The sequence below is a fragment of the Talpa europaea genome, assembly GCF_964194135.1.
Source record: "Talpa europaea genome assembly, chromosome: X".
Classification (NCBI taxonomy): domain Eukaryota; kingdom Metazoa; phylum Chordata; class Mammalia; order Eulipotyphla; family Talpidae; genus Talpa; species Talpa europaea.
Window position 1 is genome coordinate 26,072,311 of NC_140081.1, and position 144,179 is coordinate 26,216,489.

General features: G+C 38.1%; 1 protein-coding gene across 4 annotated transcripts; it reads left to right on the forward strand.

Annotated features, from left to right (window-relative positions):
- Positions 1–26,810: 26,810 nt before the first annotated feature.
- On the forward strand, positions 26,811–116,436 carry USP9X (ubiquitin specific peptidase 9 X-linked; the record flags this gene model as incomplete). 4 transcript variants are annotated; one of them, XM_084258625.1, is made up of 44 exons in its annotated part: positions 26,811–26,906; positions 31,704–31,849; positions 34,846–34,925; positions 38,055–38,167; positions 39,491–39,709; positions 43,105–43,220; positions 43,415–43,666; positions 43,743–43,881; positions 44,341–44,493; positions 46,444–46,548; positions 50,376–50,582; positions 52,352–52,488; positions 54,525–54,673; positions 62,535–62,622; positions 65,452–65,794; positions 67,511–67,606; positions 68,101–68,312; positions 69,132–69,372; positions 69,997–70,146; positions 70,976–71,096; positions 77,634–77,764; positions 77,955–78,233; positions 78,966–79,091; positions 79,959–80,084; positions 81,256–81,422; positions 87,313–87,421; positions 87,665–87,811; positions 88,327–88,473; positions 89,528–89,750; positions 91,966–92,186; positions 93,690–93,880; positions 97,481–97,654; positions 99,966–100,107; positions 101,021–101,774; positions 102,174–102,297; positions 103,002–103,227; positions 104,077–104,206; positions 107,650–107,835; positions 108,251–108,471; positions 108,558–108,646; positions 113,738–113,894; positions 114,060–114,296; positions 114,652–114,747; positions 116,299–116,436. In XM_084258625.1, the coding sequence occupies 44 exons, from the start codon at positions 26,811–26,813 to the stop codon at positions 116,434–116,436; spliced, it is 7,704 nt and encodes a 2,567-aa protein (XP_084114751.1). The 4 variants fall into 4 exon arrangements, with proteins under 4 accessions (XP_084114751.1, XP_084114753.1, XP_084114752.1 ...); XM_084258627.1 differs by having other exon boundaries at positions 114,060–114,272; XM_084258626.1 differs by having other exon boundaries at positions 54,540–54,673.
- Between the last annotated feature and the right edge of the window lie 27,743 nt (positions 116,437–144,179).

The window sequence follows — 144,179 nt, forward strand, 5'->3', positions numbered from 1 at the left end:
AAGCTAATTTTTAATATTAATTTTTGTGTTAATTTTTGAGGCCCTAAAATTTGTTTTCAGATAATGTTCATATTTTAAGTGAAGATGGTATAAATCAGTGAATAGGTACTGTACTCACAGTCAAAAGCAATGTGTTTAATTCCAGTTGTCTTGCTTTTTGTGTTAAGTCATCAAACTAACCTCTTGTTAAGTCACCTGACTACTGAGTTAACTCACTATTATCTGTAAAACCAAGATGTTGCACAAAAGATTTTACTTAAGCTACTTTTTTTGTGTGAATACATGTTAAGAAATGTTGTATTTATCTCTAGAGATGTGAAAAAACAAGTCTAGAGAAAAGAAATTTTCAAGCAAGGGAAAGTAGAAAAGGTAAAAAAAGAAAAGGTTAATATGTTTAGGAGTTGTTGGATTGACAGGTACAGGAGGGATAATATAATACTTTGAGTGTTTCCTCTCGTTTCTCCTTTGTGTGTGTGTCTGTCTGGAGAACTTTATTTTATTTAGAATCATGTGGGTTAATTGTGCTTGGCTAACAACTTGAATTTAGGAACCACAGACTTGGTAGCCATGGGTATAATTTCTTTGCTGGCAAAGCAGCTTAAAGTTGGGTTAAATTTTCATCTGAAGTTTAGCTTAAGCTTTATAAACATTACTGCTGTTAAAAAATAGTGTTGCCCGCTATGGGAGATAATAGGGAAATTTTTTTTTTCTGAATTGAGGATGAAAGTATTCAGATAAATATAGTAGCAGTGATTTTTGTCTGGCACAGATGGTTTCAAAGAAAATGTTGATATCTCATTTTCATCACTGTAAGAGAAGTTGCAAAAAAAAAAAGCTTATTTTCCTTATATATCAGTAGGCCTGTCATTCTCAAATTTATTAGTCTTAGGACTCCAAAGAGCTTTTGTTAATATGGGGTTATATCCATTGGCATTTAGTATAAAAGAAAATTTAAAAGAGCAATTTTTGCATTTTAAAAATAATGATACTGCACATTAATGTAATATTTTTATGAAAAGTAGCTTTCCAAAACACAAAAATTAGTAAGAAGAGTGGCCTTGTTCTGTGTTTTTTCAGTTATGTCTGGCTTACTAGGAAAAAGGTGGATTCTGTGTCAGCTTCTACTGTCAGTGTGTTATATATATATATCGGTAGATATCTCTATAGCTCATCCATCCTCTGGAAGAACTTTTTCTGTATATCTGAGAGGGTGACAATGAAAATGGCAAATGACATCTTCTGGAACACCTGACAGGGTCTCAGTGGACCATACTTTTGAGAATCAGTGCCTTAGATTACCAAGGGAAGTTGGCATATCTTTGGGGTGGCTTACCACCTATAAGCTTTTTAATTGAGGTATAACTTACATAGTCAAGTGCAGCTTTATAACGGTTTATGAATCTATATGTCTGTATGACTCCCATTCAGATCAGAATATGGAATATTTCCAATATTCCAGATGGCTCCCTCCTATCTACTACCACCTCCTCCCCCTATTAAAACCCAATATTCTGACCACTGTTTTTTTTTTTTTAAAGATTTATTTTTATTTATTTTATTTTATTTATTTATGCAAGCACTGGATACCGTCAGAAGCGTGGGAGAGGAGTAGTGGACGGCAGGAGAGGTCTGCGCGCCATGTGGGACCCTCCTCCGGTGGCTGGGGAGCAGCCGGGGATCGAACCGGTGCTGCAGAGGCTGCGGGCAGCTTCGCAACCCAGCGCTCAACCGCTGCTCCACCAGGGAGGCCCCTGACCACTGTCTTTCAATGAATTAGTTATGCCATTTTTAAACTTAAAATATATAAGCGTAATACAGCATGCACTCTTCTGTCTGGCTTCTCCTGTTCAACATATGATTGAATAATTTCTTTTTCGTCATTGTGTAGTATTCCATTATATGAACTATACCATAGTTTATTTTTTTTTATTTCTACAACTGGTGGATATTTGGATTGTTTACAGCATTTTTACTAATTATAAATAGTATTGCCATGAGCATTTTAGTATATGCCTTTTGGTACGTACCCAGAGAGTGGGATTACTGGATCATAAGGGTATTCGTGTGTTTAGCTTTTGTAGGTAAAGCCAAGCAGATTTCCAAAGTACAGTCTTGGTCCCTTAGTTATGGGGATATGTTCTGAAAAATGCTTCATTAGGTAATTTTGTGGTTGTGCGAATGTCATAGAGTGCTATTACACAAACTTAGATGGTAGAGCTTAGTGTACAACTAGGCTTTATGATGCAGCCTATAGGGACATAAACTATCATATACGTGGTCCTTTAATCAATAAAACTAAGCAACATGTTTCTAGTTGGTTGTTCCAGCTTAGAATCTCACAAGCAAAGTGTGTAATTCATGTTCTCCTTAACGACACTTGGTATTGTCAGTCCTTTTAATTTTAGCCATTTTGGTGATAGAAATATCAAATTGTGGCTTAATTATTCCTTTACCTGTGTCTAATGATGTTTGGAATCCTTTTTGTACTTACTGGTCTTTCTGCTGTTTAACTCTCACTTACCTATAAAGTCTGAAACTTGCCACTCGGCAGCTTGAAGTCCCTTGTAGCTCATAATCACTGAGTGAATTCCCTGAAATAGATATTTTTTAAATGAACTTAATCTATTAGTGACAAGGGAGTTACACATTCCTGATAATTAAACTCTTACTCATATTTGGCTTTAGAATATGTTTGGAAAGATCTTTGCTCTTGATTGCTTAAACACTTAAGATAGGGCCTCCCTGGTGGCACAAGGGGTTAAGTCTCAGTACAATGAAGCTGTGGGCAGCCACTGCAGCAGGAATTTGATTCCTGGCCAAGGAGCTAACCCACATGGCACAGCAGACCCTCTTGTCTCGCCCCCCCCCCCCTCCCCTCAGCAGTGTATTTCAGTGGATCTGCCTGTTCTGTTCCCCACTCTGTCTCTGGTGAATCCTCTCACCACCCACACCTCTGGCCTACACCCCAGTTCTTGGATGCATAAATAAAATAAATCTTTAAAGAAAAAAAATAATTAAGATAAAACTTTGGCCTTTAGAAACTTAACTCATTTGGTCTTTGTTCCAGGACTTTTTTATGTGTCCTTATGGCTGCTTAGCTGTTACTCTTTTTTTTTTTTTTTTTTTTTTTGTGAAATTCACACCTGTGAAATGCATTTTAAAGAACTTACTTGCTATCCTGCTGCTGGGGTGAGGCTTGATTGGTAAATTCCTTAATGTAGAAACTGAGTCTTGTTTATTATTCAGGGTCTGGTAGGTATTCAAAATGTCACCAAGTCAGCAAGTTGCCTTTTACCCCCTCTCCTACTACCCCCCCCCCCAAAATTCTTTCACCAGATTCCACCTGTAGAAATGTATTTTAAGGAATAGACAAAGATACCTCTGAATATTTCTTTTAATACAATTGCACGTTTTCATCTCCTGTGAACTTTATGTATATGCAATTTTCTTAAACTTTAATATCCAATGCTAGAGATAATGAAAAACCAAGGTTATACATGCATGTCCCTCAGTGGTACTTGCATTGATTGGTGCTGGTGTTCTAATATAGCTGTTTTGAATTATTGTTACATTGACTGCATTAGGCTATTCCATGCTGTTTCTCATGCCTTTTCCATTCCCACACACATTTACTTGGCATCTTTTAAAATGAAGCATTTTGTTCTTCTGAGGAACTCCTATAGGTGTTTTCCACCTTAACAGATGTTTAATAATGTCTGTTAAACTCCCATCAACTAATTTCAACTCATGGCTATTCTTTTATGTACCCCCCTCCATTCAGAGGCAAATTCCAGACATCATAAATTTCATCATAAATGTTTCAGTATATCCCAGTCTAATGTAGATGTTTTCTGTGGTGCTCATATTGCCATTCTCTGTTGTAAGTTTTATGTTTTTGATTTAGTTCTTAAGACGGGGCCTTCTTGGTGGCCTAGGGCTCAAGTCTCAGCGCTATCACTACTGCAGCTTTAGTTCGATCCCCAGCCAGGAAGCTAACCCACATAGGGTGCAGCAGATCTCTTCTGTCTTCCCCACTACTCCCCTCATACACTGCTGAGGGGAGCAGTGGGCAAGACAGGAGAGGTCTGCTGTGCCATGTGGGTTAGCTCCTTGGCCAGGGAGCTCAGTGGCTGACTATAGCTTGATAGGGTTCTGAGACTTTAACCCCTGCACCGCCAGGGAGGGATCGCTTAGTAGAATATTCAGAAACAAAGCAAATGTCCATCATCAAATGAACATATAAATAAAGTACTATCATACAATGGACTGTTTTTTGACAATAAGAAAGGAAATAGCGGCGCCGGTTCAATCCCCGGCTGCTCCCCGGCCACCGGAGGAGGGTCCCACATGGCGCGCAGACCTCTCCTGCCGCCCACTGCTCCCCTCAGCAGTGTACTTCAGTCCTTCTGCCTGTTCTGCTCCCTGCTCTGGCTCTGGTGAATTCTCTCACCCTCCTGCGCTTCTGACTGTACCCAGTGCATGTATAAACAAAACAAACAAACAAACAAACAAATAAAAACATGCCTCTATTAAAAAAAAAATCTTTAAAAAAAAAAAAGAAAGGAAATACTGATAATAAGCTATGGCTTAGATAAACATTGAAAACAGTTATGCTAAGTGAAAGAAGCCAGTCACAAGATTCCATATGGTAATGATGCCATGAATGTGAATTGTCCAGATAGGCAAAACTATAAAGACAAAAGTAGATTCACTTGGGGCTGGGGGGTGGGAGGGTTGGAGGAGGGAATAATGGGGAATGACTACAAGCAGGAATGGGGTTTATTTCTGGGGTGACAAATGCTCTAAAATTGATTTTGGTTTTGTACAACTCTGAGTAAACTAAAAACCATTGAGTTGTACACTGAATGAGTCACTTCGTATGGTATGGGATTACATCAAGACTGTTAAATGTTCACTTAAAATATAGTGAGGATAATTCACCAATTTAAAGGAATTTCAAATTCTTTGATCTCTTTTTCAAATTCTTTTATGATTTAAATCTAGTTGAAGATTCAGGCTGAAAATACCCACTGGGTGCACAATGAAAAATTGCCTTGCTTTATTACAACATTGACTAAATGAAATGAGTGTTGGATCAGCATTTCATGATTATCTTCACAAAGTGTAAAATAGGGGCCTCCCTGGTGGCGCAGCAGACTTCTCCTGGCTCACCTGCTCCTCCCCTCAACAGTGTATTTCAGTCATTCCACCTGTTCTGCTCTCCACTCTGTCTCTGATGAATCCTCTCACCCCTCCATACCTCTGTCCTGTACCCCAGTTCTTGTATGCATAAATTAAAAAAACTTTTATAATAAATATAAAATAATTTTGATAGATTGGTTAAAAAAAGCTATTAATAGTTATTTTAACCTGTTATTAAAGCAAATATACTGTTAAATTGGCATTCTATCTGTGATACTTGGCATGTGACTGTGTCTAACGTATAAAGTCAAGCTCACTTGCTCTTTGTTTAATAGGTTGGTTTAGGTCCTGGAATATATTGGAAACTCATACCATTTGTAAGGAATTAGTACATAAAGGAATATTTAAATTACATCTTTCTTTTGAAAAGCAGTCTAGGAGTATATCACTATGAATCTCAGTATTTTCAAGGCTTATAATGTGGAAAATGGTATTAACCTTTTGTTTTAGTGAGCAGAACTATAACCAATAGGTACCAGTGACAAGGAAATAGACTTGACTTAACAGAAAATGACCTTCCTTACTGACAGCAATGGACTTTCCAGTGTTGTAACAAAATCTTCAGAGAGAGAGAGATTAGATGTAGGATTTCCTGCATTGGGAGCAGTTATTTTAAAAATCTTAATAGTCTTTGACCACCTCTTAGCCATTTCCTGCAGGTTCTAACCTTTCAAGTTATCTCTTTGGTGCCCTTTTTTTGCTCTAGTTAAAATAAGTGATGTAGTAATTGAAGTAGGAGTGCTGAGTACCACATGGCATATGATGGTGGTAGTATAGCCACACAAAACTCATGCCTTAGCAGTCAGTAATGGGCTACCATCTGTCATACTATATTAATATTCATAGTTTTGCATTTAGTTTGTAAATTTGTTTTTATAAGATCTTTAATCGTAATTGTAATTTCATTTTTGCGTATATTTAGCAGCATTAAAATAGAAAGTAATATAAATTCGTTTTTTTTAAATTCTGAAAGGTAGAACCAGAATCAACAAACTTGAGCCAGCTTTTAGTATTGTTGCTAGAAACCTGGTGTTTAGAGTCAGATGACTTCAAGTCCCTTCTTACTAGGTTATTTCCCTGTTATATGAAAATAAAGTTAGATTTCTAAAAAGGGTGGTTCATTCTTTTAACATCCCCCCCCTCCCCCCAGATTAGTAAATTATGTAGCACTGCATACTTTTGATGTGTTATTACTGGTTTCTATAGTCTCCTATTTTTCACATTTTCTTTAGTGCCAGCACAAATTCTGATAGAAATACTGTGCTATGAATTGTCGCACAGATGGTGAGATGTCTTGGATTTGAAACTTACCTTTTAAAAAGTAGGACAAAGTTTTGAAATACGGTAGGATTCTGTGTTTATGCAGTTGAACAGTAGGCTGTTCACTTACAAGGTTAAACGAGCAGTAGTGCTAATGTATATCAGGAGCAAGACAATCCAGGTAATTTATAGTTGGATGGATATTTTCCCCTGGCCTGATCTAGAAATTATATTCTTAGGGAGCTTGGGAAGGTTAAAAAGGAGGCTTGTCAGGAGTAGATAATGTCAATAACATTTCACGGGAGAAATAACCAACATTTGTTAAAATATGTATCATTTATTGAACCCCTGTATTAGTCCATTAAAGCCTTCCAACTATCAGGCCTCCCCGGTGGCCCAGCGGTTGAGCGCTGGGTTGTGAAGCTGCCTGCGGCCTCTGAGGCGCCGGTTCGATCCCCTGCTGCTCCCCAGCCACCGGAGGAGGGTCCCACATGGCGCGCAGACCTCTCCTGCCGCCCGCTGCTCCCCTCAGCCTTGTACTTCGGTCCTTCTGCCTGCTCTGCTCCCCGCTCTGGCTCTGGTGAATTCTCTCACCCTCCCACGCTTCTGACTGTACCCAGTGCATGTATAAACAAACAAACAAACAAACAAATTAATAAAATGCCTCTATTAAAAAAAAAGCCTTCCAACTATCAGCCATCTCAACACCTTGAGACAGGCAAAAAATAACACATGGTGATTAAGCATTATCTTTATAGGCATATCTGTTATATTGTAGTTGCTGCAAAATCATACACCAAAATGTAATGGGATTTATGGGGAAAAACAGTAATTAATAGCAAACTGATCACACAGAAATGGTGTAACTTTGTAATTGGAGTACTAACAGAAATAGTAAACATTCTAATAAAATGAACAGACCAGCTTGAAAGATTATATATTCCTGACAAACTATGTAAATATAGGACTTTAAGGGGGGGGGGAACAGATGAGAGGGGGCCAGGGTTGTATAGGGAAGGGATGAGGTTACTGAGTTAGGGACACAAGTCTTGAATAAAAAGCACAAAGATCAGGGAGAACTGCATTAAGTACTTACAAGTATGTGGCCAGACTGAGCTAAGAAGAATGCGGGGTGATGGCCATCTGGTCCAGACTGTGTCTTCCCCCATCCCCATGATCTGCTATTACTTGGTGCAAAGCAGTGTGTTGATGGTGGGGGGGGGGGGAGTTGCTTATGAATTAATGTGACTTGCAGGTGTGTTTACTGGCATTTGCCAGTGAGTCAAATTCCATTACAAAACTACATTGTTGTAGCAGAATAGACTTCAAATTGACTGAGTCTTTTTTTCACTCTAAAAACCTGCACTGGTGTTCCATCCTCAGTTGTAAATTACAACTAGTTGTCTTTCATTTCCCCTCCATTGGAATGTTATTTAAGAAGAAAGGGACTGATATTTAACTGGATACCATCTGACATTTAAAGATAATCATCACAATCCATAACCTTGTTATTCTCAAGAGAGGAAATGGAATCCTAAAGAGGTTTGGGGGCTTTGCCTGAAATGACACAATAAGTGCCAGAGTAGAAATTTAAATTTGTACATATCTGATTTCAAAGCTTTTGTATACCACATTGCTCCTGGCAAATCATTTTATGAGGCCTTTAACAAGAGTGGTTGATTAATGCCCACTAGGATTGGTGAGGACCTTGTATTTCTCACCTCTGTAATTTCTCCTATAACACTGATACAGATAAAAATAGTGCTGTAGCATAGAAAATGATGAACAGAACTGTTGATACCATTGTGTCTAGATTTGAAATCTAGATTTGCTAGTTTTGTCCTTATTATTATGTCCTAGTCAGTTACTTCTGTGTACCTCAGTTTTTTCCTGTCTGTTAAATGGTACTAATGAGTACTTATCTCTTAAGGTTATTGTATTTTAATAAAGCATTTAAAATGCTTTAATTGATACATGGCACATGGTAAGTACTTGGTAAATGTTTACTGTTATTTGTCACTCCTACCCTATTGCTTCTCTCACTTCCCTTTTGATTGCTTATTTTTTACAGTTCTAATTTCTTCCCTGCCTTCTTCTCCATCTCTTCATATCATTGATTTGAAATTAAATGTGGATAATACTTACTGAATATTGATTTTTTTAACATTTCATTGATGTATATATATGTTTGGATGCCTGTTTGCAGGGCTGAACAATTTTAAAATAGTGGTTTAGAGTACTTGTAATGTTTTCTGTCTTAAGGTAAGTGCTGTGGAGCTGAGTACATAAGTATAACCATTTTAGTTTCATCTTTCCGTGTGCCTAAATTTCTTGTACTTTATATACACATTTTAAAAAAATAGTATATATCAGAGACAAGGTCTATTTTTAATTTTATATTTGGAAGAGAATTCAGCATTTTTATTATTTGTAGACAGCAGGATTTTATATCATGAAAATCAACTGAGGAAGCAGTAAGTGGTTTGGATATAATTACTACCAAAATAAATTCTGATTTTCACATATTTGTGAATTTCCCAAATTTCCTTCCATTGAATTTTAATTTTATTCCACTGTTCAGAGAACATCCTTAACTTTCTGTTCTTTAAATCTGTTGAGACTTGATATATAGCCTAGCATAGGTATGTCCTAGAGAATGTTCATGTGTACCCAAGAATGTATATTCTGTTGTTGGGTATTCTATAGGCTTTATATGAGCTATTTGACTTATAGTGTTATTAGCTTTCTCTTTTGCTTAGTTCTAGCCATTAGTGAGTGAGTATTATTATTGAATTGCGTATTTTCTTTTCCATTTTTATCTTTTTTTAAACTTTATATATCTTGAAGCTCTATTAGGAAGCACATACATTTATTATAATTGTTATATCGTCATGATAAATGGACCCTTTATTAAAAAATGTTCCCTTCCCCCCATTTCTTAGCAGCATTATTTATAAGAACCAAGTCATGGAAACAGTCTAAGTATCTGGTGATGGATGAATGGATAAAGAAAATTAAGCATATCTATACACACAAAATGGAATATTATTCAGCCATGAAAAGGGAAATAACATTTGTGACAACAGTGGATGGACCTTGAAGGCATTATGTTATGTGAAAAATGTCAGAGAAAGGACATACTCCATCTCACTTACATGGGGAGCCTAAAATGAAAAGATCCGAAACTCAGGAAAGGAGATCTGATTTGTGCCCAGAGACAGGTGTTGGTAGGAGGGGGAATTAAAGGAAGGCAGTCAGAAGATACAAAACAAGGCATATTTAGTGTATTCACATGACTGTCATTTAACATTGCTGTGTGATGTATTGCTAGGTTAAGAGTAAATCCTGAGTTCTCATCGTAAGGAAGTTTTTCTTTATGTCTTTTTATTATATGCAGACGAGAAGATGGACCGTTAGTTGAACCTATTGTGATAATCAAGTCACAATACAACCATGGGTGGTTTAACCTTTTAGTCAGTGGCAGACCACATACATGATAGTGATTTCAGTCGTTTGTACCACATGCCCTAGTTGTGTGGTAGACTGTACTCTAGGTTTGTGTAATTACACTCTGTGGCCGTCACACAATGTCACATCACCTAATCATTGCCCATGGGTTGTCTTTTTATTGAGTTGTATGAATTCTTGTTTATTCTGGATTTAGGGCATCTTATTAATGATATGTAAAGTCTCACCCCCTCCAATTCTGTAGGTTCTCTTTTCACTATTGATAGTGTTCTTTGAAGCACAAAGGACTTTTCATTGGTTTTGAGTTAGTTATTGGAAAGTATATTTCTATATATAATAGACCCAATTATGCATTGCATTGTTTCATACAATGCATTTTATTTTATTTTTTTATTTTTATTTTTTTAATAGAGGCATGTTTTCTTTCTTTCTTTATTTGTTTGTTTGTTTGTTTATACATGCACTGGGTACAGCCAGAAGCGCGGGAGGGTGAGAGAATTCACCAGAGCCAGAGCGGGGAGCAGAGCAGGCAGCAGAGCAGGCAGAAGGACCGAAGTACACTGCTGAGGGGAGCAGCGGGCGGCAGGAGAGGTCTGCGCGCCATGCGGGACCCTCCTCCAGTGGCCGGGGAGCAGCCGGGGATCGAACCGGCGCCGCAGAGGCCGCGGGCAGCTTCACAACCCAGCGCTCAACCGCTGTGCCACCGGGGAGGCCCCATACAATGCATTTTAAATCAGAAGAAATGAATTAATACCTACTTTCAAAAAAAAGATTTATTTATTTATTTATACAAGCACTGGGTACAGTCAGAAGCGCGGGAGGGTGAGAGAATTCACCAGAGCCAGAGCAGGGAGCAGAGCAGGCAGAAGGACTGAAGTACACTGCTGAGGGGAGCAGCGGGCGGCAGGAGAGGTCTGCGCGCCATGCGGGACCCTCCTCCGGTGGCCAGGGAGCAGCCGGGGATCGAACCAGCGCTGCAGAGGCTGCGGGCAGCTTCGCAACCCAGCGCTCAACCGCTGCACCACTGGGGAGGCCCAGAATTAATACCTATTTTTAAGTAACATGTTGACTGAAATAATCACTGTGAATTCAGAGTTTAGTAAGAGAGAAGTTGATTAAGAAAGTTAATCAGAGCCAAACTGAGGACGTAAGCCTGAGAGACCACCTTTGTATTTCTGAGTGACTGGTGCCTGTCTTTTGGGCTCAGTTTATAGAGGTAAGTTGTATGCACGGAAAGAATACATAATTGTTCTTTAAGAAGACATGTAGCTAAATATCTAACTTTGATTTAACCAAAAGAGGTTGATTTAACATTCTTCATTAATAATAAAGGAGAAACACTCCTAATTACTTCATAGTGATACCTTTTTCTTATAAAGTCAACTCAATCAGTGTATATGGGTCGAGGTAAGGACCAAAGAATATCTTATCCCACAGAATACCTGTGTAGGGTTAAAGTAAGGCCATTACTTTGTGCTCTTCCAGCAACAGCTAAACACAATAGTAGAGGACTTGGTATATGGACTTTCCAGACATCACATCACCACAGGCCTTCTTTACACCAAATAGAGATTGTTTTGCTGACTGCAGCCTCTGAGGTGACCCTGACATGCAGTCAGGGTGGAGGATATATTTCCAGTAGAATGTAAAATCCACAAATACACAAAATGTTTTGTGATTATATTTACCAGTTAGTACTCTTTACTGGGGATTGGCCTCCCAAGTGCCTTAGGCTATTATGTTGGAAGCCAGTCTCTGGTTTCAGTTGACAGGTGTTTTTTCCTTGTGGTACTTTTGGGTATGTCATCCCAGTGCCTTCTGGCCCCCACGTTTTTCTGATGAGAAATCACCTGATCGTCTCAATGAGTATCCTTTTGTGTGATGGTTTGATTCTTGTAGCTTTTAAGATTCTCTGTAGTGGCTTCCCCCCTCCCCCTTGACTTTTGACATTTTGAGTATGAAATTTCCCATTCTGATCTCCTTGCTGCATTTGTCCTACTTGGAGTTGTTGATTTTCTTGGATGTGTAGCTGTCGTTGAATTTGAGGGGAATTTTGACCATAATTTTTTCAAATATCCTTTCTGCTTTTCTCTGAGACTTCATTATACATGTGTTGATATGCTTAATTGTGTCCTACATTTCTCTGAAACTTCCCTCTGTTCTTCAGATTGTTTAATCTAATGATCTGCTTTTCTTTGTTCTACAGCTCATATCTTTTGTTGAACTACTTCACTGAATTTTTCATTTCAGTTATTGTATTTTTTTCCTCCAGAATTTTCATTTTCATTTTTTTAAACTCATTTCTTTGATGGTCTCTTTTTTAAACATTGTCAACCTGTTTTCCCTTGCTACTTTTTAAACATCTTTTCCTTTAGTTCTTTGAAACTCGTGTTTTTGCAGTCTTTGCTAAGTGCGACTGGTGGGCCTTCTCGAAGCCAGTTTCTTTTAACCTGCTCTCCCCTCCCTCCCCCAAGTTGGTCACACTTCTCCTGTTTCTTTGCATGTTTTGGGGTTTATTTTTTCTTTTTTAGAGGATAATGGGAACTGTTATACTAGCAGCTAGAATACAGATTCCCTACTACTCCCAGCCTCAGGGGCTGTTTGCTTGCTTATTTGTCTGTTGACTACCGGGCATTTTATGAAGTCAGTTTTCCTCATAACGTGCAGCCTGTGATTTTGCTCTTCAGAGGGCGCACATGTCCTAGACATACACACAGTCTCCCTGGTATGACTGAATTTTAGCAAGGCATTCATTGACTGTGTGATCTCTCTGTTAACTGTCTCCCTCTGTTGGTAACATATGCGAATGTTAGTTTCCAGTAACTGTAGTTTCCAGTAACTGTTGGATGATGGCTCTGTTGTTTTAGGTGATATCCTGGGATTTAATTGCCTCATAGTCCCATTCAGTTCTCTCTTCCAGGCAGAAGTCTTTGAGGTTTGTTCTCACCCCATGGAGCCTCTTAGCTGCCTGCCTCTTTGTTTCTTTCTAGTCAACTACTAGCTGGTTTAAAATTTAGCTTCTTGTTCTCATGGAACAGTCAGCCTCTAAATTGCTTATTGCCTGTTTCCATTTGTTTTTTTGTGTACACTCAGGTGAACTTCAGTGTTCCCTTATTGCCTGCCTCTCCCCTGGGCAAAACCTTTATACCATTGCTTTAGAAATGTGGTGGAATGGTGACCCATTTCTGTGAGTGATACCTCTGCTTCATGAGCAGGGTGCTGGGAGCAGCAGCCTATGGTTTTTGTTTCACCTTTCCTGTCCTGGTATGGAACTTTGGTCTTACAAATGAGATGAAGTGAGGGCTATTTGCCCACGTTGTCTTTGGGCTACTGAACCTGGGGTTGAGCTTTTGCCTTACAAGTGAGTCCTGGGTAGAAGATAATATCTCCATACCTCTTGGCTGCTCTTGCCTACAATAGAGGAAGTGTGGCTGTGCAGGCTCAAAATGCCATGGACTGTTCTTTCTGAGATGTAGTACATTTTCTTGAATAAATGTTTCTTCATTTGCTATATACCCTTAGGACAATTTAATATTTAATTTTTTATTTATTTATTTATTTTTTTTACATTCTCACCAGTTATTGTAGCTTCTTCACTGGATAGTCCTCACATAGCTTCTGATGCCACCATTCCAGAAGTGATTTTTAATTTAAAATTACTCATTGCCTACAGCCACTTAAAAAATTAATGTTTGAGGGCCTCCCTGGTGGCACAAGGGGTTAACATGCAACCTATGAAGCTATCCCACAGCCTCTGCAGCACAAGTTTGATCTCTGGCCAGGGACCTACCCACATGGCGCAGCAGACCTCTCCTGACTTGCCCGCTGCTCCCCTCAGCAGTGTATTTCAGTCAGCCTGCCTGTTCTGTTCCCCACTCTGTCTTCTGGTGAATCCTCTCACTCCCCACACCTCTGGCCTGTACCCCAGCTCTTGTATGCATAAATGAATAAATCTTTAAAAAAAATTAATGTTTGAAAATGCCTTGTAAAAAATGCTGGAGTTTGTTGAAGTTTTTATATACACAAAAGCTTCCAGTACCCTAATTATGTACATACAACTTTACAGATGCTTTGCATGAAGACAATGTCTGTTTTCCACCTGTTCTTAGCAGTTTTTCAAATTTGTGTGTCTTATTGGTAGTGGACCCCATGAACTCACCACACTTCTGTGACTTGTAACTGTAAATTTGTACCTCTTGAGCCTCCTTCCCCCACTTTCCCTACCACTCAATACCTTTTATTCTGGCAACCCCCAATCTGTATCTGTTAGTTTTATTTCATGTCTTAGAGTCCTCATGTAAGTGAAGTCTTTGTCTTTCCCTGTCTTAGCATAATGCCCTTCCATCTTGCAAATGGCAAGCTTTATTAATTAATTTTTGTACAGTTGTGCAGTTGTAATCATGCATGTCTTAGAGATGGGAATTTATTCTGAGAGATGTATTCTTAGGTGATTTTGTTCTTGTACAAATATCAGAGTGTAATAAACAAACCTAGATGGTATAGACTACTATACCCTATGGCACATGGTTTAGCTTACTAAAACCACTGTTGTATACACAGTTCCTCATTGACTGAAGTGTAGGAAATTCAATGACTGTGTACCACATTTTCATCCACTTAGCAGTTGGCACTTAGGTTGTTTCCATATCTTTTATTTGAATTGATGTTTTCTTTGGAAATACCCAGAAGAAGAATTGCTGGGTCGTATTGTAGTTCTAATGTTTTGGTGAACCTCCATACTGTTTTCCTTAATGGCTCTATTAGTTTACATTCCCACCAGCAGTGCAGAAGGGTTCCCTTTTCTTCATATCCTCACCAACACTTGTGATGTCTTCTTATTTATTTTTTCTGATGGTGATTCTGACAGGTATGAGGCCATACCTCTTTGTGGCTTTGATTTGCATTTCTTAATCTGATGAATAGTGGTGGTAAGCATCTGTTCAGTTACCCTTTGGCCATCTGTATGTCTTTTTGAGGGGAAAAAAAAATCATATTCTTTACCCATTATTTAATCAGGTTGATTTTTCTGTTGTCTGAGTTATAGGCATTTGAAGTTTTGGGTAAGAGTGACCAATTTCTAACTGAGTAAATTTTTTGCTGCCACAAAAAATTTAGAATGTAGAATACAGTTCTGTTGTGATGACTTCCACAAGTTATCTTTAGAAAGTAGCAGTGGATGGACATAATGGTTTAGTGACCAAACATTAGGGGTATGTGTGTTTAATAGTGGTGGTAATAGGATATGGGCATTTAGCTCAGTTGATATGTTTGAATTTAACAAAGATTAATTAGACATTCTTCATTTGCACTAGCCTGAGTTAGTGATTGAATGTGAAGCTGTCTGGAACTAACATTTTTACACTTGCGTGTGTTGGGGGTTGTGGCTTAATATAGCTGTCTTGATTGGTTTTGTGTATAATTTAATGTATGATAAGAAGGTTGAGGCCTATGCTAAAAATACTGGCAATGCTGATGGAGCTAGGAAAAGGAAGGCCTTTATTTACTCTTGAACAAAAGCTACTTCTAAAATTGCTTAGATATTTAGGTTTATAGATGTGGACTGAACTGTTGAAAATAACTTGCTACTTTTCAACTCCTTAACATAAATTCTCATCTCCCCATTAAACAATAGTTTTAATAACATGGTACTTGAGTATACTTACTTCTTAGGAATATAGCTATTGTATTTTAGAAAATTATACAGTGTATAGCCGTTGAGGATGTAGAAGAATACTGAACATGGGAAAATGATAAGTGAAAAATTCAGTTTTATAAAATGAGTTTCTGCATTAAAAGCATTTTGATAATTTACCTTGGAGGTGGTGGGGATGCCATGGGATTAATGATAGTTTTTCCCCTTATTTTCCAGCATTACTAATGTATGGCATGGTAGTTGAAACTGTAGAACCCAGATCTTGTACTGCCTGGGTTAGAATCCTGGCTCTAACACTTTGTATTCACTCTGCCCCAGTTTCTTTACTCCTGAAAGGGGGCTAATTATAGACCTGTTCTGAGGATTAATTTTATAAATACAACTTAGAATAGTGCCTAAAATAAAATTCATACACCTTTTGCACTTATGGAGTTTTCACAATTTGGTAGGGAGTCATCACACAGATGATTTGAAAGAAAAGTGTGTCCAGCTCTGATAGCCTCAGTTAACAGTACTTGATGAAGTGAACCAGTGGAATTGAGAGCTCCTGAATCAGTACGGGCAAAACTAAGACTGCTTGTACAAATAAATGCCCCAGAGGCGGCAGGAAGGAATACATTTTGAGGGAACCAGAAGGCCACTTGAATTATAGTTAGAACAAGTTTCAAGTTGAGGCTGAGTTTGGGCATTTGATGGCCTTGTAGACCACAGTGAGAAATATTTTTGTCCTTATTCTTTGAAGGTTTTGTAACAGAGTCATGGCACGATATGTTTTGTTTTTTAGTTAAGACACAGTTATAATTTCTAATGCCAAAAAGATAAAATATATAATAATTAGGTGGTTACTCTGCTTGTAAGAGAAATACCAGTCCTTTTTCCTTACACACACACACACACACACACATACACACACCACCCCACCCCACCCCACCCCCACCCCCAGTATTTCCCTCTTTCTATCAGAGAACATCAATATCTTGGGAACTCTAGAGAACCTTCATGGTATTATGGAAGAGCCAATGGCTTTGTAGTCTAATGGATGTTTCTGCTACCTTGGACAAGCTTAAGTTACTTAATCTGGATAGCTGTTAAATTGGACCAGTGTCGTTTTGCACAGGTATCCTGATGATAAAATGAGGTTATAAAAATAAAGAACCTTCTCTTTTGCCAGATACATAAGTGCTCATAACTTTTCTGCAGTAATGTACAAGTTAAAATGGAACTGGAAAGAGGCGTGTATGATAGTGTGATTGTAATAAATATTTGGTCTTCATCCCAGTTGCTGGCTGGGCACAGAGCTCCTAAAATCCTCAGAATTTCCTAAGGGTAGAGGTCCTTAAGGTATCTTTTGTTATGTTAAAAGAAGTGAATTTTGGAAGTCCCTCTACATCACCTGAGGAAGGGGATGGTTGCCTTTGGAATTAAGAATGTGATTTGAAGTTTGGAACTTTAAATCTCCCCCATCCCCTTACCCATCCGCCTCCAGAGAAAGAGTGGGGGGCACTAGAGATTGTGCTCAGTCATTAACAGCCAGTGATTCCATCATTTCCATGTAATGAAATCTACATAAAAATCCAAAAGGATGGGATTTGGAGAGCTGGGTTGGTAAAGCACATAGACATTCAGGGAGAATGGTGGGTCTGGAGAGAGCATGGAAGTACCATGTCATTTGCCCACACCTTGCCCTATGCACCTCTTGCATTGGGCTGTTTCTGGGTTATAGCCTTTTTGCAAACTCTTAAGCAAGTAAAATGTTTGGGCAAATGAATGGAACCTCCAAAATATGCCTGTTAAGTAAGATGTATAGGAAACCTGTGTTTTCTATCTGTGTCTGAAGTGTGTGGAGGGGTCACTTTTTTTTAAGATTTATTTTTATTTATGCATACAAGAACCGGGGTGTAGGCCAGAGGTGCAAGGGGTTGTGTGAGGATTCAGCAGAAACAGAGCAGAACAGGCAGAGCTACTGAAATACACTGCTAAAGGGAGCAGTGGGCAAGATAGGAGAGGCCTGCTATGTCATGTGGGTTAGCTCCTTGGCCAGGGATCAAACTCAGGCTGCAGTGGCTGATGATAGCTTCATAGCACCACAAGGGAGACCCCTAGAGGGGTCACTCTTATAAGACTGAGCCCTCAACGTGTGTAATCTGATGCTATGTTCACATGGATGGTATCAGAATTGAGCTGAATTACATGACACCCAGCTGGTATCCAAAAATTACTTGATGTGTTTGTGTGTTGGGGGGAACGACTGGTGGAAGGAAGCCCACACATTGCAGAAGCCTAGAACCACAGAGAAACTTTGAATGGAATGGAACCAGTAAGTCCACAATAGAGAAAATTCCTTGGATGTTTTAATAGAACTATCCATGGATTTTCCATTACCCACTAGAGTGTTATGGATCATAGTGTCTGCCTGTAATTGTAAGGTGCGTCACAAGTATTAAGTAGTTAAATACAATAATGGTGTATGCAAATGAAGTTACCTAAAACTAGAGTCTTATTTTACCTTCCAATAATTAACATTCACTCAACATTTCAGTGTTTTCTTAGGAGAGATGATTGAAAACCTTAGCAGTCTAGCTGTTGTATAGACAATTAACTGTACATAACCATTATTTTTATTTTCTATTCTTCATACACAAAGACAGTTTTGGAGTTTGGCAGTTTTTCTGTTGTGCAAGTGTGTCAAACCTCTCTGTGTCTCATTGCTCATGTTGTGGTAGAAAAACTGCTATGTGGAATAGGATGCTTTTTCTTCCAGACACCAATGTATAAAAAGCTTCTCTTTAAGCATATTGAATCTGTCATAGCAAAAGAATTTCTAGCTTAGGATTGAAAAAAAGTCCATGGAATACTGACTTTTAAAAGTTTTTCAGGGACCTCCCTGGTGATGCAAGGGGCTTAGTGTCAGCACAATGAAGTTATCACCCACTGCAACACTGCAACATAAATTTGATGCCCAGCCAGGGAGGTGTGACCCACATGGTGAAGCAGACCTCTCTTGTCTGGCCCGCTGCTCCCCTCAGCAGTGTATTTCAGTAGATCTGCCTGTTCTGTTCCCCACTCTCTGATGAATCCATTCAGTTCCCCCACACCTCTGGACTGCACTCCAGCTCTTGTATGCATAAATAAATAAATATTTAAAAAAATAAAAGTTTTAAAAGCTCCGTTATTTTGTTCTTTTTTATTTTTTAATTTAAATTTTATTTTTATATTCCCCTTATAATTACAACCGCCTTATTTTGACCCCAAGCCCTCCTTTCCCCGTCCCCCATCCCCCATAGAGTGTCTCTGGTTCATAGTTGTTTGTTGATTTGATATTTTCTTTGTTATAGTTATTTTTCCTGTTCCCTTATTTAAGTTTTCTAGATTCCTGCTATGAGTGAGACCATCCAGTATTTTTCTTTTTCTTTCTGGCTTATTTCGCTGAGCATGATCCCTTCTAGCTCCATCCATGTTGCTGCAAATTACATGTGTATATCTTTTTTGAAGGCTGAGTAATATTCCATGGTGTATATGGACCACATCTTCTTGATCCAGTCATCTATTTTTGGGCATTTGGGTTGTTTCCAAAGCTTAGCTATTGTAAACAGTGCTGCTATAAACATAGGGGTGCAGGTGCTCTTTGGAATTGATGTTTCTGTGTCCTTTGGGTAAATACCTAGGAGTGGAATTGCTGGATCATATGGAAGCTCTATGTTTAGTAGGTCCAGAAATCTCCACACAGCTCTCTATAGTGGTTGGACCAGTTTGCACTCCCACCGGCAGTCCAGGAGAGTTCCTTTTTCTCCACATCCTCGCCAACATTTGTTGTTGCTAGATTGTTTAATATGTGCCATTCTCACTGGTGTAAGATGGTATCTCAATGTAGTTTTGATTTGCATTTCCCTGATTACAAGTGATGTTGAACATTTTTTCATATGCCTGTTGGCCATTTGCATTTCCTTTTCAGAGAAGTTTCTTTTTAGCTCTTCTGCCCATTTTTGACAGGATTATTTTCTTTGTTTTTGTTGAGTCTCATCAGCTCTTTGTAGATTTTTGTGATCAGTCCTTTATCATTAGTGTTGTGTGCAAAAATGTTCTCCCAGTCAGTGGGGTTTCTCTTAGTTTTTGTTATTGTCTCTTTTGCTGTGCAGAAACTCTTTAATTTGATGTAGTCCCAGCTGTTTATCTTTGCCTTCACTATCACTGCTTTGGGTGATGTGTCTGTAAAGATGTCTTTGATGTGAATATCACGTAGTGTTTCGCCTATATTTCCTTCTATGTATTTTATGGTTTCAGGTCTTATGTCTAGTTCTTTAATCCATTTTGAGTTGGTTTTTGTGCATGGTGTTAGGTAATAGTCAAGCTTCATTCTTTTGCATGTAGTGACCCAGTTTTCCCAGCACCATTTATTGAACAAACTTTCTTTGCTCCAATGCATGTTCTTTGCTCCTTTGTCAAAGATTAGTTGACCATAAATCTGTGGGTTTATTTCTGGATTTTCTATTTGATTCCATTGGTCTGTGTGTCTTCTTGTTCCAATACCATGCAGTTTTGATGATTATGGCTTTGTAGTATAGTTTGAAGTCTGGGCGTGTGATGCCTCCATTCCCTTCTTTTTTTTTTTTTTCAGGAGAGCTTTGGCTATTCGGGGTTTTTGGTGATTATAGATGAATTTCATCAATAATTGTTCTATTTCTTTGAAGAATGACATTGAAATTTTTATTGGAATAGCATTGAATCTGTATATTGCTTTTGGTAGGATGGCCATTTTTTTTTTTAAAGTCTTTTTTTTTTTTTTTAATAGAGGCATGTTTTATTTATTTATTTTGTTTGTTTGTTTTTTTTTTTATTCAGGCACTGGGTGTAGTCAGAAGCGCGGGAGGGTGAGAGAATTCACCAGAGCCAGAGCGGGGAGCAGAAGAGGCAGAAGGACCAAGGACACTGCTGAGGGGAGCAGCGGGGGGCAGGAGAGGTCTGGGCGCTATGTGGGACCCTCCTCCGGTGGCCGGGGAGCAGCCGGGGATCGAACCGGCGCCGCAGAGGCCGCAGGCAGCTTCGCAACCCAGCGCTCAACCGCTGCGCCACCGGGGAGGCCCAGGATGGCCATTTTAATAATGTTTATTCTTCCAATCCATGAGCAGGGGATGTCTTTCCATTTCTTTGTGTCTTCTATTTCTTTTAACAGTGAAAAAACTCAGTTATTTTGAAATAAAGCTTAGTACTTAGAAGATGCTTCGATAAAGAGAATAATTTATTTTAAATAAGTTTTAAATCAATATAATTTCTGCGTTTCCTCTGTGCTACTTTGCTAATTGCAAAGTAATTTGTCTATGACAGTTGTAACAAATCAAAGTTTTCATTTTAGTGGTCACAAAAGTAGTGAGGTCTTGTGCCTGGGGAAGGCTGAGTACAGCTTGTGTTTCATAGTGATGTCTTCTGTCTTTGGTTAGTCAAGTATTTTAAGAAAGGAAAAAAGGGCTTTGAATGTCACTTAAACTTGGGAAGAAAAAGGAGTAATTTTTCCCTTTGCTTTTTGGTGCAGAAAACCAGAATAGGTAAAATTCACAAAGTAAGATAATTTTATTTTCTAAGAAACTCAAATCATTTTGATGTTCAGTGAAGAAAATAATTTGTTGGAGTGTTGAGCTTGGCTGCTGCTTGTTTATTCTCTGTATCCTAAGTTAATATTAATTCCACAAGAGCAGAGATTTCCTTGCTGTGCAACCTTTTCTACACTTAGAACAATGTGTGGCCCATTATGGATCTTCAGACATTTCTTGAATGACAAAGCTTTGTATTTTTACTTAAACATCTTTTATTCTTTTCATGAAAAGAGAAGTTAGAAAGTAAAGGGAACTCTTAAATGTGTGTGTGTATATATATATAGAGAGAGAGAGGGGGGGGGGAGAGAGAGAGTGAGTGCGCGAGTTATTCCACAGAGGATTTCAGTGTATTAAGAGGATAGATTCTGGAATAAAAGGATAGTTTAAGTGGAGATGGGCTGATGACTGGGTAGAGAAAGGCCATTCTTTGTACTTTTTCCTGAGGGTTTCTTTGGTATCGAGGCTCTCCCAGTTGAAAGCACTAATTTTATTTCACAAAGTTTAAAATAAATATAAAGGGGTTGAAGCCTATGGACCACTAGGTTATTTAGTAAAGCATACTGTGAACCTTTATCCTAGGTAAAGCTGATGCTTTTTCCCAACTTGTAAGATGTTGAGATGCTGCTTGCATATGGAAAAATGCTGTGTGTTCTACAGGCATTTGAATAATTCCAGTTTGGTTACATTTTTGCATTGTAGAAAATCTAAGATGCATTTTGGTAAAAGCTTGAATGGAGGCAGGAGGGAGAACATAACCCTTTACAGTACATTGTAAGATAAAACTTGAAGCTTTATGTAAAACTTAAACTCTTAATACAGTAAATTTTCATATTGCAATTTGTTGAATTGGACCATTCCTATAGTTAGGATTGCAGTGTGTCAAATTCTAAATGATTTGAATGATTATTGAGTTGCCCAGTTCTATGCAGAATATTGTTGCTTGTACTTCGTTAGAAGGCTTGTTCTAGCCCTGCTGCAGGTATGCCTGAATCTCTATGAGCTGGAAAATAAGCTTGGTCAGAGCCTTGAAATTGCTACTTGAAATTGAGTAAAGCGATTTGATTCCCACCTGTTGAATGGGAATTATTAAGAAAATTGTAGTGCGTCTTTGGTAAGTTTATTTCTTTACTCTAGCCTTTCTAAATTATATTTGAAAATGTTACTTTCAAATTTTTCCTCCAATATTCAAGAATCCTACACAGCACCTTTACACAGTACCTTTTAGATAGGAAGATAAAATGAGAGTTTCAGGGATTATACTGTGTGCTTGATATTTATGAAACACTGTTAATAAAATAATAGGACGTTTTAGTGGGTAGCATTATCTCAGTTTTTAAAGACCTGGAATAATAGAGTGGTTGTTTGTGCCCTTTAAGATAGGCAACTTGTAAGTGGCAGAGATGAGATTTTGAACAAGAGTTATGTTCAAATTCAGAAGTTATTTCTAATTGCTTCATTTGTATTTTTTGCTCTTAATCTCACAAGATAGCATACTGAGGAAAAGGTATTCTGTTTTCAGGTAGTGGTGGAGAGATGACTTAAAAACAGCAGAATAGAGCAGTAGAGACTCCCCAGCAGTATTGGAAATCCTAGGAATGTTGAGAACTTGACAGAAGTAGACAAAGAAACCAAGAGATAGAAAGATGACACTGAAAGATTGGAATGGCAAGCAGCTTGAGTAATTGCTGATGGCATATTATGCAGAAGATGATCTAGTTCTATCATCTGAGAAAAAAAGTATTTTGTTTGGGGTAGAGGTTACATACTGCCGCCTTTTCTACTTACCTTAAACTTTTGTTTAAAGAGGTAGTAGTCCCTTAGCTACAGAATATCTTTGTTTAGGATAATTTATCCCCTGAACTTTGTCAGATACTTCTGATTGTCTCTAGTAGGAGGGTTTTTGGGGTACAAACAGATGGACGAGTGTTGAGTATAAACAAAACACGAATATGTAATTCCAGATATTTTAGCACAAATGATCTCCAAGTGTTTAAGGAGAATTAGTGAGGTGTATAATTTTGTTACGGGAAAACACATATAAAACTTACCAATTTACCATTCACATTGTGTACATTCACATTGTGTAACGACTACTCATCTCTGGAACTTTTTTCATCTTCCCAAATGGAAATTCCATACCCATTAAAAACTAACTGCCCATTACTCCTCCCTACAGCCCCTTAACCACACCATTTTACTGTGTCTCTGGGTGTAGGTGCCTCATTAGATGGAATCAGAATATTTGTCTCTACATGAATGGCTTATTTCACTTAGTGTAGCATATTTCACTCAAGGACACTCTTTTGTAATTTTATCTTCCTTAAGTATATGGTAGTGTAAGTTTCTTGAATCTTGGGGTAAGAAAGTTGAAAATAATGTTTTCTGATTTTATCCATGTTGTAGCATGTGTCAGAATTTCCTTTTTAACACTGATAGACCTTATTTTGTTTATCCATTCGTTCATCCTTGGCTTATTTCCTGGAAATTTTTTTTTTTTTTAATTTTCTAGAGGCATGTCTTATTTATTTATCTATTTGTTTGTTTGTTTGTTTGGTTTATACATGCACTGGGTACAGTCAGAAGCCAGGAGGGTGAGAGAATTCACCAGAGCCAGAGCGGGGAGCAGAGCAGGCAGAAGGACCGAAGTACACTGCTGAGGGGAGCAGCGGGTGGCAGGAGAGGTCTGCTCACCATGTGGGACCCTCCTCCGGTGGCTGGGGAGCAGCCGGGGATCGAACTGGCACCGCAGAGGCCGCGGGCAGCTTTGCAACCCAGCACTCAACCGCTGCGCCACCTGGGAGGCCCTGGAAATTCTTTTTAGATAGTATTGGTTTAGTGAACAAGAATAATAGAATTTTAGACTTGGAAATTTTGTGCCTGTGCTTTGCGGAAGTCATTTAGAGCCTCAGTTTTCTAACTTACAGGAAAATACTCTAAATTTTGTGTAAACTGTAAAAATACCACTTTAATTTTAGTGTGCCTCAGGGTTTGTCCCCTACTTGCCCCATACTTGGGACTATATTATGCTGTTTCTTTCCACACCCCACCCCCCCTCAAGTTTGGGACCTATCAGAAGGATTTGGAAGGTGGTACAGGTTGTGTTTATTTTGCAGTCAAATGCTCTACCACTGAGCTATACCCCCTAGGTTGTGTTTATTTTGGGGATGGAGAGCCCAGGGGATAGTAATAAATCCATCCCCTCCCCCCGTTTTTTGATAATTCCCCCAAGCTTTGCTTCCATTCCAGACTTGTATAGTCAACTATCTAGTGTGTGCTTTCACCTCTTCTGTAAAACTTTGCTCATCACTGACATCATTACTATGTGCTACCTTTCCCCTGCCCTTTGAAAAGAAGTAGAAAGAGAAGGAAATGTGGAGTTCAGGTATAAACCAAAGAAGTTTAGAGGTTCAAGAAGGGAGGGTAGGGTAGTGGCATTCAGTTTTATTTAATGCTGAGAAGAGAGGGCAAACAGGATGAGGAGAAGTGGTCATTTGATTAATCAAATAGTGGTACACTGATGATCGGTAGATCACATCTTCACCCCCTGCCACTTGTTCATACTCACAAAGCTCTGCATGTAATTTGGGGGAGTTAACCTTCAAACCTACTCGTAGACATTGATTAAGACCTGGCTTAAAGCAATTTTGGTAGCTGAGAAATATAGCCAGATGATGAAAAAATGGAAGGGGAAGCAGAGACTTTGTTTTCAAGATTTTTGGAGAAAGGGAAGGGCAGAGATTGGTGACTTTTCAGTAAGGAAGATCTACATATATTTGTAGTCTGAGAAAAAGGCATTGAGGAGTAAAGATTGAGGGGATGATGACTGGAGCAGCACCTTTTGGGGATAATATACAATGGGATCATTAGCCTAGGTTGGGAGACAAAAGAATGAAATTGGAGCCAGTTTGGAGAAGAGTGAATTGTTAAGTTGCTATTTTGAGTGGTAAGAGAAAGAATTATTGAAATAATTTGCCGGAACACCCAAAATGACTAAGGAAAATGATGGGGAAGTTTCTCCAGGTTTTTAAAATTGTCTACTTCACATAAAACTTTTTGTAGTATAGGGTGTATGTAAATGGAAAACAAAAGTAAGAGACTGCTTTAATCATGTTATCTTTTCATTGTTTTTCCACTTTCCATTAAAGATTTTTTTCTGTCTGTTTTTAATCTTCATCGGTGCTATTATTAGTCTTGAACTTTTTTTGGTTACGCTAGTCATATCTGCGTGAAGTGGTTATATTTACATTTGTGGCAAATGTGGACTGTTCTGGACTAAATGGGAAGAAATGATAAGTGTGGTTGGTTCCCTTACTTATGACCAGATACCTGTAGACAGCTAGGGTACTCAATCTGATGGTATTAGAATCCATCACCAGTGGAGATTTTTGAAAAATACTGATGCTTAGGCTTCACTCCCAAATACTGTAAATTATTCAATACAGCAAAGGGATTTGGACTGCAGTGTTTTTAAAAGCACCTAAGATGATTTCACTGTGTAAGGGTGAGGTCCATTGGTCTAATGAATGTAGAATTAACAATTTGTTGGCATTCCTCTTTGCTCCTCAGGTGGCAAAGAATTCCATTGTTAAACATTAGTGGTATGTAGTCCTCTCATGCATGACTCTGGGAGTTTTTGTGGCCAAAACCTTGCCAAAAGTGGAAAGTCACGGTCATCTGACAAATAATGTTATAGTGGGGTGTCAGTATATTGATTGAACCCCCTCTGAAGAAAAATTCCTCCAAAGTTTTGAAGTTTCTATTAAAGCCACTTGTAATGCTGTAGTACCAGTGATAAATGTTAGTTGTACAGTCCTTCCTGAAATGTGTTTAAAAATATTTTATTGACTGATTTGTGTTGAGTATACACATTTTTACAGTGTATTTAAGCTGTTAGTAAATTGAATACAACATTTGCATTCCACAATTTAATAACAAAGATGGCTAAAGGGCCGCCCTGGTGGCACAAGGGGATAAGTCTCAGCACTATGAAGCTGCAGCAGGTGTTCAAACCCCAGCCAGGGAGGTAACCCATATGGTGCAGCAGACCTCTCCTGGCTTACCCGCTGCTCCCCTCAGCAGTGTATATCAGTCATTCCGCCTGTTCTGTGCCCCACTCTGTCTCTGGTGAATCCTTTCCCCGCCCCCCCCCCACCTGAATCCCAGTTCTTGTATGCATAAATGAATAAATAATAATAAAAGACAGCTAGTAAATGCCTTAATCATGTCTTTGGAATCTAAGGACAAAACTGAAACACTAAATAATAAGGCTATCATGATTTTTTTTTTTTTGATGGAATATCTGGTATAGAGTTACAGTTTATTAACTTGAATATTGTGTTAATGACATTTCAGCTTTTCTGTTTGCCCTCTGATTTATATAGCTATGTTGTCCTGATGAGATTCACTGGTAATAATAAATTTGAACAGTCTCTTCAATTCATGTTTTTAATATCTAAAAGAAATGTACTTTTTTTCTTTCAGGTTATGCAATGGTCTCTGCAAGATGGCTTATTCTTGAATTGGAGCTTTTTAAGACTGACAAATGCTGGTACTTCATCTTCTATAAGTGGACTATAATTTCTTTCCTCAAGACAACTACATAAGCAGACAAAATTGCAAAGATTTGCCCTGTGTCGAGTATGACAGCCACGACTCGTGGCTCTCCAGTAGGAGGGAATGACAACCAGGGCCAGGCTCCCGATGGACAGTCTCAGCCCCCCCTCCAACAGAATCAGGTACGACCTTTAATATATTAGTTAAACCACTGCCGCAGGGACTAAATGATGAAGCATGGAGTATGTTGGAATAACCTGTGTGAAGTAGCCATAAGACTGTTACTGTAATTTTTCAGAAAAATAAGCAGGTCTCACAGTAACAAGAAAGCTAAAACATTGTAGATAATGATGCTTGAGTATATAGTCCTGTTTTTTGGTGTCATACTGTCAGTCATAAATATTTTAGCACTTTGTCAATTCGGGAGCAAAGCATTAAATCATTCAGTGGATGGAACATAGACTCAAGTCATATTGCTTGTGTTCAGATTTCAGCTTTGCATCATGCTTGCTTTATAACTGGTAAATTATTTAATCTCTAGGTCTATTTTTCATCTATAAAATAAAGATAATATACGATTGTTAAGAGGATCAAGTGAAGTAATGTTTACGAAGAACTTAAAGTAGATTTTGGTATCAAGATTTGCCAACCTCAAAACTCATATAGTAATTTCCTTTATTCTCTGGATGAATTAGTGTAAGATTTTTGTTATTAATTATTTGGAAGAGTTTACTGGTAAAATTTAGATAGGTGTTTTATTGTGGAAAGGATTTATAGATCCAGCTTTCTTTTAATATGAGAATTTCTTGGTGTCTATGTCTTTGTAAGTTGTGGGTTTTTTTTTTTTTTTTTTTTTTGAGGAATTTGGCCATGTCTACTTTGGTCAGATTTATTTGAGGTAAAGTTGTCTATAGTATCATTTTTAATGTTTTTGGGTTTATGGTAATACCCCTCTTTTATTTTGACACTGCTCATAATGTGTTCTATCTCCTGATCACTCTTTCCTAGGGATTTAACTATTTCATTGAAACTTCCCCCAGATCAACTTCTGGCATTCATTCTTATGCAACCCTCAACTTGTTTGCTGTTATTCATAGTTCTTTGTTCTTTTACTTTGCATTTATTTAACTGTTCTTTTTCTCATTTCTTGAAATAGGAATAGTTGATTTTCAGCCTCCTTTTTATTTTTTTATTCTTTTAAAAAGATTTATTTATGCATACAAGAGCTGGAGTATAGGCCAGAGATGCAGGGGGTGAGAGACTCCACCAGAGACAGTGGGGAACAGAACAGGCAGATTGACTGAAATACACTGCTGAGGGGAGCAGCAGGCGAGACAGGAGAGGTCTGCCTCGCCATATGGGTTTCTCCCTGGCCAGCCAGGGATCGAACTCGTGCTGCAGAGGCTGTGGATTGCTTCGTAGTGCGGTGCTTAATCCCTTGAGCTACCAGGGAGGCCCACAGCCTCCATTTTAAAGCCATACAATTTTATATTGGGAAATAGTATACCAAATAACACACATATTAAAACTTGTGATAAGTTTGTGAAATCGTGCTAAGAGTTGAATTTATGGCTAAGTTACATGCATGTGAATCACAAACATGCAGCTTCATTCAGTAGTATGTTTATCTAGAACTCTGTATGCGTTCGTTTTAGACAAAAATATTATATAGTCATTTGGATTCGTTTTTGTCTAGTTATTATAGAGTAGGTAATCTCTCACAGGTATGATATAGAGAAGAGCTGCTTTCTCCTTCTCCCTCTTTTTTCTCCCCTTCCCCTATCTTTTGCTTCTCTGTAATTTTAGAAAAGTAGGCAAGTTAGGTTTTAAATTTTTCCAAGTAAATGTTTCTATGTCATTCCTTTCCCTGTCTGGTTTCTACCTTTAAGCATGAAATAAACACTTGAAATAAGTTTATCGCCACAGGTCTTGGACAGATTCATTAAGCCTTTCTTGTTTCATAGATTTGTTAGTCAGTATTCAGGTTTCTTTATCCATAGTCAGAGGTTTGTGTTGGATGCCAAAGATTTCTATTTTTAAACTGGGAGCTGGTAGTTTAGAGTTCAGGTATCTTCTCTCTCTTTCCTATTTTATAAATGCATTGTGCTTGAACTCTTAACTTTTGTATTGTTAGCAACTTGCCTGACAATAGGAAAAAATTAAACCTATACTTTAAACGTAGCTGATACAATTCTTAGAGCTCTTGAGTTTGTCATATTCAACATTCTGTTCTTGTCTACATTTTTGAAGATGACAGCAAATTAAAACAACAAAGGAACAAAACACTGTATTCTTAACTATTTGTAGAGTTCCCCACACTTTACTTTTTCTCTACATTTCAATGTTAGGATTTCAGTAATTTCACAAGATTTGACACTATTGGACCAAGAAAAAAACAATCATAACAATCAATGCTCAACTTAAGGTTCATTTTTGGCACATCCTTTTTACATGTTGGCATAAAGGGGATTTCTAAAATCAATCAGATATTTTACATAACATGCTATTTTTAAAAATGTGTTCCTATAGGAGAGAATTGCAGGTACTAGTAAGTAGTAAAACTCATGATAAAAGCGACAGCCTTGGCAAAGGCACTGTGGGAATGAGAACTCTATGTGTTACTGCTGGTAGGTGCAAATACTCTGGAATGGAATTTGGCAATATAGGTGTCAGTAACCTTAAAAGAGATTGTTTATACTGTTATAATAATTATATTTCCAGAATCCATGTGAAACGCAGCACCAAGATCTACATATAGAAAGATTCATTAGCGTTCTGTTTATGTTGGTAATAAAAATTGTAAAATACAAAGTGTCGAGCAGGTCAGTAGTTCTCTAGATTACAGTTTCTTGGCTTACACAGTATTGGGTCTAGCTTACATAATCATTAGAATTGTAGCAACGAAAGAGTCTTAAGATTCTTAAGCAATGAATAGAATTTGAACAGTTGGAGATTTGAGAACAGACTTAAAAATGAGGAAAAGCATATTTTATGTTGATGAAAGTAAAGAGAGAACAGTTCCTTAGTAGAAGGGAGGAAGAAAATAGTGGGAGAAATGGAAAATCTTCAACCAGATTATTTTACAGGGCAAAAGATGCAGACCTAACATTTACATTATAAACAAAAATGTAAGGCAGAGTGAGAACAGGATGTACTGCTTAAGTCAGTTCTAGTTTTCTGATACTTTTAATAAACAATACCTTACCCCCAAAATTGTAAAATAGCAAACTGTCCCTTAATTTTAATTCATTTATTATATGTGGCCAACTTTCACAAAAAGAATCTGAATGATTTAGGAAAAAATATTCAAATGTTGAACCAGAAATGACATAGACTACAGCAGGTATAGTCCTCATCTTACTGAATATCCAGAGACAAAATTTTTTTGGCTCATAGAATAAAGATTGTAAAAAATAACTGAAAATGTAGTTTTTGAAAATTAGCCTTTTTGTTATGTTGGACTTATAGGTTGCCATTATTTTAGTCTTTTATGTTTTATAGGAGCGTGTATATATAATACATATCTACCGGGGAAGGATTTAAAAATATATATATATATATATGTTACAAATTTCAAACACAGAAACTTCTATTGAGCATCTTATACATCTCTGTTATACAATTGTTTAACCGGTGCTAAAAAGATAGGGGCTTCCCCGGTGTCGCAGTGGTTGAGTGCTGGGTTGCGAAGCTGCTTGCAGCCTCTGCAGCGCCAGTTCGATCCCCGGCCGCCGGGCGAGAGTCCCACATGGCACGTAGACCTCTCTTGCCACCCACTACTCCCCTCAGCAGCGTACTTCGTCCCTCTGCCTGCTCTGCTCTCCCCTCTGGCTGTGGTGAATTCTCTCACCCTTCCGCAGTGCTCGTATGTATAAATCAATCAATCAATCAATCAATCTTTAAACAAACAAACAAAAAAATGATAGGGAGAGGGGAGTCTTCTAAAAGGGCCATCAGCCTGCAGTGGGTAGAAAACTTGAATAAAAGCTTAAAATTTAGGGGCTTCCCTGATGGCGCAAGGGGTTAAGACGCAACCTATGAGGCTATCTGCAGCCACTGCAGCATGAGTTCGATCCCCAGCCAGAGAGCTACCCAAATGGTGCAGAAGACCTCTCCTGTCTTCCCGCTGCTCCCCTCAGCAGTGTATTTCAGTAGATCCCCCTGTTCTCTGGTGAATCCTCTTATCCCCCGCACCTCTGGCCTGTGCCCCAGTTTTTGTATACATTAATAAATCTTAAAAAACCTTAAAATTTATAGTTAATTTGGAAAAGAAAATAACTCCAGTTTCTAAATTAAGAACAAGGATCATAAAAATTCCCTCAGTTGTGAAAATATTATGCATAGCTAAAGTGATTGAGAGAAAGGTATGCTAAGTAAAAAAGAATTGTTAGAGGGAAAAAAAGTAGCTTTATTAGTTGACAGGACTTATTTAGAAACCACAATTATGAAATTTTAAATAATTGTTTGGGTAATAGTTTGAGACTAGGGAAATTACAAAAAAATTATATCCTCTTCAAATTAAAAAGTTATATCAGAAATATTAATTTATAAAATGTGCATTTCACATTTGTACAATAATTTCTATCATGCCAGGGCTCATTTTATGGCAAATGTAAGCAGAGAGAGGTTAAGAACACATACTTTAGTATATGTGCTGCCGAAGCGAGCACAAGAACACATACTTTAGAATTAGACCACGATTCAGATCCTGACCACAAAGTTTGAGCTGTTTGACCTTGAGCCAATAACTTTTGTCTTGAGTTTATTTTTTCATCTATTAAATGACAGCAGAATATGTTTTTAGGCTGTAGGAGGAATAAATAAAATTATTTTAAAGTACATTAGCACAGAGACTTCCCAAAACAATGTTCATATCTCTTTTAAAATTTTACATTACTTTCCCCTAATCTGTGTTGGTGTTTGAATGTTTCATATATTTTATAGAAACCTAAATCTAGAATATTTAATTTTTAATTAAGACTTCATCGCCTGATTCTTCCAATGAAAACTCCCCGGCAACTCCCCCTGATGAACAAGGTCAAGGTGATGCTCCACCACAACTTGAAGATGAGGAACCTGCATTTCCACATACTGATCTGGCTAAGTTGGATGACATGATCAATAGGTGAGCTGATTTGTTTTGTATAGTTTTGTTTTTTAGTTTGTGTAATACAGAGAAAAACAAATGAGTTTCTCAGGAATGTGATTCGTAGTGGGTAAGAAAAGAGAAAGCAGAGACAGAAATATCACATGAGCCACATTGCTTCCTTAATAGCCTTAACATCTTATTCATTGCCAAGTACTTTGTAAGCTATCATTCTTAATGGACTTAAAAGATGAAAGTAAAAGTGTCAATTAAGTTCTCAGATTAATAATGATAGCCCTAGCTAATGTGTTTCTGAAGTAGAAATGTATGTTTGATTTCCCTGTTTAGTTTATGAGGATTTTTTTCTTACTGATTTGTTGATTGCTAGGTTGCTGCTGCATGACTTTAAAAATTTTTGGATGGCCCTGAGGGTTTCAGGTCATAAGGAGATTGAGTTCCTCAGAGCCTGCCCCTTGTGAACTGTTGACTAGTCTGAGGTATTTAACAGTCTTAGCTATTTATTTCTCTTGATCTTCATGTTGGCACAGTTCAAAGCATAATTTTTCATACTTCTAGTACAAACATATTCCCCCTTACCACACCACCACCATTAATACACACTGATTACTTGAAGGAAGACACCCAGAGAGTGAAAGTTTAATCTTGTGTGCAGGGAAAAAAGAGGTTTAAGAAGATTTGGGAATAACATTTCAAGGAACCCCACATGACTTTGGTCTTCACCAGGCTGTGGGCTCAAGTGAGGGCTAGGGAAAGGTGAAACATCCCTCTCCACCATCCAAAAATAAAAGGGAAACGTATATTTTTATAGGCACTTGCCTCACTAAGTTTTCTTGTTACATTTCACTTTCTAAAAGTCATTTTGTTGGGGGTCAAGGATGTCCTGAACAGACTACTCAAACAGGTTTTATGGACCCCACCCCTACCCAGACCAAAGAAATCCAAGACACCAAGGATTACAAATCCCATAATGTCATCACCACTGAAAGGAGGAATGCTGGGAACTGAGGGTGGAGTTAAGCAACCAGGCTTGGTATATTAGCAGATGTGTGGGCCTTGGGGGTCCTTGGATTTTTGCTGGCTTTTAGCGTGCTCTTGATGTCCCCACTCAGCAAAAATGGTAGGACACATTCACCAATTTATCTCTTTCTTTCTCCCAAGTTAGTCCTTTCTTCATTTCCCCTTTTTGTAAATAAACCCCTTTTTTTCTTTTTAAAGATTGGTTTAATGCATACAGAACTGGGGTGTAGACCAGGGGCAGGGGTAAGGATTCACCAGAAAGAGAGGGGGGCAGAACAGACAGATCTACTGAAATACTGAAATACACTGCTGAGGGGAGCAGCAGGCGAGACAGGGAAGGTCTGCTGCACCATGTGGGTCAGCTCCCTGGCCAGGGATCGAACTCATACTGCAGTGGCTGATGAAGCTTGATGGTGCTATGTCTTTAACCCATGCTCCACTAGGGAGGCTGTATATAAACCCTGTATTAACCTTTTTGTGTGTGCCTGCAGTTAAGTCTTACTATAAGTCCCTTTTAAGTGCATGGGTGAGGACCCACAGTCAGGCCAATCCATTTCACATTGGGGTTGCCCTGTAACAACACTATCATGTATATAATGGTAAGGGAAATACAAACGGAAATCCTTTGTGTGTGTTTTTTAAATTTTGATTATATAAATATGCATTGTTAAATATGGAACTGAATTATGTCAAATTGAGACTACCAGTGTGGAGTGGAGGGGAAACCAGTGGACTGTGGTAGAGCTAATAGTGGGTGTGGTATGGTGACATAAATCATATACAGTGTTGTAAACCAATGTTCTTGCAATAGGAAACAATACAACTTAGTAAAGAAAAAAGTAAAATAATTTGTCAGTAAAATTTCTCTATAATTTCCGCCTTATGTATGTATATCCCCAACAAAAATTACCATCAAGTGTTGAGAGTACGTAATTCCAGATTATTTTTTGCGTTTGCTATTTTTCCAATACAAGCTCTTATGCATTGTTTGTTAACTTGTTTTTCTTTCTTAATTTATATTGAATATTTTTCCTGTTAATAAATTTATATTTGAGACATTGTTTTTAATGGTATATTTGAAAGAAGAATCAAATGTGATTAACAGTAAACATGTGAATTACAGTCAAACAAAAAGGTTAAGAAGTTGTTTGTAATATCCCTGACCAATCTTTGTAGCAGAGATGTCATAGCAAAAGTTTGTAGTACTGTTGCTTTTTGACTTTTATCTGGTACTTGATGGTTGTTAGTGTCGTATACTTGTGGAGGATGAAGTCACATATTAGCAAATACTGAGGGAAAAAGAAATAGAAATTTTTTATGTAAATCTGATAAAGCTAGTAGATACTTGTTTCTAGTAGATTACCTGGTATTGGAATACTTTTTACTAAAATAGATGTTTTTTGAGCAGTAGATAAGTTGGATGATGGCAAAGAGGGAAGAGCTGGGAAAACATTAGGCTGCCTTAGGGACTAGAGAAAGTACCACCATGGCAGTTTACCCTCTTGTTCCTGTGAAGGCACAGAGATTTGGAGACCAGGGCTTCAGGAAAAGCTGACGAATTGAGGCAGAAACCATTCAGTTGCCACCTAAATTTTTCTTCTTTGTGAAAAAATTGAACACATCTAAGGGGGTCATCATAATGCCTTCTCTAATCTGAATCCTGAAAGAGAGCTTTTCTATGAGCGCTAACATTAAGTATTCTTTTAATTGACACTTGATTACTACAGTTGTTTTATATTATTATTAAGAATAATTTCCCCCTCGTTGCTATATCTTTTTTTTTGTTGTTGCTATATCTTTTAACAGTTTAAAAAGTTCTGTTTGTAGAGACAACAGATGGTGCTTAGTCTCATAAAAGTCTGTCAAATGTGTTTTAATATTTCAATGCTATTTTAATATTTTTATAGTGAGGTAAGTGATTATAATAAGTAACTCACTTAAGTTCCTCTTTTATTGTATAACCAGTAAGCATTTTTTTATTTTATTAAATCTTTTAGGCCTCGATGGGTGGTTCCAGTTTTGCCGAAAGGGGAATTAGAAGTACTTTTAGAAGCTGCTATTGATCTTAGTAAAAAAGGTAAGTATAGACTAAACTGTTGTGCTTTCCATAATCTATGCCAGTACATACATTTTCATTTCATCCCTGAGGACTTTGTTTTTTTACCTGTTATAAACACTATATAATCATGGGATGCAACATTTTACTAAATGTTCTTGCTATGGCTTACAAAATATACCTAGAGTTAAAGGGTTCATGCATATCCTTGGACACATTTCCTTGGATGTTTATGAGCTCTGAATTTACATGTGAAATTTGTGTGTATCCACATTTCAAGTAAACTTATTTAGCTTAGATGTTTGTTATTTTTCAATATACAGAAAAGGGTTGAAATTTTTTTTTTTTTAAGATAAAGACTTGAAAGAGCCTGTGTTTTGTTGTTGTTGTTTTTAACAAATAAGCCAATTAAAAGGAATACGGTGTTTTTTACTCCTTTGTCTAGAAATAAAAGCTTAATGTTGCAATTATTCTCCCTTCCCCGCCAGCAACTTCCATGTATTTGAGGTACAGTTGATTTCTCTTAGCAAAAGACAGCTATTATAATATTCTATATTCATTTTTAAGGCATTGGAGATAAAAATAAATGGTAGTAACAGTTCCATTTTCTTATATTGGGTAACTATGAATAGATCACTATTGAAATTACTATAAAAATTAATATATTTAGTACCTTGCTTAATTCTATCTCACTCCATAGCAGGGGTGAAATAACCTTTGTTAGTAAACTATCCCTATCCCTTCTTTTTTTAAAGAATGTGTGGTTATACCTTGTTAATCTTGTAAAAATCCATCCAATAAACTATGAAATTGCATTATTAGATTTTAATTATTCTAAAAGTTTTTTAGTTCATTTATACATCAATTCAACAAATTATTTTGAGGACTTCTGTGCTAGGCTCATCTGAGGTATTTTGACTATCCAGTGATAGGTAAAACCATCTCTTTTGTAAAATGAAAATCGAATAATTATACAAATTGAATAACTTTCCTTTTTATCAGAATTTAAGAGCTTTATGTTGGGTGCACGTGGTTCTGTTTTCTTCCTAAAATTAGATGAAATTAAGCAAAAATGTAAAAAAACAGATGCTGAGGCAATAAAAGAGACTAATAGGAAGTAAAGGCAACTTATCATACTTGATGAGACACTTAAATTGAATAGTGTATATAAGGGCTTTTTGCCCAATCCCCGCCACTCCAGCTCACCACAGTAGCTCCAAGTTCCAAGCTCGAGGCTTCTGCTTAGTTAGTGCTGCTTCTGCCATGATGATTGTATCGGGACTTTATCACCCATGATGAGATGTTCTCTACCATCTACAAGAGCTGGGAGATCTCCAACAGGAAGTACATCAACGATTGCATGAAAAATCTCCTAAAGGCAAACTCACAGAGAAATCAGAGAGAGTAAAACCTTTTATTGGTGACTGCACCAATAAAAGCACATTGTTGCTAATTTCAAAAACTATAGTTTTTTATTGGTGAAAACATTAATCCAAATGGTATGGTTTCTCTAGCTGGACTACCATGAGGATGATTTGACCCCATGTATATTTTTCTTTAAGGGTGTTTTAGGAGTGGAAAATTGTTACCAAATTTGACAGTTATTTTGTACCTATCACTTGTTATTATCTGCTGGTATTTAACCACAGAACACCAGGAAAGACAAAAGAGGCTGATGTTATCTTGAACTCTTACTTATTTTGACTTTCATTTATTTGGAGTGGAGGCATTGCTTAAAGAAAACATGTCTTGTAGGTTGTCTAAACATGAAGTGCATTCAAACTTAAAAAAAAAGTATAGGGATATTGCTGTGAAATGAGTTATTTGCAACCAAAACTCTAAAACACGATTTTAAGGTTTATTTTCAGAATAAAGTGTGAATTATTTGGATTCCCTATAAACATTTTTTAAGGTACAGTGTCATAACTTGAAATATTTTCTTTTAATTTGATTTTTTAAATAAGATTTTATTTTTGCATTAGAAGAACTGGATTGTAGGCCAGAGGTTGGAGGTAGGGGGTAGAAATGAGAGGAGTCAACCAGACACAGAGTGAGGAGAAAAACAGGCAAATCTACTGAAATGCACTGCTAAGGGGAACAGCAGTAGGCGAAACAGAAGAGGTCTGCTTGGCCATGTGGACTAGCTCCCTGGTTGGGTATTGAACTGTTGAGGTGGGCTGTCACTGTGGTAGCTCTTGAGACTTAACCCCTAGGCCACCAGGGAGGCCCCTGAAATATTTTCAGTTTGTCTTACTATTATTTGACATCAGTGTATTTTTATATAGTTATATATTTTAAAAATATTTTTTTAATATTTATTTATTTATACAAGCACTGGGTACAATCAGAAGCGTGGGAGGGTGAGAGAATTCACCAAAGCATGGAACAGAACAGGCAGACTGATGAAATAACACTGCTGAGGAGAGCAGCGGTTGCGGCAGGAGAGGTCTGCGCGCCATGTGGGACTCTCGCCAGCGGCCAGGGATCGAACCAGTGCTGCAGAGGCTGTGGGCAGCTTCGCAGCCCAGCACTAAACTGCTGTGCCACTAGGGGAGGCCCTATTTTAAAAATTTTTGAAGATTATTTTTGTTTCTGTATCGGTTACCTTTTTTGACACATAAAAACTTCCATAATAACTTGCAGTATTGTTTACCTTTTTTGACCTTTTGTGGTAATACTTTGAATTTTTTTTTCCAAAGGTAGTCTGCATTTGGTTGCAGTCAGCAAATCGTTTACAATTACTTGCTACCTTTTAATCATACAGTTGGACATTGTAAAACAACCAGAGAGGGCCTCCCCGGTGGCGCAGCGGTTGAGCGCTGGGTTGCGAAGCTGCCTGCGGCCTCTGCGGCACCGGTTCAATCCCCGGCTGCTCCCCGGCCACCGGAGGAGGGTCCCACATGGCGCGCAGACCTCTCCTGCCGCCCACTGCTCCCCTCAGCAGTGTACTTCGGTCCTTCTGCCTGCTCTGCTCCCTGCTCTGGCTCTGGTGAATTCTCTCACCCTCCCGTGCTTCTGACTGTACCCAGTGCATGTATAAACAAAAACAAAACAAACCAGCAAACAAATAAATAAAGCATGCCTCTAAAAAAAAAAAAAAACAACCAGAGAAATATTTTGTTTATATTAATTTTTCTCCTCTCTACTTAGGTCTTGACGTTAAAAGTGAAGCATGTCAGCGATTTTTTCGAGATGGGCTAACAATATCATTCACTAAGATACTTACAGATGAAGCAGTGAGTGGCTGGAAGTTTGAAATTCATGTAAGTCTTGCATTTACTTTTAAAACATCAGATTTATATAGTGATGCCTAGGAATGTTTTCATAACTATTTATAAAATGTATATTTGGTAATATTTGATCTATAAAGGGTCTGAAAATGAGAAACCTTAATCTTTATAATGTATAGTTTCTATTGAAAGCAGAACAACCATTTAGAATGAGTATGAAATTTTGAGTTAGAAAATTTTGGTTTAATCTGTTTCCTGGATTCTTTTGACCTTAGACAAGTCTCACCACTTTTTATTGAAAATACAATGCTCTAATTTGTGAAGATCACCACTGTCTTAATTACTGCAAAGAAAAACACCCAGGGTTAATGCAGAGAAATACAGTTTTCACAGAGAGAGACAGCAAAGAAATATGCATGTCTTGGCATCTGATAGAGTGAGAAAGAAAATAAATTTACTGAAAATTTAAATGAAATGCCAGTATTCAGTGTTTTAGTCTGAATTCAAATTATACATGTGATACCCAAAAATCCTCAGATGGAGAAATTAAAGTGGTCTCAGGTTGTTGGTGATCTCAAATGACTGGCAGAAGCAAATAAATCTTCCAAACATTCAGTCTAAGAATATATGTTAGACTTTGATTTTAAGATACAGTCATATTCCAGAGATCTGGAATGTAGAAAATGTACAGACTAGATTGACAAAATTTTATCATTATTTCAAGTCTCAGTTCCTAGTTTATATTATGAAAATGGTCATAGATTGTGAAGTAGATATTTCTGTGTACCATGAGCCATTTTGCAAATGTAATTATAGTATAAAATTCCAACATTGTCTGATTTAGCAAGCAAAACTAAATTTAGAAATGGAAACTTTCAAAAGTTGTGTCAGACTTATGCATTGAGGCTTTGATAACAATTGATAACAATTGATACATTATTCAGATTTTAGAATTGCTGTCTCTAGTGTACATACTCCAAAGAGAAAACAATGATAGTTTTAGTTTGCATCTTGTCTGTGGATATAGAGCAGAACCTGCATTATTTTGTGAACCATTGCAAATGTCTTTTGAAAGTAGGTATTATATAAATAAGTAGAGTAAATGCTGATTTCTCTTTTTTGATGTCAGTACAAATGACTTTTGAAAGTAGGCAATACATAAATAAGTAGAGAAATGCTGATTTGTCTTTTTTGATGTCAGTTTGATCTTAGTTTTAGTGAGATTACACATAATTGAAATGACCAGTATGGTGGAACGGGAAAATTATTACTAATACATAATTAATGGGAAGATATTTCTCTTTGGAGTTGCAATATTTTGATCTTAAAATTCACCTTTCCCCCCTTATATAACAGAGGTGTATTATCAACAATACTCATCGCCTGGTGGAGCTGTGTGTGGCCAAGTTGTCCCAGGACTGGTTTCCACTTCTAGAACTTCTTTCCATGGCCTTAAATCCTCATTGCAAATTCCATATCTACAATGGTACACGTCCATGCGAATCTGTTTCTTCAAGTGTTCAGTTGCCTGAAGATGAACTGTTTGCTCGTTCGCCAGACCCGCGATCACCAAAAGTATGTTGGTTTATTTTCAAAATTAAATATTACAATTGTTTTGCTCTACTGCATGATTTTAGACGATATCCTGTCAACATGGGGAAGAGTAATTTCATTTTTTTTTTTTTAAAGATTTATTTATTTATTTATACAAGCACTGGGTACAGTCAGAAGCACGGGAGGGTGAGAGAATTCACCAGAGCCAGAGCAGGGAGCAGAGCAGGCAGAAGGACTGAAGTACACTGCTGCGGGGAGCAGCGGGCGGCAGGAGAGGTCTGCGCTCCATGTGGGGCCCTCCTCCGGTGGCTGGGGAGCAGCCGGGGATCGAACCTGTGCTGCAGAGGCCGCGGGCAGCCTCGCAATCCAGTGCTCAACCGCTGCGCCACCAAGGAGGCCTCATTTATTTATTAAAGATTTATTTATTCATTTATTTATACAAGCACTAGGTACAGTCAGAAGCGTGAGAGGGTGAGAGAATTCACCAGAGCCAGAGTGGGGAACAGAACAGGCAGACCTGATGAAATACACTGCTGAGGGGAGCAGCGGGCGCGGCAGGAGAGGTCTGTCACGCCATGTGGGACCCTTGCTGGAGGCAGGGATCGAACTGGTGCTGCAGAGGCTGTGCACAGCTTCGCAGCCCAGCGCTCGACCGCTGTGCCACCAGGGGAGGCCCAGCCTCATTTTATTCTTAAGGGGATGCTCCATTATTTTTTGTTGTAGATTTTGTTTAGCTCTGTTGAAGTTTAATTAACAAAAAAATTTTTTTAAAGCTTTCTCCATGTGTAGTTAGTCCTCATTGCCTTTTGAGAAATAGTCATAATTTAGGGCCTCCCCTAGTGGCCTAGCGGTTGAGCGCTGGGCTGGGAAGCTTCCCGCAGCCTCTGCAGCGCCGGTTCGATCCCCGGCCACCAGCGAGGGTCCCACATGGCGCGCAGACCTCTCCTGCTGCCTGCTGTTCCCCCCTCAGCAATATATTTCGTCTGTCTGCCTGTTCTGTTCCCCGCTCTGGCTCTGGTGAATTCTCTCACTCTCCCGCGCTTCTGACTGTACCCAGTGCTTGTATAAATAAATAAATCATCTTTAAAAAAAAAGGAAATAGTCATAATTTAATTTAGTGTGAAACCATTTTTTCCTTTTAAATAAGAGTGGATTAGGAGATTCCTTCTTTGACCAAAGCCATGATAGTTTTAGACATTCTAAGACTTTCACATAAAAATCCAGTATATCCTATAAATAATAAGTCATAAAAGTAAAATTATAAAAATTATAAATGAAAGCAGAATAGTAAATTTAGAAAATTAAGTCTGTATATTTTATATATGTGTAAAAGTTCTCCAGAGTAAATTTCCTAAAACATTGTAAACAGAGTATACACTTTTAAAAATGTATCCCTAAAGTATACTTTTCATAAATAATAATTAACAATACAGGTTTTAAAACTTAGAATTTTGAGAGATCCTTTTAATATTGTAGCCCTTCTAAAAAGATAGGGCCAGCCAGGAAACTTTGAATTTATGCACATAATGAATGCTTGGTTTATTCTGTTAAAAGCTAAAGTTATTAAAATGTGGGCCTCCCTGGTGGCGCAAGGGGTTAAGCACCGCACGGTGAAGCTGTCTGCAGCCTCTGCAGCTCAGTTCGATCCCGCACTGGCCAGGGAACTAACCCACATGGCCCAGCAGACCTCTCCTGTCTCGCCTGCTACTCCCCTCAGCAGTGTATTTCAGTCAGTCTGCCTGTTCTGCTCCCCACTCTGTCTCTGGTGAATCCTCTCAACCCCCACACCTCTGTGCACCCCAGGTCTTGTATGCATAAATAAATCTTAAAAAAAAAATGTGTTGAACTTATATTAAAACTGAGATTTTCTAGGGTTTGTATTGTTGCCACTTAACAGCTTATTTTTGCTTACATAAATCAAATTTATATCTAAATAATGGAAACCTAAGTTTTTTATATATATGTATATTTTATTTATTTTTGCTCTAGAGCTCAATCTGTAAGCGGCTCTGAGGGAACAACTTGATTTAAGATGCCTTCTGTTGAAGACATTTATATATCTTTCTTTGAAGCCTAGTTCTTCTTGAATATTACTAGTTATCGAGTATTCCTGATTGCTTAAATGTATATTGCAACTAAAAACATGGGAGATTAGCTTTAGCCTAATTCTTTACTTTTTGCACATATACAATTTTTCAATATATTGTATATAACTTGAATACACCAGCCTCTAATAGTCTCATTCCAGTTATTGGAAAAATAAAAATATACAATAAGTAAGTACTTTCCTATGGTTACTGGAAAGGCAAAAGGGAGGGACCAGGTGAACAAAGTATTCAGGTTTTTAAATATTTTGAATTTACTTTGTCAGACCAAATAAAAAGGAAGGAAAGTGCTATAATGGACTCATATAATATAGTAGTTGATTTATTTGAATAATTAATTTAGATTCTTATAAAATTATATCACCCTTAGTTAGCATGTTGTCTCTTTAAGGCAGTTACCTTTTATTTAGTATTTTTCCTTTGTCTATGACATGCTTTTTATTTTCAAATAACTGTAGAAGTTATTTTTGCTTAAGGCTTAGAGAAGTCCCTCCCCCACCCCCCCTCATTCTTTTTCTTGATGGCTTCTAAAGTGTAGACTTTTAAAAGGAGGTAAGGTATTAATATTTAAATACATTGTATCCTTACAGCAAATAACTTCAATTTATTTCAAGTTATGGCATATAGGCATGGTTTTAACTACACAAACCATTGCCTGTTCCAACTACACTGTATTTTGAGTTACTGCTATCCTTTGGGGAATAGTTTAAATAATCTCTACTATCGTTATTGAGATACTTTTTGGATCAGAACTGGTTGTATTCATATACCTCTGCAAAAGTATCCACCATAATATTCTAGTTAGGGCATAACAGATATTAATACCTGGAATTAGTTTTTAATTGATAGCTCACTCTCAGGCTTTAAGATTATTGTATTTGTAGAGATTATTTAGTTATTTGCAACTATAGCAAAAGATGAATTCAAAGTGTCTTAGGTTACCAAATGTCTTCAAAAGCATGTCTCCTCTCCCCCCCCCCCCATTTTTTTAAAATGTATTTTAAAATGTATTTTCGATAGCAAGGTATTCTCATGACGGTGGTGATCTTTGAAATAGAAACATGGCTTCTAATTTCTGTTCACCAGCTGTGTTGGAACAAACGGTGATTTGCTAGTGATTTGTACTGCTACTTGAGTCTTTTTTTTATTTCTCCAATGGGATTGCTATGAGGAGTGCAGTAGTTTAAGGTTTTTTAAAAGGTGGTTTGCCATAGTTTTGTTACGTTTCCTATTTAAAATACGTTTGAACGAGAAATGACCTCAGTGTTATTTTTCTCTAGGAAGTTAATTTTTTCATTTACTGTTTTACAGGGATGGCTGGTGGATCTTCTCAACAAATTTGGCGCATTAACTGGGTTCCAGATTTTGCATGATCGTTTTATTAGTGGAACAGCATTAAATGTTCAAATCATTGCAGCCCTTATTAAGTAAGTTATGTTATAAAAAGGATATTAAGTGCACTATTGATTTTGCTGTTTTATTGCTTGATACAAATTGAGGGTTTATTCAGATTGGTTTCCTCTTAAAGTGGTAACCTGAATTTTTTTCTTTAATTACATATTCTGAGTTCAGTTCTAGGTGATAGTAAGAAATTATTACAAGAATTTTTGTTTTATTTCAGACCATTTGGACAGTGCTATGAATTTCTTACTCTCCACACGGTGAAGAAGTACTTTCTTCCAGTGATAGAAATGGTTCCTCAGTTTTTAGAAAATTTAACTGATGAAGAACTGAAAAAAGAAGCAAAGAATGAAGCCAAAAATGATGCCCTTTCGATGATTATTAAGTCTTTGAAGAATTTAGCTTCAAGGGTTCCGGGACAAGAAGAAACTGTAAAAAATTTAGAAATATTTAGGTTAAAAATGATACTTAGGTAAGATATTTACCTCTTTAAGCAAGCATTTCTATGAATGTTTAAAAGCATACTTAATACTGAATTTCTCTTATAGATTATTGCAGATTTCTTCTTTCAATGGAAAGATGAATGCACTGAATGAAGTTAATAAGGTGATATCTAGTGTATCATACTATACCCATCGTCATGGTAACCCTGAGGAGGAAGAGTGGCTCACAGCTGAACGAATGGCAGTAAGTTTGTTGATTATTCAACGAAAAAAAATTCACCGAAAGCGAAAATTAGAATACTGCTATGGATAGTTAGTAATATTGACATTTTAATAAAGATCTTGAAATTGGGAGGTGTTTGGATTGATTCATGACTGGTCATTGTGTGAACTTTTGTAATTACAATTTATTTGGTAGTGAGAAGCCCATCAAAATTGCTATATTAAATACTAATGTTTGAATAAATGCTGGAGTAGAGTCTTATTAATGAATGCATTATTTCTTATTCATGAAAACATTTCTGTATATTCAAAAATTGAGTTCCATCAAATTGTTCTGATTTTTCATAAGAATATATTACATTAGTATTTTACATTTTAACTCCATCAGTACTGTTTAACATTGTGAACAATACTTTATTTTATATATGTATTTTCAAGAACTTCTTTTAATTTCTGCTTTGAAACAAATGTTTGAATTTAGGAATGGATACAGCAAAACAATATTTTATCCATAGTCCTGAGAGATAGCCTTCATCAACCACAGTATGTAGAAAAGCTAGAGAAGATTCTTCGTTTTGTCATCAAAGAAAAGGCTCTGACCTTACAAGATCTTGACAATATCTGGGCAGCACAGGTAAGGAATTTAAGATGTGACTATTCAGTTTTTTAAAAGAAAGATACTAACAAAGAAATAGACTAGTTACCATGAAACCCAGAGCCTAAATTGATTCACACTTAGTATGTTTAAATGCTAGTTATTTACAGAAATCTGTCAGGAATCTTTTCGAAATAGCCAGTAATATTTTTGGAACAATTCTATCATTTGGGGAAGGTGGGCATTTTGTTTGTAATTTTCTTTGATGTTCAACACTGTACTTGATTTAGGGGAGTAGGTTCACATTCAGTGTGAACACCACCCCTACCTTCAGTCACCCATGGGATCCATCTTCCCTTTCTTCCCACTGCTACCCTCCCATTTGAACAGCCTTAATTCTGTAGTCATATTTTGGTTTACTTTTGTTGGTTCCTTTGTTTTTTTTACCCCTTTTCTCTTTAGTCCACAAATAAGTGAATCATCCTGAATTTGTCTTTGTCCTTCTGATTTATTTCATTTAGCACAATCTCTACCAATTCCATCCATGCTATCACAAGTGGCCAGAACTCATCTTTTTTTTTTAATAGCTGGGTGGTATTCCATTGTGTGTATTAACACATCTTAATCCACTGCTCTGTTGATGCGCATTGAGGTTGTTTCCATAACTTGGCTGTTAATAGTGCTGTATCAAACACAAGCTTGCGTATATCCCTTTGAATTAGTGATTTAGTGTTCTTCAGGTAGATAACTAGAAGTGGAGTTGCTGTATTATATAGTAGATCTATTTTTACTGATTTTTGAGAAACCCGCATATAGTTTTCCATAGGGGCTGGTCCAGTCTACTTTCCCACCAGCTGTGTACGTGCGTTGTTTTTCTCCACACCCTCACTAACATTTGTTTCTGGGTTTTTTTTTTTTTGGGCGGATGGGGGTCGTTCAATTTTTCATGTGAGCCATTCTCACTGGAGTGAGAAGGCGATGGTATCTCTTTCTGGTTTTAATTTGCATTTCCCTGAGTTGGTAATTTTAAATAAGAAGTATACTGTAAAGTAATAAGGAATGTCTACTGAAAGAGTTAAATACCTATAATGTTTTCTTTATAAAATTAATAAAGAAATCCCCAGTGTAAGGAGGTTCATGTGATTATAAATAATGAGATTATGTATAAGGGCCTGTAATAATCCAAAGGATTTATAGCTTTTCAGAAGATAAAAGTAAGTTTTTTCATTTCAGAGCTATAACCTATAATGATTCCTTCAATTTATCTTTATGACAAGTTTATACTCATGGATCATATGGAAAGTATTGTTGAATTCTAGAATATGTAGTGCTTTTTTTTGTGTGTGTGTGTCTAAAAACCAAGAATGGGTTCAGTTTTTGCATTTGAGTGCGTACAGTTCTGATTTTTGAAAAACAAATCCATTAGTGCGCCTTAATTTTTCTCCTACTTGCAATGTTAAAATGGGTACGTAAAATTCAAAAAACTGTAATAGTCTTTTTTTTTTTAAGATTTATTTTTATTTATTTATACAAGCACTGGGTATAGTCAGAAGTGCAGGAGGGTGAGAGAATTCACCAGAGCCAGAGCGGGGAGCAGAGCAGGCAGAAGGACGGAAGCACAGTGCTGAGGGGAGCAGCGGGTGGCAGGAGGGGTCTGCGTGCCATGTGGGACCCTCCTCCGGTGGCCGGGGAGCAGCCTCGGATAAAACCGGTGCTGCGGAGGCTGCTGGCAGCTTCGCAACCCAGCTCTCAACTGCTCTGCCACCTGGGAGGCCCAACTGTAATAAAGTGTCTTACATGAATTCCTAAAGTGGTCATTAACCATGTATATCAAGTTTAGTTGTCAACTTTTACGTGATACTTGAAAAGCACTTAAAAGATGGAGAAGAGAATATTTTATTATTGTCATCAGGCAGTATTCAGTAGTTATCTGCTGTTCAAATTTCAGGATGCTATGATGTTCTTTGTTTTTGTTTGGTTTTTCAACAGGCAGGGAAACATGAAGCCATTGTGAAGAATGTACATGACCTACTGGCAAAGTTGGCGTGGGATTTTTCTCCTGAACAACTTGATCATCTTTTTGATTGCTTTAAGGTAATAGATTCCAGTAAAGTATTTCTATTTCATTTTAAATGGCATTAATTCATTACATGTTAGTTCCTCTTAGCCAGTAATACTTAATAGAAATTATTAAACATTGTTTTTGTTTGAAGGAATTTGCCATTGTTTTCTTTTCCAATGAGAACTTGATGTCCATTTTTAGAATAACCCTCATAAAGGGATTTTTCCCCCCCAAAATTCATGTTGTTACTCTTCGAGTTTCTTATACCTAGCTGTTTTATTTTTATTACAGATTCAAGTAAACTGTAGGGACACAGCTAAGATGAGTAAGACTCCAATTAAAACTAAGGGTCCATACATAGCAAGGGAATGCCAATACCTTGGTATCCTGGGGGGTGGTATGCACAGGCAAAATGGAAATATCCATAAGGTAACCCGTGAGCCCCTACAATCATCTGCATAGGTGCCATTATTATTTTTTAGACACAGGGATCTCTCTCCAGTTGCTAGCATCAGGTTTATAAAAGCTAAATAATGGGTAAATTTGTATATAAAGGACATAAAACCATATGGCATTGCTTACAAGTTAGCATTCTGTTAAATGGCATTACATCATGAAGGTAATCTTACTGGAAAAAAAAAAGCAAAACAATGTGCTGCCTAGTAGTGGGAACATAAGTTACTACAACCACTTTGAAAAACAGTTCGGTATTTCTAGAAAATGGTAAGATTCTCATGCCTCATCAGTTTTACTTCTGAATATATTCTGCAAAGAAACTCATGCATGTGTATACCAGGAAACATTTTCAACAGTATTAGCACAATTATTAGTAATAGAAAAAGTGCTATATGGATTGCATTAGTATAATCTTCAGAAATAGGCCCAACTATTTTCTGAAGTGCTGCTCACCATGTGTTATTTTCAACTGAATAGTCCAGACAGGTATTTTCATTATGTACTGTAGTAATGGTATGTATTTGGACCTTTCTTCATGTGTATATCACAACATTCAAAATTTTAAAATACTAATTACTTCTACCCTAAAATTCGTGTGAATTTTGCGCACATTAAAGTTGTATGTACATCACTGCTTTACAGAAAATTTCAATTGAGAGGAACAAAGCTTTGAGTGACTTTTATGTTTTGTTTTTTATTTTATACATAAAAACTTTTTTTTCCATTTGTCTATTGAAGTGCATCAAAAGCAGTTGAGGAAATAATAGTTTGTTATCATGGGGACTCTAAGGTTATTTGCCATTACTTTATAATCTGGAGATGACTTCTTAAATGCTGTTGCGGGACCAATGATGGGAGAAAGCAAGCGAGGCCATTTGTTGTCCTCTTCTAAGGATGGTCAAAATACAATAGTCTATAAAAATCCATTATCTAACCATCCTTTGTTCTCCTTTGTCTTAGTTGATGGGTTTTGAGCACTTGTCACTTGGTTACAAGCACTATATTTGAAAGTGTTGATAAATCTAGCAATTCTTAGGGAATGTATTCTAACTGTCTACCAAAGGTGATTCAGAGGAAACATCAAATCCAGGTCACTTTGGTGTTTTTTTATATAGACTACAATCAAATGATTGCAACTTTATTAAACGTTTTTTAATGTTACTTGCTTCATCTGATTTTAAATGTTTGAGTCTTTATTCTTCAAAGTGGTTATACCAATTTACAGTCCCATCAAGAGTTACACATCCTTGCCATCACTTGCTTTTGTTAGAATTCTGGATTTTTGACAATCTGTGTGTGTAAAATGGGACCCATTGTGGTATTGGTTTTTATTTCTTTTTTTTTTTTTCTTCTTTTCTCTCTCTCTTTTTTTTTTTAAGATTTATTTATTTATTTATACAAGCACTGGGTACAGTCAGAAGCGCGGGAGGGTGAGAGAATTCACCAGAGCCAGAGCGGGGAGCAGAGCAGGCAGAAGGACCAAAGTACACTGCTGAGGGGAGCAGCAGGCGGCAGGAGAGGTCTGGGCGCCATGTGGGACCCTCCTCTGGTGGCCGGGGAGCAGCCGGGGATCGAACTGGAGCTGCAGAGGCCGCGGGCAGCCTCGCAACCCAGCGCTCAACCGCTGGGCCACCGGGGAGGCCCGGTTTTTATTTCTTTGATCACTAATGAGGTTTAATGTCTTTTCATATTAATCAGTTCAAGGGTTGCAGATTCTTGTCGTTTGTGGTTGTCCTTTTACTTTGTGGTGGCTTTGGAAGAACTTTTTTTTTTTTAAAGATTAATACTGTACACGCTGTAAAGAAGTATTTACATGTGCATATAAAGTAAATTTAAAACTATTGTAGAGAGATCAAATACTTAAGTGTTAAAAAAAAAAAAGAACAATAAAAACCTTGCAAGAAAATGTAGGTGATCACTGCATGTGCAGTCTAGGGCAGATACTCTTAGTTGACTTCCCCCTTTCATATGTACAGTTAACCGTTGCACAACATAGGTTTGAACTATGTGAGTGCACTTATGTAGATTTCCACATTCAGGGATTCAGGCAATTTGATATGTATATGGAACTAGAATATGAATTACACTCAGATTTTTGACTATATGGGATCAGTACATCTAACCTCCAAGTTAATCAAGGAAAAACTCTTAATTATTATAGTAAATATCCCTTAAAATATGAATATGAAAAAAAAAATTCACAGCCTCATTATGAGACCTTAGAGTTACAGTTCCTTATTTTCCTTCAAATAGTGTTAAAAATTCCAATTATTTCAGATTATGTTATTTTTGAAGTTTGATGAAATCAGAACCACACTTCACAATTTGTTGCATGTATCTTTTATATCTCATTGAATCTATAATTTTTCCCCTTTTTCTGTCCTTAGAATTTGTTGGAGAAGCTGGATTCATTATTGCTTTGGTATATAGATCAATAGTGTAATTGAGGCTTGGTCTTTCTCCCCCCCCCCCCCCCCCTTCCTTAGAATGCATCATGGGTGCTAATGTATGCCCTTCTCTTGGGAGGCAAATAATGCCTGGTTGTCTCTTACTATGATCTTAGCCAGATGTTTTTAATTACATTATAATCTGCAATATCTTTCCAGTCTTATATCCTTAGCCATTTCCGTATTCCTTTCATAATTTCCAAGGAGGAATTAGAAATACGCACTCCTGTTGTCTTCCAAGACACCCCATGTTCATCACATAATAAATGTTTGTAGATCATCATTCTTTAATCATTCTTACATTGCTTGCTATTAGGTTCATTTTACCATTTCCATTTTAGAGTTTTTAGATGAGTAGTCTGTTTTCTAAATTAAAATAGCATTGTATCATTTCTGTATAAGTTAGAAATTATTCCTAGTTGCTAACAGACTTTGTTACAGTTTTGTTTTCAAATTATATAATACCCAGTGCTCTATAAGTGTGTTTTGTTCTTCATTCTGGAAATCTTTGTTCAGTTGTCCTTCCCATCTTTTAATACAAATTTAAAATTACAAATAGACTAAATCTAAGGTGGTTGTTCTTAGCCACTTGGGGGTTGGGGATTATAGTGCCAATATTTGGAGACATTTTACACTGTCAAAGCAGGGGAGAGGAGTTGCTATTAGCTTCTATTGGGTAAGAGAAGAAATTCAAACGAATTTTCCAGCCCAGAATGTCAGTACTGAGGTTTAAAAATCCTGATCTGTGGTATTAATTGTAAAGAGAGGTGTATGTCTATTTTTTTTTTTTAATTCTGGAGTTTATTTGCTCTATAAATAATGTTTTCTTTCTTGGATATCACTTGAATAATTTTGTGCTATGTTGTTTCTGATGAATGTAGTTAAATTCAATGACAGTTTGAGCAATGACAACTAAATGGATGTTGTTTTCATGCTATTTAAAATGCTTTTTCTAGGCTAGCTGGACAAATGCAAGTAAAAAGCAACGTGAAAAGCTACTTGAGCTGATACGTCGTCTTGCAGAAGATGATAAAGATGGCGTGATGGCACACAAAGTGTTGAACCTCCTGTGGAATCTAGCCCACAGTGATGATGTGCCTGTAGACATCATGGACCTGGCACTCAGTGCCCACATAAAAATACTTGATTATAGTTGCTCCCAGGTAAGGGCTTACTGGTGCTCATGTTTTCTTGACCCTTTGTTTCACTGAAGCTGACTTAATTACAAGGTGGTTTCAGGTTATTCTGACACTTAATTTTTAAGAGATTTTCAAGAATTGACTTTATTAATATGTCTGCTTAGCTCTCTAAGTGAAAGTTTTGTGTATCTGCAAAGCATTTCAGTCTTTATGAAAGACAATATTAAAGAAATAGATTATATACTGGTAAAACTAGCAAATGCATGGCAGTATAAGACCAGTTTCACATACTTCATGAAATAATATAGCCATTAGGGCATTAGAGGTGAGAAATTAGATAGGGTTTTGTTTCCTCATAGAGAAGTTAACAAAAATTAATAGAATTTACTACACAGTAAAACATTGGGTGCCTTCACTATGCCTGAATCACACAACTTCCCTGTATTCTAATTTTTGTAGCATAAGTTTCTTTTAACATATGGGGAAATGAATATCATTATGTAATTGCCTACTAGTTAAAACTATTTCCTACCCATAAACTGAAACTTAGGTAACAACTGAAAAAAAAATAAGATCAAATAGGTTTATCTGATTCAGGTGTTGACTCAGTTTTTGACTATAATTGTGACAGTTCTGTAAATTCATTCACTTTATCAAATAGTTTTAAGAACTTTAAAATTATTCCATTGAAAGGAGACACAGAATCATTTGAATTTAAAAATTCATTAGGTACAAAAACCTGCATTTCTGATTACTATTGATTTTAGGGGAAAGGGGCTTAGTAAAAAATACAGAAGAAAAATACCATATTTGAAATGCTGTTGAGTTTGTAACATTCTTAATTTTTAACTTCTTCTGTCTGTTACTATCCCTTTCTTTGTGTAAGTGTTTCACTTTTTTGACTTTTGGTAGTAATTGTGAAATAAAAACATAAAGCAGAGTTTTTATTTTTTATTTTTTTGCATTTTCTTTTATTTTTAATTTTCTTACATCGTTGTTTATTTTTGTACAGTATTGGATTTCTCCCCAATGTAGTCCCTGTAAATCCCTCACCACCACATCACTTGTGAATGATCACCATGGTCCCTTGCACTCTTTCCACCCCTATTTTGATCCCTTTTCTTCCTCCTCCTCTGTCTTAAGCCTCAGATTTCTAGTTGCCTACAACTTTTGTCTTTTTTAAAAAAAAATCCTTTCTTTGGTTTCCCTATATTCCTTCTATAGGTGATATATCTGATATTTTTCTTTTTCCTTCTTACTTATGTCACTAAGCATAATCCCTTCTAGCTCCATCCATGTTGCTGTGAATGGCATGAGTTCATCTTTTTTAATTGCAGAGTAGTAGTATTCCTTTTTGTATATATACACCACATCTTCTTGATCCACTCATCTGTTTTTGTGCATTTAGATTATTTCCATATCTTACCTATTGTAAATAGTGCTGTAATGAATATATGAGTGCAGGTTTCCTTTTGAATTAATGTTTTTGTGTCCTTTGGGTAGATTCTAGGAGTGGAATTGCTGGGTCATATACGGTAGATCTATTTTTAATAATTTGATGGTCCTCCACACAACTTTCCTTCCATAGTGGTTGGACCAATTTGCATTCCCACCAGCAATGTAAGAGGGTTCTTATCACTTTTTTTTAAAAATTAAACTCTTTACTGCAGTTAAACATAATGTTTGTAATGCTTATCTTACAACAAAAGCTCTATTTTGTAATTTTGAAAACATTTGACGTAGAATTCTCCTGAGTATTGACCTATATAAAACATTGACGTTGTTTGTTTAAGGACCGTGATACACAAAAGATCCAGTGGATAGATCGCTTTATAGAAGAACTTCGCACAAATGACAAATGGGTAATTCCTGCTCTGAAACAAATTAGAGAAATTTGTAGTTTGTTTGGTGAAGCACCTCAAAATTTGAGGTAAGGTTTTTCACAGAAAACTTCAGTATTTATTCATGTATTTTGTTAAAAAGAAATAACATATCAGTTGGTAAAAACAAATTACAAAATAATAATGGAGTGAAAGGATAGTAAGGGTTTAATTTGAAACAAAAGGTTCCTTTGTCATATCCACCTCCTTGATATTATTGATGAGGAAGCAAATCAGAATTAAGAAATAGGTATCACCACCAAGTTGGTAATACTGCCTTTAGATTTCTTGATTTACACTTGTCTATTATTTCCAGTTAATATGCCAGCCAATTTCATGGCATATATTGTATTTATTAATTTTAGGCTTCCTTACATTTTATGTTTCCTAGTTTATTTCCATCTTTGCCCAATATCTACCTTTATCCCTATTATATATTTTTTATAGAACTTACTGTTTCCTTAATTAGTTCGTTTTGAAATAGTTAATGTTTTCCTGCCTTTGAAGTCATACTACATTTTGTTTTCAAAGGAAAATAGGCTTATTGTCTGGTTAATTTTTAAATTTTGTTTTTAAGATTATACTGATAATGTTCAGATGGTAGTAGATGACAAGATACAGTTTTAAAATTTTTTCTGATTTTAGGTAAATAACTATCTTTATATTATCCTACACGCCAGATTCTAGTTACTGGAATAATTTGTCCTTGTGTTTTCTGATTGTAAGAGTTGGAACTGATAATCTATAAAGGAAGAATATTGTGGACAGAATGAGTGCTGACTGTAGTTTAAAGAATAATCACAATGGAATCAGGATTCCTAAATGTGATGAACCTTATTCCTATAGATTCTCTTACTAGAGAAATGTGTGTGTGTGTGTGTGTGTGTGTGTGTGTGTGTGTGTGTTAAATCCAATGATTGCCAAGATTTTTGAAGTTTAAATTATTATGGTTATGGGTAAGACAAAGTAGAAATGGCCTTGTATATTTTCATTATTGACAGACTTTGTCTCTTTCACTTCAAAATCTAGAAAAATAATACGAAATTCAAAAAGCTATAGAAGTTAATGGTGAAGTAAAATACAGCTTGTTAACAGTAAAATTTTTTGAGGGGACATATTAATTGTTTGGCTCACTGTACATTTAATGCCTTTTGGCCTTTCTCAAATGAATTCTGTTGTCTGTTGCAGAAAAACAAAAGTTTACATATTCTCCCAAGTGATAGTGGTTTCATCTCTATTAGAATAGTAATGGCTACTATAGTTTATAGGTTTTAACAAAGGTGACAAAGTAGGTTGAAAAGGAACTGAATTTGTCTTTCTGGTGATACCCATGGGCAAAGTTGGCTACAGACTTAGTGTTCCAGAGTATACCTTGAATGGCTACTAAATATTTTATTTGGTTATTTTTTTTTAAATTATAATTACAGATTAATATGTGGTGCTTATCTTGAAAGGAATGTTTCTTAAAATTCTGGAAATGATCATGTAAACCTTAGTACTTTGGTAGTGCTAAAATATAATAGTAGAAATCGGTCACTTAAGGAGACTCGCATGGTGTGAAATTGTAGAATAGTAGTGCATACGTTTTATGTAAAATACTAAAAATGGAATTCATGTCTTCCATAGTGGTTCTCCCTTTATCTATGGTGGTGGGGTTGGTTATGATCCCCAGTAAATGCCTGAAACTGCTGATAGTACCTGAGGCCTTTATACACTGTTTTTTTTCCTATACATATATTTGATAAAGTTTAATTCATAAATCATGCACAGTAAAAGATTAACAACACCAAATAATAATATAGAACATTTGTAACAATATACTGTAATAAAAATTAATGTGACTTGTCTCTCAAAGTATCTTGTATGTTGATTGTGAAAAGTGAGTGGGGACTACTATTATTTTTTGAGGTATTGATGATTATCTTTGAACTTGCTTGATACTGTCATTAAAGGAAGTAAATATCCAGAAGTTGAATTCTATTAAGAAGAAAACAGTTAAAGATTTTTAAGTTAGTAGCTATGAATTTAGATTGTTATGAACGCTTTTGATTATTGCAGAGTTTAATTTCCTAATTATATTGTTAAGTTCTTCTCGTTTCAGTCAAACTCAGCGAAGTCCCCATGTATTTTACCGCCATGATTTAATCAATCAACTTCAGCACAATCATGCCCTAGTTACTTTGGTAGCAGAAAACCTTGCGACATATATGGAAAGCATGAGACTGTATGCTAGAGGTATGTATCCTAAGCTAGCAGAATTATGAGAAATAAGAGCAACTTTTCTTCCTAGCATTTTTTAAAATTTTATATTAATTTCCTTAGATATAACAGCATTTGTATTTTAAAAGTTGCAAGATAATGGGTTTTGTAAATTGTGTTCCTTTATGGACTTCAGATTTATTCTCAACTCTATTGCACCCAAAACTCCAGGCCAGCATTTCAAGGAAGGCTCTTAGTGCTTGCCTTCCCCACTCTCCTTGTTATATTGATTTCTTTTTCTTTCTGCCTGGGAACTCTGCCTACCTGTTCTACAGTTGATTGTTACTTTTTTGGGTATGTACTTGACTCATTTTCAATCTTTGTTGCCTTGTCACCATCATCTTTATCTTTTCAAGATAATTTTTTTGTCTGTTGATAATGTAGTTATAACAACTACATTCTAGTTTTATAATCTAAGTCCATGTTTCATTAAGTGCTTCAGACTTTATGGAAGTTTCCTGTGGCTTCAACAGCCAGTTTTTAAGTGCCTGTATCTGTGGTGCTCTACTAATGCTCTTTTGACCTCTGACAGTTGTGTCTGAGCATATGTTAAAGTACAGATGGGTTCGTAGTATAAAACTGCTGTCTTTTGCCAAATTCATAATCCCTCCACATCCCAAAAGCCACCTTGTAGGCTCAAGTTTGTTCCTATAGCTACAGACTAAAAATTTTAGACTGTATTACTAAGTGTTAAAGATAGAATTGAACTTAATGGTTTTTGAACATACTCCTCGTTTAGCATGGTAGAGTCCCATAGTATATATTGAAATTGAAGCTATTTCTAATACTCACTAAGATAAGGATTAGACTTTTGGAATTGTTGAATAAAGTTTCATGTTTCTAAAAATCACTAGATTTTTGCTGAACACACTTATAGACATACTTGAACAGTCAAGCAGTTCTTCAGATATCCCTACAGTTTATTGACTTTTAGCTCTTCCACTTACCATACCCTCTGGGCTAGCTTCTCCTACTTAAGCTGTAGATAGTAGAACTAGATAAACACCAGTCAATTAATAGGCACCCAGCATTGATCTTGCATCATTCAGCCCCAAGTTCCTTCTAATAACAGGGTGGGCAAACAGGGCAATATAAGTATGTGGCCATGTCTTTATGTTCTATACCAAATACAACCAAAATCTGAGAGAGACACACTAGAGATTTAGGTTCAGTTTAACATAACTCAGATTCTTTGTTATGAACTCATATTACTATTTCAAAGCCATCACAGATAGCCAGTTCAGGCTTTCCTCCCAAAATGGAGCCCTGTAAATCATATGTGCTTCATTGCCTATGTTTATTTTCTTAACCTGTATTTGGTATTTGATTTATTTCACTGTCATAGGCTAGAACCCTGCTATCTGAGCAGTCAGGAAATTGTGCCTATGTAGCTCCAGTTCCGTAGTGTTTGCTTCTGTTTCATTGTAGTCAAATTCTACATGAGTTACTGCATTATCTCAATTTCATGGTCACAAGAAATATTTTAGCCTTTAATTTCCCCTCACTGCTTTGTATCTCAACAAAGTAAAGGTGTGAATCTGCATAGATTGCCTAGATTCAAACACGTTAGTTATGTGACCTTGGGCAAGTTACTTATGGTAGTATAATGCCCAACACATTGTATGCTTGTGATTATTTATTACTATTGATACGTTCCCTTGCATTCATTGACACTGTACTTTTGGTTCCTCCTAACTTTGATACCTTTTCTTTCTCTATTACAGTTCTTTTCTTATTAATACTCATCAGTCGCAGATAATTAAATATAATGGGAAAGTAATTTTTTAAAGCTAAATTCTATTAGTATAAGTTTTACATAGCATTATCTAACTTCTGGTAATATAAACTACTGATTTTTAAAAATATCCACTTCTGAAATAAATTTTTTTTGCCTATGTGTAATAAGTATTTACATGGAAACCATTAGGTATAAAACATATTCAGCAGGGCCTCCCTTGGTGGCGCAGCGGTTGAGCGCTGGGCTGCGAGGCTGCCCACAGCCTCTGCAGCGCCGGTTCATTCCCCTGGCCGCCGGCGAGGGTCCCACCAAAAAAAAAAAAAAAAAAAAAAAAAAAATCAGAATAATGTCAGGCTTCCACAGCTACTGATGTTCTCGATTTCTGACAAGTATTTAACAAATATTATTTGTCCTGCCCATCATTATATCCACTAGCATCTTCAGCTTTGGGAAAACATTTCCTCAATACTGTGGTAAGGTCATTCCACCTCCTGTGTTAACACTATTTAGATAAAGTCATGAACTTGCTAAAATTTTATCCAGCATTTACTCAGTTGTTCTTAACTAGTAGTGCCTTCAGGCACAGATGCTTACAAAATCATTCATTTTACGTTTTTAAGTATAAACAACAGAGTTTAAGGCTTTCCTGTTTTCATTCAAGTTTTAGCTCATTAGTAGTGAGTATAGTCATTGACTTTGAACACTTAGTGAAAGTTTTGATTACTATTTTCCCTGGTTTCTAGATAAAATTGGATAACCTGTGTTCATTGTAGATCACATTTTTGCATTGTTCTCTAAAGAGTAACATTTCAAATTAGTCTCATGTCCAGAACAAGTAGATGTTAGGAACTTTTTTTTCCCCAAAAAATTTCTTCTGGAGTGTCATTCACCAACAGTGCTCCATTAGGATATCGATCTGGCCTAGACTTCCTCAGTATCTATGGTGTAATGGCTGTTTTCAAACCTGGCACAGGAAAGTGCAAGATGATCCTTGAAGATCTTATTCAAGAAAGTGCTCAAAGAATCACTTTCACATGTCAGAAAGACACAGAAAGTTGTATTTCACTGGCCAAAAGTCAGTCAAAATAAATAATGAAAATAAGCCTATTAAATAAAGTGCAAGCTCTTTAAGTATACACTGAAAGAAAGGAAAATACTAAGTAAAACATGTAGAACTCTCTTTACGCAATAAACAAAGAGATGAAGGTTTTAACTTCTGTGATGATTGGGAATAAGATGTATAGGAGAACTTTTCTGTTACAAAACAATCAACCATTTAAGTGGAGAAAATTACTTAGAAAAATAATCACTTCCAGTGTCTGGGAATTGTCTTAAGGGGTTACCACCAAAGGGAAATATTTATGCAAGGAAATCTATTAAACAGCAAGAGCATATGAGTTGCAACCTGTTCCCTCTCCTCACAGCTTGTGGTATAAGACTATAGTTCCTCCACTCCAGGAGTGATTGGAAATAGACCATTCATGCTACTTACTCCCTGGCTGAATGTGGGACAAAAACTCCTTGAACTGAAGGTAGCCTCCAGGCCATATACACATCCTATGGAACCTACTGGCATATCTTCCCCAATGGCAGAAGCTTTACTGCAGGCATGGCAGACTGAGAATACTGGTTCCCTGATTATCTCCATCCCAGCTTGCTCATAGGGTGAAGTTTATGTTGAGTGGCAATCTGAGAAAATCAAGAATATCACTCTTCACCAGCATCATTTGAGCAAGGGGTATCAGTCTCAAGAAACTCCCTGGTATGCTAATTCTAGTTCCTGAACAGAGAGGCAAGGGAAGAGTCAAACTGATTTTAAAAAAAAGATCGGCAGTTAGGCTTAAAGCAACTGATTTTATTTGGAACTGGAGCGTGCCATTCCTATCTTATCAAAACTGTTGGTTGGCTGTAGCTCCATGTAGTCGTCAACAAGTGAAACAACAGAGCAAACATGTTTAAAATCTAGAAAAGACAAACCCTCCTGGGATGACAACAGTGCATTAGGCTGCACCCATGCAGAAGCACTTAGAGCGAGATGTGCGACAAATTGAAAACATTCCTGGGAATACACTAAAACCCATCAACAAAAGCTAAAAACTTCACTGGCACAGGGCCTGAAAGCCAACTTCTGGTGCAACACGGGATGAACAATAGGCTACTCTGACCCAAGGGCAATTCCAAGGTAGCCAGTCTTAAAAACTGCATGAATATCTGGTAGTCTAGAAGACAGTATGCATGTCCAAGTCTGCGTCCTCTCTGGAGTGATTGGATCTTGAGAGCTTGTTTGGAGGTTCTAGCAGGGGAGCGCAGCTACTCGTATACCCTCGACTGAAGACTGGTCCGTCCCTATTCGGGGAAGGCCGTCCTCTTCGACCGAGCATGCAGCTTCGGGAGGGACGCACATGGAGCGGTGCGGGAGGAAGGGGACACCCGCCTAGCCAGCCAGATCAGCCGAATCAACCCTGGCGATCAATGGGGTGACAGATGTCGCAGCCAGATCGCCCTCATATCCACTCTCTGGAGTGATTGGAAAGAGAAAGGGAAAAATGTAGCCACAGGGCTAAAGCACAAACCTTTGGAACATTGTCCTTGACACAACCCATACGTAGCTATGCTAAAAGATAGAACCAGTGCATTTGACAGTAAATCAATAGAGATTATACATTCTGAAAAAGAATAAAGGATGGAGAAAAATGAGCAAAATCGTAGGCAAATACAGGACCCACAGCTAGTATTTAATGATGAGAGACTTGTTGTTTTCCTGCTAGAATCAGGAATGAGACCTGATAATCACTCATACTTGATATCCTACTGGAAAGTGTATCAAGGGCAACTAAGCAAGAAAAGGAAATAAAAGCCACACAAATCGGCAAAGGAATAAAACTACTCCATCACAGATAATACCATCTCTTATACAGAATGTCATGATGTCTCCAGTAAAATCTTTTAAAACTAAAAGTAACAATGAGTCAAGCTAGATTACAGGAATTTATAGTACAAAAAATAATTTGTATTGCAGATTAGCAGCGAACACATTGGAAATGAAGATTTTTCCATTTACAATAGCATTAAAAAAGATAAAAACACCTCAGAATAACTTTAACAAAAATACAAAGATAATACACTGAAAATTGTTGAAGTTAAGGATTTAAATCAGTGGAAAGAACCCATGTTCTTGGAAGAGAAGACTTAATACTGTTAAGATGGCGTTCGCAAGTTGAACACAGAGTTGCCAGTCTTTTTAAAATTCCTTTTTTTAAAATAGAAATTGACATGGTGATCCTGAAAATCATGGAAAGGCAAGAGACCTTACTAGCCAAAACAATCTTCATTAAAAAACAAGGTTGACTCACTCATAGTTACTGATTTCCAAACATTGTACAAAATAACACTAAATCAGGCAGTGTATAGTACAGACATAAGGATAGATTTATGTATCAGTGCATTATAATTACAGTGCAGAAATAAGCCGCCCTTTATCATTGATTTTTATAAGGGTGCCAAGACTATTGAATGGAGAAGAAATATTCTTTCATAAATATTGCTGGATATCCACATCTAAAAGAATGTACTTAGATCCCCCGCCTCACAACATTCATAAAGATTAAGAATGTACTTTAGATCCCCCGCCTCACAACATTCATAAGGATTAATTTAGAGTGGGGCCTCCCCGGCGGCGCAGTAGTTGAGCACTGGGCTGTGAAACTGCCCGCAACCTCGGCAGCACCGGTTCGATCCCTGGCCACTGGGTGAGGGTCCCACGTGGCGCGCAGACCTCTCCTGCCGTGCCCGCTGCTCCCCTCAGCAGTGTACTTCATCAATCTGCCTGTTCTGATCTCTGCTCTGGCTCTGGTGAATTCTCTCACCCTCCCCCGCTTCTGACTGTACTCAGTGCTTGTATAAATAAATAAATCTTAGAAAAAAGATTAACTTAGAGTGAATCATGAATGTAAAGATATAAGTAACATTCTTAAAAGAAGCATAAATACACGATGCCTTGGGTTAAGCAAAGCACAATTGTCGGGAACAAAAAAAGTTGTATATTATAAGACTAAATCAAAATTAAAAATTGAACTGCTGCAAACGATACCATCAAGAAAGTAAAAGAGCAGCCTTTTATCGGGAGAAAATACCTGCAAGTCATGTATCTGCTAAGGGACCTGTCCCCAAAAAATATAAAGAACTCTTGGAACTCAACAATGTAACAAGCCATTAAGAAATAGAGGATCTGAATAGACATTTTCCCCAAAGATACACACACGCTAATAGGTACATGAAAAGATTATCAATGGCATTGGTGTTACCAGGGAAATGGAAAGCAAGACTACACTGAGATAATACTTCACATTTACTAGGATGACAAAAAAATACTTCACATTTACTAGGATGACATTTACTAGGATGACAGTTCACACAACAGTTATCCAACCCAAAATGTCAATAGTGTGCTATTGAGAAACTTTGAGTTAGATAATTGTATTGTGTTTAATTTTATAACTTTCGTTAATATAAGTGTCCTTGTTATTTGGAAATATTCATTGAAGTATTTAGGGGTAGAGGAACTTGTCTCCAACTATGAAATAGAAAAAACATATGTGTGGCAACTAATGAAGAAAATGGGCTAAAGTGTAAACAACTGGTGAAGATGAGTAAAAGTTATAAAATGATCCATATATTATTTTTGAAGCTTGTCCTAAATTTGAAAAATGTTTAAATTTCCCCTAAGAACCTGTCAAGTAAATAAAGCTGTTCACAAATTCCTTATTAAAAATAGACAGCTGAAGGGCCTCCCCTGGTGGCGCAGCAGTTGAGCGCTGGGTTGTGAGGCTGCGCTCAGCCTCTGCAGTGCCAGTTCGATCCCCAGCCACCGGTGAGGGTCCCACCAATATATATATATATATATATAGACAGCTGAAATCCATTGTTTATTCAGAAAACTTCAAGACTAGTGCTTTGAAAAAGAAAATTACTACATAGAATTAAATATTCTTTCCAGTTTCTTAAGGAAACCTGAGAAGTAATGTTTCAAGTCTTGAGCCCTGGTGAAATTAACTTACATGGAAGTACATAATATATGTTTAGGTCCTTTTTTGTTGACTAAGAAAGAAGTTAGTCATAATATGTACAGGTTTTCCCTTCTTTCCAAAAGCAGAAGGTGCCTATTTGGTAGATTATTTGGGGGTGGGGGGTGGGGGGGGGACTCAGAATGATATTACATAAATTTATCTGGAAAAATATTTTTAAATGGAATTTCAAAGAAACCAACTCCCCCCCACCCCCAAAGGAATCCAACTTAAGCTGGGCCTACCAGAATGACATCTTGTGTTATTCTTAACATCCTAGGTAGAAATTAGTAATACAATTTATTTATTTTTTTTTTATTTTTTTTTTAATAGAGGCATGTTATTTTTATTTATTTGTTTGTTTGTTTGTTTTGTTTATACATGCACTGGGTACAGTCAGAAGCGCGGGAGGGTGAGAGAATTCACCAGAGCCAGAGCAGGGATCAGAGCAGGCAGAAGGACTGAAGCACACTGCTGAGGGGAGCAGCGGGCGGCAGGAGAGGTCTGCGCGCCATGTGGGACCCTCCTCCCGTGGCCGGGGAACAGCCGGGGATCGAACCGGCGCCACTGAGGCCGCGGGCAGCTTTGCAACCCAGCGCTCAACCGCTGCGCCACCGGGGAGGCCCAATACAATTTATTTTTTATAGCAAAGTGTTTTTGTTCTCCATGAAGATAGTTTTTAGTATAACAGCAGAAAGTTGAAAACATTTTGGTGATGTACCTTCACAGACCACTCAGGTTAGTCTTAAGCTGTAGTCACATATTACAACATTGAGTATGAAGACTAGGCAAAGGTGTTGTGATGAAAAGTTACTTTGATACCACATTTAGTGGACCATTTTCTTTTTGTTATATAAAAGAAAAAGTTTATTTTTGTGCAGAAATTAAGTATTGCATAGGCCTAGAAAGCAATAATTAGTAGATGTGGGTTGATTTTCAGTGATAAGGAATTGACTTTTTAATGAATTCCTTTGGCTAAAGTGAACAGTGATATGGGTGTCCATGTGTATAATGCATGATTTTTCTTAATTTGCAGACCATGAAGACTATGACCCGCAAACTGTGAGGCTGGGAAGTAGATACAGTCATGTTCAAGAAGTCCAAGAACGGCTTAACTTCCTTAGGTTTGTTTTTAACAATTAGTGTTGCTCTGTTTCAGACACAGTTAATATGGTGTATAGCTAGGTCATTGTTAGGTGAAATTTTCCCTTTGTCATTTTTTATTTTTCTACATGGAAATCATTAATTGCAAAAGTTACAGGACATTTCCCTATGTGCTCACTATTAAATATTGTTTGACTACTGGCTGAGTTACCATTTTTGTTATTTGAAGAGAACACATTTTTAGCTCTTTATATAGATTTCTGTTCTTTGTATTTGTTTATACTGCAAAGAGGTTTGCTTTTAAAGAACAAATTTTCATGTTTTTGACACAAACAGCTAGAGAACCATGCTGACCCTCATGATACCGTAAACACAAGGAAAATGGGAGCAAAGGGCTGTTGGACCAGGACTTTGAAAGACTGCTTAGAGTCCTCTGGGATGCTGTTTTCTAGCAGTGACTGAGAGGATCATATGAAGTCCTGTGTTAGCAGTCTGATAGGATGATCAGGAAAAGAAGTCTATTCTCTTAAAAGCTAGTAGTAGTCCAAAGCTGATTTTCTCTATGATATTTAGTGTTTAATGATTTTATACACATACAGATTTGAAATTGATGAGTGGTCTCTCGTGAATTTAGAGACCACATCATGTAGCCTCCCTGGTGGCACAAGGGGTTAAGCACCGTATTGTGAGGCAATCCGCAGCCTCTGCAGCACGAATTCTGGACAGGGAGAAACCCATATGGTGAGACAGACCCCTTCTGTCTCACCTGCTGGTCGCCTGTACCCCAGCTCTTGTATGCATAAATAAATTAAAAAAAAAAAACCCACATCATGTAGTGAAAGAGCATGTTGACATCATAAGTGTACTTAGAGAAATAACCAGGTTGTTAGCGCTTAAGAAAATCTGTTGCATTTATTTTTTTTTTAATATAGTGAGGGGGTTTATTTACATGGTTTTGATGTCAGAAGAAACTAGCCATCAGATTTCAAGAAATTTGCCATTTGTTTAAAGTGAACTGTTTTGTGTATGTGTTTTATTTTTCAAACACCTGGATTAAAGGCCTGCTTCCTCAGTGCCAGAGTGAGCAATTGTTATTATGTCTATGCCTTAAATTTCCTAGTACAGAAAAAGTAATTATGAGCATTTTTGCTTTATTAAAGCCTTTTCTAGTCCCTGCTCTTATTAGTATATAGTGACAAACAGCAAATCATTTGAGAAAAGGGAACTTAACTTTATCCAGTGTTTATGTGGCCTGTGTTACGCACTTTAATCCTCAGCAGAGGCAGGTGTTAATCACATTTGATTAAAAAAAATAGTTTTAAGGTAGCTTGTTGAAGTCACACATCCAAGTAAGTAGTAATGTTGCACTACTGTGATGTATCTGACTTAAAAGTCTGTGCTCTTTCTATTAGACCCAAGTGATTTTATTCAAACTTAACCTTGGAGCCTTAGAGCTTTTGAGGTGCTTCCTCCAAGGTTTTTAAAAAAAGTAGAAAGTTTTATCTCTCTCCTTTCTTTCTACCTCCTCCCAACAACTGGAACAACTCTGCTTTTATTTTATACATTGTGCTTCCAACTGGAATTTTTACTAGCATGCTCTCTACTGTTGTCTTTTAAAAAAGAAAAACTTTGAAAACAACTTCTTTTTGTCACGTTGAACCTCAGTTTCATATCTATAAATTAAAGGACAGAGTTAGTTGTAGGACTAGTTGTTAGAGGCCCTTAAGCTCTGCAATCTTATGAAATTATCAAAGACCCTAGAATTAAGATCCCAAGATGTTTTGAAATGTAGAGGGAACCTACCTGACATTAAATACTTGTTCCTTACTCTGTCAACAGGAATGGAACCAACATTTTGCTCACTGAAAATTAGGTGATATAATCAAATGAGGTGTTCTCTTTGTCTACCATTCATAGCTGTGTTAGACAGGAAGATTGAATGAATGCTCAGAGAAATAGAAAGGTAGCTGAAGGAAGAGACTGTAGTTCTAACAGAATTCACCTTTCTTATTTTAATGACCACCCATCACAAAACTAAAACGCCACCAGAGAACATCACTCAATAATTGCAAAGCATCCTGTTTAATGTGAACAGTTACTAATGATATTAGGTCATCAGAAAGTATTAAAAATTTAAGCATTTTTAACTCTTAAAAATGAGTTGGTTATCTGAAAGTCACTTAGTGTAATACCTCATTCTCTAGTGGCATCATATAGACAGAATGCTGAATCTTGTATTCTTTTTTTATAAAAGATTTGTTTATTTATGCATAGAAGAACTGGGGTTTAGGCCAGAGGTGTGAAAGTGAGAGGATTCACCGAGAAACAGTGGGGAGCAGAGCAGGCATATCTACTGAAATATACTGCTGAGGCGAGGAGTGGGCGAGACAGGAGAAGTCTGCTGCAGCTTAGGTATTTTAGCTCCCTGTTGGGGGATTGAACTCGGGTCACAGTGGTGATAGTTTGATAGCACTGACACTTAACCCATACACCACCAAGTAGGCCCAAATCTTTTATGGTAAACTCGACCTATTAAACATACTTTCAGAATGGCCTGTTTAAGTTAGGGAACAAATATTTTTATTCAGTTTGAGTCCAGTCACCTAGCAGATTTTCCAACACTTTGTAAGTTCCTGATAACTGCTTGCTGAATGAGTGAATGAATGAGGAATACCTGTATTTTTTAATACCAGGTGAAAGCTTAAAAGTAATTTCTTTTGAAAGCCTTAACAACTTTTGCCTGTAGTTAAAATATAATTGTCATAAATGGATCATTTAATCATATACTGCTCTATTGCCCTTCAAGATAAAACTTACATCTAATTGCTAATTTTTTATGTTTTCCCAAGATTTTTACTGAAGGATGGTCAACTTTGGCTATGTGCTCCTCAGGCAAAACAAATCTGGAAATGTTTAGCAGAGAATGCAGTTTACCTTTGTGATCGTGAAGCCTGTTTTAAGTGGTATTCCAAATTAATGGGGGATGAACCAGACTTGGATCCTGATATTAATAAGGACTTCTTTGAAAGTAATGTTCTTCAGCTTGATCCTTCCCTATTAACTGAAAATGGAATGAAATGTTTTGAGCGATTCTTCAAAGCTGTGAATTGTCGAGAAGGAAAATTAGTAGCAAAAAGGAGGGCATATATGATGGATGATTTGGAGTTAATAGGATTAGACTACCTTTGGAGGGTAAGTGAAAAGTAGGAATTTTGTAAACATATCCTCTGATATAGTTCTTGAAATAGGTTAAGGAGCTGTAATTTTGCATTTAAATTATATGTAAATTAATTTTGCATTAGCAGCATATGTATGCTGCTCTGATGCTTGTCCCAGGAGGTAATGAGTGATAGTTCATCTTTATCCATTATGTCATTTGTCATTGGGTTTTTTGCATCTCTCCCTTCCCTACTCCTTCTGCCACTAGCATTCCATTGTTCTTTTCTCTTGACTCAGACTCTGTCCCCAAGTATGTTTAGAAGTGCACTAATGATACAGATTTTTTCATGCCCACCCCACCACAATGGAAGAATTGTTCTCCCCTTTTACTGTTCAATGTAGATGCATTTCTTCCCCTTTCAGTGTTAATTTTAGGTTATTATACATTTAATACTAAAATAGACAACAGAAAAGAAGACTATTTTAGAAGGGCTTATAAATGTATACTTTATTGGCACTGTTTAACTCAAGAAATTTTTAAATACCCAAGGAATAAAGTATTACCTCCAGGACTACTATCTCTACTTTTAGAAAGAGAGAATGCATGCGTGTGTGCATGTGTGTGTGTGTGTATGTGTATATATAGAGAGAATTGACATTAGTTTCAGGTATAGAACTTAATGACTTGATAAATACATGTTGTGAATTGATCACAATAAATCTAACATCCATCATCACACAGTTGCAGAGTTTTTTTTTCTTGTGATGAGAACTTGTAAGATGTATTCTTAGCAACTTTGAAATATACAATGCACTGTTTTCACTGTAGTCACCATACTGTACATGATGTCTCCATGACTTAGTTATAACTACAAGTCTGTATCTTTGAACCACTTCACCATTATCACTCACCCTCCATGACCCTACCTCTGATAACCACCAATCTGTTCTCCATATCTATGATATCAGTTATTTAAGATTCCACATACAGAGAATTCATAAGGTATTTGTCTTTCTTTGCCTTAATTCACTTAGCATAATGCCCTCAAGGACAATTTATATTGTTTTTATACTAATATTACTGTCTTTAGAAATCTGACCTGATTTTAGTAGTTTATACTTTCATGGGTATAAAATATTTCTATGCAAGATTTGGGTACACTTTTAAAAAGCAGAAAGCCTTTTCAAAAATCAATTTACATAGTACTTCAAAATGTAACACTTGTTTTTTTCTGCTCATTCACTTGTGCTCCATCCTCCCCCCGCCTATTAACAGGGATCAGCCCTAAAACATTTCCTCAGAGTCCCTTAGAGTTCTGCACATAACTTGAAAACCAGTAACACAAATGAATGGATGTTGAAGATTTATGGAAATGGGCTTGGTTGTATAACCATTTACGCTAATCTGTATCTTATATAATCTTTATTCGCTTTTCACTGATTTGAATTGCCTGTTACTGTTTCTCAATTTGTGATTAACAAGTTGTTGAATGGGCAGGGTTAAAATACTTGTCTCAATGCATATTTTATTGTTAGTAAAATGTGTCTTCCATTTGTAAATCCCCCTATTCAGAGAGTTGAATTTTGCTTTTATTATTTTTTGTGTTGTCTCACATAATTTATTTGATTACCAAAATACCCTTAAATCTGAATACTATATTTAAAATAGCTGAGCATATGGTTTGGATTTAAATGCCAAACTGAAAATATTTTTTGAAAGGTATTGACACTTGAATCTTTTGAACCTAGGTCGTGATTCAGAGTAATGATGATATTGCCAGCAGAGCTATAGATCTCCTTAAAGAGATATATACAAACCTTGGTCCGAGGCTCCAAGTCAATCAGGTGAGGATTGATATTCATTAAAATGTCTACAAATTAGAATACTGATTGAACAACTACTGTTTATGTTTTTCTATAGAGTTAACTAAGAATTGTTTTAATTCATAAAAAAGATCTAAAATGTTTACTCATATTTCTCTCATATAGAAAATTCTCTAAATGAATCTTGTCTTGATAATTATCTTGAAGTGATTGGGGTTGTTTTGAGGATAATTATGGCAAGAGATTTCTGAGGAATTTATTTTGATTGTACCACCTAATGTTGAAAGTTCATTTTCTGAATATATAGTTTCTACTTGTTGAATTGCATAACTAGCTTCCTATGACAAAATACAGTGTGTTTTATTATCAGTGTGGACTCTTTAGGAATCTCGTTAGATATGATAGCTACCTTTATATTGGTTGTTGCTATCTTTCTTTGGATTATTGTTTGTATATATAAAATTTTAACTTTCCAAAGCAACCTGAACTGTTTTTATTGGGCCCTTTTTTGTTAGGTGGTGATCCATGAAGACTTCATTCAGTCTTGCTTTGATCGTTTGAAAGCCTCCTATGACACGTTGTGTGTTTTGGATGGTGACAAAGACAGTATTAATTGTGCAAGACAGGAAGCTGTTCGAATGGTTCGAGTATTAACTGTTTTAAGGGAATATATAAATGAATGTGACAGCGATTATCATGAGGAAAGAACTATTCTGCCTATGTCAAGGTTTGTGTATAACTTATCCACCAGTGCCACTTCTAAATTACTTGATATCCTTCTTGGTTTTTAAGTTATGATGTACACAAGAGTGAGGAAAGTTGTCATTTTTGAAAATGTATGTGTCTTGCCCATTGGAAACATTATTTGAGTCTTAAAGAATCTTTTTTTAATAGATCTTTTTTCCCCAGTTTTGTTTCCTATTTTTGGTAGGACATTCTCTTTTACTAAATGTAGGGTTTTTTTTTCTTTTTTAAATATTTCTGGAAATGAGTACCATCAATATTCTTAACTTCTCTTAAAACAGGAAACTATAGAAAGTTATTCTTGAATATGACTTAATATTTTGTGTCAGACCTGTAAGAAGATAATATACCAAATGTAAATATTTGGGGGGGAATAAATTTTGGTATTAAGAGTTTTGGGAAAAAATGTACATCTTAGTATTTTTGTTGATAACTCAAACTTTTCCTAATACTCTCAAGTTTATCTTCTAATGATCTTTGTGAGTTTGGGCTTTTACACCATAAAAATAGTTGTGTTCCTCATTTCTTACAACTAGACACATCATTTTTTGTGACCCTAGGTATGTTGTGTTCCTCATTTCTTACAACTAGACACATCATTTTTTGTGACCCTAGGTACAAGAGTAACAACAATGAAATATGATTATTTTGTTTTGAAGATTACTTAAGATGTTTAAAGTTAAACAATAAGTTATTTTCAAGATCCTAAAAATAATAAGTATCCTAAACTTGCTTAATTTTCTTTGCAACAGATATGAAACATTGCTCAATAGGATGTTTTAACTCTTTTCTTTCCCTCCAGAGCTTTTCGTGGTAAACACCTCTCTTTTATAGTTCGATTTCCAAACCAGGGCAGACAGGTTGATGATTTGGATGTATGGTCTCATACAAATGATACAATTGGCTCTGTACGACGATGTATCCTAAATCGTATTAAAGCCAATGTAGCCCATACAAAAATTGAGCTTTTTGTGGGCGGTGAACTGATAGATCCTGCAGACGACAGAAAGTTGATTGGACAATTAAACTTAAAAGATAAGTCGGTAAGTATCTATAATTACTATGTTGTTGAAGAAGATCAAAACTAGAACTTTTCAGTAGTCAGCATTTCATTCCATAAGTGTTAATTGAGCATCTTTTATGTGTAAGGCTCTATATTAAGTGTTTGGATTATAACATTAATAAGACAGGCATCGGGCCTCCCTGGTGGCGCAGCGGTTGAGCTCTGGGTTGCGGGGCTGTCCGCAGCCTCTCAGCGCCGGTTCAATCCCCAGTGGCCGGGCGTGGGTCCTGCATGGAGCGCAGACCTCTCCTGCCGCGCCCACTGCTCCCCTCAGCAGTATACTTCGTCAGTCTGCCTGTTCTGTTCCCCGCTCTGACTCTGGTGAATTCTCTCACTCACCCTCCCGCACTTCTGACTGTACCCAGTGCTTGTTTGTATAAAGAAAGAAATAAATCTTTAAAAAAAAAAAAAAAAAAGACAGACATCATGGTACCTACAAGATAGTAAAGAATTTCTGAAAATGAAACTAAGTAGTTATGACTTAGACATGACTTTTTAAATTATGTTTCTGAAAGTACAGCATATAGATTTTTTATTTGGCAATATATTAGTGTTTTGTGTAATTTTCCTTAAGTTTGATAATAATGTATTCTACCATTTTCAGCTAATTACAGCCAAACTTACACAAATAAGTTCCAATATGCCTTCAAGTCCTGATAGCTCTTCCGATTCCTCAACTGGATCTCCTGGAAACCATGGTAATCATTACAGTGATGGTCCCAACCCAGAAGTGGAAAGCTGTTTGCCTGGGGTGGTGAGTAAATAGTTTTTGACCTATTGTATTCAAGGCATGGTAGGTTCTTTGAGAAAAAAAGTACTAAATAGAATAGTACATTTTTTTCCTTGCGGAACATTATCAAATAATCAAATTAGAGGCAAAACATAAAATGGCTACATAGTAAATCATTAACTTCATAATAAATTGAAAGGCGATTGTAACTTGGTTGACATTTAAAACATTTCCCTGTAGATTTTAGGTTTATACAGAAATGGTCTATTTATTATACATTATAATTACAATGAATATGTAAATTTAGAAAGATAGAACAGTATTTTGTATTTGTACCACAAAAATGAATCCTTTCTGCAGAACTGTTTTTCTAGGAAAGAATCAGTAGTCTAGCTCAGATTGTTAGTAACATGTCTTGTATCTAAGGAGAATAGTGACTTCTCCCTTTATTAACCTCTCCTTCCACACCTCCCCAGAAGAATTTTAATGTCTGCGATAATAGTAGCTTCTTCAGTGTCAGAATTATTTGGTTCCCTATAGAAATTGAATTAATAACTTACCTGTTAGTGCGCATGGCAGACTTTTGTATGTACAGAGTCCAATTTGTGTGTATGATGAAAAAGTTTAGCAAAATGGCAAAAGAGTTGTAACACCGAATTAGTCGAGGTGGCTTGGATGTTGTATTTCATTTTCATCATGAAGGATTTATAAAGGTGAGAAGATAGGGAAGGCAGAGGATTTCATAAAGTAAAAATGACATAAATAAAAGTATGGAGATTAAATTTATCTAGGGACTTTTCCTTTGGGGGAAGTATATTTTACAGGTTAATATTTTGTGTATTTTGTATTCTAGATAATGTCACTGCATCCCAGATACATCTCTTTCCTTTGGCAAGTTGCAGACTTAGGTAGCAGCCTGAATATGCCACCTCTTAGAGATGGAGCAAGAGTACTTATGAAACTTATGCCACCAGGTAAGAATTAAAAAATAATGACAACAGTAATAATAGTGTTGATAAAATATGTGTTGGACAATAGCAGAGTATATTAGGAAATTTTTTTTAGATGGAATATGGTTTATAGTATAAACTACAATAGGATTTGGCAAACTACAGCCCAAAGGACAAATCCACCCACAGCCTGTTTTTGTAAAGACTGAGAAATAATGATTAGTTTTAAATTTTTAAATGACTGATAAATCCAAGGAATAATATTTCGCGGCTCATGAAAATCATATAAAATTTATGTTTTAGTGTCTAAAGCAAAGTTTTATTGACATACAGTCATGCTCATTTATATACATACTGTCTATGGCTGTTTATGTGTTAAACCAACAGAGCTCAACAGTTGTAGCAGACACCATTTGGCTCCCAAAACCTTGCATTTTTTTATTTCTTAGAAACAACTTTTTTTTTTTAATTGAACTTACTAATTTTCTTACATTGTTGTTCATTTTTGTACAATATTTGATTTCTCCTCTGTGGTGTACTCCCCATAAAACTCCTACCACCACATCACCTGTGAACCATCACCATAGTCCCTGTGCTCTTCCCTCTTTTTTGACCCTTCTCCCTCCCCTACCGTATGCCTCAGATCTATAGATTGCCTGCAAGTTTTGTCTTTTCTTTTGTACAGTTTCCCTATATTCCTCCTATAAGTGAAACTAGCCGATATTTTTCTTTTTCCCTCTGACTTACTTCACTGAGCATAATCCTTTCTAGTTATAACCATATTGCTGGGAATGGCATGAGTTTGTCTTTTCTGATTGCTGAATTGTATTCCAGAGTGTGTGTGTGTCCATGTGTATGTACATACCACATCTTGATCCTGTCAAATCATTATTTTGGGGCATTTAAGTCATTTCTATATATTGGCTGTTGGATTGGATTGTCAGGAAAGTCATGACATTTTTTTCTATGGTTTTCAAGCAAAAATGCATCATGGCTTTTCCGACAACCCAATAAATAGTGCTGCAATGAACATGGGAGTGCAGGTTTCCTTTCAAACTCAAGTTTTTGTGTCCTTTGGGTTGATCCCTAGGAATAGTCACTGGGTCATATGGTATGTCCATTTTTAGTAATTTGAGGAGCCACCACACAGTTTTCTATAGTGGTTGGACCAGTTTGCATTCCCACCAGCAGTGGAAACAACCACTTTTAATTTGTAGCTTTTATTCTTGTATATTTCTATACTTTTAGGTATGTAAATAATACACAATTGTTTCTTTGTCATTTTAGTCATTATTGTTGGTAGATATCTAGTGGTTTTTTCTATTATGTAGATGAAAATTTGAGTTTAATCCCACATCCCCCCAAATTTTGCTTAAATTCATATTAAGAATTTATATTTTCAAGAGTATATCAAGCATAGTTAGATGGATTACTGACATCCTTTTCCCTGGACTTAATAATGTCTCCATTTTCTTGTTTTTTTCTATACAACTTATCTCTCATTCTTCACATATATCCTTTAATTCTCAAAGTAATTTCCCCTTTTAATGTTCAGCTTCACTGTTGTCCTGGAACTTTTCTACTTCTCCTCTCATCTGGTTCTTTGTGTACTACGTAGTTACTGCTTGGGAGTTTTTGTTTTTTGTTAAAGATTTATTTATGCATACAAGAGCTGGGGTATAGGTCAGAGGTGCGAGGGGGTGGGGGTGTGAGAGGATTCACCAGAGACAGAGTGGGGAGCAGAACAGGCAGACTGACTGAAATACACTACTGAGGGGAGCAGCGGGTGAGACTTGTCTGCTGGGCCATGCGGGTTGCCCCCTGGCCTGCTGGGGATGGAACTCAGGCCACAGTGGCTTCATAGCACTGTCTTTAACCCCTGCGCCACCAGGGAGGCCCCGGTTAGAACTTTGTTCTTCAACTTTTCTATGAGTCTGTTCACTGGCTCCCATATCATCGGCCATTCTTGAGGTGTCCTCTCGCTAACCCTAACCCTTCTTGTGGTTATCTCAGAAAGGAAGACATGGAAGGCAGTTTTATTTGTTACGAGGCGTTGCTTAGCTGAATACAACCAAACCCTCTCACATTTGATTGGTAGTTTGGGCATAGAATTCTAAGTTGAAAATTTGTGCTGTCTACCTGATAATGTTGCAGGTAGGAAGAGCAAAGTCCCCCTGATTCCTGTTCTTTACATGTCATCTTTGTTTTGGGAAACTGTTTTCATCCTTGAGTTTTGAAATTTCATGGTGAAATGCTTTGAAGTTTTTTTTGTTTATGTTGGGTACTCAGTCAGCCTGCGAGATTCCTAGTTTGTGAGAGATTTGTATTCTTTCTTGCTCATGTATTACTCAATGTTTTTGTGTGTCTTTGAAATGTCTGTGACTATGGTATTGAATTTACTGAATCTTTTTTCATTTTATTCCAGCTTTGGGAGTGTTTCCTTAACTTTTTCCAGTTCTTCTGTTGACCTTTTACCCCAAATTTAGTCTATTACTAAATTTTCAAGACTGCTTCGAAGTGACCTTTTCCATAAGATTTTGTTTTTCATGAACACATTTTAGTGTTTTGTTCCCTAATAACGTGTTTTCTTCAAAATCCTAATGTTCTGCAAAATTATGTGCTAAAAATAGTGGGACTTGTGGGGAAACGTAACTGGGGCAGATCATTTAGTCCTGAACAACTGAAAAACAGTTGTGGTTGGGGGATATTTAAACCTTATAATAAAGTTGGATGTACAAATCAAGAACTTTTTAGAGAATCATTTGATTGTAATTTCTGGCATGATTTTTCATGACCCTTAAATTCTTGTGTTAAACATGGATATTTGTATACATAACTGCAGAGATGAATAGATTGATTAGTGTAGGTATTAAAATACCATGGGGTCATACCATATTCTCCAGTTGCAGTCTGATCTCACAAGATTTGTTTTAGTTTTTCCTCTTTTAACATATTTTCATATTTAATTCTTAATCAGTCAACCTGATCACCACCCATTTTTTCTTTTTTTTTTTTCTTTTTTTTTTTCTTTTTTTTTTTTATTTTAAAGATTTATTTATATAAGCACTGGGTACGGTCAGAAGCAGGGGAGGGTGAGAGAATTCACCAGAGCCAGAGTGGGGAACAGAACAGGCAGACTGACGAAACACACTGCTGAGGGGAGCAGCGGGCATGGCAAGAGAGGTCTATGTGCCATGTGGGAACCTTGCCGGCAGCTAGGGATCGAACCGGTGCTGCAGAGGCTGTGGGCAGCTTCGCAACCCAGCGCTCAACTGCTGCGCCACCGGGGAGGCCCCATTTTTTCTTTTTTCTTTTAACATTTATCAGTTTTTAATTTTTTTGACAATATTTGCTTCCCCCCACCCCCTCAGATTGAGTCCCCATAGAATTTCCTTCCCCGAGGCACCTGTGCACCATCACCACCTTCCCCTGTTCTGCTCCCTCCCTCCTTCTGATCCCTCTCCCTCCTCCTCCCCTGCAGTATGTCTCTGGTTTATAATTATCTGTTTTTGCTTTGTGTTTTGTCCTGTTGTTGTTATTTTTATGCTGATGTCTTACTTGGTTCCCCTATATTCCTGTTATAGTGAAACCATCCGATATTTTTCTTTTTCCTTCTGGCTTATTTCACTGAGCATAATTCCTTCTAGCTCCATCCACGTTGCTGCAAACAGCATGAGTTTATCTTTTTTGATTGCTGAATTATATTCCATTGTGTATATATACCATATCTTCTTGATCCAGTCATCTGTTTTTGGGCATTGGGTTGTTTCCAGGTTTTACCTATTGTAAATAGTGCTGCTATAAACATAGGGGTACAGGTGTTCTTTTGAATCAGTGTTTTTGTGTCCTTTGAGTAGATCCCTAGGAGTGGAATTGCCGGGTCGTATGGTAGCTCCATTTTTAGTAGACTGAGGAACCTCCAGACAGCTTTCCACAGTGGTTTGGACCAGTTTGCACTCCCACCAGCAGTGTAGGAGGGTTCCTTTTTCACCGCATCCTCGCCAACATTTGTTGTTGCTTGTTTCTTTGATGTGTGCCATTCTTACTGGTCTATGTAGTAGGCATAGACCCATTTTTCTATGTAGTAGGACTCTGGCTCTCAATATATGTATTCCTTTATATTTATGATGGGCCTCACTTCAACCAGTAGATACCCTCCTTACTCTGAATGAATCTTCATGTTGAGCTACCCATAGTTTGGACTTTACCTTCTGATTGATCTCTAAGTCCTTACCTAGGACTCCCTCTCCCCTCCCACTGGGATGTCCTCCTCCCTTTGTTTGGGGCTGTAATGTCCTAGGCTAGTAAGCCTTTTCACATAGCTTAAGCAGAGCACTAATAAAAATGGTGTCTTTGGAGATAATGTGGACAGCCCACACAGGTAGTTTGGTATGGCTGAAGGCTGCCTCAGGGCAATAATAAAAGACAAAACCAATAGAAAGAAAGTAGCTGGCTTGAGAGTGCTATAATTTTACAAATGGAAGTGGTGCGCTGGAACAGATGGGTTACCTTAAGTTGGTAGTGACAAGGAAAATCTGCCAAAGGTCATGAAAGAACTGGGAACATAACTTCCAGGATGAGCCCTGGGTGCATGTGCTCATTTTCAGTTTTCCTGAAAGAGTTAGTAAAGGGTATCTGCCTGTGCAGCTGCCAGGCCAGTGAACTTTGGTTGGTTTGGGATTTTGTTATTCACAGTTTTGTGCTGACTACAATTGCTTGGGAGAACTGACATAAACAGACCCACCTTTCTCATTGTAGCCATTGTAATAATTGTGTGGATGTTCAGTTGTCCCATATATTATGGTCAGTGAGTAGATGAACCCAGTGCCTTTTTCATATATCCTCATTTTTTCCCAGTACTTTAATACTTTTCTTTTACAAGATGTTTAAAGCTCATCTAGTATTTTCTAAATCCCAGCCCTGGAATCAGCCATATCTCCTTTAAGTTAGGTATTTAGAACAAAATTTAAAGACTAAATTCTATGCATTACTGCTGTATGTCTTTATTTTTAGGCCTTTTCATTTGGACTGAGGAAGGAATAGATACCTATATCAATTTCTGTATCTCTATTAGGAAATAAACATCTATTTGTACTGGTACCAAGGTACCAGTCCACCTTCTTAGTCTTCCTGCATTCCATATTTCTGTCTCTACATAAGTGAGAAATCTGCTTGCTGGCCTCATTGCTCTATTGGGATTAGGCAGGATTAGAAACTTGATTCTTACACAGACTTCAGCCACTCTGTAGTTAGGCCTTTGATTCATCTGAACTTTCCAAACATACCTGTTGTCTTCATATCCTTGGCTTTTCTAGGATTCAGTGGGGGCACTAACTTATAGGTACCCACTTTTCTTCCTCCTTACTTCCTGCATTTGCTCCTTGGTTCAGCTATCTTCTGTCCTCCTATATACCTTCAGTCATTTGCTGGCCTCTCTTTAATGTTCCTTCAACTATTTTTATGTCCTTTTGATTTTATGTATTTTATAATTTACTCTTATTTCAGTGGGCTTGTGGTTGCATTACTGATAAATACAGTTCAGTGCACCGTGTTTAATTGGCCCAGGTGATTTTTAGTGCCTTGTTCTGTTACCATTACCACTTTTTTTTTTTTTAGAAAACGTTGTTGACCTTACTCCTCTTTCTAATTACTGTGATAAAGAATAAGTTTAAATATTAGATTCTTAGCTGAGGCTTCTTTCAAAAAGTTCATTTAATCTTTATCTCTTATGTGTTGTATTGTTTAGATTTTTTATTTACCAGTATCTAGCTAATGGTAGTATCTAGCAGAATCATAGTATAGTAGTAATAGTAGTCTAGCAGAATCAACTTTCATAATGATATTTTTAAACCCACTTCAGAATCCTTGATTTTATAATTTGAGCATAATGCCACAAGATGGCAAGAGTGAGCTTGCCAGGCAGTCCAAGCAGCAAAATTACTATGATGCTTAACTCATATGTCATTAAATCATAGTATAGTAACTAAATTTAAAACAGCCAACTTTAATAAAGGTAATAACAATTGCATTATTGTAGATGAATCAAAGGCTTAGACTTCAAATCTTGAGTTCAATTCTTCCTTGTTGCTACTCTGACCCTAGACAAATTTTTGTGATTTTTTTTTTCAAAACTTTTTTTTTTTTTTTCCAAAACTTCATCTGTGAAACTGGGTAATACCTATCTCTAGAATACCACAAAGCAGTCCAGTTAATGTATATTGTTATAAAGGCGAATATTAGAGAAATTGGAGGGAGGAACTTGTTATTTTTTTTCCTTTGTTATTTTCAATTGGAAGTGAATTATTTTCCCGTATCCACTGGCTAAGGAAAACATGTTGATTTGAGGTTTCTGATGAGTTGACTGCCTTCTTTGTCTTTGGGTTGACTGATTAAAGAACCCTGGTTGATTTTAATCCATATGAGGTCATGTAAAGTTAGCCTGAAGTTTTATTGCATTCATTGTTATTTAATACTGAATTAGTCTTTGAAATATTAAAAGTGAAATGTTGTGAACACATGGGTTATGTTTTGTTTTAGACTGCGTCTCTTTTTTCCTTACAGATAGCACAACAATAGAAAAATTAAGAGCTATTTGTTTAGACCATGCCAAACTTGGAGAGAGCAGCCTTAGTCCATCTCTTGACTCACTTTTCTTTGGCCCTTCAGCCTCACAAGTGCTATACCTAACAGAGGTTGGTTTTTTCCTTTTGAGTTTATGACATGTTCTTTATATTTTGCCTTGCAGTGCAAAAACATGAATAATATTGTAATGAAATATTTTTTAAAATGGTCAAGAATTTCTTAGTAGTGATCACAAGGAAAATAGAAGCTGTCTTCTTAAGACCTATTAATACACTCTTCTTTTTTTTTTTTCCTTCCTAGGTTGTCTATGCCTTGTTAATGCCCGCTGGTGCACCTCTTGCTGATGATTCCTCTGATTTTCAGTTTCACTTCTTGAAAAGTGGTGGCCTACCCCTTGTCTTGAGTATGCTAACCAGAAATAACTTCCTGCCAAATGCAGATATGGAAACTCGAAGGGGTGCCTACCTCAATGCTCTCAAAATAGCCAAACTGTTGTTAACTGCCATTGGTTATGGCCATGTTCGAGCTGTTGCAGAAGCTTGTCAGCCAGGTGTAGAAGGCGTGAATCCTATGACATCGGTAATAGAGACTTTAAAAAATCTTTTGATAATAGTAATTTTTAAAGTTCATCTCAGCAACTCTTGAAGTACAGAGCTCATATTAATTCAGGGTGTTTAAAGTTTCTCTTCAGTGTTACCTCCTTTTTGAGGTTTTCTGCTGTTTATATTAAAAGTACAAATACTCTTGATTCACTATACTACTAATTTGAGAGTACAATTTCTCTCTGCCCCCTTATATCCTGTTTGAGATTCAATTATTTTAAATCTAATAAAAACTATTTGAATCTTACTAATTCATATTTGGCAGATATATAAAGACAGAAAGAGCTGTAATAACCATATTATGGTGAGGTGAGATTCTGATTAAAATTATACTGAGGTGAGAAGGGATATGGAAAGAGGGTTTGCCCAAGAGCATGAATAGAAAAGATGTGCTCTAGTACTTTACTGACTCTCTCTTGGGATGTTGGGTTCAGCTGGTTCAGTTTATCATTTATCCCCTGTAAGTTATCTGAGCCCAAATATAGACACAAATTGAACTAATCTAGAATGGGGGTTTGCAGAGCAGTATCTGGCACTCCAGCATACCTGAAAAAGAGAAAAAAATGCCCACATTGTTGCAATATCAAGTGCTTTTTTTGTACATCAGGATGGGTTCTACAGTCTATATATGGGAGGAAGTTAACTGGAGGAAATGGTTCATATTAAAATTATTTACTCCAAGTAAAATAGTAACTTTTTTTTTTTTCAGGTTAACCAAGTTACTCATGATCAAGCAGTGGTGCTACAAAGTGCCCTTCAGAGCATTCCTAATCCATCATCTGAGTGTATGCTTAGAAATATGTCCATTCGTCTTGCTCAGCAAATATCTGATGAGGTTAGTATCGAACTGCTAAAGCTCTGAAATAGATCATTTCTTTATATTTTTGATCCTCTGATAATTTAGAAATAATCCTTATCACAATTAGGGGCTTAATTTTCCTGGTATTAACATTAGACATTTCTGGTTTTAATCAGCTTTATGTAAACAACATCCTTTTTAATCTATAATTTATAATTCAATCAATTTAGAAAAACACATCTGAAATTACCACGTCAGCCAATACCCAGAACATTTCCATTACTTTACATATGCCTTTAGCAGTCCATTCTTTGCTCCACCCCTGGTCTCAGGTAACCACTAATCTTTAGTCACTATATAGTAATTTTCATTCTCTAGAATGTTTTCTACAAGTGACATCATACAGTGTGTTCTTTTATGTCTGGCTTCCTTCACTCAGAATATTATCTCTGAGAATTACCTGTGTTGTGTGGATTAGTTGTACTCCATACTTTTGGTTGCTCAGTAGTATCCCGTCATTACTATTTCACATTGTGTTTATAAATATACTTGGTGGACATTTGGATTTTTTACCCTTTTGACTCTGTAAAGCTGCTGTGGACTATCCCAAGTGTTTGTGGGGTCACATGAGTTTATTCTCTCTTGGGTAAAAAACCAGCAGTGGAACAGTTGGGTCACTTTTATAGTCTTTTTAAGATTATTCTGAAAATAATACAGGGCTAGATAATAGCTCTGAAAGAATATATTCTGTGGCATTTCTATTAAAGAAAAAAAAATGGGATGACGTTTATTTGGGTGGGAACCTAAATAATGGTACATCTTCATGGCCATTCCTATTTTCTTTAAGTGATTATTCCACCCAAGTACTGTTATCAATAGTCTCAATTATTCATTATCTTGCAGGCTTCAAGATATATGCCTGATATTTGTGTAATTAGAGCTATACAAAAAATTATCTGGGCATCCGGATGTGGGGCATTACAACTAGTATTTAGCCCAAATGAAGAGATCACTAAAATTTATGAAAAGGTAAGAATTAGCACAGAAAATACTCATGTTAGATAAATGTTGTTTAATTATACATGTCTACTATCTTTAAAAACCCAACCAGTTGCTTTCTAAAGGCTGAAAATTAACTGGTAGCTATAGTTAAGATGATTAACACAGTAAAATTTTGTTTTGAAAATAAAGAATTTCAGAGTCCTGCCACAGAACTTACTTAAAATTAAAAACTACTTTTATTATGAAACTGTCTTTATACTTCATGCTGCCTGGAGTCAGATATAATTGTCTCATACTGGATTTGCTTGCTCCCATTCTCTTTATTCTTCTTGCCTCATCTTTCTGTCCTATACAAATTTTGTTAAGGTAATTCAGTTATGTTATTGTGCCATTTAAATGTTTTTATTTGATTTCGTTAAAGCAGTCAAAAGTAGAAAGTGTCAGTTATCATCCCTAACCTATTATTAAATTGAGCAAATTATTTATGTAAGAAAGGATGTGTTGGGTTCTGATTTCTGGTTTTTTGTAACCACCCTTGTTAGCCACTACTGCTTATTTAGAAGGGGAAGCTAAGTTATAGGAACTTGCCCCGCGCAGTAGAGCTTTCCTTTCATAGCCAAGATACATGCTAGTATCCTATAGTATCTGTCTGGTATGGTGCTGAATATTCGCATAGCTACTTTTTTTTTTTTTTTTTTTTTTTTGCCTTTTTTAGGCATATACTATAATAGATGCTTTCTTACAAAGTAAGATTAGAATTTACTAGCTACCCACTAGAGCATATTTTAGGTTATAAAACCTTCAAAACCTTCCTTTGACCATGATAATTGCTTTTGAGTAGCTGTCTAATAGAAGTAGCCAGAAATATCTATCTTCAGTGCAGAAGTGCTTCTCAAGAAAGGAGTGATTGTTGGTGCAGAGGTATACAATTCAGAAGATCTCTAGGAACCTGAAGAAGCAGCAGCTAGTATCCTACTTCAGCCCTCCTTGGGATGTAGTTAAATACTGGAATTAGACTTCACTTTCTATTTTAGTCCTTTCCATACTATTAAAAAGAGATGTGAAAAGTCGTAGGTAAAGAACCTAAGACCACAGATGGTGTCAGTGAGTAGTTAGGTTGTAAGCTCTAACTTGAAGCTGCATGAGATTTCTTTCCAATGCATCGCTGGGTAATTTGCCCCTGGTTATAATTTTACAGACCAATGCAGGCAATGAGCCAGACTTGGAAGACGAACAGGTTTGCTGTGAAGCATTGGAAGTGATGACGTTGTGTTTTGCCTTGATTCCGACAGCTTTAGATGCTCTTAGCAAAGAAAAGGCTTGGCAGACATTCATTATTGACTTACTGTTGCACTGTCACAGCAAGTAAGTGTCTTTTAATTGTAAGGAACTTGATCTTATTTTTGTAAGAGAAATGAGTTTGTTTATGCTGGCGAATAATTTATCCCAGAAACAAAATACTGTTAATCTCTATCACACATAAGTTTTGCTTAGACCTATATTTGGCTTTGCCTCTGCAAAATGCTGACATTAATTCCTACAGTACTAGTTAATTTGCAAAGTTCACTTTCCCCTGAGAGGTATATACTTTAGCAAACCATTTTAAAAATCTGGTTTACAAGATTTAAATTAAACATATTAATCTCTTAAATTTGATACTTTGATGTCAGGTATTTATTAGTGAAGTTGTTAATTCATGGTGATATTCCTGAGGCAGGCTTATGGTAAGAACTTTTGCATTTTACAAGGAGAATAAAGACCAACTATAAAATCCTCACTTTCATCTTAAAACTTTTAGTCAATGACAGTAATTTTATTTTGGACTTTTTTTTGGCAGGTCAATCTGATTTGCAGAAAATGTTGGTTTCCTTCCTATTTGTCAATTTAATCTTGCCCATCATATGATAATTTTATGAATTCTGGGTTCTTATATCACTATTTAGTATACTTAATCTGTTTTATGTACATTTGTGAAGACACGTGCCATTCAACAGTGACAGAAATCACTGATGAACAGTTATAATCAAAATATACATGTTGCTGACATGAACCATAGTGTTAAAGCTCTTGTTTTTTAAAAAAAACTTGCATGGTGTAATGGAGTAGGTTCAGCTCACTCACTTGAGAGGATGCACTCAGGTGACTTAATGAATCTCAAGTGGGAATGAGTGTTTACTATTTTAGGAAGTTCTTTGGTAAGATAACAGGTCTAGCCTATTCAAAAAGTCCTTTGATAGAATCCCCCAAATAAGATTGAGTTTGCTCTTTCCTTGAGAAGTCTTTATCATCATTGGATAATTCTATGTTGAGAAAGATAAATAGGTTCAATAAGTCTAGTTCTATTTATAATGCCTTGGGTGGAAGGAGGAGTGGTAAGATGATTAGCCAATATTTTTAATAAAGTCAAACCTAAAGGTTGCAAGTTTCTTAATCTCCGTTGACTTTTTTTGAATCTCAAACTAAATTATTTCAGTTCTTAGGCTTACGTGGTAAGGAACTTGGTTTAATGGGATTTCTGCCCTACGTTATTTATTAAAATTCCCCTTATAGAAAGTTAGGACCATTTCATCTTCCTCATTCCTGAAAGTTAGACACAATGAGGTAAGTTACTGTAGAAAACATTCATCTTATTATGCCTCTGTTAACTTGTCTTCAACAATAAAGGGGTTTTTCTAAGATTAAGATCTCTGAGCTTTAGGTAATCTGATTTTCTTCTCTAGTACTGATTTCACCCTGTCCTTTTTTTGTAAATATCTTGAGTATCTATTGCAGATTCAAAATCTCTCGTTTTCAGTTTGTAAGAATTTGACAGCAAACCTGACCTGAACATTATTCGTTGGCATTATATTTCTATAATCGGAATCACCAAATACATCTCGCCCCAAGGGTTTCATATTAGGGACTCATAACATGCATATGTTAGAGTTTATACTTAAATAGTTGTAACCAATGTAACTATTTACAAAGGATTCCCTGTATATATTTTCTCACACTTATAGCAACTGAGAAGTAGATTTTGCTGATTGAGGGACTGAAATTGAAGTTAATGACAAGGTCATACCTCTGAAGTTCAGACTTATTTCTACTACAGTTTGTATAGTTACAACCCAACAGATAATTATGTGAATCCCTACTCTGTGCTTTGGCAATCAAAGTCAAAAGTTAAGTAAGATAGTTCTTGTTCTCACAGAGCTTTAAGACAGAAGTTACGATAGGGCAAAGTAGTTAGGGAATTGGAAGAGAAATAAGCTACTTCGTAACTGGAACAGAAATGAAAGTTCCATGTAGAACAGAGCATATGAGTTTATGTTGGGGCAAGATTTATATGAAAAGGAATATGGGCATTGGCAGTGTGTTCTCCTCATTTTGATTCCCCATTATGTTGCTTTTACTTCTGTATTTTCAGACTCGGCGTTTCCTCCTCTTTATTAGCTTTAAATTGTTGAGTTTTGTGTTTCTTTTTTTGTTTTTGTTTTTTAAATGAAATTGTTTCACATCCTTGTTAATGTAACTTTTCTCCTTACACTGCTTCTACCCTTATCTAAGCAACCAGCACCCATTGCTTGGACAGCTGCAGTTATCTCCCCAATCATAATGTTCCCACTCCTAGTGTTGTGCCCCTCTAATTTATTGACCACATCGCCAACACGAGTCATCTTTGCAAAATGTTCTTTCTTCCTTAAAAATCTTTCCATGTCTTCCCCATTGCCTTTGAATTAAATTCAAACATTTTAGTTTGGTTTATCTGTACTCTATATTTTGACCTTTGCTTCTAGTCATAAGTTTCAGTTCAACTACCACATTTTCCAGTAATTTGTCCACCCCAGAACAGAAAAAGTTGCCCAGACCTCTGTTGCTATTAGATGGTCTGCTTCTACATCATAATGCTGTTCTTATTTTATTGTAATCACTTGTGATTGAATTTGAATTCCTTTAGGTTGGGTATTTTTTTTTTGGCCCTACCAGCAATTGTTGCTTTTTAACCCTGCCTGTTTAACCCTCTGTATGATAACCTCTCTGGTTCAAAGAAGCATTTGGGCTTGCCACTTCTGGGATAGTGCTTTCAGGGCAGAGCTGAGTAGTCTGGTTTAATGTGTGGAAAAGTAGTAAAAGATACTGCCTAAAGGAGATTAGTAGGAGTCAGATTACCGAAGGCCTTTGATGCTGACATCTAAGTAGTATTAGATTTTAATGCTGTAGGCAGTCTCATTGGTAAACAATGTATCAAGTACCTATTATGCACCAGGTACTGTTCTAACTACTAGGGGTGTAGCAATAAACAAAGCAGTCAGCCTTCTCGGAATCTACTAATGGGAAATGGCATTGGGAAGGGAAGGCATACAGGAAAATATATAGTACAGTGTAATGTTACATTATAACAAATGGTATAAAGAGAAATAAAAGAGGAAAAGGGATAAGGAGTTGGGATGTCCATTACATTTCAGTTTTTTATAGTATAGTCAGAAGGTTCACCTAAGAAGGGGCCCTGTATATAAAGCTCAGATAGAGTATGTTTTTGATACATGTAGATAATGGGGAAGTGCTTTAACTTTAAGCAGAAGGGTCAGCAGATGTAAATGTCTTGAAGCAGTAACATGCCTGACATGTTTAAGAAGAATAAGGAGACTAGTGTGACTAGGCAAAGAGGATAGAGGGGGTGCAGGGGGAGGGGTAGATGGGGATAATTAGTTATAGGAGGTGATGTCAGGGAAGTAACAAGCAGTCTACAGGGATTTTATACATCATTTTTTAAGGACATTTTCTTTTACCCTAAGTGTGATAGGAATATGTTGGAGGGTTCTGAGTAGATAAGTAATGTGTTCTGAGTTAACATTTTAAGTTTCTTTGGTTTATAGAGTAGAAGAAAAAAAGCAGTTAGACTGTTTTACTGATCCAAATAAAAGATGACTGGCTAAAAGTATGGTAGTGGGTCTCCCCTTGTGGCGCAGGCAGTTGAGTGCAGCGCTGTGAAGCTGTCCGCAGTCTCTGCAGCGCTAGTTCGATCCCAGCCGGCCGGCAAGGGTCCCACATGGTGTGCCAGACCTATCCTGACTTGCCCGCTGCTCCCCTCAGCAGTGTATTTCAGGCAGTCTGCCTGTTCTGTTCCCCGCTTTGTCTCTGGTGAATCCTCTCACCCTCCCGCGAATCTGGCCTGTACCGCGAATCTGGCCTGTACCCCGGTTCTTGTGTAAATAAATAAATAAAAGCATGGTGGTGGTAGTAGAAATGGTAAGAAATTATCAGATTCTGAGTATGTTGTGAAGATTGTAAGCACCAGAATCTGTTGACAGACAAGACACATTTAGTTTGAAGTATTACAGAAATCTGCATATGTGAGAGAGTTCATCAGGAATTGATAGGGCCAAATCTTGATAGAACCCCCACTCTATTTGAACTGCATAGCTAACTTTAAAAAACAATAATAATAACCATAGGGCAGTGTGAATGATAGATAACTGAAAATCTGACAACTGTTATGTACCTTGTCCACAGGCAGTTAGTACTCTTGACTAGATTTTACTTCATTTTTCCCAAACTCAACCCACAAAACTTCTAAAGTCTCAGGATTATAGGACTATGAATGGGTTTTAAAAACCTGAAAAATGACCAGGAGGGAGGATAGTACACAGAATGAATGCTGGCAAATCCTTTACTGAACTATAAACTTTGGTTCTAGCGCACTGTCAGTGCAAAGAGAGAAATATGGTGATAAACTTGAAATGTAGTTTGTAATGTCTGTACAGTTCACAAATGCTTAGCAAATATTTGTTGGGCATCTTCCTGATGGTTTTGTTGTAGATGCTAGGAACTCTGGTATCAACAAAGCAAACACATGGAACCACAAAAGACCCCCAAATAGCCAAAGCAGCCCTGACCACAATAAAAGGATGAATGGTGGTGTCATACTTTCAGACTTCAGACTATACTACAAAGCTGTAATAATGCAAACAATATGGGACTGGAACAAAAACAGACACAGACCAATTCAATACAATTGAGAGCCCGGAAATAAACCTACACCTACATGGACAATTAGTCTGTGAAAAAGGGGCCAAGAGTATACATTGGAGAAAGGAAAGTCTTTCATCAAATGATGCTGGAAAAACTGAACAGCCACATGCAAGAGTGAAACTAGACCACTGTCTCAAAACATACACAAAAATTAACTCAAAATGGATAATAGACTTGGATGTAAGACCTGAAACTATAAAATAGTTAAATAGAGAACAGGTAAAACACTCCGTAACATAGGCTCCAGAACTTTTAATAGAGATATAGCACCATCTTGTAAACAAATAGTATTTATACATTTGGTAACTGGTTCTTAGCACCTACTGTATGCCAGATACTACTCTAGGTTGTAGTAGTAAACTAAATAAATGATGTCTCTTCCTCTTGGAGCATTTATTCTAGTAAGAGCTTTATAATGTGTGTGCTGTATGTTCGTTCTTAAGATTAGGAAAAATTCCCAGTACTGGGGCCAAAAAACTTAAATTTTTCCCTTGGGTCATCATAGAAATAATAGTGTATGATAAATTGGTTCTAACTCATCAGTGTTACATAAAGGATTGGGGGGGGTGTATTTTGGCATGGAAGGCCTTATTAAAAAAAATAGGTTGCTGGCCTACCCTTTAGTATTTCTGATTCAAGTTGAGGTTCTAGCCTGAAAATTTGCATTTCTAGCAATTTCCCACATGATACCTATGCTGGTGATCTGGGAACCATGCCTTGGGAACCATTAGTATAAGGGACATTTGTGGTAGTATCCTTATTGTAATTGCAACAGTATTCCTACAGAGTTGTTTGCACCATAGCATGGATTAAGAAATTCTGTGGGGCCTCCCCTGGTGGCCCAGCAGTTGAGCTCTGGGTTGTGAGGCTGCCTGCAGTCTCCTCAGCGCCAGTTTGATCCCTGGCCACCGGCAAGGGTCCCAGAAAAAAAAAAAGGAAAAAAAATTCTATGGAAGGGCAAAAAGATGATGCATTAGGCTCATTTGTAGAGCATTTTGTATGTAGAGGAGCATTTCCAGCCTATTCCAAGAAAGGGATGTTTAGAAAGATATTTCTCAAACTCTCCAATGACAATTTGAAGTTATAATTCATCTGTTACATGTTGCTGGCTTAAGGGGATGTTAACCTTGTATCCTTGTATTTTTTAATTTACCTATACTTTCCTCACCCCCAGAAAGACCAGTGTTAGAATCTTTTTCCTTCATGAAAATAATATGTTAAATGTGAAATATTTTTATTTCAGAACTGTTCGCCAGGTGGCACAGGAGCAGTTCTTTTTAATGTGCACCAGATGTTGCATGGGACACAGGCCTCTACTTTTCTTCATTACTCTGCTCTTTACCGTTTTGGGGGTGAGACATTTTTTAATGTGCTTATCAGTGTAATTCTTTAAACAAGGAACATTCAGGAATTTACGGTTTTAGCTTGCATTAAAATTAGAACAGTCTACTTTTATGTAATTTTTTTAGTATTTATAGTATATATACTTACAGTAATGACTATTTTAGTCATTTCTCTAGTTGACTGTAGGTTTTTTTTAAGTAGGTTCTCAGTATAGACATGTAAATTAACAATATTATGCTTTATTGTTTCAGAGTACAGCCAGAGAGAGAGCTAAACATTCAGGCGACTACTTCACTCTTTTAAGGCACCTTCTTAATTATGCTTATAATAGTAATATTAATATACCCAATGCTGAAGTTCTTCTGAATAATGAAATTGATTGGCTTAAAAGAATTAGGGTAAGTGGCATTTAATGTGTTTAACATATCAATGTTTTTTTTTTTTAGTTTTCAGCATATTTTGGTCAAATGGAAAATGCCAAAGAGTAATAATGACCAGACTATATTCTGCATTGGTGGATATTAGTGACTCATGATTCACAGAATAAACGCATAACTAGTTTTGTAAAATGCTGTGTTAATATTTGAGACTTGGAATAAGCAATGGTTAAATAATTTTCATCAAAATGAATGATCAATTATGGCACTTAATTCAACTCTTGATCTTAACACCTGATTCTTTTTACTTAAAATTGCATGAGAATTTCTGAAGAGATTTGTGACTTGTAACCTTCAGATTGTATTCTAGTAGTTCATAAAACCTACTTCTAGAAAGTTCTGATGAGAACATAAAATTGGTTAGACTGGAAAGTTTGGGGAAATTGCCTCATGTCTCTCCAGCTCTCTCTTGTTCTGCCTCCTCCCTCTCTACCTTCCTTTTGTGAATTAGGCATTTGATCTTTTTTCTTTGGCAGGATGATGTGAAAAGAACAGGTGAAACAGGCGTTGAAGAGACGATTTTGGAAGGCCACCTTGGGGTAACAAAAGAGTTACTAGCCTTTCAAACTCCTGAGAAGAAGTATCACATTGGTTGTGAAAAAGGAGGTGCTAATCTCATTAAAGTAAGTTCTATTGTTTTGGTTCTAAAATAGACATTATAACCTGTTTCCTACCAAATCTAGTAGAGGGTATCAAGTCTTTGGTGTATTATCTTGACCTTTTTCTTTCTTTCGAAAACTCTTTATAAGAGGTTACAGTGGGCCTCCCCAGTGGCATAGCAGTTGCGCGCTGGGTTGTGAAGCTGCCCGCAGCCTCTGCAGCGCCGGTTCGATCCCCGGCCGCCAGGAGAGGGTCCCACATGGCATGCAGACCTCTCATGCCGCCCACTGCTCCCCACAGCAGTCTGCCTGCTCTGCTCTCCCCTCTGGCTCTGGTGAATTCTCTCACCCTCCCACGCTTCTGACTGTATCTAGTGCTTGTATAAATAAATAAATCTTTTTTAAAAAAAGGTTACAGTAATTTTTAAAATAAAGTTTCTAAATTTTGCATATAAATAAAATATCAGTACTATATATTTAAATAAGGACTGATTAACTTTTCTGTTTAGAACACCCAAAGTTATCGTTTCATTAGACTGTTTAAAATATGACAAACTATTTTGTAAAATTTCATCTTGATATCCTATATCTTTAGTTTCTTCATGTCTGGCAACTCGGGGCGGGGATTATTTTAGCACATTTTTATTCAGAATGAGTTTTGGTAGACGTGATTAAAGGAATAAACTATTTAAAATGTAAATTTTGTTAAGTGTTACAATAAGCTTGCTCTTGATACATAAAAAATAAAATTAACCTGGTAAATTGGGTATGTTTCTTAATTATAGTAAAAATAGTATTTTGAAGTGAGAGCTTATGTTCAAAAATCCAAGTAACTTTTCTGAGATATAATGTGATCCTGAATTCTGACAAGTAAATTTTGTATTATTTCCTCCCAAGAGACATTCCTATCTTTTAAAAAAAAATGCATATATATATATATATATAATATGTGTAAAGTATATATTTGTATATGTATAATATGTATAAAGTATATATTTGTATGTATATATATATATACCTACATACTATATTGATACATATCATTGTTAATACATAATCCTTTTTTCAACTCTTTTAGGAATTAATTGATGATTTCATCTTTCCTGCATCCAATGTTTACCTGCAATATATGAGAAATGGAGAACTACCAGCTGAACAGGCTATTCCAGTGTGTAGTTCACCGGCTACCATTAATGCTGGTTTTGAGTTACTTGTAGCATTAGCTGTTGGCTGTGTGAGGAATCTCAAACAGATAGTAGATTCTTTGACTGAAATGTATTACATTGGCACAGCAATAACTAGTAAGTATTTTAAAATACAAAATTGTAATTACAGGTAATTCTCTAATGTTTCAAAGTTTCTTTCAGTAAGTATCTTTAGCTCAAGTTTTGCTTTCTTTCTGCAATGAGTTTAACGTTTCTAGCAAATCGAAGTATAATTCAAGGCCATTTCACGAGATTATTAGTATTGAAAAATACCCTATGTTAAATGTCTTTCTATAAGTGGTACAAGTATTTAGCAAAATTAATTCCAGTCTCAGGCAAATCTGAAATGAAACCCATACTCCAGAATAATAAGTATTCAAAATAATAGCCAGAGTTCAAACTTAAAAAGCAAATTGCATGCATTAATAGACCTTCCAGTCCCTCACAAGCTTTTGTAGTTTTATTTTCATATGAACTCTAAGAAAACCTGGTGTTGAAGACTAGCATGTGTGTTTTCATAAAGCCGGTGAAATAGATTGTAGACTCCAGATCTTAACTGAAGCTTAAAAGGATAAGGACAGGGTAAAATGACTAAAAAGCCAAAAATAAGAACTACCATAGAGGCTGTTCATTTTGGGTGGGGGGGACACTATACAGAGCCAAGAATACAATAGATAATAAATCTTTCAAACATGTGACATTTTTTGTTATTTTGTATATTGGAATTTAATGATGTTTTAAATAACATTTTAGGAGTTTTTGATTAAACCTTCAACTGTTCTACCAACTTTATATATACTAAGGAGGGATTTTTGTTTGTTTCTTAAAGTGGGTTTGTGTTTGTTTCTTAAGCAAATACACTCTTAGTTTTCAGTAGATTTAAACTCTCAAGGATTGTAGCATCACACAGATTGTGTGTCCTGTGACCTAGCAGGAAGATTATTTCTGTGTTTCCATGATCATCAGTTAATCTTTCCTCCAATTCCTCTAATTTTGTTGTTTGCTGCCAGGAATTGTGGTATTCTTTTGCTTTGTGTCTGTAAGCACATCACTTACTCAAATAGAACTGTTTCATCTCAGGCATGAACACCTTAAGTTTTGAAAAGGGAAATTGTATGCTTCCTTGGTTTTGGATGATCCCACTTTTAGCCAGTGAAACATGGCCTTGGAACACAGCCTTCCAGACATATTTTCCATTTTATAAATTTTGTTCCCAGCAGGCTTCCAAACACTCCAAAATGGCTGAAAGAGAAAGGTCACTGTTTTAAGTACTATGTTTGCATGTTCAAATTTTCATGAGTTGAAAGAGGCTATTTATTAAAAAAAATTGTCTTGGCAGCTCTCTTCCCAAGACTGCCCATCTGTGTCTATGCAGACATCTCTTAACAAACCTGTCCCTGTCGGCGGCAGCTCGTCTGCCTGCCTGCGACTATGCAAGTGTCTTTCTCTTTCCTAAATTAACCTGTCCTTTTAAAATGTACAACTAAGTAAATAGTATGTTTCTTATCCATTCTAGCCACCCAGTCCTGTTTGGTAGCTGTAACCATTATCATCAGTTAAGCATCTCTGTACATGCAAAACCCACATACAAAATTTTTGTTGTTGAGTTTTTAAACACAGATTGGTATACAGTACACACAATGTTCTTCACTTTGTTTTATCTATTAACACATATTTACCTAATTTATTTTTTGGCTATATACCTTATAGCTCAATGCACTAATTTAGTTAACTAGTGCCATAGACAGTAGTTAATGTTGCCGGATTTATACTAGGTGAAGGGATATGTGCAATGTACAAGTCTCATTTGCCCTCAAAATAACATTGTTCATTATAGGCAAAGCAAGTGTTATTCTTGTATTGCATTTATTTGGAAGGCAACAGTTGCTTACCTGAAGATGAAAGAATTGGTAAGTGTCAGGAGCAGGATGTAAACCCAGGTGGTCTGAGGATTATTTAAAATCAACAAACTACATGTTTGACTGGATTTGAAGATTTTTTTTTTTAAACTCACAGACGTACAAATTATTAAAACTCATGACTAAACAAAGCTAAAGGTAAAGTTAGCAGAGAGAAATTCATATTGTACCATCTTATGACTTTTTGAGATTGCTATAGTAGTGGGTTCACAGATTATATAACCATTCATGTTGCTGTATATCTTTGGTTTTGTGAGCGTGAAATGCAAATTTAGAGTTTGGGTGACTAGCAGTGGTGGAATTTTTGTTAATCTAATTGACTAGTTCACTAGAGCTAAAAGTAGACAAAATACTTATATCCATGCTTATAAGAATCTTTTATCTTCTCACAGCTTGTGAAGCACTTACTGAGTGGGAGTATCTGCCACCTGTGGGGCCCCGCCCACCAAAAGGATTTGTGGGACTGAAAAATGCTGGTGCTACTTGCTACATGAATTCTGTGATTCAGCAGCTCTACATGATTCCCTCCATCAGGAACGGTATTCTTGCAATTGAAGGCACAGGTAGTGATGTAGATGATGATATGTCTGGTGATGAGAAGCAAGACAATGAGGTAAATTATAGTGTCTGTTTTCTGTGTTTGAAATTAATGATACCAGATACTTACACATTCTCTCCTACAGAGTGTTGTGTTTTGTTTTTTTTTTTAACCTTTTTTTTAAAAAAATATTTATGCATACAAGAGCTGGGGCACAGGGCAGAAATGCGGGGGGTGAGAGGATCCACCAGAGAGAGCGGGGAACAGAACAGGCAGATTGACCGAAGTACACTGCTGAGGGGAGCAGCAGGCAAGACAGGAGAGGTCTGCCTCGCCATATGGGTTTCTCCCTGGCCGAGGATTGAACTCATGCTGCAGAAGCTGTGAATTGCTTCATGGTGCGGTGCTTAACTCCTTGCGCCACCCGGGAGGCCTGACTTTGCATCCTTTTTTAAGCTTGAATGATACTATCATCTGAATAGGTTACATATTGTGACTACTGTTATGAACATGGGTGTACAGATATCTCTTTGAGACTTTTTCACTCTTTGATATGTAGCCAAAAGTACAATTGCTGAATCATGTCATAATTCTAGTTTTAAGATTTTGAGTCACTGTTTTCCAGTGAGCCACCATTTTACATTCCCAATAGTGCACAAGGTTTCCAGTTTCTTTGCCCCCGGTAGTTTTTAATCTTCATGAGTATGTCTTTTTTCCCTGCTCATTGTTTGTGCTTTGGAGTCATATCCAGTAAATTATCACCAGATCCAATATCATGATTTTTTTTTTTAAGATTATTTATGCATACAAGAACTGGGGTACAGACCAGAGGTGTGGGGGAGGTGAGTGGATTCACCAGAGACAGAGTGGGGAACAGAACAGGCAGATTGACTGGAATACACTGCTGAGGGGAGCAGCGGGCAAGTCAGGAGAGTCTGCTGCTTCATGTGTGTAGTTCTGTGGCCTGGGATTGAACTCTTGCTGCAGTGGCTGCGGATAACAACTTCATGGGTTGCATCTTAACCCCTTGCGCCACCAGGGAGACCCTGCCCTGTGTTTTCTTTCAAGAGTGTCATAGTCTTAGCTCTTACATTCAGGTCTTCGATCCATGTTGAGTTAATTTTTGTATATGGTGTTGGGGAAAAGTTCAACTTCATATTGATATGATTATCTCTGCACTATATGTCGAAGAGTACTGTTACTCTATTTATATTTTTCTGAATGTTTATACAGTTTTGAGCTCTTTGTATATATTGTCTCAACAAGAACATTTTCTCCCCATTTACACATGAGGAAATTGAAGCTAAGACTTGGTAAAACTTATAAGTGGTAGAGCCTGCATTTTTGTTCAATTCAGTTCATTGACTACACTTTGCTCTATTATCCACATAGGGTTACTCATTTATGACGACTCTTAATGTGTTGTAGGGATAAACACTAATATTGGAAATTAAAATTTACAAATTGTAAATTGAGTGCTTTACAAGTAAAAGTATGGATTATTTGTTGACTGCATTTGTTTCATCATTTTACTGTAAAGTCAAGTTATCTCATAATGATATTTTGTTTGGTTTCTAGAGCAATGTTGATCCCAGAGATGATGTATTTGGATATCCTCAACAATTTGAAGACAAACCAGCATTAAGTAAAACAGAAGATAGGAAAGAGTACAATATTGGTGTTCTAAGACACCTTCAGGTCATCTTTGGTCATTTAGCTGCTTCTCGACTACAGTACTACGTACCCAGAGGATTTTGGAAACAGTTCAGGTAAACTATGGATTAATAGTAATAGGGATACTACTTAAACCTGTATGTTAACATTAAACTTGTAAAATATATGTCGGAAGGCATGTTTATGCTTAATATTTAAGCCATAGTGATAATCAAATTTTCCTTCTTGGTTGGGTTTATTTTCCACATTGTCCCCAAAGGAAGAGTTATAGAAAGCTTTGTAATAAGAAGCAGCAGCATTCTTTAGTCTCTTAAGAGACTAAAAACTAAATAGTTTTTATTTAGAAAATTTCTAATATAGATAGAAGTTGAGACTATAGTGTGAACTCAACTTCCAGCAGTTTATAACTGATCTTGCTTTATCTACACATTCCCACTAGATTGTTTCAAAGCATAGCTCAAATGCAGTTTCGTCCATAAATATTTCTAATGTCTTTTTAACTATACATAGCCATGAAACTATTATTGGCTCTTAAAAACTGCTTAATATCGGGCCTCCCCAGTGGCGCAGCGGTTGAGCGCTGGGTTGCGAAGCTGCCCGCGGCCTCTGAGGAGCTGGTTTGATCCCCGGCTGCTCCCCGGCCCACCGGAGGAGGGTCCCGCATGGCGTGCAGACCTCTCCTGCCGCCCGCTGCTCCCCTCAGCAGTGTACTTCGGTCCTTCTGCCTGCTCTGCTCCCCGCTCTGGCTCTGGTGAATTCTCTCACCCTCCCGCGCTTCTGACTGTACCCAGTGCTTGTATAAACAAAACAAACAAACAAACAAAATAAATAAATAAAACATGCCTCTATTAAAAAAAATTTAAAAAAAAACTGCTTAATATCAAATTTTTGTCATTTTTTTTTAACTTACCCAGTTATCTCATAATTGTTTTTACTGTGTATTTTTGGAAATCAGTATTCTAATAAAATCCATATACCACAAAGTTTCTATGATAACTCACTTGAATCTTTCAAATCTTTTTTCCCCCTTGCAATTCTGTTTCAAACATAACAGGTAATTTTCCTACTGTCTGGATTTTATTGACGAGATCACTGTGTTGTTTTGGTGTTTTCTGTTTTTCTTGATCATCTATTTCCTATAAATAGATAATGAGATCTAGAGGTTTGATCAGATTGAGGCTGCTTCTTATTATTGTTATCATCATCATTATTATTATTGGATAGGCAATACGAATTCATTGGGGGGGAAAACTTCACAGTTGGCAAATGAGAATTTTACCTCTGAAACACCCATGCACCAATAAATCTTCATAGTTAATGTTTACTGCCAAGAAGAGATATGTAATGGCTATCTCTTACATGATAACAACCGTTTTTCATCATTGCCTAAATACAGCATTTCATTGCGGTTACAAAAATGGCAAAATTCTATTTTTTTTTAATCATTTTCATTATTTGGCTAGAATTATAAAGGGAAACTTCAACAACTATTTGGCTACCCTAATGTAAAATTTTATAGGAAATATGGGATGACTCTTGACTATATGTGGAAAAGGCTATAATCCTTCACAGCATATAAATTATTCTAATTACCCTAACTAGACCCCCTACTTAATCCATACTATTGGCTTGCATGTACTACCCTCCTTCCTAGCTCTAATTTTACTCTTCCATTCCCATTTTTAGCTTTTTTCTTAAAATTTACCATTCAATGATAGTTTTCTTTCTGCATCTGTAACCCCTTACACTAATGTAGCTTGTAGTTTATGTAGACTACTGCTTTCAGATTATTTCCACTTTATTTACATCACATACACTTGATATTTGCAGGTTAATCACACCACCCAGTATTTTTTTTTTTGAAAAGTTTCAAACAAACAGGAAAGGTGAAGAGGTAATAAAATCACCTTTATACTAAAGTACCCAAAATTACCAATTACCATTTTGTCATATTTGCTTTTATGTATACTTAGTGATTTTTTTTTTAAGCAGTTAATAATGTTAATCATGATACTTTGCCCCTACTTGCCTCGATATGTATTCACTAAGGACATTTTCCTTCTTACCTATAATACATTTCTCACAAAATTGGATAATTATTAAATAATGTCTAATAGTTATCAGTGTATATTCTGATTTTCTCCCAAATAGTCTTTGTAGCTATTGAGGTAACATTGCTTAACCACACAGTTTTGGGTGTATAGGGTCACACCTCTACAAATGTATGTTATCACACTATGCCTACCACCAAGGTACCAGTAACCCTCTACCACAGTCCATTGGGCACCCTTCCCTCTGGTAGCTTCTATAACTTTGTTGCAGTCCCAATCTAGTACCCTGGAAAAAGTCACATGAATTTGATTGTTACCTCTTTCATCTTGTATGACTTTTTTTTTTTTTTAAATATTTATTTATACATACAAGGACTTGGGTACAGGCCAGAGGTGTGGGAGTGAGAGGATTCACCAGAGACAGAGTGGGGAACAGAACAGGCAGCTAGACTGAAATACACTGCTGAGGGGAGCAGCGGGTGAAACAGGAGAGGTCTGCTGTGCCATGTGGGTTAGCTCCCTGGCCTGGGAATTGAACTCTTGCTGCAGTGGTTGCGGACAGCTTCATTAGTTGCATCTTAACCCCTTGCACCACCAGGGAGGCCCCTCATTGTATGACTTTTAAAATAATCTCCCTAACTTGTTCATGACTTATGTGGCACTGAAATTTTAATAGTGTCTAGGCCAGTTTTCTACAGAATGTCTCTTATTTTTTTCATTTTTGTGATTATTTCTTCATAATTAGATTCCATTGAGCTTTGTGTGGAAAGTACACTACATAGGTGATATTATATGCTTCTCTTTACATTGCACTGCAGACATATATCAAATAAAATCAAATAAAATTAGATTTAAAATCTAAACTATAACTAGAATGAGATTGTTTACTACATAGGAAAAATGTTAACAAAAGAATTTATCAGAAGATAGTTCCTCTAACATATTTAATATACATTTGTCCTATCTCTCACTTACAATGAATACATTTATATCCTTTATGTATATTCTGTAAATAAAAATTAGATGTCATTGATAGTTTCCAGCAGTTCCTACTTTTCAGCAGTATCTGTTTTCCTTTTGTGGTACATGCATTGATAATAGTTTGTTTTCTCAAGATTCATTTGCATGACAAGTTCTAAGATTACTCAAAAAGCCATCAACTCCAAAACATGTTTTTTCACTTGGAAAAATCTAGTAAGAGTGAATAGACATAATCTTTGCACTGAATCCACAATGTGAAATTAATGCAAAATGAAAGAAATGAGATTGTAATTGTAACATCAAGTAAGAGGAATGAGATCTACCACCCGGTTGTAAAAGCATCTTCAGTTGGATTCAAAATGTATCCATATACCATATTACCTAAAGAAGCCATCTTATTTGAAACCATACTATCCATGAACCACACCAGTAGTTTGATTCTTTCTGACTGGAGTACCATACTTATGAGCCTCACTTTTTCTTTCTCTCCCTCACCCTCCACTGCATAAAAGTATTTTCTCCCCTATATCCTCATGTAGGTTGTATAAAAACCTCAGTTTCTATAGTATCATTTGTGGTTGTGGGTTTTTCCCCCCTAAAAATAGTTGTATATGTTGTTCCCGGGAGTTTCACATTATATACTTCATTCTATTCATTTTTTAGGCTTTGGGGTGAGCCTGTTAATCTGCGTGAACAACATGATGCTTTAGAATTTTTTAATTCATTGGTGGATAGTCTAGATGAAGCTTTGAAAGCTTTAGGACATCCAGCTATGCTAAGTAAAGTCTTAGGAGGCTCCTTTGCTGATCAGAAGATTTGCCAAGGATGCCCACATAGGTAAGTGCTAATTTAAAGTATACATTGTACTGTTTGTTTATTAATGGAAATTTTAATTTTTACTAGCAGTTACGTACAAATGTGGAATAGGCCACCATTAGTAAATATCCTAGGCTAAATGAATTACATACTTTGCATGTCTCAGTGCTGTGGGGTATTTTGTTTAAATTTTATTCTTTTTAATCCATCTATTAGTATTTTATACTCTTACATCCTTTTATGTATGGTCATTCCTGGACAAATAAAATGACATTTTACATGTAACTACAGATGTTATTTATAAAATTGCGCTTTATCTTAGAATTAAAATAATTATACTGTAAATATGTTAAGTTTAGAAGATGACAAACATGGATCATTATTTCCTATACAAATATTTTAATTTTAAAATAGCTTTTATTATTATCCTTATACTGTGTTTTCCACGCAACATATATAACATGAGTTGATTAAACAAATTGTGGCAGTGGAGGGGTAGTTTTTGTGTTTTTTAACTTAAAAGGGCAATTACTTAAAGGTTCGTATTGAAATGGTTAATTAACTTTGTTAAAGTTCATCACTGATAGATACATGTTTGTGCTTACTGCATGGAAATTTGAGATTTGTCTTGTAATCAATTAATGTTGGTTTGCAATTCCTTTTCACCTAAACGTCACAGTAAGGTAGTATTTTCTTCAAACCCAAACAGTATTTATTTACAAAAATATAATTGGAATGAGATTTTTTACTACATGAAAAATTGTTACAAAGTAATTTATCAGAAGATATATATAGATATAAATATATATATAGTTGTGGGTTGTGTATGCATTGGTTGGGGGTGTCTTTTTGTTTTTGAAATTGTAGGGAAATGATTGGGGGGTTAATATTTTATAAATGAGAAATTGCCATCAGGTTAAAATACTTATTCAGGACAGAAGACAGAAAAAAATAAAAGAAAATGTCTATTGGACGACCTTTTGTATTAGGTGGACCATAAAATTACTTTAACCTCTTCTTTGTAATTACTAATAAAATATCCAACTTTTGGCCGCCTATTTTTATCAGTCCTTTTTGGTTTGTTTGACTCTTGAAAATTATTTGGAAACTACTGGTTTTCTGTGCTAAGTGAAAATGTTTGGAGTACATGATCTAAGTACCTGCTCCACAACTAGACTTAGCCTATTTATATACGAAAAGCTTATAGAGTCCCAAGTGTGTTTTTAGGAAATTACTTGTCTAGAGCAGGGGTTAACAAACTATGGACCATAGACTAAATCCAGCCAGGCTTCTATTTTTTTTTTTTTTTTAAGTTTTATTGGAACATCCCTTCTTCTTTATCTGCTGTGTTTAGCTGCTTTTACTCTTAACAGCAGAATTGAGTAGTTGCTATAGAGACCTCATGGCCCGAAAAAGCCTGTGATGTTTACTACCTGGCTTTGCTGGTTTCTTGTTTAGAATGTCCTATATTTTAACTAGAGTCATAAGATCTAACTTTGCTAAGGGCTATTCCCTCATTATAATAGCAATTCGCTTAATATTTACTTAATATTCTATTCGTGTCACTAACAAATACCTTTGTATGCCTATCATTTTTTCCCTAACTAAATTTAAAGTGCAGTAAATAAAGGGACTGCCTTAAGTATTGAATAGTCTACATACAGAAAGTACTCTGAGGATATTTGTTGAATGAATGACTATGATAATTGAGAATATATTCCTCACATCCCATTTTCTGAATGTATGGGTATGTCTCATCAGAAAATCTCAGATTTCTTTAGTAGAAAATTGCCACAGTGTAGAATTCTAGCTCGTACTCATATTGCTTATCCCCTGTTCATTTCTGTTCAAATTTTTGCTTTAGTAAGGTTTCCATTACGGAAAAGAAGGAACATTTAAAAATTCAATCCAAGAGTGATTTAAAAGAACTTGAATTCATGCTTTGGGTTTAGCACAAATTGCTGTCTAATCACATAATACTGGAGGAAGCTTGGTAGGCTTATAAAGACAAACTTGGCTTTAAAATACTATTTCACCTAGTAATTTGACCACGTTAACCTTTCTGGACGCTAGTTCCCACATTGTTAAAATGGAGATGGTGATGTCTTTTCTAGGTTTGTTGTGAAGACAAACAATCTGGTATATATAATGTATAAACAACCTAATGTAGTGCCCAGTATTGGATAAATTATTCATGGGCAACGTTCTATAATTTATGGGTTTCGTATAAATATCACAAATGTAGTTTTCATATTTAGTCCATAACTTAATAGAACGTTTAGAAAACTAAGGAATAAATCCTTATTGGTTATTTCTTAAATATTACCTTTAGATACGAGTGTGAAGAATCTTTTACGACATTGAATGTAGACATTAGAAATCACCAAAATCTTCTTGATTCTTTGGAACAATATGTCAAAGGAGATTTATTAGAAGGTGCAAATGCCTATCATTGTGAAAAATGCAATAAAAAGGTATGGATTGTCCCACTTTGTTTAAGATAATTATGGCTTCATTTAATGGATCTTGAAGAAACTTTTGTTTGTCATCAAAATTCACTCTTTATTCCCCGCTCTGTTGTGTTATAGTAGACAGGTGGTTAAGATGATGAGTGATTTAAAGATCTGTCAGGGAGAAAAGATTGTGAGAAAATCGTGCTAGAGGACTAGGAAAAAAGGTGAATATTCCATCCAGATCCAGAACCAAAATGCTCTTGGACTCCTCAAAGCTACAAAGCTGATAGAGGAAAACATTTTGTCTCTCATATCCAGAGTTGCTTGTTAAGACCAAGCAGTTTGCTAAGACCTTTAGTTATTTAGCACATTTGAATTAAAAGTCTAGAGGTTGAGAGCTTAAGCTCTAAAGGCATGTATTGCCTGCCACCTACTATAGCTGAGACTTGAGGCAAGTTTTTTAACCTCTCTGATTAATCCTCACCCTTAAGGTTCAGTAGTAACTATCTGAGAGAGTTCAATAGGTCCCTGCTTAAGCAGTGCTTAGTATATTACCTGCCACCTAATTGCCTGATAATTATTAGCTGTTGTTCCAGTTGCTTGAATTAATTCCCTCCTTCATTAGAATAACAGTAACTATCAAACAAGTAATGAAGGTTAGATAGCAATGACAACATAGAAAACAGTTATCAAATAATATCTCTATCACCAGTTTCAGCAGTTTGTAACAAAGGGAATAAGTCATTTCCATAGTAATAGCTTTAGTTAATATTTTTTAAAATATCAACTGTGAAAGTTACCTTGATTGTGTTAATTATCTTGTAATTGCTACACTTGTGATTTCAGATTAGTCTTTAGAGAGTATTATACTACAACTTTAAAATTTGTTGAAGTGTATGAGAGAACATACAGTAACTTGCTCTGTTTATTTTAGGTTGATACTGTAAAACGCTTGCTAATTAAAAAATTACCTCCTGTTCTTGCTATCCAATTAAAACGATTTGACTACGATTGGGAAAGAGAATGTGCAATCAAGTTCAATGATTATTTTGAATTTCCTCGGGAGCTGGACATGGAACCTTACACGGTTGCAGGTGTTGCAAAGCTGGAAGGAGATAATGTAAACCCAGAGAGTCAGTTGATACAACAGAATGAGCAGTCTGAAAGTGAGACAGCAGGAAGCACAAAATATAGACTTGTGGGTGTCCTTGTACACAGTGGTCAAGCAAGTGGGGGTCATTATTATTCTTACATCATTCAGAGGAATGGTGGAGATGGTGAAAGAAATCGCTGGTATAAATTTGATGATGGAGATGTAACTGAGTGTAAAATGGATGACGATGAAGAAATGAAAAACCAGTGTTTTGGTGGAGAGTACATGGGAGAAGTATTTGATCACATGATGAAGCGCATGTCATACAGGCGCCAGAAAAGGTGGTGGAATGCTTATATTCTTTTTTATGAAAGATTGGACACAATAGACCAAGGTGATGAGTTGATAAGATATATATCAGAGCTTGCTATCACCACAAGACCCCATCAGATTGTGATGCCATCAGCCATTGAGAGAAGTGTGCGGAAACAGAACGTGCAATTCATGCATAACCGAATGCAGTACAGTTTGGAATATTTTCAGTTTATGAAAAAGCTACTTACATGTAATGGTGTTTACTTAAATCCTCCTCCAGGTAAGTAACAAGTTAGTGTCTTAGTTACAAAGTATGGTTCTTAATTTACTTGCCGAATTTATTAGCAGGCATCAATCCTTTTTTAAACTTTTGGTTGTTTTATAGTCATATTTCAGATGACTTTGAGCAATATATATTGTTTTATTGTTTGGAAACAAGAACTCTTTATTAATAGTTTTGGATTCACGCATTAGTTTAAAATGTGCTTTAGTGAACCACTTAGTAGCTATGAAATTACTTCATAGTGAAGTTACAAAGTAATTACTATGTCATAAGTAGCCGCAGAGGAATTTTAGCAATAGACATCTGAAATGTAGTGGATGTGTCGCCTTGTTTGAAAGTGGAGCTTAGATATAGAAATTTGTTTGATTTCCTTTTTTATCTGCATTTTATTTATAGGGCAGGATCACCTATTGCCTGAAGCAGAAGAAATCACTATGATTAGTATTCAGCTTGCTGCTAGGTTCCTCTTTACCACAGGATTTCACACCAAGAAAATAGTCCGTGGTTCTGCCAGTGATTGGTACATTGCTTTGAATTTTCATTCCTATAATAGCTAACGTTTGGTTTATGTAATATACTTTTTTTTTTTTAAACTATGATCTAGTTTTAGATTTGGAATGCAGAATAAAATTCTCTTGGTGACAATAGTGAGAGAAATCATATTAAAATATTTACTTAGATTTAAAATGGCCTATTATTCAAAAGCTGGCTTCTGCGTCTGTTTCCTTGCATCATATCTTTGACATCCATGTACGGAAGATTGCAAAATGATCTAAGTTATTTAATCATGAAATTTACTAGGTCTTAGCTTTCTTAAAGTAAATCCTGCCATAGATTATAAAGATAGGTTTAAATGAGTTTCTCAAGTTCCTAATTCTGAAAGTGTAGAGGCCATTATAATGCTTTGATTTAACAATTTTCACTTACACACTAGTAATAAATTAAGGGAAAATTGGGGGGTGGTAAAGTATTGTTTTATCATTGCACCTTTGGATGCCTTTGTTTATAGACTTTGTTAATAGATTTTTGTCACACTGTGAGAATAGACCAAGGCATAGTTTTCATCTATCATTTTAATATTAATACTAGAAGTAGCCAGGACTGGTTTCCCCCTCTAGTAGTAAAAGACCTTTGATTTTTATTTGGTTCATAGAGACCCATTCCTGTACCCAAACATGTTACTGAATTGATATTCATAGTTTTTTTTGTTTTGTTTTGCCTCAGGTATGATGCACTGTGTATCCTCCTTCGTCATAGCAAGAATGTACGTTTTTGGTTTGCTCACAATGTTCTTTTTAATGTTTCAAACCGCTTCTCTGAATACCTTCTGGAGTGCCCTAGTGCAGAAGTAAGGGGTGCGTTTGCTAAACTTATAGTTTTCATTGCACATTTTTCCTTGCAAGATGGGCCATGTCCTTCACCTTTTGCATCTCCTGGACCTTCCAGTCAGGTAATTTATACAGCTTTCTTTTTTTCTTTTTCTTTCTTTCTTTTTTTTTTTTTTTTTTTTTTTTTAAGATTTATTTATGCATATAAGTACTGGGGTGGAGACCCGAGGTGCAGGGGGGTGAGCGGATTCACCAAAGACAGAGTAGGGAGCAGAACAGGCAGATCAACTGAAATACACTGCTGAGGGGAGCAGTGGGTGAGACAGGTGAGGTCTGCTGCGCCTTGTGGGTCTCCTCCCTGGCCAGGAATAGAACTCAGGCCATTAAATCTGTATGTAGTGCTGAGACTTAACCCTTATGCCACCAGGGAGGCCCCTGTGCGTGCAGCTTTCTTTCTAATGATTGAATGCTTACAAATAAATTCCTGAAAGCTGAAGTCACAAATATATTTATATGTTTGCTATGTTTACTTGATGTGTGTGTGCATGCATGGTATACACCACACATTCTTATGTCTATGGGTTCCATTTAAAGTACTTCATTGCAATGAAGTTACCTCTTCAAAAACATAATAGAATTGTTTCTGTTAATTCAGTTACTTAATTGCACAGTTTTATAGAATGTTTTTAAAATTGATGTTGGTTTTTTTTTTTTTTTTTTTTTTTTGAATGGACTAACATTTTTTAAAAATTAGCAACAGTGTGAAGGCTCTATAGTGAAATCTACCTCACATCTTCATTCCCTTTTCTAAAAAGCAACCCTTTTCTTGGGTGATCAGTCCTTCCAGAAATTTCTGCCTGTACTCAACTTATATGTGTATGTCCCTATAAATCTGTATGTCCCTTTTTGACACAAATGAATTATACCTGCACCTTGTTGCTGAAAAACAGGCAATGTTTTATCATTTACAGGCTTATGACAACCTAAGCCTGAGTGATCACTTACTAAGAGCAGTACTAAATCTCTTGAGAAGGGAAGTTTCAGAGCATGGGCGTCATTTACAGCAGTATTTCAACCTGTTTGTAATGTATGCCAACTTAGGTAAGAATTTGTTTTCATAATTCTATTTCAATGTATTAAATAGTGAAATCATTAAAGTCAAGTGATGGCATATAACCTGGTCCAAAGTAGAAGCTGTATTCTGTAAAGTCTATTGTGAATTTTTTCTGAGCCTTTACTACAATTTTCACCTTGTACTTTATGGTTCTTTATCATGTGTAATACTGCAGTAGACACAGGTCAGAATCTGCATCTTAATTGTGTTTTTATCCCCTAGAGTATTGATTCCAGGTCTCTAGTTTTCTTTGAAAATATTGATTGCTAGGCCTCATTGAATCAGAATTCTCAAAGCGTAGTACAAGGAGTCCATATTTTCAAAATATCCCAGATGATTGTAATACTAAATTTGGGCAAAGGACTTATTGTATGTATCGTTTTTTTGTTAAAGTGAGCTAAAATTACTCAAATTCACTTAAAGTACCTTCTTACTGATTTGTTACTACTTCTATAAATTCTTCTCAGAGTAACCCGCTCCTTCTAAGATCACCTGATCATTTCAGTGATTCCTTAACACTTAACTTTGAAATACACTATGCTGTCTTATACTTATTCTGTTGTTTTTGATAGCTTTCAAATTTTTGGTTTGCCTCCCTGGCTAATTTGTAAAGATAAGAGTTTTGCACAGTAGCCCTCAAAAAATGTTGATTGAATAGATGCGTAGTAGGTAATATCATCAAGAATCCTTTCATTGTCATTTTGGTGTTTGGTTTGGGGAGGGTAAGTTTCATAATTGAAATTATAAGAAATATATATCAGTTAATCAGGTGTTCTTACTTAATCCCAAAATGACAGTCAGTCAGTCTAGTTAGAATTAATTTGGCCAAATTGGGAGACTTTAGCAGATAGTTTTGAATAAAAAGATTTTTTTTAAAATACCTTGCCCAAAATTAAGTTATATCCCCGTCATTTCAGGGATTTTTTTGCGTGTGAACCTTCACTAATGAATTACCAATTGATCTGTGGCCCTTTTAACATAAGCAACATTCTACTTTCCCTCTGTAGTTTGTCTTTTTTCCCCTTAGTTTTCTATTCTGGAGATGCTTGAATGTTTGTGCTTGAGAAGAGAAGTTTTATTACACACAAACATAAGTGGAATGTGTATTTCAAACTTTGAAATACCAAATTTCAGCATTCAGGAAATTCCTATTTTGTTCAACTACCTTTTCAGAGATTGCCTGTCCGCAAAGCATACATCATGGTCCATAATGAAATCTAACAAATTTTTCTGTTAAAAACAAACTTGAATCTATGTTTTAATATGAAATCCTTAGCATCAGAGATGTTTGGGAGTTCAGAATTGTTGAATTTAGGAAAGGTAAGGCATTGCATATATCATGCATTATGTAATATCCCTATAGCAGGGTTTAAGACAGCACTTTGAAATCATAAACATTAATATTTCCATTAATTAGGGATGTATAGCCTCTTTGTCAGTTGTGGCCAAATTTTCCCACCAACCAAACACAGTTTGACTCCAGTATTTATGATTAGAGCTTTTTGAATCTCAGGATTTCACATACAGGATTGTAGGGCCTGCATAATTATATTTCTTAAACCGTAGCAATAATTAAGACAATCTACTCTCTAGAGGGGTATAGAAACAAAGAGGTAATTGCCATAAAAAATATGTTAATGGCAATAATAAGGTAAATATAAAATGTTATGAAAGTATATCGTAGGGATGCCTGACCAGATAGACTTAATAGAGAAGTAGATATGAGTTAACCAGACTTAATAGAGAAGTAGATATGAGAATTGGTTGCTTGAGTTTCCCATCAAGAATGATAACAGATGCAAACAATTGCAATAATTTTTTTTTTAAGATTTATTTATGTATAAAGAGTTGGGGTGTAGGCCAGAGGTGCGGGGGAGTGAGAGAATTAACCAGAGACAGAGTGGGGAGCAGAACAGGCGGGTCTACTGAAATACACTGCTGTGGGGAACAGCAGGCGAGACAGGAGAGGTCTGCTGCACCATGTGTAGTGCAGCTCTCTGGCCAGGGATTGAACTCATGCCGCAGTGTCTGTGGATAGCTTCATAGTGCTGACTTAATCCCTTGTGCCACCAGGGAGGCCCAGACTTGGAATAAATTACAGTGACTCTTACAGGAAATGAAGTTATTCAGTCTGACTGGAACTGATGTAAGATGGAAATGACAGGATTGATGAGCAGGATTCTCTGATCTCCTGATCTCCTGATCAGAGAATCCTAGTGAAGGATTCTGGGTTTTATCCTAAGGGCATTTGATGATAGACTTTTGTAGCATTTCAGAAGACATACCTTTTGAAAAGACCACTGAGCTAGGACTAGAGATTGTTAAAATGATCTGTAGATAGAAGATTGTTGTGGCCTGTACATGGGAAATGGCAGTGAGGGGGATACAAGTAGACAAGTTCTGGCACTATTTATTAGAAGTAGAGTCTATGGAATTTGGTGATTGGATATTCAAGGGAGGGGAACATGGAAGAGATGTTAAGAATGATACCCAGGATTCTGTCTTGATGAACTGATCAGATAGTAGTGCCAGGCAGCAAGAGGGGAAATGCATGAAAAGAACATGAGTGAGGAGGAAAATCCGAGTTCATTTTGGGCAAACTGAACTCAAATAGAAATGTGTGTAAAACAGTAAGATATTTGTCTGGAATTTTTTTTTTGAATTATCTGAATGAAAATAGCTGAAACTTAAAGCCATTAGAGTGGGTTTGACCATCTAGGGAAAGCATACAGTGTGAGAAGATAGCTTGGCATGGGAACTTTTGAAAATCATCAATTTTTCAGAGACAGGAAGGAGAAAAGACTCACAAATGAGACCAAGTAAAAAGAGAAGAGGTAGAAAGAAAATGAGAGGAATAAAAAAATGAGGAAGTAGTTGTGGTTTGAGAATTATTCCTTACCTTTACACCAGGGAATGAAGGGGCAGAAAACAAATGGGCATGGGTTGATAGGGAAAGTGAGAAAGTAGACATCTTTTTCAAGAAGCTGGCTGTGCAAGAAAGAAAAGTGACAAGCTATTCATGAAAGAATTCTTCTCAGTTTAGTTTTGTCATTCTACCTAACAATAAGAATTGTAGTCTAGACTTTGCCCCCCCCCCAACTGTAGAACATGTTTACCTTCCTGTGCCCAATATGATTGCAATGCCATAGTCATCATCACTATTTAACTCTTTTAATACTTAAATCTAATTATACTAGCTCGGTAAATTTTCTGTTCTGATTATATAATACTCTGAATGCTAAGTAAAGATAATCTGCTCCTGATCATAAAAATGATAGGAAAATGTTATAGATAACTAAATAATTATGTATAAATGATTAATTATGAATAGAATTTGTGTGAATAATTATGTGCTTAATTTAGCCCTCACCATCCTAATTATTTTCCTCATTATTCTCGCTTTCTTCCCATTTCTCCCTTCCATTTGTAGGTGTGGCAGAAAAGACACAGCTTCTAAAATTGAGTGTACCTGCTACCTTTATGCTTGTGTCTTTAGATGAAGGTCCAGGTCCTCCAATCAAATATCAGTACGCAGAATTAGGCAAATTATACTCGGTAGTGTCACAGCTGATCCGCTGTTGTAATGTCTCCTCAAGAATGCAGTCTTCAATCAATGGTAATTATAATACTCCATTCTTTAAAATGATTTTCAAATACAACTGGGCATATGTACTACTTTGTTTAAATGTAAAACAAAAGTCCATACTTAGGAATATTTTATTCTTTTTATAGTATTTTGTGTCCTATACCTTTTTCACATGTTTGAAGAGGACTTTTTTCTATCTACTTGATACTGAGATGGATGATCTTATTTATGAAGTAATTTACCAGTGTTGGCATTTAAATTTGGGATTTTATTATCTTGGTATACCAATGATCAGTGATGCCTTCTTTATTATACTTAGGAAATTTGACTTAAAATGTTATTTTTCTAAAATTAAAACAATCATAAGCTGTTTTTCTATGGTGAAAGCCTGTACATTATTATAGAGAAGTCTTAGTTTTTCACTAATGGCAAATCTGATTTCTAGGTAATCCTCCTCTTCCCAATCCTTTTGGTGATCCTAATTTATCACAACCTATAATGCCAATTCAGCAGAATGTGGCAGACATTTTATTTGTAAGAACAAGTTATGTGAAGAAAATCATTGAGGACTGCAGTAACTCAGAGGAAACAGTCAAGTTGCTTCGTTTTTGCTGCTGGGAGAATCCTCAGTTCTCATCTACTGTCCTCAGTGAACTACTCTGGCAGGTTAAAGAAAAATAAACATTCATCCGTCTCTAATTTGATTTGTTATCTCTTGAAAAAGTTCTTCACCATTTCTTGCCTGTTTTTAGGTTGCGTATTCCTACACTTACGAACTCCGGCCCTATTTGGATCTGCTTTTGCAAATCTTACTTATTGAGGACTCTTGGCAGACTCACAGGTAGATACCCTTTTTCCTTATTTGGCCGAGTTTTAGGCATAACTAAAGTTGCCAGTCAGAACACAATTTTTACCTCTCAGGTAGCTAATGTTTTAAACAAAAACAAAAATGAGTAAAAGGTTTACCCATTTCCTCATAATTTTATTTCATTTTTTTTATTCTCTCATGGCCCAAGTTTCATACATAGTATGCTTTTAAGTTTCATTAATTACGCTCTAGGGTTATTTTTGTATTAAATTTTAGATTTACTCATATGAGATAACATTTGATTATCTAAAAATATTATGTAAAAAATCCTCATTATTTGTGGTAGCTGTGTTCTGTAAACACAGCAAGAGTGCATACTGAACATACAAGTATCTGGTTACATTCTTACCAGCCGGTCAACACATAACCTTTATGTCTCTGTTTAATGACACCTTATTTAATATTACTCAATGTTGAATTCATGATAACTGGTGTGGAACAAAGCTTATATAACACGTACTTTACAAGGAATGTCACAGCCTTTTTGTATTTAGTAACTCTTAGACAGTACTTAAAGCACTACATATTGGGCATTTTGAACAGTGAAAGAAACAAAGCACACAGGTAGAAAAAGGGCACTAAATAAATAGCAAAAAGGACACTTATTTACAGTATGCCTGAAACAAGGCAGTGTCACTTGTTTCAGTTTGGAACATGAGTATTGATTGGGTGACTGAAATCTTTTGCCGCTGTGTGTGACCATGAAGGCACTTTGAGTATTGATTTTTGCTGTTAGAAATAAAGTTCAGGGCCTCTCTGGTGGCTCAAGGCGTTAAGCACAGCACTGTGAAGCTATCCACAGCCTCTGCAGCATGAATTTGATTACTGGCCGGCCAGGGAGCTACCCACATGGCACAGCAGACCTCTCCTGTCTCGCTTGCTGCTCCCCTCAGCAATGTATTTCAGTCTGCCTGTTCTGTTCCCCACTGTCTCTGGTGAATCCTCTCGCCCCCGCCCCCGCCCTGTACCCAGTTCTTGTATGCATAAATAAATCTTTAAAAAAAAAGTTCAAGTAGGCAAATTTGCATTATTTGATATGATTTGTTTTAATTTATGAGGAGTTTGGAGCGGGTTTTTTTTATTTTAATATTTATGCATACAAGAGCTGGGGTACAGGCCATAGATGTGGGGGGTGAGAAGGATCCACCAGAGACAGAGTGGAGAACAGAACAGGCAGATAGACTGAAATACACTCCTGAGGGGAGCAGCGGGCGAGTCAGAAGAGGTCTTCTGCGCTGTGTGGGTTGCTCCCTGGCCGGCCAGGGATTGAACACGTGCTGCAGAGGCTTTGGATTGCTTCATAGTGCTGTGCTTAACCAGGGAGGCCTTGGAGCGGGTTTTTAAGAACTAAAGTTATCTGGCTTAATTCAAGCTTTCTCCAGAATTCCTTTGGGGGGACGGGAGGCAGTAAGAGCAGTAAGTACAGTATAATTAATCCCTAGAGTTACATAGTAGATTATGAATTGTAGTTGACAACACTGACAAATTTTATAACACCCCTTTACACATGGAGGATAGTGTAACAGCTTATTTTGGGAAACTGTTCAAAATCTATATAACAGATTACCACCTATCTGTCAATATAATGATTAAAGTAGAAACTTGAAAAGTTCTATAACAACAAAATGCTTAAAAAGTCTTAGTAGGGGCCTCCCCGGTGGCGCAGCGGTTGAGCGCTGGGTTGCGAAGCTGCCCGCGGCCTCTGCAGCGCCGGTTCGATCCCCGGCTGCTCCCCGGCCACCTGAGGAGGGTCCCACATGGCGCAGACCTCGCCTGCCGCCCGCTGCTCCCCTCAGCGGTGTACTTCGCTTCTGCCTGCTCTGCTCCCCGCTCTGGCTCTGGTGAATTCTCTCACCCTCCCGCGCTTCTGACTGTACCCAGTGCATGTATAAACAAGCAAACAAACAAACAAATAAATAAATAAAACATGCCTCTATTAAAAAAAAAAAGTCTTAGTAGGGGTTACAAGTGCTAGAATTCATGAATTTTTTCAAATTATCTCTAAAATTGCCATCATGGATTTCAAGCAATTGAAGGAATATTGTAAAAATAGCATTAAGCCAAAAACCCATTTTCATGAGCCAAAACTCAGTACTGAACTGTAGTCATTTATTTTGAGCACTATGTAGTACCCTGCTAAGTATCATCAAAGGGTTTGAAATGTTTTGAGTAGTTTTAATGGAATCTTAATTTTTAAATGCTAGGTTTTTAAATATTGTAAGCATTTATAGCTTTAGACCAATTGTGACCCATATTAGCTATTCGTGTTCATTAAAGCAAGTGGTAGTAGTGAAAACACATGATGCATTCTATATGAGAGTTTTGTCTAATGAGATTAGTATGGTATTGTTACACATCACTAGCCCAAGCTTGAAAGATAACGTTCTCATAGCAAGCTTTTATTTACTCAGTAAACAGTGTTTCAAATATTTATGGAGCATCTTGCATGTGTCCAGCAGTGCTAGGTATTAGCATGAAAGGCAAAGATGATAATGATAAACTGACTTGAAAGCAGGTGATACTAATAGGGAAAAAAACATGATGTGGCAGAAACAGTAGTGTCCCACCTTAATATCATTTTAGTAAATGAAGGTATAAACAGAAAATGATTATACTTCAGTGTTTCAGATTAAACAACAAAAAGCCTATATACAAGGTTTATTGGTCTGAAATGATTGAACTTTACATAACTTGCCGAAGTAGTGATTTCCAAACAAAACATAATGCAGGGGGAAAGACTTCCATTTTGAATTGGAACCTTCTATTAAGCAAAAATATGTACCTAAGTGTTTACTGACTATATAGGTAATGTTTCTTTATTGGGGTAAAATTCACCATTTTAGCCTTTTTAAAGTATACAATTCTATGGCTTTTAGTACATTTAGAAAGTTGTGCAACCATGGCCCCTACCTATAATACTAGAACATTTTTGTCACCACAAAAGGAAATCCTATACCCAGTCCAAATAGTTATTCCCGGGCCTCCCTGGTGGCGCAGCAGTTGAGCGCTGGGTTGCAAAGCTGCCCGCAGCCTCTGCAGCGCCGGTTCGATCCCCGGCTGCTTAGCGGTGTACTTCGGTCCTTCTGCCTGCTCTGCTCCCCGCTCTGGTGAATTCTCTCACCCTCCCGAGCTTCTGACTGTACCCAGTGCTTGTATAAATAAATAAATAAATCTTAAAAAACAAAACAAAAAAAAAACAGTTATTCCCTATTCCACCCACCCCCTCACAATCATTAATTGGCTTTCTCTCTAAATTTGCCTATCCATAGGCAAAATGCCCAGAACTTACCTGGCTATTGCATATAAACAGAATCATACACTATGTGTCAGGTTCGTTTGACTTAGCATGATGTTTTCAAGTTCATCCAAGTTAACACTGCATTCCTTTTTATGACTCAGTAGTATTATTTATCAAGTCATCATTGATGGACATTGAGAGTAGAATTGCCCTCTTTTTTTCTTAAAAGTTTTTTAAATTGTAAAATATGACAAAATTTACCCTTTTTAAGTGTACAGTTCAGTGATATTAAGTATATATACAGTGCTTTGCTACCATCACCACTATCCATCTCCAGGACTTACCCAAACTGAAACTGTATATGCATTAAATAATTCTCATTCCCCTTTCCCCCAGCCCCTTGGTAGCCACTATTCTTTCTGGGATTTTTGCCTAAACTAGGCACCTCAAATAGGTGAAATCATATATTTTTCCTTTCAAGGCTGGCTTACTTCATTTAACATTAATATCTTCAAGGCTCATCTATATTGTGGCTTATCTCAGAATGGCATTCCCTTTTTAAGGCTGAATGAATAATGTTCCTCTGTATGTGTAAGGCTTTCACATTTTGTTTACTGGCATGTGATGTTTTTAAAACAAATAGGGTTCATTTTTTTTTTTTTTTTTTTTAAAGATTAGGAATGTCCTTGATCTTTTTTTTTTTTTTTTTTTTATAGAGGCATGCTTTATTTATTTGTTTGCTGGTTTGTTTGTTTGTTTGTTTTTACATGCACTGGGTACAGTCAGAAGCGCGGGAGGGTGAGAGAATTCACCAGAGCCAGAGCGGGGAGCAGAGCAGGCAGAAGGTCCGAAGTACACTGCTGAGGGGAGCAGCGGGCGGCAGGAGAGGTCTGCACGCCATGTGGGACCCTCCTCTGGTGGCCGGGGAGCAGCCGGGGATCGAACCGGCGCCGCAGAGGCCGCGCGCAGTTTCGCCACCCAGCGCTCAACCGCTGCGCCACCGGGGAGGCCCAGGGTTCATTTTTGTCTTTAAAATAATTTTTTGAACTGGCTATCATGGGAAGAACAGGAAACAGCTGATTGTATATTGTTCTGTCATACTTCAGCAGGCGCTAAAGTGAAAGCCTTTGTTGGCAAAGCAGCCAGATTGTACTGTTGCTGGTGAAAATTGCTTTGACTACCATATATTCTCATTATTCGAATTTAATTCTGTACTTCCAAATTAAGTCACTGTTTCAAAGTCATTGAATCCTAACTTCACAAATGCAATTTTATTTTTCCTTTATTAAGGTAACATTGGTTTACAGCACTGTATATGATTTAGGGGGATAGGTTCATACCTCCTCAGATGTATGTTACCACCCTACCCATTTAATCACCCATAGTCAGTTACCATAGACCATTGTGCACCCTCCCTACTTTCTAGGACCAATTCTGCACAAAAAATGGAGTTGTGGGGTTTTTTTTGTGTTTTTTTTTTGTTTTGTTTTTAATATGAACTGACTTGAAGCAAAATCTTAAGCATAGCAGTCATAACCTTAATTTTTGTGTTAAAAGTTTGTGTTACTCTTAGGGACCTGAATAGCAAAATTATTCTGTATTAGTAATGTTGATAAAAACACAGACGCGACAGATCGCAATGCAGCTATATGACCTTGGACAACCGATTTACCCTCTCTGTAACTATTTTCTCCTCTGTATGAAGGTTTAATAATCATATTATCTAACATTAGATTGATTACATCAAACCTATTTATTGAGTGGCATATAGTATTAGCTGCCATTTGATTTTAGAAGTCTTTATTTTGTGTCTGATTCTCTTTCAGAATTCATAATGCACTTAAAGGAATCCCAGATGACCGAGATGGGCTATTTGACACAATCCAGCGTTCAAAAAATCACTATCAAAAAAGAGCATATCAGTGTATAAAATGTATGGTAGCTCTATTTAGCAATTGTCCTGTTGCTTACCAAATTCTGCAGGTGAGTTTTTTATAATTTTGTAGAAATTAAGGATTCTGTTTCAAAATAAGAGACATCAGAATTGAGTTCTCATTTTAAGTTAACTTTGAAAAGTATTCTGAATCCTTTTATTTTTATATATATATAAATATATATATTATATATATATATTGTTTTCTTTTGAAGGGCAATGGAGATCTTAAAAGAAAGTGGACATGGGCAGTGGAGTGGCTTGGAGATGAACTTGAGAGACGACCATACACTGGCAATCCTCAGTACACTTACAACAATTGGTCTCCTCCTGTGCAAAGCAATGAGACGTCAAATGGTTATTTCCTGGAGAGATCACATAGTGCTAGGATGACACTTGCAAAAGCTTGTGAACTCTGTCCAGAGGAGGTAAAAAAAAAAAAAAAAATACTGGTGTGTAACACATAGAAATGGAAGAGAACAGTCTACTTTATAGGCCAGCATTTATGTATTAATGATAATGTCTCAAAAAGCTATGTTAAAGTTTTATTTGCCTTATTGTTTACTCTGTATGATTTTAAGTTAATGAGGAAGCCTTCTTTTAGAGAAATTTCTGTGAAATATCCTAAAATGTAATATTTCTAAGAGAATCCAAGTGATTTTTTTTTTGTGTGGGGGGGTTCTCTTCAGTAAAAGTTAGTGGGTTTGATTTCTTAGGCTTTTAAAAATTTATTTCAAATACAAAAAAATTCAAAATAATCTTGGATTCACTTATGTAATATTTTATCTTTAAAATGTTTAAAATTAGGAGCCAGATGACCAAGATGCTCCAGATGAGCATGAGTCTCCTCCACCTGAAGATGCCCCATTATACCCCCATTCTCCTGGATCTCAGTATCAACAGGTTAGTAGGGGTGTGTTTGTCTTTCTATCCCTTAGAACCAATTTTCACTCTGTGATTGTGTGTGTAAAGAATGACTGGAGAGTGTGTGTGTGACTGCAAAGTAGTAGAGGGATTACGTAGACTAGTTTTGGGGGCATGATGAAAAGGAATGGTTGGAATAGGGTCATGGTATGTGTTTGAATGTGTTCATTCATGTGAACATTAAATGATGGTAACTAGTAGAAAGGATTATGATGACATTTCTGCAAATAGACTCTGAAGACCATAATATGTGGTCATGAAGGAGAACACTCCTTGTTATTTCACCCAACCAAGATTTCAGTGGCAGTAAGAAATGGTTGGGAAAAGCCAAATATTTTGACAGATTTCCATAAAATTTCCTGTAATATGAATAAGTAGGTAAATAAAATACAATTTAGGTGAACTTTCTAAATGAGAACTTCATTTCTGAAACCTAGATTTGAGTGATACCAAGCTTTTGAGGCAGGGATACTAAAAGTTAGAGGAGCATCAAAATTCCCCTTATGGGCTTGTTTTAGCAGAGTACAAGCTTCCACTCCGTAGTTCTTAACTCCAGTTCTCAAGTGGTGCTGCTGCTTAGTCTGGGAACCATAGTTTTTTTAGGATTGATTTATTTATGCATACAAGAACTGGGGTACAGGCCAGAGGTGCAGGGAGTGAGAGGATTCACCAGAGGGAGTGGGTTGCAGAACAGGTGAATTGACTGAAATACACTGCTGAAGGCATCAGCAGGCAAGACAGGAGAGGTCTGCCTCGCCATGTGGGTTGCTCCCTGGCCGCGGATCCAACTTATGCTGCAGTGGCTGCCCATAGCTTCATAGTGCTGAGACCTTAACCCCTGCGCCACCAGGGAGACCCCTGGGAACTATACTTTGAGAACTGCTGTTCAAGGCATTATTTCTTATATCTACGGGTGGATAAAGAAGCATGCTGAGTAGCTAGAAAATGCATAATCAACATTTCTTTTCATAATGCAAATTAAAGCCTAAAATAGTCTGGACTGGGCTGGCACATATGCATAGAAAATTGAGGGTTCAGGGGTTTAAAAGGTTGAAGAACTGAATCCACAAAAAGGAAAGTTACTTTCATGAGCCATGATATAGCTCATATATGAATCATGCCATTATCGTAAACATTGTTTTGTTTTCGTTAACATTCTGTATTCATGGTTATTGTCCATATAGATCTCATGATCATTTAATCCCATTTTATGATAGGAAAGTTTCAAGTAGCTTGGAAGAGTCAGAATAGATGTGTTCTACCTACCTCACAAGTCATTTTGTGAAGTTTTTTGACCACAAGCAGTGATGGACTAAACCCTTATTTGTCAGATTTTAGTCTAAATGATTTTTTTGGCACTTAAGCACTCTGGCCAAAGATACACACAGACCTGCACCACTCTTCTTTTGTGCTTTGGAGTTTGCATCTAAGCTAGGTTTTTCAAATCAATTTTTTCCCCTACCATTAGGCCAAGTATATAAGGTTAACTCATGAAAAGTTTTAACATGCAAGTCTCTTCTCTCCTCCCAGAATAACCATGTGCATGGACAGCCATACACAGGCCCAGCAGCACATCACATGAACAACCCTCAAAGAACTGGCCAACGAGCACAAGAAAGTTACGAAGGCAGTGACGAAGTGTCCCCACCTCAGACGAAGGATCAGTGAAATGCACATAATTATTAACTGGTTCCATCAAGACTGTGCACCCAGGCCTTACAGTCCAACCTTTTTCTGTGTCTGGCTAATATTTAAAACTAGAAAAACTATTCCTAATCAACATGGAGTGGAGAGTTTATTCACTGTCTTATCTGCAGAAATTTGCTGTCAATATATAACCCGCCTGCAGTGGAAAGTGTATAGTGTTTTGTAATAAATGGCCTGATGCTAATGTGTAAATGGCAAAGGTGTATATAGTATATTAATGTTTGACTGTTAATTCTTAAGCAAGAAACTTTTTTCTTGATGAGACTCACAGATCTACAAAAACTACAAAAGTTAATTTTCTTGTTACACCCATTGCACTCTGCAGCCAGTGTTGCCTGCCTCATGGCAGTTGGATCAACTCCTTTACAATACAAAAACAAAACCAACAGCAACAAAACAGAGCCTGTCCATGTCAACCGCACCAATAGTTTCATGTTAATTCTTTGCCACTGGAGACAGTTTTACTTATGAGCAATGTAAGGCTGGTAACCTTTAAATTATTTGGTTGATGTGGAAGGTTGGTGATGTAACATTGTTTCTAGATCTTTTTCATTGCCTTTTTATTCTGATATTAGGTTAATCACATTGAAGCTATAGTTATGCTGTAACATTTAGCATGGCTTCACACCAAGTTAGTGTAGCCAATGAAGAAAAACAATACCATAATGACAGCAGTTGTCCCAGTGTGACAGCTGTGTTGCTCAAAGCTTTTCCTTCTTAAACCTAGAATATAAAATATAAAACAAGGGGAGAAATGTGGCAAACAGTTACACATATGTTGCTTACATCTAATGTTTGACAGTTGAATCTCTGGGTGGGATAAAGAAACAAGTATCAGTAATCGGGATTTTAAAAGATTTAAAAGAAATATGCAAAAATTTGCTATGCCAGGATGCTTAGAGCATAATAGAAGACTGTATTTGGTGTACTTGTTTTGTTTATTTGGTAGCGCTTATTAGGTGAATCTTCTAAAACTTTCCTTCTGCTGGATCCCAGTGAAGTGGAAGTCACCAGAATTTCACAGTACTTGGAGTACCACTGCACCAAGAGTGAGCAGTTTCTGCTCAGTCACTATTTTACTTGAAAGCAAGAATTATCCTAGCTCCTTTTCCATTATTCTAAAAATTTTAACCTACAAAGCAGGGTTTAATTAAAAAGAAACTACTGGTTAGTCATAATATAATTGAGGTATCATAATTTCAGAATAATCATTTAAAGATAAGGAATTCATCAGTTAATACTGTATTTTAAAGAGAATTGGTAACTTGAATGTGTGTAATTTTTTGGAATCTGTCAAAAAACCAAATACCCCTGCAAACAGATACAGTCCACCCTATTTAAATATTTTGCTGTTTTATTTTATAGAAATTATTTTGCTGAATTCACAAATAGAATTTGATTTAAGAAGAAATTTTTGTCTTGTGGTGTTTTTGGTTTTTGGTTTTGTTTTTTTTATTACCTTTTTGTCCTCCCCCCCCCCTTTTTCCTTTTTTTTTTTTTTTTTTTTTTGGACTGCACATCAAAATTAATTCTGTGCACAGCATGCCTAGGCATGACACTGAATTCAGGAGTTCAGTCACGTTGAGTTTTTGTGCACAAAAAGATTTGACCTTTGGCCCTTTACTAAAGATTTAGAGAAACAGGATGTTGACACTGTATAAGTTTCCTATCATAATCAATTTTGTACTTTTTGTATGTTTTTTATATACATGTATATTTAATGAGCACAAGCTTGGTTGTATTTTTTACAATTCAGTTAATAGGAAAATGTTTTGTCAAAAAGGCTATAGTTGGAACTGAACAAAGCGGAAGCAAAATTGAGAATTGCATTATTTTGTGATTAAAAGGGGCAGGTATTTAAGATAAAGCTTTGGGTATCTTATTTGCAGTACTCTATAGTCAAGATCTATGCTTCTAGTTTTTCTGTATTTTTAGGAAATTTGACACCAGATAGATCCTGATTTTACTTTAAGCATATTACATCTGAATTTGTTAAGTTTGAGCAAAAGTCATACAGTGTTTTCAATTCCAACTGGTAATTTTAAAAGCTCCTCAATTGCAACCTTCCTCAACAGTCAGCAAGATTGGTTAACTTTATTTAGATACATTACTATTGTTAAATGTACCACCTCACCATCTGAGGGGTGATTTTGTATTTCCTGCTCCTTAACAAAAGTATGTAATGTACTTAATTTAAAAACTTTAATGACTTCCTAGATATGAAAAACTTGACATTTTTAAAGGCTGTGAATTTTTCTCCTTGGAGGGAGAATCCCACTTTCGTTGCTTTGAATTTACAAGTCCCCTTGTGCTAGGAGGTGGCTTGTGAATTATTTTCCCCTCCATTTGAGGAAGAGTGGTCTGTGTTGTGACCAGGAGGAAGGGAAGGTGAATGGAGAGTTATTTTTGTTCGTGCAAATTATTTTCTATATTTAACTCTTAAGCAAGCATTTAATGTATAACCAGAAATTTTAAGATGCATGTTATTGTAAGAGCAACATATAGTGGTGATTTTGAGGTCTTTTTCTGAACATAAATGGCACATTTTAAACTAAAAGTCTTCAAAGTGCCTAAAGATTATTTAATTCTCCCTCAGCTGATTTCTTGAGCCATATATATTTCCTACTTTAAATGTCTGTTGCGGAATCACTGGTCTTCCTTTGAAAGAAGCACCCCCAGAATTCTAAGTGGCATGATTACTTTATAGAAGACAGTAGAATCTGTTAAGAAAGACTGAAGATATTTTCGTCGTTAATCCATGTGAACAGGGGCTTTACCCTGTTGGATCTAAGTATTTCAGTGCATAACTTGGTAAAAACCATATTGCTGCTGTTTTATCTAAGCCCTCCACCAACAAAATTTTCATGTTCAGCATTGTAGAGGCAGAAATAAGAACATAATCATACTTGGAGATTTTGTCATTGATTTTTCTCTCAATGATAATTTCCCAACTTGTGTCTTTTAGCTGTTATGTATACAAGTTTAGAAATATTAAAATGTTTTATATTTTTTTCATGATTAATTTTTATTAGTGAATGATAACAACTTGAGTATTTAATCTTAGTAGTGATTAAAAAGATGAGCCTTTTTTATTTGAATTACATTTGTAATGAGAGCAACAGTGACTATTCAGATGACTACTCCAAAATAGTTCCTTTAGTTTTTTATTAGTATTTTTCCAGCTTATGTTCTCCCATGAACTCTTACTTTGCTGAATTTTGTGATTAATTTGGTGGATATATCCTGCCTTATTTAGAATTATAACTGGATAAGAAAATTGCCTTTTCATTATAAGTGCCCAATTTTGGTCTCTAGTTGGAAGGTACTGCCGAGAAAGTAAAACAATACTCCCCACCCCCCCACCCCGGTTTTGTGTTACCCATTCAGTACTGATTTCATAGTAGGGCTCAACCAAAATTGGTCCTGCCACCTACATGAGTGTTTAGTGTTTAAAAATAAGGTTTTGGGTGTGATAAAACACTACAGAAGTGCTAAATGTATTAAGAACTTGCTGCCGATTGTATTTATAACGATTATTTTACATTTGGAGAAATGTAGCACTTTCCCTCCAAATTTACAGGTGTAAGAGAAAAGGGGGAAAGGTGCACCATGTTTTAAACTTGCAAATGAGTGAAAATTTCTTTTGAAATTCAGATTCCCTAAAGGAAATTTCACCACCCAGATCACACACTTCTCAGCCTTTTACAAGACAACAGACTGAAGATTGTCCACAGTTCCTAAGATTTAGCACATATACAAAAATAAAACTTGATAAATTAAATTTCGGTATCCCTTTTGTTTGTTAAAATAAGATGTCTAAGCAAAAGGTAAATTAGAGTAAAGGTGTAATAAATTTGAAGGGAACTTTAAAAGGGAGATGTTTGCAAGTAGTTTTGCCCACATTTGTGTATCTAAAGTATATGTACATCTAAGCAGCTCAAAAACAAGTTAACTACTTGCTGGCTTAATTTCTAAAACCAAGATTTGGTGAACACTTTGGTGTTCATCACGTTGGTGTTTCAAAGTCCTTTTAAATCTAAAGCAAGCACATGTTTGGAGATGAGTTATAAGTCAGTTCCCTAGCAAACTGCATGTGTTTCACAGTATTTGAAAGGTTAATTTGCTGTCATATTGCAAAGAAATACAATTTCCATTAAAGCCTCTAAAGTTGGGTTACTTAAGAACTAATGCTAAAGAGCTTAGAATTTATCTCATTTTTTAAAAATAGAAGACTAAATAAGTCGTCTGCGGTTTGAGAAGCCCCAGTTGAATTTTAAACCATCTGAATTTCAAGAGGCACCCAACTGAAGGAAAATTAACAGCCATCAATATTTTGAATTTCATTATAATCTGGTAATTTGCAGGTAGGAAAAAATGACGGTTGAAATTTTTATCTGTATACTTTTAAGATTAGAGTTGGACTTGCATAAGCGATTTTAATGACTCCTTTGAGGGATATAAACTCAAGGGAGGGTTTTTTGTTTGTTTGTTTGTTTTTGTGTGTGTGTAAAAGACCTGTGGTGTAGGCCAGAGATGTGAGGGGTGTGTGTGTGTGTGAGAGGTTTCACCGGAGACGGTGGGGAGTTGAACAGGTGGATCTATTGAAATAACGTTGCTGAGGGGAGCAGTGGGGGAAGACAGGCCTGCTGTGCCATGTGGGTCATTACCCTGGTTGGGTATCGAACTCATGCTACAGTGGCTGGCGATAGCTTGATAGCGCTGAGACCTTAACCCCTGAGCCACCAGGGAGGCCCTGAAGGGAGATGTTCTTAAGTCACAATAAGGAACACCATGAAACAAATTTCAAACCCACATAAATCAGTTTATTTTTTTAAAAAGATTTATTTATACAAGCACTGGGTACAGTCAGAAGCGCGGGAGGATGAGAGAATTCACCAGAGCGGGGAACAGAGCAGGCAGAAGGACCGAAGTACACTGCTGAGGGGAGCAGCGGGCGGCAGGAGAGGTCTGCGCACCATGTGGGACCCTCTGGTGGCCGGGGAGCAGCCGGGGATCGAACCGGCGCTGCAGAGGCCGCAGGCAGCTTCGCAACCCAGCGCTCAACCACTGCGCCACCAGGGAGGCCCCAGTTTATTATTTTAAAGACATACCATTTAAATCTATGAATTCAAGTAAATGAGAATGTTAGCGGCCCCCTGTAAACAAGCAGGTCATTTCATTCCAGCCCGTCAACATTAGGATGTAATGCATTTCATCAAAAGTGCCATCAATTTATAAGTTACACTAGCAAACAAAAATCATTGAATTGACTTTTCAAGAATATTAGAATGTGGGGGGATTCCATTTAGGAGTAACCCATATGGCCAATACCTTTTTTATATCTGGAAATGGTTTTTCTTTGTGGGCTTTTCACATTTTTTCATTAACCTAGAGGAATTTAGAGACCCTGTTTTTATGTGTAATTGGTAACAAAGCCAATTGTCAAGTTTGTGAAGAAAAAGCTTGGTAGAAATAAACCTTTGAGGAGTCATCAAACTGTTAGTGGAATGCCTCATGTAAGCGGTCCTCATGGCCTCTAGTTTTCACATGCTTTATGGTTAAGAAACTTAAGCGGACCCTCCAGCTGCTCCTGGGTTCATGTGTTCATCACAGCACACTCCCTGCTGCAGAAAACATAGCAACTGACTTCTTCCCCTTACCACTACAACCCTCCCTCACCGAGGGTTGCCTAGTGGGGGGCCACCTTGCCAAATAGAATTTTATTTTTTCTGTTTTCAATTGGATGGATGTGAAATGTATTCAAAATAGTTGCTTTGGACACGAATTTTTGCAGCAAGTCCTTTCAGGAGATTCACTTGCATAAAAATTAGGAAAGTATTCTTTTTTTTTTTTTTTTAATAGAGGCATGTTTATTTATTTATTTGTTTGTTTGTTTGTTTTGTTTATACATGCACTGGGTACAGTCAGAAGCGCGGGAGGGTGAGAGAATTCACCAGAGCCAGAGCGGGGAGCAGAGCAGGCAGAAGGACCGAATGACACTGCTGAGGGGAGCAGCGGGCGGCAGGAGAGGTCTGCGCACCATGTGGGACCCTCCTCCGGTAGCCGGGGAGCAGCCGGGGAACGAACCGGCGCCGCAGAGGCCGTGGGCAGCTTCGCAACCCAGCGCTCAACCGCTGCGCCACCGGGGAGGCCCCAGGAAAGTATTCTTAAGAGTGTTGCTGTAAATAGTTAAACGAGGTTCTCATCTAATTCTTCCCCATCCATCAGAACACTGGGTACACCTTTGGGATTCAGATGTAAAGATAATTTTGACTGGATTTTAAATCTGATGTTTGGGTGGAACCAGAGGAAAGGAACATTTGTATCATAAAGGTTCACAATCGTCTTTTCCTTGTGTGGTTTTTTTTTTTTTTTAAGATTTATTTATGCATACAAGAACTGAGGTACAGGCCAGAGGCGTGGGGGGGTGGAAGGATTCACCAGAGAGTGGGGAACAGGACGGGCAGATTGACTGAAATTCACTGCTGAGGGGAGCAGCGGGCAAGTCAGGAGAGGTTTGCTGCGCCATGTGTAGCTCCCTGGCTAGGGATCAAACTCTTGCTGCAGAGGCTGCAGACAGCTTCATAGGTTTTGTCTTAATCCCTTGCACCACCAGGGAGGCCCCACAACCGTCTTTTCTTTGGATCTGTCTAAATATTTGCTGCACTGCAAGAAAAAGCATTATAAGCTGCCAAGGAGACAGGTCAACACAAGGCTCAGTGTATATTGAGAAAAAGCCCTTTGTCGCACATTTTCCCAAGGCTGCTATATATGTGGAGGATGTGTCCCTGATGTAGTTCTTGATGGAAATTAGTGTGTCCTACTCAATGAATAGAAAAACAGCTTTTTCAGGCTGTGCATTTAAAATCAAGTCTAGATGGTGACTTTGAATTTGGTGAGTTAGTACCTTCCCTTACTGAACATGGTGGTGGTACTAGTAATTAGTTCTTTCAGCCATATGCTTGGACAATGTCATCTTAAACATTTAATATAAAACCTTTCTTAGCAAAACAGGCCTTATGCAGATTTCCCAAAAAGCTGTGTGCATCTTTAGGAAGTTTGACTGAGACCAGGAATGTTCTGATGAGTTTTGGTTTTTTTTTGTTTTTTTTTGTTTTTTTTTTTTAGGATTTGTTTATGCATACAAGAGCTGGGGTGTAGGCCAGAGGTGCAGGGGGCGGGGTGAGAGGATTCACCAGAAACAGAATGGGGAGCAGAACAGCCGGATCTAATGAAATACACTGCGGAGGGGGAGCAGCCGGTAAGACAGGTCTGCTGTGCCATGTGGGTTAGCTCCCTGGGTGCAGATAGCTTCATAGTGCTGAGACTTAACCCCTTGCACCACCAGGGAGGCCCTGTTCTGATGAATTTTAAAAGCTAAAGCCACTAAGTCTGTTTAAAATACCAGCCTCAGGTTGTGGTTAACCTCTGTTGCACAATGGTGGGAATTTTTAGCAAAAAACAAGAACAAAAAAATTCATTTTTGCAGTAAAATGTGAACAGATTCACATAATAGCCACAAAACTTTGGATTAGAAACTCACTAATAACATAAGTACTAGTTAAATGATACAGACACTTGAAATCGCCTTCTTATACTGAGGTTAGCAGATACTATATTCTCTTATTTTTTTAAGATTTATTTATTGATGCATACAAGAGCTGGGGTACAGGCTGGAGGGTTGGGGGGGTGAGAGGATTCACCAGAGTGGGGAACAGAACAGGCAGACTGACCGAAGTACACTGCTGTGGGGAGCAGCGGGAGAGACAGGAGAGGTCTGCTGCACCATGTGGGTAGCTCCCTGGCCGGCCGGGATCAAATTCATGCTGCAGAGGCTGCGGACAGTTTCATAGATTGTGTCTCAACCCATTGCGCCACCAGGGAGGCCCCAGCAAATAAGATGTTCTTACAGGGAAAAATTCTGTATTGTTTTGGAAGGGAGTGCAGGCTGGAAAAGAATATAGTGTTAGAAAAACATTACCACTTGTGATAAAATGGAAATGGCTACAGAATGTCCCTCTTGTGTTTTTTGTCTCTAGAAAGGAACAGCGCAAAGTAACTAAGGGCAGAGGTGATATTTTCAGGTGCTTTTGAACAGTAATGATTTATCAATATGTAATTCACATTTACGTTCTTAAATCCCATCCAAATATGTGATGGGCAGTAGTCACCGCAGAGTCTTTGAGACTGAAAAGTAAAAAAATTATATCATGAGGAAACTGGTTGAACTCTAAAATGTTTACATTTAAATGCTTTTTTTTTCCCCCAAGAATGAGCTGAAAATATAAGGCCATTGCCAAAGAAAGACAATGTCACACCCAAATCTACTAAATACTGGTTTGGGCTGTTAGGTTAGTTTAAAAGAGGTTAAAATTTGGCTAGTGAATAAGGAAGAAGATAAGTAAGGTTTGTTTTGGTGTTCTGAATTTGTCGATATACCTATTAAACCTGAAATGCAGTGTTCATTTTGTGTCTGGATTAAAAAAGGAAATACAGCTGCCAAAAGGAATACATGGGCCCACATTTTAAAGTGTGCCATGCATTTCAGTGCAGTAGTTCTTTGCCAGGTAGTTAGTATGAGTGCCCATTGAGGAGCAGCTTTTATGAATTGAAAGTGGGGTTACAACTCTGAAAACTGAAACATGTCTGCTTTTTCTTGGCTCTGATTTTACCTCATGGAAATTAAATACATTGAAAAGTGATTTTAGGTTATTCTGACACATTTCTGATAGCTCAGATGAGGGGTTTCTTGTAGTTGGTATGAAAAGGAAAAGCGCTAACAAGCTCTTTGAAAAACATTAGGTCTGTGGGGGAGAAGAAAATGGCAGCTCATATTTTCAAGCAATAGCGGGATGTACTCTGACCTGGCACCGATCCATGCAGTTTCCTCAGCACCTTTCAAGGAGGGACGTCGCCTGTCCCAGTGGCGACTTTAGTGCACACCAGCCACCGAGAGGAGGCCTGTCACAGAGAGCAGGCCTGCCACTAAAAAGTCAGACTTCGTGTATGGTTCTTGAGTTTGAGTTCAGCTGTGACTGTTTTTGCCCCATTACAAAATAAAAAGCTGTTTGTTCATAGTAAACCCTACCATGGTAATTTTGCTTAGAGATGCACCTCTTTATAAAGCTTTCTGAAATGATCTGCATATTAGTAGCCATCCGTGAAGCCCTCAGGGCAGGAATTTTTCTCATTTGCCTTTCCCTTTGATCTTGGTTAAAATGAGTTTCCTCAGAAGTTAATTTTGTGTAACAATCACTGGATTTATCACAAGAATATCACCGGAATAAAAGTACTGCAAACATGTGAAGGGGGCTGAAATTGTGTAAAGAAAGGAGATGAGGGCCTCCCCTGGTGGCGCAGCGGTTGAGCGCTGGGCTGCAAAGCAGCCTGCAGCCTCTGCAGCACTGGTTCGATCCCCGGCCGCCAGCGAGGGTCCCACATGGCGCGCAGACCTCTCCTGCCGCCCGCTGCTCCCCTCAGCAGTGTAATTTCGTCAGTCTGCCTGTCCTGTTCCCCGCTCTGGCTCTGGTGAATTCTCTCACCCTCCCGCGCTTCTGACTGTACCCAGTGCTTGTATAAATAACCTTTAAAAAAAAAAGAAGAAGAAGAAGAAGAAGAAATAATCCTTTAAAAAAAAAAAACTGGGGTATAGGCCAGAGGTATGGGGGGTGAGAGAATTCACCAGAGACAGAGTGGGGAATAAAGCAGGCAGATTGACTGAAATACACTGCTGAGGGGAGCAGCAGGCGAGTCAGGAGAGGTCTGCTGTCCCATGTGGGTCACCTCCCTGGCCAGGGATCGAACTTGTACTGTAGTGGCTACGGTGAGCTTCATAGGTTGCATCCTAATCCCTTGCGCCACCAGGGAGGCCCCCCCAATCTTAAATTTTAAAAGAAAAAATATACAGCCCAGGACCTCCCTGGTGGCGCAAGGGGTTAAGACGCAGCACTATGAAGCAGCCACTGCAGCACGAGTTCCATCCCCAGCCAGGGAGGTGACCCACATGGTGCAGCAGACCTCTCCTGACTCTCCCGCTGCTCCCCTCAGCAGTGTATTTCAGTCAGTCTGCCTGTTTTGGCTGCACCACTCTGTCTCTGGCCAATCCTCTCACGCCCCACACCTCTGGCCTGTACCCCAGTTCTTGTATGCATAAATAAATCTTAAAAAAAAAAACAACAAAAAAATATACAGCCCATTCTTAGCTGTCATGATGGAAACAAGCTATAAAATATGCTTGATAGCAAACCATAGGTGGCTAAAACAATTTCTTGGGTTTTATTAGATTTTAGCTACTTGGTACCAAGCTGTTGTAAACAAGACTCTTCAATTTCACTTCCTTGTCTTGCTGTTCATCAACTGACGGAGAAAGGAGGTAATGGCAAAATAAGAAGCAAGAAGTGAGTGAGTTCAAGTGTACAGTGGGGTCATGAGTCCCAGCGGGTGACTTCCTGTGTGGGTGTAAATGTCAGTACATGTAAGGTCGGTGACCTTACATTCATTACCTTCAAAACAAACTATTTTGAGTGGTCATGAAAGAAGAAACACAGCTAAAAATGAGGACAATCAGAAGAAAATCTTGTGTACAATTCTATAATTTCCCATCCTGCCATCAAAACAAGATGCAGTTGTCAAGTTGAACTGCCCTAATGCTTGCAAGAATGAAAGCTCCAGACTGTCTGAAAAGGAAATTCCATTTATATAAAATGCCAGTTACAGATTGTGTCGTATAAGCTGTGAAAATCTAAAATTCTAGCTTTAAAACTGCATGAGGGTCCTAGTATGTATGTTATCAAATGAGTTTTGACCCAGTTTTCACATACAGAGGCCTGAAGAAATTTTTTTGTTGTCAGAGTAACCATTTATGCTATATTAAACGGATCGAGTCTCCATGAGGTCAGATACACTCCGGGTGCTTTAAATTTATAAGTTAACAGTTTAGGGCGTTGTATAGGGGGAATTAGAATTTCACAGAGATGACGTCTGCAGGGCAGTGGTGCTTCAAACCTGGTCCCAGTTCTGTGCTGGACTGGATAAACGATGAACATCTGGGGAACTTTTTAAACACAATTTCTGGGTCCCATAATCATAATGCACTGTTATTTTTTAAAAGGATTTTATTTATTTATGTAAACAAGAGCTGGGGTACAGGCCAGAGGTGCGGGGGGTGAGAGGATTCACCAGAGACAGAGTGGGGAGCAGAAAAGGTGGATCTACTGAAAGACACTGCTGAGGGGAGCAGCAGGCGAGACAGGAGAGGTCTGCTGCGCTATGTGGGTCACCTCTCTGGCTGGGGATCAAACTCGTGCTGTAGTGGCTGCCCATAGCTTCATAGTGCTGAGACTTAACCCCTTGTGCCACCACGGAGGACCCCCGCACTGTTAAACATGAAGTGGGGGAGGGTGACCAAACTTTAAAAGCATAGAGACGTATACAAACACAGCACTCATACGCCTCTTACCAGGAACTGCCTCAAGTATTATTTTCACTAAAAAAACCCAGGTATTAAAATGAAGGTCTCTTTGCCACCTCCCCCACACCTCAGTCCCACCCTTTTGCCAGCCTCAGAAGCCACCACAGTGGTGATTCAGTGTGTATCCTTCAGACATGTTTCGTAATGGTGCCCACCATCGCAGGCAGATGGCCAGTTCAGGATGCTGCAGCAGCCCTCGGCTGGGGATTTCACAGGGAAAGCTGGAAGCTGTGTTTCTCCAGAGAAGGACCAGGAGAATCTTACTTAAAGAGTTCCAAGAAAAAAGAAAACAATTTGGTAAATTCAGGAACATCAGAAACATTTTGTGCGAGCAAAAGCACCATAGCAATTTGGTATTTTCTAGGTGAAAGTGTCAAGGTCCACAGGAATTGGTGGTGTTCCTCCAGAAGTGATAAGGGGACCCAGAGTTAGGCATGCTGTCTGTGCTCCGTGGAGATATGACATAACTGCCTTCCCCTATTTGCCCAAACAAGATTCCTAGTCATCCAATCTTTCTCACCTGTGCTGAGAGTCCCATGAGCAAAAGAGGATGGTGTCTGTCCCATTTTCCTTTTAAAAAAGTACTAAGCGGGGGGCCTCCCTGGTGGCGCAAGGGGTTAAGACACAACCCACGAAGCTATCCTCAGCCACTGCAGCACAAGTTCGATCCCTGGCCAGGGAGCTACCCACGCAGCAGACCTCTCCTCTCTGCCCGCTGCACCCCTCAGCAGTGTATTTCAGTCACTCTGCCTATTCTACTTCCCACTCTGTCTCTGGTGAGTCCTCTCACCCCCCACACCTCTGGCCTGTACCCCAGTTCTTTTTTTTATTTTTCATTTTTTTAAAGATTTATTTATTCATGCATTTAAGAACCGGGTACAGGCCAGATGTGTGGAGGGTGAGAGGATTCACCAGAGACAGAGCGGGGAACAGAACAGGCAGACTGACGGAAATACACTGCTGAGGGGAGCAGCGGGCGAGACAGGAGAGGTCTGCTGTGACATGTGGGATTCTTGCTGGCCGGCCGGGATCTAACTGGTGCTGCAGAGACTGCGGACAGCTTCACAACGCTGCACTCAGCTGCCTGCGCCACCAGGGAGCCTAGTTCTTGTATGTATAAATAAATAAATCTTTTTTTTTTTTTTTAAAGAAAAGTACTAAAACCCAGATTTGCAACTTAGGGGGCTTTGATTCTGCTCAAGACAATCCCTCTAGATTTAGGCTTGCCATCCCGGCAACCCAACTTTGTGATATTCCCTGAACAAATAATGACGAGTGAAGCAGCACTTTCAGCCATCTGCTCAAGTTGGAGCATTTTGCCTTTGGTGTTTATAAACCTGCTTCAATAAAAAGCAAAAACAAAGCCCAGAGTTTAGCGAAAAGCATGGCTGGGTGAGCAGCCAAAAGCAATTTTCATTTCAGAAAGAAACAATTTATTTTTATCCAAGATGTTTTGGTAACGTGTGATTTGCTTTAGAGCAACAGATGTGGTGTGCTCTGGTATTGCTGAGACACTGCTCCTTTTTGAAGAAAAGCAAAGAAAATGTGGGAGTGTCACAACTTCGAAGTTGTGTTTCATGTTTAAATTTGGCTTTGTTGCTGAAATTAGCAACAAGAAGCTTCTGGAACAGAGGCCCCAAGAAGTTCACCAAGATTCTTGGTCATGCTTGAGGCATGACTTTCATGGATGACCAATGGCAGTTAGCTTTGCTTTTTGTTGGTTTTAGGAAATTCCAATGGGAATTTTTCCTACTGATTTACTAAATGATATCACAAGATAGTATTATACTGACTGTCTTTTCTATAGAATAGGGCTACATGAAAAAAACTGGATTATTTGGTTATTAGCAAGCTGTAAGACAGCTTTAATCCTCATCCTCCTATGAGATAGGTGAAATGGCCTCATCTTATACAGGAAGAAATTTCAGCTCAAAGAATTTAAATGATTTCCCTGGGATTGCTCAGCAGGGAGAGCGCGAAATGAAACTGTTTTCTTTATATTAAACTATTAGTCAAAGAAATAAAATAAAGGAGAGGTAGCATTTTGAAAATCCTCCATGGTGTATGAATGGTGCTGATGGCTGGGATGGGGTATCATGCTTTTTTTTGACTGTGCAATCTGTCAGCATTTAATAATAAGATGTTTCATTGCAGCACTGAGGACAAAAATATATGGGTTTGCTTCTTTGAAGAGATGATTGGCATTTCACAGCCATGTGGATACTATTCGTTAATCATGATAACCGCCACATATCCTCAGAGGAGAGAATACGGAAGATGTTTTTGTCCAGAAACAGGTGACATTTTTAAAGATTTATTTATTTATGCATACAAGAACTGGGGTGTAGGCCAGAGGTGTGATGGGGGGGTGACAGAGTGGGGAGCAGAACAGCAGATCTTCTGAAATACACTGCTGAGGAGGGCAGCGGGAGAGACAGGAGAGGTCTGCTGCGCCATGTGTGTAGCTCCCTGACCTGGGATCAAACTCGTGCTGCAGTGGCTGTAATAGCTTCATAGAGCTGAGACTTAACCTCTTGCGCCACCAGGGAGGCTCTACATTATCTTTCAAAGAAAACAAAAGAAAGGATTAAAATTATCACCAGTATTAGTGAATAATTTTTAAATATGTGATCTTTTTTCTTCTGTTTTCTGAATTTAATGCCAAAGGAGAAAATCTAATGAAATCCCCTAAAATTGGACATGCAGGCATCAGTGAAGCGCAACTAGCTTCTGTGGCCAGTAATGAACGTTGAGATGGACCACGTGGCAGGTTCCAGAGAAAGCTCTGTTTCCAGGATTTCTTAAATCATTTTTTTTAAGATTTCTTTTTTATTCATTTATGCATACAAGAACAGGGGTACAGGCCAGATATGCGGGAGGGTGAGAAGATTCACTGGAGACAGAGTGGGGAACAGAATAGGCAGACTGAAGAAATACACTGCTGAGGGGAGCAGCGGACGAGACAGGAGATATCTGCTGTGCCATGTGTTAGCTACCTGGGTGGGGATCGAACTCTTGCCACAGTGGCTGATGATAGCTTGATAGTGCTGAGGCTTTACTTTAACCACTGAGCCACCAGGGAGGAAAACAAAGTACAGTCTATCCACACAAGGGAGTATCACGCAGCCCTAAAAAGGGACAAAGTACAGACATACGCCACACCGGTGACCGGGAGAGCATGATGCTGAGTGAAAGCAGCCAGGCACAAAGGGCCACATATTGCAGGATCCCATCTATATGAAATGCTCAAAAGGGGCAAATCCATAGAGATAGAAAGTGGATGCGTGGGAGAACAGTGGGGAGTGACTGCTTAATAGGCATGGGGTTTCTTTTTAGAAATATTTTTTAAAGATTTATTTATTAATGCATACAACAACTGGGGTACAGGCCAGAGGTGTGGGGGGTGAGAGGATTCACCAAAGACAGAGTGGGGAACAAAACAGGCAGACCGACCAAAACACACTGCTGAGGGGAGCAGCGGGTGAGACAGGAAAGGTCTGCTGCGCCATGTGGGTTGCTCCCTCCATCTCCTGCTGCGGTGGCTGGCCATAGCTTGATCGGGCTGTCTTTAACCCTGTGCCACCAGGCCCTAGGCATGGGGTTTCTTTTTGGGATGATGAAATTGTTCTGGATCGAGACAGTGGGGCAGTTGTACAACATCATGAATGTACTAAATGCTACTAGTACAAGTTAAAATGGTGACTGTTAATGTGTATTTTATCTCAATAAAGAAAAAATATGTTCTCCACAAGTGGCTATTAGGAGCTCTCTCCACACTTACACAGTTTCACATGCTGTACCCTTCCTGGACCCTTCCTTCTCTGTGTGGTCAAATTCTCCTGCCATCTATTTACTTCCTGGGAGATCAGAAGCTATTTAAATTGAGCATTGTGCTAGGCCACTGAGGGTGAGGCCCAGCCGCACCAGGCTCTCCCAGGGTTCCCCTGGGGGGACTGACAATTGTCATATTCATGAAAGTGATTTTCTCATCTACACCCTTGCTTCTGCCTCCTTCTACGCAGGCTGTGGGAGGGGAGCTCTGCACCATCTCCCAGGACCCCCTCCCACTCTCCTCACTCTTCCCCCCGCTCCCGACCTAGGGTTCAAAAGATAAGCTTTAGTGAAAAACATTTATTCTCACAGCTTCCTATAAGGGGGCCAAGAGGCCGATGGGCCCTCCTCCGGGTCATGGTTTGACTCAGGAACCATGAGTTTCTGCCCAGGGTCAGGGGCGTTGCCACCAGCACAGACCCTCCAGGATCAGAGCACGGCGCGCAGCCGCTGGGAGACCCAGCACCAGTTCACAAGCTGCTGTGCCCACCTGGGCCCCTGGTCTCACCCCCGTCACAAGCACCCCGGATCACCAACCGAGCCCTCACAGACACCCCAAATCAAGATCAGACGTGTCCGGTGCGTTTCAGGAGCCTGAGAGGTGGCAAAGTCCCCAGGGAAGGCCTCGAGGCCGGGTGGGTCTTTCACAGACCTTTAAAGGTCCATGAGGAGTGGCGGGTGGGAAAATTTTTCCGTGTGCCCGAAATGGCTCCTGGATCTTCAGTGGGGAAGCCGGCTCACTCTGACAGTCCTGCCCCATCACGATCACTCGTTCAAAAACAAGCTGGACCAGCGCGAGGCCCCGCCTGGTTCATCAGTTCTCTGACGGCGTGGACGCATGGCGTGGAGCATCATCACGCAAAACACAGCGCATCCCAGGGAAAAACGAGCCGGGCGGGGAGACGACGTCGTTCCCTTGGCAACCCAACCGCGCCGCCCCGGCTTGGGTGGAGGTCTGGCGCCCTCTAGCGGTCATGGGGACTACAGGGCCGGCCACGGGGTGGGCGCTAGGGGGCCCCTGCGCGCGAGGATGGGAGGTGGAGAGCCTGGGTGGACTGAGGAGGAAGTGATTTGTTCAAGGTCAAGGGGAGACACCGAGCCAAGCCTTCCCGAGTGGGTCTTTCGGTATCCCGCTGTCGCTTGTTGATTTAAAGAAAAAAAAAAAACCCCACAAAAATCCCTCCCGCTCTCATACCTACACAGAACTAACGAAACTTAAGTGGCAGGGTCCTCATTTGGGGAAGACCCTTGGCAGGACCCCACAAATGTATTCACACGGTCAGATGTCTTTGTGAAATTTGCAGACGTGAACTGCGCATTGGCTAAAAATCTGTATTGGATCGGAGTGGGTTGAGATCACTTTCTTCCCACCCTGAATGTCTGCACACTTCCCTTCAGGAAGAGGCTGAGGGCCTTTGGGAACTGCCTAAGGGGAAGTTGACTTGGGGATACACTTAGTGTGACCTTCATGGAGTCTTGTTTACATATTGTTGGGCAGGAAGCTAATTTCCCTCTCCCCTTCTGGTCCATAGGCTGGAAAATAATGAAATTGACACAAGAGATTAACAAGAGAAAAGACAAACTTTAATTATCATTCCATGTGCAAGGTAGACCTGACCCCACCTTCTGTTCATTCCAGTGAAGTAATGCAACCTCTAGAAGGGGGACAAAATTTAGGAGGTAAAAACAAAACCAAGAATGGTTTTGCGATTTAAAGAAAAAGGAATTTTACAGGGTTCATCTACATAGGCATGGAAACAGACCTTGCAAGTCCTAGCCTGGGTGATTAAGGCTGTGAGGCTGTCTCCTCCTTCTGGGACCTCCAGAGATTTCCTGCCTTTAGGGAGATCATTAGGCAACATCTCATTCTTGGATTTTCTGTCTCTTAATCAGCAGGCCACTTAATCACATCCTGGGACAGCTTGTCTTCGATCCCAGGAATATATAGTTATTACTGGCCGACCCAGGATAGGAATGACTTCCAGGAATAAGCCCACTGCCCACCTGGCACTACAGCAGCTGGCATGGGGGAGGAGGAGGAGGAAGAACAAGGTCTGAAATGTGCAGAGCCAGAAGCTAAGCTGTGGAAAATTCTTCCAATCATCAAATGTGTAAACTTCCGAGAAGATCAAAACAGTTTCTTCTGTCAAGAATATCACCGATAATGCAATGAAACTAGTTGCAAACTTCCTCTAAAAATAAATTATTTTTCAAATTTGTCCATATGTAGCCAAGAAACTATTCTGGCATGGAGAAATAAATTGCGACAGAACTTTTTTTCAGATTGTACCTTAAGAGGAAGAGCTACAGGGGCCTCTCTGATGGCGCAGGGGTTAAAGTCTCAGTGCTATCAAGCTATCACCAGCCACTGAGGCATGAGTTAGATCCCCCCACCAGGGAGCTGACCCACATAGCACAGCAGACCTCTCCTGTCTCGCCTGCTGCTCCCCTCAGCAGTGTATTTCAGTAGATCCATCTGTTCTGCTCCCCACTATCTCTGGTGAATCCTCTCACCACTACACCTCTGTCCTATACCCCAGTTCCTGTATGCATGAATAAATAAAAACAAATCTTAAAAAAAAGAGAAAGATACATTTTGAATAAGGGTAATATGAACTCTTGATTATTTAATAATCTACATAATAAAGAGAAATAAAGGATATGAAGACATAAGGGGAAATTTTTTAAAAGATTTATTTATTTATGCATACAGGAACTGGGGTACAGGCCAGAGGTGAGGGGGGTGAGAGGATTCACCAGAGACAGAGCGGGGAACAGAACAGGCAGATCGACTGAAATACACTGCTGAGGGGAGCAGCCAGCGAGACAGGAGAGGTCTGCTGCGCCATGTGGGCAGCAACCTGACCGGGGATTGAACTCGTGCTGCAGTGGCTGCGGATAGCTTCATAGTGCTGCAACTTTACCCCTTGCACCACCGGGAGGGGAAATTTAAATTTCTTTTTGATCTGACCCAAATACTAACATTGAAAGATAACATAAATCTAAGTCTTAGCGCTTATCACCGCTATGGCCTGAGCTCAATCCCGGCCAGAGAGTTAACCCATATATGAACAGCAGACTTCTCCTATCTCGCCTACCTAGTGTATTTCAGTAAATCTGTCTGTTCTGCCCCCCACTCTGTGTTTGATGAATCCTTTCACCTCCTGCACCTCTGGCCTACACCCCAGTGCTCCTACACACACACACACACACACACACACACAAATAATAATAAAAATAATAATAATAATAACATAAATCTCATAATAGACCTCTATGAGACTTTGAGGTCAAGCTGACTGATGAGTATTGTCAAGTTAGAGTATTTAAGATTGATCCCTGGGCATGAAACCTTGATATGCCTTGAAAATACACAGCTTTTCTATGAAAAAGAAACTTGATAGAGGTTTTCTCAAATTTGACAGCAGTCCGAAAAATGTGCACAGCATCACTGGTAATAAATTGTGAAGTTGAAAGTTTTCTCAACTATCAATAACAAAAACTAAACTGCTATCAACCATGCTGGAAGAAAACCGAATGAATGATCCTTCTATCCTCCTGCTAGAAAATATCACAATGTTATATATTGAGGTTTCTTTCTGATTCCAAGTCACATTCCTTTCCTACTTCATTCTGTAGTAATAACTTCCTATTTTGTCTTAAAGGATTCCTCCAGGGCCTCCCTGGTGGCACAGTGGTTGAGCGCTGGGTTGCGAAGCTGCCCGCAGCCTCTGCAGCGCCGGTTCGATCCCCGGCCGCCAGGCAAGGGTCCCACATGGCGCGCAGACCTCTCCTGCCGCCCGCTGCTCCCCTCAGCAGTGTACTTCGTCAGTTTGCCTGTTCTGCTCCCCGCTCTGGCTCTGGTGAATTCTCTCACCCTCCCGCGCTTCTGACTGTACCCAGTGCTTGTATAAATAAATAAATAAACAAACAAACAAACAAATAAATAAATAAATCTTAAAAAAAAAGGATTCCTCCAAATTACATAACCTTTAAAAACCCACAAAACCTGGAGCCACCCCGCACCAGTATGCGCACCCCCCCCACCCCGCGCCCGCGCCCGCGCCCGCGCCCGCGCCCGCCCCCGCCCCCGCCCCCCGCTCCCATCTCACTGTACAAGAACCGAGAAGGGCAGGCTCACTGAGGGAAAAAGACGCACAAGACCCCTTCGGTGGAGACCGCATGTCTCTTTACCAGTAAAAAGGTGCTAGTGAACACAAGGCCAAAACAGGCTTCTATTACAGGAAATTCAGACGCACAGAATTGTCACAGATTTATTAAAAGCTGGAGCCAATGAGAAATATCCTTTCTAATGAAGCTAATTTTATTAATTAAGCTAATTTTCCTGTTGGTTCCCCCAGTGGTTTCCATTCCTCTAGTGTCACCCCTACAGAAATTGCAGTGGACAGCTTTGGGCTGTTATTTCACTATTCCCTCAAACAGAAGGGGAGGTTTTTCTTCCTTTAGTCTTCTGGGTATTTTAAGATTATCATCTGTTATGCAAAAAAAAAAAAAAAAAAAACACAAAAAAACACAAATTTTTTTTTTTTACCTTAAACTTCTTTTATCTTGTTCTTTTGACATTTGTAGAAAGAGTTTTGTTTCTAAGTCTGTTGCTCAGAGTTAAGCAACTGCCACCTGCAGAGAGGCACCTTGTCCCTGGGAGGATGGTGCAGTAATATCCTCGGTGGTCTGAAGCTTCTAGTTGCACGATGGTTTTTTCCTGTCAGGCTGTACTAGAAGAAAAAACAGAAGAGGCATAAGGGGATGCCAGATGGTGAAAAATAGGTTTATAGCACCAAAATAGCGTTGTTTTTATTTTTTAAAAAACTAGGCTAGAATGGAAGGCCAGAAGGCATGACACCCAGCTGTGTGAGAACCTCCACATTTAGCCTTTATCTTGGCCTGAGTGAACCTCCCACCACACAAAGCAGGGGGGCCCAGCAGGCTGCCTGGGGGCGTTGTTGTGGGGCTGCCCACACGGAATCCTGGGGGTCCCTGGGAGAATCAGTGGGCCTGCTTCTTGGAGGGGCAGCCTGGGTCCCCAACCCTTCCTCTACCTAATCTCCCACCACTGTCCGGCCAGAAGTGCTCTGTCAGACACCTTTGGATTCACGCAGATGGCCTGCGCATTGGATTCTGATGTCCAAGAACCAGAAAGGCGGGTCAGAACCTGACATTTTCAGAAGGCTGAGGCTTCTTCACCATCACTTAAGGCAACGGCTATCTCCAGAAGTTTCCCCCAAACCACTAGCTACCTGTGCCACTTGAACTTTTCAGCTCTAGGGAAACACACATATCAGGGGTGAGGATCATTATCAGGAAAGTCCTTATTTACCTTCTGGCTACACTCTGAGTCAGTTAGCTTTTGCTGCAAAACAAAGCACCACAAAGCCCAGTGCCTTAAGAGATCAAGTGTTGATGTAGCATCTGCTACGTTGGCTGGGGACTGACTGGTCTGGGGTGGCCCTGGCTGGTCCAATGGTCTTTCTTTCATGTGATCTCACTCTCCACACAGACTGGCTAGGCTTTGTTCATAGGGAGGCGGTTGGGTTGCAGGAGAGCTTGCAGAAACAGCAAAAACACTCAAGGCCTTCTGACATGCACCTGAATCGGGCATGGCATCTTGGAAGCCAGTGGGTCAGAGCAAGACCAGCCTCGTTCTAAGGCCACACCTCTGGGTGGGAGGAGCTACTCTGCACTGAAAAAGGGTGCAGATTCAGAGGCCATCTTTTTTTCTTAAAAGATGTTATTGTGGGGCCTCCCCGGTGGTGCAGAGGGTTGAGCGCAGCGCTGTGAAGCTGTCCGAAGCCCCTGCAGTGTGGGTTCGATTCCTGGCCGGCCAGGGAGATACCCACATGGCGTGGCAGACCTCTCCTGTCTCACCCGCTGCTCCCCTCAACAGCGCTTTCGGTCCATTTGCCTGTTCTGCTCCCTGCTCTGTCTCTGGTGTATCCTCTCACCCTCCCATGCCTCTGGCCTGTACCCCAGCTAGTGTATAAATAAAATAAATATTTTTTTAAAAAGATGTTATTGTATAAAATACCCACAAAAAGATTCACCATTTTAACCATTTTTAGGTCTACAATTCAGTGGCATCCATCACGTTCACACTGTTGTGCAACCATCACCACCACCCATTACCAGACTTTTTCCCTTTAATAGACTTTTTTTTAAAAAAAAAGAAAAGAAAAGCTATCTTTCATTCTTTCAACACTTTTACAGTTAGTCCAAGACCATTTCTTTTCTTTTTTTTTTTTTAAAGTGTTTCACTCCTGAAACAATTCTTTTTTTTTTTTTGTTAACATTTATTTATTTATTTATACAAGCACTGGGTACAGTCAGAGGCGCAGGAGGGTGAGAGAATTCACCAGAACCAGAGCGGGGAGCAGAGCAGGCAGAAGGACCCAAGTACACTGCTGAGGGGAGCAGCGGGCGGCAGGAGAGGTCTGCGCGCCATGTGGGATCCTCCTCAGGTGGCCGGGGAGCAGCCTGGGAATTGAACTAGCGCTGCAGAGGCTGCGGGCGGCTTTGCAACCCAGCGCTCAACCGCTGTGCCACCGGGGAGGCCCGAGAGACCATTTCTTTTTATTGGCCTGAAAATCCTCGGTGCACCTATTCATTCCTCCTTCCTCCCTAACCACTGGCAACCACTTATTTTTTTCACTGTTTTCATATTTTTGCCTTCTGCAGAATTTCTTATAGTTGGAAACATACAGGGGCATCCCCTGGTGGCACAAGGAGTTAAGTGAAGTGTCAGCACTATGAAGCTATCAGCAGTCACTGCAGCACAAGTTCGCTTCTCGGCCAGGGAGGTGACTCACATGGCACAGCAGACCTCTCATGTCTCCCCCGCTGCTCCCCTCAGCAGTGTATTTCAGTCAGTCTGCCTGTTCTGTTTCCCACTCTATCTCTGGTGAATCCTCTCAAGCCCCCAGCCCCCACATTTCTGGCCTGCACCTTAGCTCTTGTATGCATAAATAAATAAATCTTTTTTTTTAAATAATAAATTTTATTTTTATATTCCCCCATACAATTGCAAATGCCCCATTCTGACCCCAATCCTTCCCCTCCCGCCCCCCACCCCCCAAAAAGTGTCTCTGGTTCATAGGTTTTTGTTGATTTTGATTTTCACTTTCTTATATTCATTTTCCTGGTCCCTTATTTAAGTTTTCTAGATTCCTGCTATGAGTGAGACCATCCGGTATTTTTCTTTTTCTTTTTGGCTTATTTCGCTGAGCATGATCCCTTCCAGCGCCATCCATGTTGCTGCAAATTGCATGTGTTTATCTTTTTTGAATGCTGAGTAATATTCCATGGTATATATGTACCACATCTTCTTGATCCAGTCATCTATTTTTGGGCATTTGGGCTGTTTCCAAAGCTTAGCTATTGTAAACAGTGCTGCTATAAACATAGGGGTGCAGGTGCTCTTTGGAATTGATGTTTCTGTGTCCTTTGGGTAAATACCTAGGAGTGGAATTGCTGGATCATATGGAAGCTCTATGTTTAGTAGGTCCAGAAATCTCCACACAGCTCTCCATAGTGGTTGGACCAGTTTGCACTCCCACCAACAGTGCAGAAGTGTTCCTTTTTCTCCACACCCTCGCCAACATTTGTTGTTGCTAGTTTTTTTAATATGTGCCATTCTCACTGGTGTGAGATGGTATCTCATGGTAGTTTTGATTTGCATTTCCCTGATTACAAGTGATGCTGAACATTTTTTCATATGCCTGTTGGCCATTTGCATTTCCTCTTCAGAGAAGTTTCTTTTTAGCTCTTCTGCCCATTTTTTGACTGGATTATTTTCTTTGTTGTTGAGTCTCATCAGCTCTTTGCAGATTTTTGTGATCAGTCCTTTATCATTAGTGTTGGGTGCAAAAATGTTCTCCCAGTTGGTGGGGTTTCTCTTTGTTTTTGTTATTGTCTCTTTTGCTGTGCAGAAGCTCTTTAATTTGATGTAGTCCCAGCTGTTTATCTTTGCCTTCACTATCACTGCTTTGGGTGATGTGTCTGTAAAGATGTTTTTGATGTGCAAATCCCGTAGTGTTTCGCCTATATTTCCTTCTATGTATTTTATGGTTTCAGGTCTTATGTCTAGTTTTTTAATCCATTTTGAGTTGATTTTTGTGTATGGTGTGAGGTAGTGGTCAAGCTTCATTCTTTTGCATGTAGCGACCCAGTTTTCCCAGCACCATTTAATAAATAAATCTTTTTTAAAGAAATAGTTGGAAGGCCTCCCTGGTGGCGCAAGGAGTTAAGCACAGCACTATGAAGCTGTCTGCAACCTCTGCAGCATGAGTTCGATCCCCTGGCCGGCCAGGGAGCTACCCACATGGCACGCAGACCTCTCCTGTCTCGCCTGCTGCTCCCCTCAGCAGTGTATTTCAGTCAGTCTGCCTGTTCTGCTCCCCTACTCTGTCTCTGGTGAGTTCTCTCACCCCCGCACCTCTGCCTGTACCCCAGTTCTTGTATGCATAAATAAATAAATCTTAAAAAAATATTTGGAAACATACAACATGTAGCCTTTTCAGATTGGCTCCTTTCACTTAGGGATATGCATTTAAGGTTCCTCATGTCTTTTCACAGCCTAATAGCTCGCTTGTTCCCTCTCAGTGGTGAATAGAAGAGCCCATTGTCTGGATTGACCACTGTCATTCATCCACTCATCTACTAAAGGACAGCTTAGGTTGCTTCCAAGTTTTAGCAAATATGAAAAAGGCTTCTATAAACATCCATGTGTAGGTTTTTTCTTTTTTTAAGATTTTATTTATTTTTGTGTAGAAGAGCTGGGGTGTAGGCTAGAGGTGTAGGGGGTGAGAGGATTCACCAGAGACAGAGTGGGGAGCAGAACAGATGGATCTACTGATATATACTGCTGAGGGGAGCAGTGGAGAGACAGGAGAGGTCTGCTGTGCCATGTGGGTCAGCCCCCTTGTAGGGATCGAACTCAGGCTGTCTTTGTGATATTGCTGAGACTTAACCCCTAGGCTACTAGGGAGGTTCCCCCATGTGTGGGATTTTGTGTGAACATGTTTTCAGTTCACTTGGGTTGACACCAGAATGCACAATGGCTGGATTCTATGGCAAGAGCACATTTCATTTTGTGCGGAACCACAGTTGTGTTCCAGAACGGCGGGCAGTGCTGCAGTCCCGGCAGCGATGAGTGACCAGTCCTGTTGCTCTGCATCCTGACTGGCATCACGGTGGTCACCTCCAGAAACTTCATCATGCTGAACTGGCACTCTGCCCATTAAACACTAGCTTCCCTTTCCCCAGCCCCTGGCAGCCTCTATTCTACTCTCCAGCTCTACGAATTTAACGATTCTGGATACTTCATAGAAGTGGAATCGTGGACTTTTTTGCAAGCCATGGGTTACTTATTCTTAAGAACAGATGGGTTGATAGGGCTCCAGATTCATCCACTTCTGTCTCACATGCTGGACGCGGCCCTCCTTCCCATAGTTACATGTCACCTTTGAGATCTCCGGCCTCCTAGGGCATGGTTGGTGGAAGATCACACTCTGCCTGTAGCTCAGGGTTCAACCTGGTCTTGGAAGCGGTGGTTAGCGCCACAGGCAACTTAGCAGAGACCTGCTCAGCCTCTCCTCTCTGTGTCACTAATGGCAGTTCCCTAACTCTCCAGGAAGCCACCGACATCTCTGATGTGTCCCAGCTCGCCAGGTCGTGAGGGGATCAAGAAGCCCTTTGTAAACGCAAAGCTGTTTTTTGTATATACTGCTGGAATTTGCTTCATTGTTTGACATCAAATGATGAGGCAAAGTTCAAAAGGGGGAATAGTTTGCAGTGTTCAGTTAAAAGTGCACAGTCTGTTACAAGTTGACACATTGATTGAACCGACTGTGTGGTTTGAAGAGCTGCTGGGAGAGTGTAGCTCCAACATGCTGCCCTTGTCCTGGCAGCCCCAGAGATGGACTTGGGACCCAGCAGTTTCGAAACGTGTATATGGAGTCAGAGAAATTTATTTTCCAGGTGCAACCCCATCTAAGTTTTTTCTCAGCAGCTGAAAAAAACATAACGTGGGAGTAACAACAGGTCAAACTTTACAAAATAAAGTCCTGTTTTGGTGTGGAAGCTGTCAGGAGGCTGTGCTGAAGTGACTTGGCCGTGGGAGGTCCTAAGTGTCCATTGAGAAGGATTTGTTCAGCCAGCTACACTAATGAGCATTTAAATGCAACAGATACCACTACAGGTGACTTCAAATGACTGAATAAAAGTCAATGCTATCGTTTTTTTTTTTTAAAGAGCCCCACTAGCTGCTCAGACACATCCCTGCGTGCCATCTCCCTGAGCTCCCCTAGCAGACAGCAGTGTGACCAGCTTCTGCTACACCGGCCCCGGGCAGAAAGCGGGAGAGACCCTGGGAAGGGGACTGCTGAGGTGCCCCATTCCTTGCACTGACCTTCAACCCCCCAGTGAGAATAGTGTAACCCTCAGCCTAGGACAGAGGACAGGCAGAAGGGAAATGGATGTGGTGAAAGGGAGAAAGCAAGCATATTGGAGAGTATGCAGTACCTTGTCCAAAGAACAGCCTGGCTGTTGCCTGGCTCCGGGGAGGTGATCTCAAAGCCTTTACGTGTCTTACCTGAAGAGGGTAGCCTTGTTGACCTGGGGGTCTTGGCCAGATAGTGGGAACTTTGGGTCTCATGGTATCAGCTCAGCCTCCGGAGGGTGGGCAGCCAACCACGTCTGTGACACTGTGGCCTGGGTGAGCTTCCCCGCTTGGCCATACTCCACACGTACACAAAGTTACTGGAAGGAGTGAATGATGTTTGTGACACCCCTCGGAGAGGACAACTAGAATCTTTGCATTTGGACCTCTCCAGACTCTGGCCCTCTGGGCTTCCCTTGACTGACAGCAAAAGATACATTTGCATTTAAAATCCATTTGCATTACCACAAGAAATTTCAACATTTCATCCACAAAAGGAAGAGCCACCAGATTCTTTAAATATAATCTCGACTATTGCACTATTTAAAATGGATGATTTGGGCCTCCCTGGTGGTGCAAGGGGCTAAGCACAGCACTGTGAAGCTATCTGCAGCCTCTGCAGCACGAGTTTGATCCCCGGCAAGGGAGCTGACCCACATGGCTCAGCAGACCTCTCCTGTCTCACCCGCTGCTCCCCTCAGCAGTGTATTTCAGTCAGTCTGCCTGTTCTGCTCCCCACTCTGTCTCTGGTGAATCCTCTCACCCCCCGGAACTCTGGCCTGTACCCCCGCTCTTGTATGCATAAATAAATAAATCTTAAAAAAAAAAAAAAAACAGGTCGAGATCAGGAATTGTGAGTGGCCATTGCAAGAGAAAGCCTCAGGAAAAGTTACGTTGATGAAAGCAACCTGGTGGACGGTTCAAAACCCACCAATCCCTCCCATGCTAGTATCCACGTTTGAAGGTGGCTTTGCCCTTCTTTCTCCCTCCAGGGGTGGGTCTATTTCTCTACCCTGTTACCCCAGAGTTTGGGCTGGTCCCCTGACCTGCATGGGCCAACGGATAGGCCAGAAGCCATCTGGGACTCCCACAGTTAGTCAGGAAGCTTGAGGCTTCTGCCTTGACTCTCTTGGGAAGCTCTGGTTGCCATATAGATGCACCCAGGCTATTAGAGCATGAGAAAGAGGCAGAGAGGAGACCTGAAGGGTCCTAGCCCAAGGTCAGACACACAGGTCATGTCAACCTTCCAGCCCAATGACCCTTCCTTTTCAATCAAAACCGGCACCGGAAGTGCCCCGCCAACCACCACAATCGTGACAAATAAACTGTTGCTGTTTGGGGACACTAAGTTTTGGGGGGCTTGTTACACTGGAAAGGCTAACGAAAACAGAAACTCAATTTCATTAAAAAATGAAAAGATATACTGGGAGGGGGAGATGGGAGGGAGTGGAGACGAAAGAAATTGGCCCTCCCGTGATCATTGCTGAGGTGGGGATTCATCAGCTACTCATGTACATGTTGGAAAATTTTCACAGTAGGAAGTGAAAAGGGAGGGGTGGGAAAGATCTCCTCGGGAACATGTAGGCATAGCTGCTATTTAAGCCCTTTCTGAATAGCTTGTATTTAATTTTCTTCCATGATTGCCCAGTTCAGAGAATGAAACGCATCCCCGCCCACGAGGCCTTGCAGCGATCCCCAACTTCTCTCCAGTTCATGCCAGAAATACTAGCACATTTTCTGGATGCGTGACGAGGTGAACAAAGACGAGGAGCCTGGCTTGACCGAGCAGCGAAAACTCTCTCCCAAGGGAGCCTTCCTCCCACCGGGCAGGGCTGCCTCCCCCTTGGGCGGGCGAGGCGAGAGGAAGGCGGCCTCCGCGCTCCCTCCCGTCCCGGGCAGCGGGCACGCACGCTCGGGTTGGCGACTGCGCCAGGCGCCTGCTCCCTGCGG